Source organism: Mustela lutreola, chromosome 1 (genome assembly GCF_030435805.1).
Source record: "Mustela lutreola isolate mMusLut2 chromosome 1, mMusLut2.pri, whole genome shotgun sequence".
Taxonomy (NCBI): domain Eukaryota; kingdom Metazoa; phylum Chordata; class Mammalia; order Carnivora; family Mustelidae; genus Mustela; species Mustela lutreola.
Window position 1 is genome coordinate 270,281,233 of NC_081290.1, and position 141,550 is coordinate 270,422,782.

At 52.0% G+C, this 141,550-nt stretch overlaps 2 protein-coding genes across 4 annotated transcripts; both read left to right on the plus strand.

The window, feature by feature from the left end:
* Positions 1–45,739: 45,739 nt before the first annotated feature.
* On the plus strand, positions 45,740–95,204 carry CD82 (CD82 molecule). The gene is made up of 9 exons (XM_059140402.1): positions 45,740–45,895; positions 72,559–72,641; positions 76,935–77,007; positions 81,244–81,368; positions 81,507–81,581; positions 90,269–90,370; positions 93,452–93,658; positions 93,938–94,021; positions 94,277–95,204. Exons 2-9 carry the CDS (start codon positions 72,579–72,581, stop codon positions 94,352–94,354), a joined length of 807 nt encoding a protein of 268 aa, XP_058996385.1. The 5' UTR covers positions 45,740–45,895; positions 72,559–72,578; the 3' UTR covers positions 94,355–95,204.
* A 3,498-nt stretch (positions 95,205–98,702) lies between these two features.
* LOC131811687 (uncharacterized) lies at positions 98,703–102,354 on the plus strand. 3 transcript variants are annotated; one of them, XR_009346072.1, is made up of 3 exons: positions 98,703–100,252; positions 100,420–101,264; positions 101,664–102,354. XR_009346072.1 is itself a non-coding variant. In XM_059140419.1 (3 exons), exons 2-3 carry the CDS (start codon positions 99,835–99,837, stop codon positions 100,986–100,988), a joined length of 987 nt encoding a protein of 328 aa, XP_058996402.1. In that variant the 5' UTR covers positions 98,703–99,684; positions 99,788–99,834; the 3' UTR covers positions 100,989–102,354. The 3 variants fall into 3 exon arrangements, 1 of the variants encoding a protein (XP_058996402.1); XM_059140419.1 differs by having other exon boundaries at positions 98,703–99,684; positions 99,788–100,252; positions 100,420–102,354; XR_009346074.1 differs by having other exon boundaries at positions 100,868–102,354.
* Positions 102,355–141,550: the final 39,196 nt, after the last annotated feature.

Below are 141,550 nucleotides of genomic sequence, written 5' to 3' on the forward strand. Positions count from 1 at the left end.
CTGCTCTGGGGCTTAAATAGGAGAGAATCCCAAGGGAACAAGTCATACGCTGTGGGTTGCCTCCAAAGGGAGGGAGAAGCGGCCGGAGTAATCCTCTGAGATGTTCATTAAGAACTGAGGGATCCTTGCTGCCCGCTTCAGCCCAGTAAGGGCCCCAGAAGCTCATTGCTATCAAAGCATGGGGATGACAAAGTTTTAGTGCATCTGCAGAATGAAGGCTCCTGGTAAATGAAAGTTTGTCCCAGAAGAATAAATTTTCCTGTATTAGTATGTGAGGTTTATAGCCTGTAAAACTTAGACCTGCCGGGTTGATCCATCTCCTGCTTTGAGTTGGTTCCTGCTAGAATGTCCAGCTCTCTGCACACCCACCCAACACACACACACACACACACACACACACACACACACACACTCAGGAGGGTCTCTCCCTGACCCTGTGTGATGGGCAGAAAATGCCTCCCTCCCCACATAGGTCCACATCCTAATTCCCAGAACCCGTGCTGTGTTATGTTCCGTGATGGGGAGAGTAAGGGTTGTCCTAGTTCAGGTTCTCACAGAAATGCCCTGGGCCGGGGGGGCTTACACAACATGAACTTGTTTCTCATGGTTCTGGTGGCTGAGAAGTCCAAGTTCAAAGATCCTGCGGGTCCAGGATAGAAGCCTCAGGCCGTGGTGGCACTGTGAGTGTGAATATCTGAAAATAAAACTTGAACATAAAATGAAGACTCCCAAATCAAAATAGTGATGGAAAACAAAAACAAAGACAAAAACACAAACACAAACCCAGCATATACTAAGAACTGACCGCGGGGACCGGTGCTATGTTGAGAGCTTCCGGCTTCCCGACTTAGAGGCAGGCACCTTCTGCTGTATCTCGCCCAGGGGCGAGGGACAGGACTAGCTCTCTTTCCCTTTCACTTCTTCTAGGAACACGGATCCCGTTGGGGGCTCCATCCTCAGGACCTAGGTGCGTCCTAAAGACCCCACTCTGAATGCCATCATGTTCTGGGGTATAAGACATTCTGCCCATAACAGGGTTACAGAAGGAATTAAAAGAGTTATGAATCTGCTAAATTTAGAGGGGGAGATTAGGCCGAATTATCCACGTGGGCTCACAGGAATCTCAGGGGGCCTTGTAAGTGAAAGAGGGAGCTGGGAGAGTTAGCCTCAGACTCCCGGAGAGGTCGGCGAGCAGGCTTGGACGGCTGCCTTTGAAGAGGGAGGAGGGCCCTGGGCCAAGGACTGTGGGACCTCTAGGCACTAGAGAGGGCAAGGAAATCCAGCCCTGCCAACACTTGATTTTAGCCCAGTCAAACCCATTTTGGACTTCTGACTTCCAGAACCATAAAATAATAAATCTGTGTTGCTCTAGCAGCCAACTTTGTAACAGCAGAGATAGGCAACTCATAAACCCACTTCCTTGGGGCATCCCTTTCCCTCTGCTTCCTTCCTCCCTGCTGCTATTCCCCTCATGCCATCTGACCACCATTCTCTTATTTTCCTGGGCGCCAAGACAATTGCTCTCCGTTCCTGGACCTCTAACCCAGTCTAGAGTGGGGCCCGCTCCTGGCACTGGGCAGATCTCCAGTTCTAGTTCCCATGGGGCGAGGTGGGAGTGAGACATCTGGGGCAGAGGCCTGGACCTTCCTGGGCCTCTCTAGTCTTTTCTGAGTCAGGGCCAATGGCCCCCACCCCGGCCAAGGGTGAGAGAGCCGACCGGGACTCCTGCTGGAATGAATGGCTCAGTGTGGGCCGGGAGCAGGAAAGGGGGTTAGAGGGGCCACTGGAGGTGAGTGGAGGGGGTGGGCGGGACGGGGGAGGGAGGCCTTTCGAAGGTACCAGAGTGTATCACACCTCATAAAACAGTGCAAACCAGAGCGTGGAGAGGGACTGGCCTCGGGACTTTCATCTCCTGTCAGTAAAGCCTGATCAGCACTGAGCCGGGTTTTCGGCTCTTAATTCCAGATGTGGCCCAAGGCCCATCCGCAGCAAGGGTCCTTTTCCACAGCCCTCTTCCTACCGAGGCCGAACAGGGCAATACTGGGCTGGCTGGAGAGGGACGAAGGCCTTTCGGGACTGTGCTCTGGGCTTCCAGGAGCCAGGCCAGCCTGGCCAGGCTGATGGAACATCATGGATGTGGAGGCAGCATGAGGCCATGAGCAGGCTGGTGGTGCCTCCCCCAAGAGTGTGTCTGTCTTGGCTGAGATGTGGGGCGAGGGCACACTCTCGACTGGGTGCTTGGAGGCCCGGACTTTGGAGGTTCAGGTCCTTCTCCTGAATGGCGACCTTGGGCAAGTCAATTTCCTTTTCTGGCCTCAACAGTCCTGGTAAAATGAGGAACTCGCTCTAGCTCCTTGCATTAGTCAATGATTATACACGAAGCGTGTAGTGCAGGTTGCTTTCTGTTTAGTCTCGGGAGATGCAGGAGGACAAAGGGTAGGTCTCTCTGCTCGTACGCATTACCTGTTCTAGTGGGAAGAAGCAGGGATCCCAAATAAACACACAAAGAAGCAAAATACTCAGACCATGAGAAATGTAGTGAAGAAAGGAAATGGAATGGTGTGACAGAAAACTTTAGGGGAAGGACCTTCATGAGGAAGGTGATCAGGGCCACTCTCTCTGAAGAGGGGATGTTTGAGTGGAGCCAATTGGACAACGCAGAGGAACAGCATTCCAGGCTCAAGGAACAGCAGGTGCAAAGTCTCCAACTGGGGGACAAGTTCGAAGCATCAGAGGAGCTGGAAAGCCACTAAAGCTGGCATGGCATGAGGGAGAGGGAGAGGGATAGGAGGTGAGGACAAATGGATAGTCAGAGGTCAGATTCTCTAGTCTTAATAAAGATGAAGTTGAGTGCATGGCAAAGTCAGGAGGTACATAGTTTGGAGCTGGTGTGACACTACAGGGTCTGTCCCCAGTTCCTTCCACACTCTCAGCACATGACTCACTTCTCATGATCCAAAATGGCTGCTGGAGCTCCAGACATCAAGGACACTTCCCAGTTATCCAGAAGGAGGAATTAAAAACAAAAAGAAGGCAGCCTTTCTTCTTTTTAGTGCACTGTACAGTAGTTAACATGACCTTTCTGCTTACAACTTATTAGCAGGAATGCTGGGAAATATACTCTTTATTCTAGGTGGTTACACTCTTTACTAGAGTAAAGAGTTAAACTCTTTACTCTAGGTGTCAACTAGGAATCAATGGAGGAAAGAGGGGACTAGGTATTGGCTTAGACAACAAACCACTCAACCACCTGCCTACAAGATAGAAAATTCTCACCCAGAACCCCCAACCCCTGCTGCTTCTACCTCTCCAGCCCACATCCAATAAACTTACCCCATCAACCTAGTCTTCCCCATCTTAGAAATTGGTACCATCCATCCGTTGCCCAAGACAGAAATTTGACAACTGTCCCCCACCCTTCACAGAGACCCACATCCAATGTGTCACCAAGTTCTGCCTATTCAAACCTCGGAATAGATCCTGAATCCACCCTCTTCTTTCCAGCCCCCTTTGACCATCTTAATCAAAGTCTCAGCTCTTCCCTTGCCCACTGTAGTGGCCTCCAAATAGTCTTCCTGCTTTGCCACTATCATTTATCCACAGAGCAGACATAGATATCAATCTAGAAAGTCACTGGCTCTGTCCCAAGTCCTTCAGTGGCTTTCAGGATTAAAAATAATGAAGTCCCAAATCCATGACATGACCCTGTGATGACAAGGCTCCTATCTTGTCTCATCTCTCTCTCCCCCACACTTTTCCTCTCCCCTCCTGCACAGTGGCCTTCTTTCAGTTCATCAAAGACCCCAAGCTCCTTTCTGTCACAGGGCCTTTGCACATACAGTTGCCTCTGCTAAGAGTACCTCTCCTGCCTCCATTTTCATCTGATTAAATCCTATGTAAGAGGGCCTTCTTACCACCACCCTACCCTAGAAGAGGTCATTTTCTCCCACACTGCCCTGTGTATCTCACAAATAACATTCATCCCAATTGCAGAGGACCCGTTGTTTCAAGGTGTCTCTCTGGCCAGAACATCCACTCCCAGGGGCAGGAGATGTGTCATGTTCACTAAGAGGGTGCACAGTAAACATTGGTTTAACGAATACACTGAAACTCTCCATCAAACTCTGCACTCAGTCTTGGGCCAGCTGAGTCCTCTCAGTTAAAGAGGGATCTCCAACATCCCAGGGTGGAGGAATGGTATGTAAGAGTAATGAGCATGTCACTTCTACTCTAGGCCTGCCTCAGTTTCTCCAACCATGAAAAGGGGATGGCTGAATTATCCAGAAGGTCCTGAGAGTCCTTGCTATTACTTCTCATGTTAATAAAAAGAGGAGCCCTTGAGTAGCTCTGAAAAATCTAGGAGACTTATTGAAATGTGAATCTATGAAGAGAGGCTCAGCTAAGCTAGGCACTGATAAAGCCTGACATCTTGGTGGTGTAGCACATTAACAGTGTATTTCTCGCTCGCATAGTGCCTGCTGTGTGTTAGCTGTGTCATCTGGAACATGTGGCTGCTGAGGTCCGGAGCAGGGAAGAGAAAGATGAGGGAAGGCATGAGGGCTCAAACTGCCTTTGCCTGGAAGGGACAGCACTGTTTCCATTCAGATTCCACAGGCCCAAAGAGTCCTGTGGCCCCATCCCAGCTGCAAGGGAGTCTGGGAGATGGGAGGAGCCCTTGAACTATTTGGTGGGTTCCAACTGTCTCTGACACACTCCATGATGTGATGGTGTGTGTGGAGGGGTACTTTGTGTCACCCTCCCAGCACAGGCCCCCAAGAAGGCCCCCAAGCCTCCTCTCTTTGGCTCACATCCGCATTTCAGCTGACATTCAGAGACCCCGCCTCTGCTCTATACCCCTCGCCCCTCCGCCGAACATCCAGCTCCTCTTCCAGAAACATCTGGAATTCCTCTTTCCCAGTGGGAGACCTGGAGCTGACCACAGATGGTGTCTCGCCAATTCTGGGGGGCATCCTTGGTATGACTAAGGGGACATCTGTTCTCCCTTTGTCTCCCTTTGTATGGTCAACGTAAGTGAAAATGGAGGTGGTCATTGCACCAATGAGAACACACTTGACATAGCTAACTTGCTCTGTCTCCCATTCATTCTCCTACCACAGAGCCCATGCCCCCATCGATTCAGTTGTTCAGGACTCATGCGTACCAGATCCTGGATGACACTTTTGGAGTGCAGAGCCCCTAACAGGCGCAGAGGAGGGCTGAGGACCCACGAGAGCACAGTATCAGGAACCCGCCCTCAGGAGCAAGTCTAACAGGCTTGGCGAGATGAAGAGTCGGGAAGTAACCATGACAATGACAAGAGTGCTGAAGACCACGGTGACAGCTGCCATTTCCTAAGCGGTTGTGTGCCAGGCACTGGGTCACTGTGCTGAGTGCCTGACTGATAGGATTGCCTTTGGGCCTCAAAACGATCCCAGGGGAACAAGAACTATTACCCCCACACACACACTTTTCTCAAAGGCGATTGGTCCAAAGGCAGTTGTGCAGGGAATGTGGTGGTGTCTCCGCGGACCCGTAATACAGCGTGGTTGAGAGTGGGTCCTCGTAGCACAGGCTCTGAGCCTGGCTCTCCGGCCCTTGTCTGTTTCAAGTAGCTCCGTTTGGTTTTTGTTGCTTGCCACCAGGAGCTCTGTGTAGTTGGCATCAGCCTGTGGGTAAATGGGCCAGCGAATATAGGGGGAAACCCACCAGTCCTCCCACAGTGCCAACTCTTCCTTCCCCTCTGCCTCTACCTGGATCCAAAGCCACATCAACTCCCCCTGTCTTATTGAGATGGTCCCCTAAATGGTCTTCTGGGAGGCTCCTCTAGCCATCATTCGCATGGCCAGCAGAGGGCGCTTTCCTACGTTGATGACCCTCCCACCCAAGCTGCTTTGTGTGGTAACCTGTAGGACCAAGGCTCCCTCCACCACCAGCCTTCTTTTAGATCCGCCACAGCCTGCCTGGTGCCCCCGCTCCAGCCCTGCCTTCTCCTGACACCTCCGGACTGTTTTCCAAATGTGCCGCTGACCCTCAGAACCCTGAGACCTTCTTCACCCTGCCCTACCCAGGAGATCGTTGAATATGGAGCCCATGGAGGTCTTGTCTGCATCTCCAGGGTCTACCCAGTACCCGGCAGGCGCTGAGTCCCCGGGAAATGGTCATTGAACTAACTGAATTAAAATGGGATGGGACCCTGAATGATCCTTTCATTGAGAGGTTCCAAGCGGGTGGTCCACAGGCTGGGTTCAGCCAGCATCATTTAAAATTCAATTTGAAGCAGCTGTCTGCATTTTTAAAGCAGGAGATCGCTCTCAGGAGTGAACCCCAGCTTCTGACTTCTCTTCAATAAGCAGACGAGCTGCCCCCCACCCCCTTCCCAGGACCCACTCTGACAATGACCAGTGGTTGAGCTGGGTGGCGGCTGCTTCTTCCACACGAGGCGAATGCTCTTATTCTTCTGCAGCTCCTACCTAGCTTACTTCTGTCATTTAGGCAAAATGTGTGCTGGGCTTCTGTGGGCCCTGATATCTTTAGCCCCTGTCCCATTTTGCAATCAGACACAGGTGCCTGCCAGGGGTGATGCCCGGTGGCATTTAGTGGCAGAGGGGGGCTAGGTCGCAACCCCTTACCTCACCTTCTCTGGGCACCGCTCCCGGCGCAGCGCAACTGGCCCAGCACGCACCCCCCACGTGCTTGGAATCTCCGTTTTGGATTTTCCTTAAGCTCCTTTTGCTACAAGGTTGGGATGTTTCAGAGCCCTCCTAAGTCTACCTCGGCCCCTCCCATTACCACCCCCCATGAGATGCTCTGTGCCCCTGAGCTGGGCGTCCAGAGCCGCATCCATCACAGACACTGGGCTGTCAGCACGGACACGTGCCCCACTCAAAGGCCTGAATCTAGAATGGATTTATCCCGGGGGGAGCCCCGGATGCTTTTATGTCTTCAATCCATTAGATTTTCTGTCAGCAGCATAAATCAGGGCTGGACCCTCTTCTCACACACTCGGGACTGGGGAAGACACGCAGGGAACAGATACGAAACGCCCAGAGGGCCGGACGTGGCAGATGGTGATTTTACAACTTTTCTATTGATCCCTTCGTTTTTTTTCTTTTTTCTTTTTCTTTTTTTTTTTTAAACCACAAAGAGATCTTCAAGAGATCCTTTGGGGGGACAAAGACGGGTGAGGAGACTAAGATTGGAATTGTTCCTTTTTCATAATTCCACGAAATTGCCCCTAATTTCTTCCAATTCCGTAGTCCAAAAAAAAATCTCCCTTTTTATTCTGTTCAAGTGCTCCTAAGGGAAGTGGTCGTCAAATAAACAGAAGCCAAAATCATAGTCAAGTCTTGAGTGTTCCTCACTGCAATTAGTACAAAATCCAAACTCTGTACCCAAGTCAGGCAGGACCTCAGGAGTCTGAGCCTCTCCCTCTCTCCATGTCATCATGTACACACCTGCCGCCTTTGCTTCATAAGCTGCAAAAACACTTTCATTCAATGAATGTTTAATGTGTATTAGCTAGGTGTCAGATACTTTTAATATGTCAGATACTTTTTTTTTAAAGATTTTATTTATTAATTTGACAGAGAGAAATCACAAGTAGACGGAGAGGCAGCCAGAGAGAGAGAGAGATAGGGAAGCAGGCTCCCTGCTGAGCAGAGAGCCTGATGCGGGACTCGATTCCAGGACCCTGAGATCATGACCTGAGCCGAAGGCAGTGGCTTAACCCACTGAGCCACCCAAGCGCCCCCCCCCTTTTTTTCTTTTTAGATTTTATTATTTATTTGGGATAAAGAGTGAGAGCATGAGCCGGGAGACAGAGGGAGAGGGAGAAGCAGGTTCCCCCACTGACTAGGGAACCCCACCCGGGGCTCAATCCCAGGACCCTGGGATCGTGACTTGAGCTGAAGGCAGCCACTCAAGCAACTGAACCACTCAGGTCCCCCAGGTGTCAGACACTTTTATAAACTCTTGGATTAAAGGAGGGAACAAACAGACAAAAACTCCTCCTCTTACAAGAGCTTACATTTTTAGTGGGAAAGAGGTGATACTACAAATAAACAATCACATATAATATGTCAGTCTGTGGTAAGTGTTATAAAAAAGAAAATGAAATAAGGGATAGAGCATGAAAGGGGAGACTATTTCAGGTGGGATGACCCCAGGAGACCCAAGAAGGCAGTGCCATTTGGGTAGATAGTGGAGTAAAAATGAGGACACGAGCCAGCAAGACAGAAGGAGGGAGAGCTCTCCAGGAAGCCATACAGCAAGTGCAAAGGCCCTGTGGTAGGACCATGCAAGTTGTTCAAATAAGTACAAGAAGGCTCGTGGGGCAAGAGTGAAGTTGGAAGAGATGGCTAGAAGCTCATGCTGGGGCTATTGGCCATGGTAGGGACTCTGGGCATATTCTGAGTGTGATGGGAGCTCTGGGGGGTTTTGGCTGGGGAGTGAGACTCTCATCTTTACATTTTAAGAGGATTACTCCATGTGCTAGCTTCTGAAGGGACAAACCATGGGAGGCCTGAGGGAGTAATCTGGACAGGACCTGTGCTGGGGAAGGGAGACTGGGGAGGGAGGAATGGGTGGGGGATTCTTGGCATCAGAAGAATGGAGAAGGTGGGTCCCCTCACCTCCAGCACCTTCACCATCCCATCCTTCCCAGATTCATATGTTGAAGCTCTAACCCCCAGTGTGGCTGTATTCAGAGTCAGGGCTTTTAGGAGGTAATTAAGGTTAAATGAGGTCAGGAGGATGAGGTCCTAATTCAAGAAGGTGTGTGGCCTTATAAGAGGGGAAGAGACTGAGCTAGCTCTCTCCCCCCTACCCCACCCCCACCAGAGGCACACAAGGCCATGTGAAGACTCAAGGAGAAGGCAGGTGTCTGCAAGCCAGGAAGAGAGCTCTCACCAGGAACTATATTGCCAGCCTCTTGACCTTGGACCCCTCAGCCTCCAGAACCATGAGAAATAGACGTCCGTTGTTTAAGCCCCCATCTATGGGGTTTTGTTAGGGTGGCTTGAGCAGGTTGGAACAAGGGGTCTCTTAACTCTTGATCACGTACCTCTCCCCAGCAGTAAAAATGCTGGGCATTACCCGTGACGTATAGGTACTTAGAAATGTCATACATACGCCCCATACTCTACCATCAGTCTGTATATTAAATATACAGAAAATGTCAGTTTCTCATTTTTAAGATGGAGAACCAAAAATAAATCGAAGTTTAGCTCATCTCCTCACGGACCCCATTGGATTCTCGTGTCCTCACTTTACGTTGGAGAGATTATTTTAGAACTCAACCCCTGTTCCTCAGAAAAGCCTTTTCTGACCTACAACTCATCCACCCATCCATCCATTCACTCACTGAACAAATACTCATCCAGGACCTACTAGGAACAGAGTCAACACACGGGCACATCAAACAGGGTTCCACTCCCGGTAAGCCTCCCGGTAAGGCAGTCTCTTCTGTGATGGGCTGTAATTGTTCAATTACCTGTTTACAAGACAAGACATCCACCTCCCCTAGCAGAGGACAGAGACAGTGACTGTCCTCACTCACTGTGGCCTCTCTTCGGGGCTTGACATAGAGTGAGCCTTCGGTAACCAACGGAGGGATGAACCATGAATGAACCACCCGAGGAAAAGTGAATGACGGACTTCACTCTCCCTCTCCTTCACTGGCTCCCTTTCCTCCAGTCGGTCCTGCCCTGAAAACACGGTGGAGTAGCTCTGGGGCAGGGGGCCAGCCATCGGAGTGGGAGCAGGGGAGGGGAGAGAGGTCTGCGAGCGGGAGGCCAGGTTAGCAATGGTTCTATTACATCCCATTAAGCATATGGTCATGATTATAATAAGCACATGAGTTATGGCGAGTGACATATGTTTCTTAAAAAGGGGGAAAAAAAAAAAAAAAAGGAGCGAGGAGGAAGAGAGAAAGAAACACGGGAAGCCCCAGAAGCTGCCTGGCCGGCTGGGCAGGGGAATGGCCGGGAGGGGGCCTGCTCCGCCCTGGGTTTTAACCCCTTCACATCCTGGGCGTGGTGTGCAGGGTAAGAGGGACTCCTGGGGGCCAGGGAGGGTTGAGGGCCTCCAAAGGGGATCTTGCCCGCTTGACTGAGAGCCCCCAGAGGACGGGGATGTGGTCAGCTCAGCGGGGTGGCCCCAGGATCTGGAGCCCCGCTCGGACATTTGGTGTGGGTGTGTGTGGCTGGAGAGAGGGAGGACGGACAAAGGGAAGGAAGAAGGAGGAAAGGAAGGAAGGGAAGAGGGAGCGGAGGGAGGAGAACGGAGTTTCTCAGCTTCTGAATGTTCCTTCAGCCACAAAGCTCCGCGCTATACATGGCATGGGGGGAGCTGGGGAGCCCGGGGCCAGGGTCCTCCCCGGGGTTCACCAGACACATCCTGTGTGGCCATGGGAACGTCCGTTTCCTTCTCTTCATCTCACTGGTCTAAGGAGGTGGTCAGTCAAGTCTCTCCTGGCTCTGACCTTGTGAGGGCTGTAGACCCCTGGGTGGATGGAGGAAAGTCACCCTCCTCCTGTCCCCCCCCCCCCAAGTCTCCTGCCTCTTGTCTCAGCTTTCAGCAGCGGCACACCCAGCCCTTAACTGGGCAGGTCCTAAAAGTCACCCACTCGCTTTCTTTCTCACCCATTTTTCAGGAACAATGGCCTGGGTGTCTGTGCTGCTTGACAATGAACGCATGAGCTTTCTTCCACCTCTCTTTCCTACCTTCCCCTTGCCCCAAGGTCAAAGGGGATTATAACCAGAGAATCACGGACCCAAGCATCTTTAAGCCCATCTTCTGAGACAGAGGAGAATTCCACATCTGGGCAGCACAGAGGACAAAGGCTCCTGGTCCAGAAAGCTCTACCTCAGACACGGGTGGCTGCTGATGGAGGGAATGGGACTGGGGACCTTGATCACCCCAAACCTGGGCCGTCAAGAAGTACCAAGCCCCATCTCTGAAAATGTGCCCACGAGCCAGCTCTCCCCTCCAGAACTGCTCCTACACTCACTCAAATGGTTTCCTATCCTCTTGCCAGACGGGGAGGGGGGCTGTCACAGCAGCAGGAGGCAAAACCAGGCTGGGACCCAGGCCCATCTGACTCCAAAGCCTGTACAAGCGACCTCCTCCCCAAGGCCTCTACCTCTTTGGAGGAGAGACTGGCTTCTCCTCGGCCAGTGGGACCGTGGGCAACGCAGGCTACCTCCATAACACTCGATGTCCTCACCTGCAGAAGGGGACCACCCTCAGAGGATGGCTGGAGGGGTAATCCCAGAGACACCAGGCACAGAGCTGGGGCAGCAGCGTGGGCCTTAGGGCTGGACCAAATTAGAGTTTCCCGGCCTTTTCCCCAAGGAAGGCTGCTTTTACTATCCTGTGTTTTGAAAGATCTTATCTCTTGAACAAACTTTGTTTTAAAGCAATAATTAATTTATTTCCCTCTACTTATCCCTCCAACATGCCTGTGGTCATCCTCTGAGTTGACCGCCAAGTCCATACTGGGCTGTCAGAATTCCAGGCACCTCCAAGACAGGACGCTCTCTGTTCAGCCAGGAATCCCCGAGATGGGGGGCTGTAAGGGCCTCAGATCTGTGGGGCCCCATTGTTAGCACCCCTCTGAGGACCCCTGGCTGAAAGCCCCTGAGAAGTGATGATGATGACCAACACAGTCACAGGACACTGTGGAGCTCACTTTCTGTGCGACACGTCGTTCCAGGAATTCACCCTATGGATTCCATTACATGTCCTCCTTCTACGCGGGAGGAACCCAAACTCAGAGACGTTAGTAGCTCCTAAGGTCAGGAGCGGCGATGGGGAGACACGGCTCAAGCCCTATCTGATTCCAGAACGAGCCCTCTGACCCCCTTCCCATGCCTGAGTCTAGGATCCTGTGATTGGGGTGGGGGTGGGGAGGCACCCTGAGTCTTGCCTGGAGGGCCTCTCAGCCCAGGAAAGGTCACCAGAAATGAATTAATTTGCCCCAGCCTGCAAGGCAGCAAAGCACAGGCCCTGCCTCATTTGGCCAGACGCTGGCTGTTGGTACCTGCGGCAAAGCCAGGCAGCCAGGAGAGCACTGAACGGAATAGCTTCCTTCTCTGTGCCTGTTTCCCCTGGTATACAGCACAGATGCTAATGCTTCAAAAGGCTCTTGCAAAGCTGCCAAGAGCTAGAGGCCAGAATGCCCAGCCATCAGGGCCTGTGGCTAACAAGAAGGGCCCTGGGCTACAGGCCTTCTCTGAGCCTTGCCACGCGGGGGTGGGAAAGGAAGCCGGGGGAGGAGCGCATTCTGGGGGCCTGTCCTGAGAACCGGGCCGTCCTGCAGAGTGATGGCCACAAGGGGACAGACCTGAAGATAAATAAGAACAGTCCGCATGAGCCGGGGCTCATCTTAACACTAAGCAGAGGGCCCGAGGCTGGACTTGAAAGCCTCCGAGGGAGATGGATGGGCTGCTGCCGAGGCGGGGGCGGCCGGGCGTGGGGGATGAGTGATGGGGTGTCGGGGCGCTCAGTCCCCGCCAGCCCGAGATGCCGGCCTCTGTCCGGCCGCTGGGACATGTGCGGGGGCCCCGCTCCTCCCACCGCTGGTGGGGATTTATGGCTTCGTTAGGGCCCGGAGAGGGGCTGCGGCCAGGCCTGCGGTGGGAGGGTTTGATGTCAGCCCGGCTGCCCCTGCTGGATTTCCGCCCAGCGCGGTGGAGGGGAAACCAGGCCAGCCCCTGCGGGGCTGCAGTGACTCGGGTCACGGAGGGAGAGGGCGAGGCCTGGCCGCCTTCCTTATGTCAGCTGCCCCAGAGGGCGTCAGGGTGGAGAGGCATGGGGGCCTCCAGGTGAGGCCCCTGGGCTCCTTGCCTCGACCGGCGCAGGCGCCTCTGCCCGGAGTGCGAGCACGGGCTGCTAGGTTGGGAGTCCCATCCGGCCTCGCGGCCTTGGCCTCTGTGCCACCTGCTCTTGGAAGGCTCCCTTGGACACCCCGGTTCCAGCCAGGAAGGCTTAGGGGTTTTCCTTCTCAGGGCTCTGCCCCCTCCCAGTCCCCACCGACCCCTTCCACAATCACTGGGTCTTTGTCCTAAATGACCATGAGGCTGAGGGCTGAGAGCCCTTGTTCCTTCCCCTTGACACCTCCAGAACCTGCTCAGTGACATTAACCAAACTACCATTTCTTTCTTTTTTTTTTTTTTTTTTTAAGATTTTATTTATCCATTTGACAGAGAGAAATCACAAGTAGATAGAGAGGCAAGCAGAGAGAGAGAGAGGGAAGCAGGCTCCCTCTGAGCAGAAAGCCCGATGCGGGACTCGATTCCAGGATCCTGAGATCATGACCTGAGCCGAAGGCAGCGGCCCAACCCACTGAGCCACCCAAGCGCCCCCAAACTACCATTTCTTGAGCTCTTCCTGGGCGCCCTCGGCTGTGCCCAGTGTTGGACAGGCACGGAGACTGAGGCTCAGAGCGTCGTTAGCCATGATTCAAACGGAGTCGGCCCAGTGCTAAACGCGGCGCTGACCACTCAGCTAAGCACCCGCGGTTTCTCTTTGCCTCTGAGGGCGCCACCCAATGGCCGCTGTTGCATCTGCATGACAGTCCGACTGGGCACACCCTCTCCCCCTGACCCGTGCCGCAGTCCGCTGAGGTCAGCCTATGATGCTCACCCATCTTACAGACTGAAAAAACTGAGATGCAGAGAAGGGACGCATCCTGCCAGGGTCATGGCCCGGCCAGCGGCTGGCTGAGCCAGGGCTCCTGGACGTTTCTCTCCCGCCCCACATGCAGGAGGGCCAACCACCCCGGGGGGGGGGGGGGGTAATGCAGGGACTCCGCAGGTGGACTCTCAGCCTTTCCATCAGGGGAACAGAAGAACCTTCCAAAGTGCAGGCCTTCACTAACGCCTCCCCTGTCTGGGAGGGATGATTCCCTTCGGTGGAATAAAATGTCTGGCCAGCAGCCAGCCTGTTCTCTCCTGAGTCTGGGACACTCCCCCAAGCGGCCCTGACTTCCTGCTGACCTTCAGCCCTCTGGGCTGGGCAGTGGGGGCTGTGGAGGGTGGCACTGCCAATATTCCCCTTCCTGTCCAGGCCTGCCGCTCCAGAGTGAGCACAGCTGGTAGGAAACAGCTTCTCCCACCACCTCGGCCTCCCCGGTGGGGGTTCTGCTTCAAGCAGGGGTTTGGGTGATGGTCCATCCAGGCTGTTGGGGACGAGTGAAGCCAGGCAGGCTGGTTCTGTCTCTAGTCTCCCCCCTTTGCCCTCCACGCCCTCATGGCCTCGACGCTCACTGGCTCTCATGTTTAACAAGTTGGGACTCTCAGCGCCTGTCCCAAAGGATTAGTCAAGATCCCGTCCGCTCAGCGACTTAGGAGGGAAGGGAGGCTAGGAGGAGGGAATTGACAAGCAGCAACCTCTTCGGGATGGGAGCGGGGCCAGAAGTTGGGTCTGCCTCCATCATCCGTTTAACCACCTGCCTGTCCACCCACTGTGTGCAAGGTACTGTTGGCGGGGGGACTTAACTGTGTGAGGCCCTGTTCTGAGCGTCGAGATGCCATCATGCACAAGACAGCGCTCATAGAGCAACAGTCTGGCAGGACATGAGAGAATAATCAACTCCAGCTGTGATAAATCACTTCCCCTCACAGCTCTGCTCAAATGTCACCTCCTCAGAGAGACTTTCCCTGACCCGCATGTCTAAAATCCCACCCTGTCAATCACCATCCCATTTCTTGATTACTCAATAGCGGCATGTGTTTTTGGTGCTCTGTACTCCTCCATATGCTATCTTTCCCATGCTCTGTCTTCACCACCTGGCAGATAGTAAATGCTCAATAAATACCCTTCGAATGAGTGATGAGTGGATGAATGAGTGGAGGCAGAGGAACGTCAGCTCGTGCAGCTCATGCAGAGCCCAGGATGCCCAGGGGCACTGATAAGATCCCTTTTGGTGTTCTCACAGTCCCTGGAGGCTGTCCGAAGGGTCCTTGGGCAGACGGAGGGGGTGGGGTGGTGTTTTCCGGAAAGGCCTAATGCCACAAGGGGCTTTAGATCTTAGGATTAAATCCTAGATCTGCCACCTGCTCTGTGAGCCATCTTGGGGAAGTATTTAACCTCTCTGAATCTTGGTTTCTTCATCTGCAAAATGGGGATGAATAGAGCAGTTACCTTGTGGGGCAATGGTGAGGTCGCAGGGAACAGCATCTGCGGGTTTTTGCAGACTAGAGCTGCCCCGTGATGTAAGGGCTTTAAATCCCGGCTGTTGTCACCCAAGTGCTGCCTCTCTGGTCCCATGTAAAACTGGGCCATGGCATTGAGGATTTTAAAGAAGTGGGTTCTGGTTAGCTTCGGTTTAGGAATGATGGGAGGGAAAGTCAAAAGCACTGAGTGTTAGTCCCTTGCCAGTCTCTCCCTGGAACACATCAGCTGCCCCTCAGCCTCAGTGTCCCCATCTGCTTGAGGAGGCGTCAGCCAGCTTCTCTCCAAGGCTGAGGCTCCTCCCCCAGCCCATTTCCAGCCAAACTCCCTGTTCCCCAAGGCTTTAACTTCCCGTCAGAGACCTCAAGGACATGCACAGCCAGGCCTTCACCTCCTGCGCGAATATTTTGCACCTTCCCCCAGCCCAGATGTCCTGGAGTCTTGCCTCTTTGGCTCTCTCTGGGCCTGTTCTGGGCCTGCTCTCTGTCCCTGCTGGCTCTTACCCAGAAAGCCACTGGCTGCTCCCCATGCCCTTAATGCCTGCCGGGGGGCTGCTCTGATGTGAAAGCCCCCCAGGGCCCCCTGGACCCCACATTCCCTAATTCCCATCCACCTTCTACGGAGGAGGTCATGCCCGTCCTTGCGGTAATTAATTTTAGAGGGTTTACTCACAGTGTGGGTTGGGGGTTCCTTAGTCTAAAGGACTAAGGTACCCTGTACCTTCTATCTTGGGGAGACATGCCCCAGGAAAGTACACACACACACACACACACACACACACACAGCCTCAAAAGGGCTGCAAAAGCTTTCCCCTGAGACAGAGGGCTTGTTCCAGAAACTCAGGACAGTGGGAAGGGGTGGCCAAGGGGCAGGCTCTGGCTGCAGGCCCAGAACTCTGGTTTCTGATGCTGTGGCTGCCTGGGGGTCGGAGGGGAGCTGGGGAAGGGGGAGGAGGGACGGAGAGAAAGCGCTGAGTGTGCATCTGAGCCGTGATGTGGAACATCTCACAGGGCAGACACTGGGGCCAGATGACCCCGCTTCGCCTAGTTTGGCGACCCCAGGGAAGTCATTGTCCTTCTCTAGGCCTCTTCTCACCTCTGCAAAATGTCAGTTGCAGAACTTAGGCAACATGTGGCCATGCAAAGAACAAGCAGACTCAGGTCACTGTCCCAGCCCAGGCCCCTGAGGACCATGTGGCTCCAGGAGAAAGCTGTACCTTACCTTAGAACTGCCATGAGGACAAGAACTATTATGGGGCCTTTGCTCACACACTCTGCCCTCAGCAGCAGTGACTGCTGTCTGTAATTCTGTATGGACCTATGGGATGTTTGGAAGAATGCCCTTCTCCGCTGGATTACAAGCTTCTTGAAGGCAGGAACCTGAGTGTGGCCCACTGTAGGAGGTCAGGAAGCCAGAACAGGTATTTCAACGGAAGGAATTTAACACAAGGCACTCGTTCTGAAGATGCTGGAACAGCTGTAAGGCCTGAGCAGGATGGTGAGCATCCAGAGACAAGCAGCAGCAGCAGGAGACTGCCATGTCCTGCGACCCAGGGGACCAGGGAAGAAGTGATGACAGCAGAGCCTGGAGGAGGTGGGGTGGACACTGGAAACAGCTGTGCAGGGATTGCCCACAAGAGCTGGGACTTGGAGAGAGGGCCTGTCCCGGGGATCTGGAACCACGGAAATGAGTTCTTAAAGCTACTACCCAAGATGCTAAGAAAGCAGGCATTGGGGGTAGAAGTACCTTGGCTCCTGCCCTCTGGTTCCCTACCTGTTCTTCCCATTGTACCTGGCTAACAGGAAGCCAATGGCAAGGGAGCCTGGGAGATGTAGTTTGGCAGCTCAGTCCTGAGATACAGTGTAGGACGGAGAGCAGGGGTCAGATCTGAGAATGAACAGACAAAAGGCAGGCCCGTGCCCCAACTCCTTTATCCGCTCACAAATGCTTATACAGTATTTACGAGGCACTGGGCCCTTGCTTTCTGCAGAGATGAGCTCATTTCACGAGCCTTTGTGTAAAGAAGGAATGGGAGACACACAATAAGTGTGGATGGTCCTTGTTGGCAGTGCTGCTGTTGTCCATTGGGCCCTGAAGGGCTCAGTCCTGCTGTGATTCTAGGATTTTCCTGACTCCAAGACTGCCACCCCTGCCCTGGCCTTCTTGGGCCCAGCGAGCCAGCACCCAGGCCCCAGCCTCCTCCCACTGAGAGCAGAGGAGGAAGGGCATGGAGCCCCTCCATCTCCGCCCTGGGCTCCACGGGGAGTCAGCGCTCCCTTTCTGCGCCTGTCAGTCAAACTCAGCCTCTTGGAAGTTCAAGCGTGGCCAAAAGGAAGCAGATTTCAAAACACACCTCTGCTTGCCCCCCTCTCCTTCCCCCACCCCTCATGGCTGCTGATCTGGGCTCCCTGGGGGGCTCCCTTGCCCCCGGCCTGTCCCAGGCAGAGCCCAAACCATACGGATCTGGGGCAGAGGCCCAGGGCAGGCTAGGGGCAAGGAGTGAGGGGGACAGGCTTGGGCCCCATCCCTGGCTGTGGGCTGTTTCCAGGGGTCGGTCAGAAAACAGAGGCAGATCTCCTGCCCCTTCTTTAGTGAGGAGGGACCATGGGGATGGCAGAGGAGAGGGGCCTAAACCCTGAACATCAAGGAGGCCAAGGGCCTTATTGTTTTATTGCTCTATCCCTGTACCAGGGCAAGCTTTGGCTTCTAGAAGATTCTGCATACTTTTCTGTTGAATAAATGAATGAATGAGTATATGCCCTAAGGAGTTTATTTCTTCCAACTAAGAAGTTGGCCCCACATTGACACTGAAGGTAAAAGGGGGGTGTCGGGCTAGAGGGGCCTCTAGCTGTCTGCCAAGAACCAGAAGCTTTGTCTCAGCAGGGACTGTTGGGTCAGAGCATTTGGGATGCCATCTTGACTCTGTGGCCTTCTTGCCATGTGACGTTGGACATGCCTCAGCTTTCCTAACCTATAAAATGGGGAGAGACCTCCCTCCTCCAGAGCACGCTGGGAGGCCCCAACTGAATGGAGTCCTGCAAATAAATTCTAACACAGCCCCCGAGGTGCAGTTAAAGGCTTCACGGATATCAATGACCTTTGGACGTCACAGAATGAGCCAGAATGTCCTCCTGTGGGGTTGTAAATAGAGTTAAAAGCATGGCCAAGGGCTCTAGCAAATAGCCATTGCTTCTTGTAATTTCTTGGCAAAAGCTGATGAAAATGAACCAGTGCCCAGTCACGGAGGCCTGCTCTAGAATGATCGCCCTGACCGTGGGGGTCTGCCCTGCCCAGCTGGTGGGTCAGGCTCTCACTGGTCTTTTCGTCCCTGGCCCGCCCTCCCTGCTCAAAGCCCAGCCAGGAAAGCAGGGACAGCTTTTCTTTACTGCCCTGTTGTTTTCCATTTGCAAAGTCTCTCTCCAGAACGGGCTTGGAAATTTTAAAGAAGTGAGTTAATATATTGATGATGTCTTTATTGTCAGGACACTTCCTGAATTAGACATAAAAGACTCTGCTGAATTCAGTAAAATGACACGGAGGGAAATGGTGCCCCCCCCTCCTCAGAATCAAAGCCCTCTTTTTGTGGCTAGCTTGAGGGGCCGGAGGTGGGGGTTGAGGAGGGGGGGGGCCTTCTGAAGTTCAGGGCTTTGCCTGGAGATCCCTCTGATAACTCAGAAGCAGGCTGGGCATCAGCTGCTCAGCTTCCTCCAAAGGCAAGGGAGAAATCCCTGCTCTCCCCCGAGCAAAGAGCGGGGCCCGTGGGTGCCCAAGAGGTGGGCTCCCTTCTGGCCCTTTCCTGGCCTTGGCGGCACCCCCCTCCCTGAGACACCCCCAGCCTAGGACCCACCCGGGAGCATGGTGCAGACCCTTCCGTCTGCAAAACTGGGAGGTGACAAAGCCTGAAGAGAACCCCTTCCCTTCCTCAGGCCCCACCAGACTGAGCTCTCATCTCTGTAGCCCCAAGGCCCACCCTATCCCCTCCTGATTGATCTTTTGAGTCTAAAGTCTGTCTAGGATTCCCTAGAAGAGGTAGACGGCAACGTGATCTGGAAAGATAAGGCTTTGGGGGCTCACACAGATCTGGACTTGAGCAAGTATCTTCACCTCTCTGTTTCTGTTTTTGCAAGTGATGTGAACAGCCAGCACAGGGCCTGTGGGGACTGCTGCTACTTAGGCATTCCCGAAGGTCTCGTTATCACTAGGAAAGAAGCGAGGTGGAGGAGAACGAGTCTACCAGATATTGGCAACGCCAAGAGTCGGCTAGCATAGGTTTCCTCCAAGGGGATACAAAGGAGGGGAGGGCCATTTTAATGAACACCTGCTATGTGTCAGGCATACAGCAACCTTACCACACAGAATCAGAGAGGTTAAGTTACTTGCCCAAGGCCACACAGCTAACAAGACGCTGAGATTCAGAGCCGGTCTGCCAGGATCCCAGGTCATGGTTAGCGTATTCCACTCTTAACAATGTCTCCCCAGGAGCCCTGCATGGGAAGGAGTCTTGAAAGGCAGATTGTGGCTATCCATGGCTCTAGGAGTGGGCAGCACAGGAAGTCTCTCAGGACAGAATACTGCTGTAAGGGAGGGTGCGGAGGGAGAGCAGGGTCAGGGCAGAGGCCCCAGCAGTCACCCCTCCTCTGGCAGCCCTCGCTGCCTGGGATGAGGGATTCTGCTCCCATACTGTACCAGGCAGGTCTGAGTGGTGCCATTTTTCCCTGAGGGAAACCCCCCCGTGTCCTGGGAACAGCTTGTTCACCCAGACACCCGAGTGGGGTCTGTTGCCCAGTGTAACAGTGTCTCCAATTTCAATTCTCATGTCTTGGTGATGGATTTGCCTGTTCAACCTGACCCCAGTCAATCTGAGTCTCTACAGTCTGCCTTCCCAGCCGCCATCTTGGTCCCGGTTAGGGCAAGCTCACGGGGGTCCAGGACCCAGAAACAGGGAGCTGGGGAGAACCACATTCATTGGCCAATCTTCTCTGCACGGGGTGAGGGCTCCCATGGTTTGGAACTCCCAGCAGGAAGGAAGCATGTTAGCTGGGTGGGGAGACAGTCCCCGTCACCCCTGGTCTGCACAATCCTCAGGGAGTCACAGGGTTGGGCCAGGGAGGGCACACCTTGACCATAGCTGCACCTTAGCCAAGGACAAGAGGGATTTTCGATCCTAGCAGTCTACCCCACTCTCATTCCCTCCAGCCACCCTGGGAAAGAACAAAGATACCAGTCCCTTTGCTAGAAGTCTCTCCAGCTGCTGTATTCCTTGAGTGAGTGAGAGCTTCACTCTGTACCTTGTTTCCCCTGAGAGAAAAAAACAGAAGGGATGACACCCTTCCTTAGACAGTCCCCACTTTGGGATGGTAAGACCTTCTCTACCTTCAGTGTTCTCATCTTCCCCTAAAATAAGATGACATCCTGCTCCCTCTTCCCTCTGGCAAGCCAGCTCTGTGTTCCATGAATCTCCAGCTAATCTAAGAAGGCATCCTGTGTTCCTGTGCTCACCCGTCCTCCCTGAGGCCTCCTTCCCCAGTTCTGCCGAGAAGGTCACACCAGTCTTGCGGCGAGGCCAGCGCCGCGGTCGCACCCCGACGCTACGGCCCCCAAGCCTGCACCCTCAGGTGTCTCGTGCTACCTGTGTGTGTGTGTGACAGTGATGACCGCCACCGGCTCACTGGGCTGTCTGGTATATGACCTGAGCTACCATGGTCTGTGTCACCCTCTTGACCCACCTGGCCAAGAGTCAAGCGACCAGCCTTTAGGTTTCACACTGGTCCCTGGGGTAGGCAACTCCACGTCTTTGTGCTTTGATTTCCCCATCTGAGCAGTGAACGCATTCCTCCTCCCCCTCCGCCCAGCTCTCCTGCTGTCCCAGACACCCTGAGATGCCAGCGTGGAGGGTTTCGGGGGCCACCGCCTGGGGAGGAGCTCTGTGGCCCAGCCTAGGGGCCCAGAGGAGGCTGCAGAGGTGGGAAGGGGGTGCCCCTCCCAAGCGCTGGCCTCCGGCACATCTGCAGTCCCATCTGGAGCAGCTGGGCCCCACCCGCACACACCGTCCAGTGGCCAGACCTCCAGCACGTCCCCCCCACCCCGCCGCCTGGCTGCCTTTCCCACCACCCCCGGATTTGTACCCATAATCTGCATTTTTAGCAGTTCACCACATTGGAGGCCAAACCATAAATCCTTCTCAGGCGGGGCCCTGGGAAAGAGCGCCCGGAGCTTCCGCAGAGCCCTAAGGCTCTGCTTCTGAGACCCTGCTCCCTGGGTCTCCAGGAGGGCGGGGTTGGGGGGGTCAGCTGAGTCCTCAGGTGTCCCATTGTCTCCAGAGGCTGAGCCAGGCGGCTGAGGAACTAGGAAAATCCCAACAGTGGGAGGAGGGAAACATTCCACTCTCAGGCACTGAGTGAGACAGACTGGGCCGTACCTTTCCGTCCCGTGGCAGAGAGGTAAACTGAGGCCCGGGTTCAGTCTTGAGTCATTCAGGGCCAACTCAGCAATGACGTCAGGATGACCTGGCATGTCTCGATGACCTTGCATGCCAATGCAAGTGTGTTTCTAATTCTTGAGTCCGGAAGCAGCTAGGAGCTATGGGCAGAACACAGAGCAGGAGCCCCCTCCCCCAACACTTGGTCTTTATTTCCAGCTCTGCCCCCAACCAGTCATGTGGTCACAGTAGTGGGTTTGACCCCTCTGAGACTGTTTCTGTCCCTCTTTTCCTTCTGGACTCTCTCTAGCCTCCTAAGTGAGCCTCTCAGCCTCCCACCTCCCCAGCCCCAAACCCAAAGAGATGGGACTTTCAGTGCCACTGATTCTCCTCAAAAAAAAAAAAAAAAAAAAAAAAGGAAACAACAGTCTCAGAAACTTGTTACCAAGAAATGTTCGTAGCAGACATCTCGGTGTCCCTGACCCATCCTTGAACCTGAGCCCTACCCTAACATGGTAGCTATGAGCACTTTCTGAGCTCTGTCTCTGGTCCCAATGGTACAGTATGCACTCTCTGGGGACTTTCTCACTTAGTCCTGACATCAGCCCCTTGGACAGGCAGGAAGATGATGAAGAAGATGGTGTTGCAGAGACGGGACTCCAAGCAGAGCTGTCCGTTAAAGAGTCCAAACCTCCACTCCCTCCCTGCGGATCCTGTCGAGCTCCTGCCTCATGCCCAAAACCATTCTGCTGATGGAAATAAAACCTTTGAAAAAAAATGTCCTCTGTCTTATCACTTTTGTCACAGGCTGCTCCTGGACCTCCCTTAAGTGTCCACTGAGGGACAGAACCGAGAATTTATAAGAGAATTTACAAGAGAAATTTATAAGAGAAAAGCCATGCCTGGCATTAGAAGACCAGGGTGAAAGCGTTCACTTTGCCCTTAACTTGCTGGGTGACCTTGAACAAATCTCTTGGCCTCTGGGCCTCAGCTTCCCCATCTGTCAAGTGGGAGACGGGGACTCCAGCAGCCCCTTGATTGAGTTGTTCCGGGTTCCACCGTCTCAACTTTTGCCGTGCCCACCTACCACTTATAACTCTATTAACTGAATATTATGCTTTAAATAAAGGTACTTTTTCCAATTAGATGAATTTATTTTAAAAGGAAATTTTAAATCAGCTCCACACATGAAAAAGCTCAGTAACGTTTGCCATGAGAAATAAAAGGTACCCAGAAAAATACATACAATGAAGACAAAATAATGTTATTAGCGTCATTGGAAATTATTCCCTGTCAAAAGCTGCAGTCCTAGTGCTCCGTTCTCTGCTTTATTCATTCACTCGACAAATGTTCCTTGAGCCTCTTCCCTGTGCCTGGCACTGTTCTGATGCCAGAGATAACACACTTAAAAGAAATAGACCAAGTCCCTGCTTGCCTGGAGCCTAGGGGCTGGGCGATGGTGGAACACATGCTGTGGAAGAAAGCAAACAGAGGAGGGGTGGCTCCTTACCCAGGACGGGCAGAGAAGGTCTTCGTGTGAATTCAAGTAATGCTCAGAAGGAAGCAAGGGCTCGAGCCATGAGGGTATCTAAGAAAAGACCATTTCGGTGAGAGAAAATAACAAGTGCCAAGGTCCTGAGGCAGGAAGGTGCTGGTGTGTCTGGGGACTCACAAGGACCCCAGTGTGGAGTGAGTTGGAGGGGAACAGTCAGAGCTGAGCTCAGAGAGGTGACATGGAGACTGCTGGGAGCCAGGAAAGGTAAGAGGATCCAAGAAGGGCTAAGAGAGGGGGACGCAACACACAGAGACGGTCTCCCTGGCTTGATGAGAAGGAGAGAAAGGAGAAAAGGAACAACTCTCTGGGCCCGTGACTCATTGCTGGGAACTGCTGGGTCTTTGTAACCATCTCAAGTCACGCCACGGAACTGCTGGGACAGCCCCATCCATCGCACGCGTCCCCACTTCCCAGTGAGCTCACTTTGGGGCAACTGGAGTTCTTTCCTCCTCTGGAGGTTCATGATTCCTCATGCTTCTAGGCTGGGCACAAAGCTGCTCAGAGAGTGAGTTGAGGTCTATGGACCCCCAGGAGCCTTACTTCCACCTGTCTGCCCTTCGTATCTCCAACCTTCCTGGACAGCCAGCTTCCAGACTGCCTAATTCCAAGTAAAGTACCTGGAAACCCTCTGTGTCAGAGACCCCATGAGCACAGGAAAAGGGGGTGGCCTCCGATCAGGGAGGCCCATCCATGTTCTTCTTCAGTTAACCCTTATAGCAACCCCAGTCGGGCCGACTGTTACTCCCCCATTTTACGGAGGAGGAAACTGAGGCATAAGGAGTCAAGACAAGACCTCCTCCTAGGAAGTCATGAGACATTTGGCCACCCAGGCTGGACCGGTGGGACCCCCAAAGCTTGTCCTTTTCCTGCGTGTCTCGCCCTGACAACAACACTGGTAGCGAACCACAGAGGCTCCTGGTTGAGAAGAGAAGCTCAAGGCTGTGGGGTAAGGGGTTTCTGAGGCCAGATGGAGCCAGACGCGTGCTCAGCTGGAGAAGTCAGAGAAATCAAAGTCCGGAGCTCCCCGCTCGGGCAGCCATCAGCATAGGGAGACAGTGCCCAAAGCCCTCTTTCCAGAAGGATCCACACTGGGGGAGGGGAGGTGGGGGGGGTCAAGGGCTGGAAGGGTATGAAGAAAGTCAGCACTCAGGGCACAGAGTGGAAGGAGCACTCCCTGGAGAGTGGGTACCCCCACACACGGAGCCAGGTGTCTCCCTACACTTCGCTCCCTGGTGTCTGTCTTGCTTCACCCCAGTCCTGCCCTTGAACTGGTGCCCTGTCCCCCAGCTTCACCCAGGGCAGAAGAAACTGCTCCCGCCCCCCACCCTTTCCAACAGTCCACTGCTTAAGAGTTGCAGGCTTAGGGAGTTGACCCTGCTCATGAATCAGGTTCTGCCTCCTACTCTGTAGGATTTGAGGCCAGCCCCTGAGCCTCAGTTTCCCCACCAGGAAAAGTGGAAAGTTGAACAAGATAATACCATCAGAGCATCAAGACTACTTGCAACGCATGCAGAGATGGGGTTGGGGGAGCCCACCAAAGATTTCAGGGCCCCACTTGTAACGAACTAAACCAGATTCTTGGGGTGGAGGGGCCCAGAAATTCCTATTTTAAGTCTGATGAAGCACCTGGTCTCTGAACTACTCAGACCTTTCCAGCTCTAGAGAAAAATGGCAGCCGTGCATGCAGGCAGGCGCTCATCCAATAAAGCAGCATGGATTTCCTGAGTGGCTAGAGCTGTCCTAGGTTCACAGCAAGCAGGAGGTAGTGGCCGCAGTGCTCCCCTCATGGGACACACATCAGATGATGAGGTGAGAGACAAGAAACAGGGTGAGATGGTTTTAGAGGATAAGATCCCGAGGAAGAGACACTGTGGTGGGAGGGGGGAGGGGCAGGGCCCCGTTAGCATCTTTCGAGATGCCTCTTTGAGAAGAGATAATTGAGCTGACACCTGGACGCTTTGACACTCTGGAGAAGGGGTGCTCCAGGCCAGGAGAACAATCGGTGCAAGGGTCCTGGGGCAGGTCCACTCTGGTGCGTGGGAGACAGAGGGTGGCCAGTACAGATGGACGGTGGTGAGGGGAGGCAGGGAGTAGGTGACAAAGGGGTGAGGAGAGCAGGGCCCCAGGGTGAGGAGGGGAGGGTGAGCCTGGGTGAGGCATTTGGCCAGTTATATTAGGGTGGGATCTTCTTCAACAGATGGCCCCGGGTCCTGGCCAAGAATGGACTGGAAGGGATGCCAGAAGAAGCAGCGAGGCAACCTTGGTTGTCCAGATAAGAAGGTCGGGTGGCTGGGGTGGAGGTGGGATGCACGGGAGGGAGGTCTGATCAGGCACCCTTTTGGAAGGAGGAGTGGTAGAAGTTCTGGATGGAACTACCTGTGCTCCTGTGGTTGGATGTCCTGGGGGGGATCTGAGCGACTCAAGGGCAGGGTGGGTCTTCCTGGCTAGCCCCTCCAGAGGCCAGGCCTGTTGGGTGTGTAAGAAAATAACAAAATAGATACAAGCCCAGCCAAGCCCAGGTAATTCCCAATGTGCCCGCAAGATGGCAGAATTCCAGCAAATTCAGGAGAAGCTGACAGCCGCCTCTTCAGGGCAGTGGGGACTCAGAGCCTGGACCAATGGGTGGTCCAACGCCAGGGGACACCCCTCACACTGCATTCCATGTGAATGGTGCCACCTGGGGTGGCACAGTGGGCAGCCTGTCCTGGAGTCCAAGTTCTGGTTACCCCTAACCCTAACCAGTGAATGGGGACCAAGCAGGACCTCACCTGGCTCCCCGCCCAGAGCGACCAGCACCTCCTCAAAGCCCAGACTTGAGCTGTCCTGGCTGGGGCTTGGGCCTGGCTCTGCTGGGTACCAGACGGGACCCCGGAGGAGCTGCTTCCTCTACCTGTGCCTCAGTTTCTTCATCTGCACAATGGGGAAGGTAACAACCCCCACCTCCCTAGGGTTGCTGGGCAGATTAAATGAACTGATTCATAAAAAGAACTTGGGAGAGGGCCCAGCTCCTGTGGGTCCTCAAGACACAGGAGCATCTGTGATAAATGCCATGGCCATTACTATTCCTTTGTTTGGAAATTGATCAGGGAGGGAGTTTGGCTCAGGCAGGACAAGGAGTGAGGAGGGAGGGTGTGAAGGCCCTTGGGGAAGGCAGGTGGGAGACGGACACCACCTGCTGGCTGGGCCCTGGCTGAGCTGGACACGGAGGGTGCAGACAAGACCTGCTTGAAAAGCTTCGGGGGCAGAGAGAATGTTCTAGCCCAGCAGGTATTTGTAGTGGGTATTTGCTGAAAGAGCAAAGGGGCCAGTATCTGAGGAGGGGTGGTTGGGAAGGTTGGGGAGGAAGGGGAGAAGTTCAGACAGAGGGCCTGGGGACAGAGTGAAGAGCTTGGAATGCTGCGGAGTGAAATTTCAGTTTTTCTCACTGGGCGTCCCTGGAAAAAAGATAATAAAATGATCTGCTGATGACATATACTGTGTCCGGTGTTTACACACCCCCTATGTCATATTCTGAATGATCCTCTTGTTATCAACAGCTAGTATTATCTGTTAGGAATGAAGACCCTGAGGGCCAAAGACGGGTAGTGATTTACTCAAGGTCACACAGCTGGGAAGTGGTCGAGGCAGGAGCAGAGCCTTGGCTCCCCCTCTGGGGTACCCTTCCAAAGGTGAGAAAGGTGGTGTGCTGGGCTGAGAACTGGGGGCAGGTCTACTGTGGCCTTGGCCTTGCTATGTGACCTTGAATCAGAGGATCCTGCTCCTTCTATGGGAAACGAAGGGGAGCTGAAGGAGAGGCAGCTGGGAGAATTGAGAGATGGGTCTGGAGGAGAAGCAGGAGCTGGTGGAGCCCGGCCGTGACCTAGGCAGGAGCCAGAGGCTAGGTTCACCCTTGCTCTGGAGAGCGATGGTCTGGTCTGGTTGGGGCGAGGTCCCAGCTCAGTAGCGTCCTGGGAGCTGTGGCGGGCCTGGCCTGGAGTTAATTAGCCCCTGGAAGGGGAGTGTGCAGGCGGTGACTTTCAGAGGCGCTGGCCTCCTGCTGCCGCGACACCAGGCCAGCACCCACGCTATCCGGCCCACTCTTAAGCAGGCCCGAGAGAGGCTCCACGTGAGGGACAGAGGTTGGGTCCGGACTGGTAGAAAGGGCCTAGCTCGAGCTTGGGAGTCAGGGAACCTGGCTTCCGGCCCTGGCTCTGCCCCAGGCGCTGGGGACCTTGGACTACTCCCAGGTCACCTCTTGGCCAGTTTGCCACCCACCTATGAAAGACGACGGATGCAGCCGTGGACTCCCTTCTGGGGGCCTCCTCCACAGCCTGTGAGTGTGCGGAGAGGCCAGGGAGATGGGAAGTCCCTTGAGGGTGGGGCTGTCTGGGCTGTGGGAGGACCTGCAGAGTCATCAGACTCGCAGTGGGAGGGGACTTTGAGGAAATGGCCTGTGCTTAGAGCCCTTTGAGATGCTCAGGGCCAGTGGTCGAGGGCAGAGCTCCTGGCCCTGCCCTTTCAGACCCCTGATGGCCTTGCTTTATCTGTTTCCATGCCTGACTCCCACAGGAGATGTGGCGAGAAGCAGGCTTCTCCAGCTAAAGTCAGCCTGAGAATTCCGGACCCAGCCCCATCTCACAGAGAGAACAGCACAGAGAGGGGAAGAGACTTGCTGGAGTCACACAGCCGAGGAGGGGACAGAGGCGAGAAAGGAGTGCCAATCCCACCTCCCTTGTCCCGTTTAATTCTAGCATGGCTGCCCCTCTAGAAAGTCCCTTAGTCTATCCGGGTGGGCTCATGCAAGCATAGAAGTCACCCAGAGGTAGGGCCCACCTGGGCCACTGGCTCTCCTGACACCTTTGAGCAACCCAGACCATCTCATTTATTCCTCATTCTTTGTCTTTTCTTACTCAGAAATCCGGGCTGGTGAATTTTTCGTTTCGTTTCCATTCAGACAGCCAGAATTGGTAAAGTAGGGAGGTCTGCACGTGGCCACAAACTTCGCCAGCAAATGCAGGGGAAAGGTCAGCCTAAAAACAAGCGACAAGAAGGGAGACCAAACCCTCACCGACTATCAGGGGTGGCCAGGTAACCTACCTGTGGCCGGTCATGGTATTATGGCTCCCATCTGGTGGATGAGGAAACTGGGCTCAGAGAGATAGAAACCTGGTGTTCCCCCGCCAGGACCAGAACCCGGGGCCTTGAGACTGTACAGCGCATGCCTTCCAGGCTTCAGAACGACTTTTCCCCGGTGTCCCATCTGCTGGGCCAGCGGCATCCTCAGGTGTCACCCTCCCCTAGGTGAGCCTGGACCTCAGTGCTCAGGGCCCAGAGCTGCCCCATTTCAGAGACACGGGCGACACCTGGTGGGCAAATGTGATCATGACATGCTGCTGCAAGTTACCCCCTAAGGTGCCTGCGCAAGCTCACTCCCACATTTCCGCCCCAAGTGCCTATTTGTTGAAGCCCTACTCTGCGCCAGGCAGTGTACGGTATCGGGAGCGTAGAACTAAATGTTTAAGTGGGGTCTTTAATCTCAAAAAAAACTCCAACATAGGAGAAAATTCCTTCGAGAAACTTCCAGCATGTAATATTGTTGTATACCGATAATCGCAAAGTATGAAAACCAAGCTTCACATTTTTCTTTCCTTTTAATAAGAGCAAATGAAATCCTATATGGGAGTGTAATTTACTAGCCAACACTTTAATAGCTAGCACTTAGTGAGCATTTACTATGTGCAGGACACTGTCCTCAGTGCTTTGTGTGAACAAACTCATTTAATTTTCCTGATGACCCTTAGCAGGCAGGCACGATTATTATCTCCATTTTTACCAGCTACACTCCACATCATGCACATGTTAATAATATCATTAGCTCCATTTGCAAACTGGTAATCAGAGGTGAGTAACCTGCCCAGGGTCACACAGCTCAAGAGATGCAGAGTCAGGATTTGAACTCGGGCTCTAGAAGCCTCAACCTTCACTTCAGTGTTATAATGCCTCTGGGTAGAGTTGATAGAAATGAGCCTTCTCTGGATGAAAGAGAGGGGGATGATTTAGGAGTCATGCTTGTTCATCCCGTCCTCTACCTCCTGTGGATGCCCAAGGAGCCATTAACAGCTGTTGACCTCGGTGTGGAAATCGGTGCATACTTGATGTGGAGACATGGACAGGTTTTAAATGAAGATGAGGAACAATTAGATTTTTGTATTGTAATGTGGGTGTTCCTTCAGAGTGGAGCAAGGGGCTCAGGACTGAAAGTTGTGATCACAGTTACTAGGCTGAATTGGGGCAGTAGCCACAGGCAGAGGGGGCAGGAGGACAGAGGTGGAAAGGTGATCTGTCTTCATCATGGAATCATGTGGACACAAGTTTAGCTCTCCCTTTACTTAGAAGGAGGGAGATATGTTTCTAGTTTGCTTCATGAACCAATCGATTCCTTCACTACTATGTGTAGAACACCTGCTATGTGTAAGTCAGTGTTCTAGATGCGTTGGATAGAGTGGGAAACAGGGATGTTAGGTCTTGTTCTCCCAGAGCTGAGGCTATAGTTGGGGAAGTCCAACAATAATCTAAAAAGTAAATAAGATAAATGCAGATGAGTCAGATAAAGCAGGACAGTGTGTCCAGAAAGGCAATATTTGTAGCAATTCAAAGTAAAGACTTCGGAGCCAGACCTGCTGAATTCCCACATTGTCACTTGACTCCGCAGATCTGGAGACACAGTGTTTCCAGCAGAGGGAGCAGCAAATGCAAAGGCCCTGAGGTGAGAAAGTGCTTAGGATTTTAGAGAAACAAAAGTGTGACTGAAGCATGGGAGGGGAGGAGGTCAGAGAGGTAGGCAAGGGTCAGACCCCACACATGGCAGTAAGCTTGGAGCTTGTCCAAGGTGACGGAATATGATAGGAAAGTTTGGGGCAGGAACAGGACAGGCTCCGATTTGTGTTTTTAAAGAACCACTCTGACTGCTGAGCAGAAAAAGATTACAGGATAGTAGGAGTGGAAACAGGGAGTCCAGTTAAGAGGCAACTATTTTCATACAGGAGGGAGATGGATGGTGACTTAGAGTAGAGTGGACATGGCAGATACCAAGAGAAATGAAGGGATTCAGATGTTTTTGGAGATAGATTTGGCTGAGCTTACTGATTGGTTATAAATGAGGTGTGCACAGGGAAGGGAGGAATCAAAGTTGTGTTCAGAGGTTGGACTACGGATGACTGGTGCCATGATTTGGTGAGACATGGAAGCAGAAGGAACAGGTGTGCTGCAAGAGACTGAGGGAAACATGCATATGTGTGGTCCCGTAAGAAGAGATGAGGCATAAACATACAGATGCAGTAATCTGGAAACAATTGAACAGATCAGATCTAGAATTATAAATTTGGGTGTCATTAAGAAAAGGAATCCATGGGCAGGGAGAAGATCCTCACAATTCTGTCTGGGCACATAATACATTTATCAATGTCACTGTTAACACCACCAATGTCAATACTAGACCATGATCAATGGAAATGTCAGTACATTACAGTTATCAGTGTCATCAATAATTACAATAACCATCACCACCATCAGCAGCATCATAACCATCAATGTCACCACCATCACCACCACCACTTCAATTTCACTGTTAACACCACCAGCAACACCAACAGCCATCCTAACCACGCCATCAGCATTGCTATAACTATGACTATAATCAGCTCTGTCTCCAGCGTGCCCATCTGTACCACTACTGCTGTCACCATTGCTCAATCACATGACCCTCACTGGCAGTAGCAGCAGCGTATCACCATACCGCCCTTGCCATCAACACCAGCATCACTGTCATGATCCCCGCTACCTCACAACATACCACCACCATCCTCCTCCTCATCACGATAGCCAGTGCCATTACTGTCAGTGTCATTACACCGTCATTACTGCCATCCCCACCATCACCCCCTCCATTGCCACCAGTGTCACCATGAACACAACCAATACCATCCTTACTATAACCCTACCGCTGTCACCCACCATCCCCAGCATCCGAACCATCCCTGCCATCCTCTCCATCACCTCCACCCTCTCTATCCCCTCCAACCCCACCATCAGCAATACCCCCCATCACCCCCTTCACCAACACCATTACCCCTCCATGACTATCACCGTCATCCTTATCATTATTAGCTCTTGAATTTCACTCTTCCATTTAAGCCAAAAGCCCTTCATGTGTGATCTCACTCCTCTGCCCTATCCTCAGTGATGTTGCGCTCACACTTCCTACTTTGCAGATGGGGGTGAGGGGAGATTCAAGCAGGGAAAGGACCTTGTTGAGGACCAGCTGTGAAATAAGAGACAGGTTTTGCTTCTGGCAATGTGGATTTGAGCCATGGGTCCTAGAATTTGAAGATGAGTTTGGGGAAAAGGTTATCCTTTTCAGTATCCACAGACACTGAAAAATTCTTTCTAAGACAAACTTCAGGGATACAGATAATCTGCTGCTGGATGGACTCCAAAATCCAGTGGCATCAGCAAGATGGAAATTTATCTCTGTTTTGGGCCAGGCTGGCATGTTGCTCCAGGTTGAGGGGGACCCAAACTTCCCATCACATTTCTCCAACATCCTCAACCTGCAGCTTCCATTTACAGCCCAAGAAAGCTTGCCCAGTTCTCACTGCTATGTCCACATCCCAGGCAGTGGAGGGGGGACGAGAAGGGCATTCCCATCTCTTGTGGAGACACAATGCAGAAATCACACACATCACTTCTCTGCACACCCACTGGCCAGAGAGAGGGGTGTCCGTCCACCCAGAACATAATTTGGATTCTACTAATACTCTAATACTAGCTATCATATTAATAAAATCTGTTGCTTATCTGGTAACTACTAAATGTTAAAGTTAATGCCAAGAATGTCATACACACCCTTTATAATCTTATACAATAGATATTACTGTTTTTATGTGTGAGAAATATGTTGTTCAGAAAGCTTAGGCCGTTGATCTCTGACATACCTTTCAGGCTCTTCTCTGGATCAGGGAGCAGGCTGACAGTAAGACATCAACAACCTTGTCTATTCACTCATCCATCAATCCAAGGTCAGAAAGCCTGGATTCAAATGCTAATTTGATGACAGTAATAATGATGATAAAGGTGATGGGAGGGTAGTGGTGGTTGGGAAGGTGTGGTAGTAGATTGTCATGGTGTGGGTGAGAGGTGATGGTGTTGGTAATAACATTGATGACATCAGTGGTGATGCTGTGGGTGGTGATAGTGGTGGTGGTGGTCCTAGTGATGCTGCTGCTAAAACAAATTTTTCTTTTATGTGAATGTTCAGGTAGGTGGGCCCAGCTTAGTACAGAGTTGAAACACTAGTTCTTTCTGTCTTATTATTCAGCCCCCTCAACATTCAACTGTTATTTTGAGGTCTAAGATTGCTGCTGCCTCTCTAGCCATCACATCTGTATTCTAGCCAATGGAGCAGAGGAGCAGAGATGGGGGAGGAGGAAAAGTTGGTCTTCTGGCCTTTTAAGGGCACAACTTGGAAATTTTTGAAATAGAACTCAGAAAACGTTCTTTCAAATATAGCAATTATGGATAAAGTTTATAAATGGCTATCTCCCTGTGCATAAAGACCTGCAAACGAATTCCTCTCAGATTCAGAAAAAAAGTATTTAAAGCTTGTTTTGTTTTGCTTTGTTTGTTTATAGATTTCAACATATAAGAGAGATCCCACAATATATGTCTTTCTCTATCTGACTTATTTTATTTAGCATAATGCCCTCAAGGTCCATCTATGCTGTCACTACTGAAATGGCAAATTTTAATTCATTTTTATGGCTGAATACTATACTATTGTGTAATTATACCACATCTTCTTTATCCATCCATCCTTCAATGGACACTTAGGTTGTTTCCATATCATGGCTATTGTAAATAATGCCATGATAAACATAGGGATGCATATATCTTTTGGAGTCAGTGTTGTCATTTTCTTCTGATAAATGTCCAGAAGTGGAATTTCTAGATCATATGGTAGTTCTGTTTTTAATTTTTGAATTACCTCCACAGTTTTCCACAGTGGCTGCACCATTTTGCATTCCCCCCAACAATGCAAGAGGGTTCCCTTTTCTCCACATCTTTGCCAGCACCCTATTACCTCTTGCCTTTTTAATGACAGCCATTCTGACAGGTGTGAAGTGCTATTTCATTGTGGTTTGTTTTGCATTTCTCTGGTGATGAGTGATGTTGAGCATCTTTTCATGTACCTGTTGGCCATATGTATGTTTTCTTCAGAAAAATGTCTATTCAGATCTGCTCATTTTAAAATCAGATTGTTAAATTATAATAACATATTATGAGCAACTATCTGCCAATGAATTGGGCAAAGTGGAAGAAATGGATGCATTCCTAGAAAGAATAAACTACAAAAACTGAAACGGGAAGAAATAGAAAACCTGAACAGACCCATAACCAGCAAGGAAATGGAAGCAGTAATAAAAAAAAAAAAAATCTCCCAACAAACTAGAGGCCAGGGCCAGATGACTTCCCAGGGAAATTCTATCAAACACTAAAAGAAGAATTAATACCTATTCTTCTGAAGGTGTTTCAAAGAATAGAAACAGAAGGAAAACTTCCAAACTCTTTCCTTAATGAGGCCAGCTTTACCTTGATCCCCAAACCAGACAAAGACACCACCAAAAAGGAGAATTACAGATCAATATCCCTGATGAACATGTATGCAAAAATTCTCACCAAGACACTAGCCAATAGGATCCAAGAGTACGTTAAAAGGATTATTCACCATGACAAAATGGGAAAATGGGATTTATTCCTGGGATGCAAGAGTGGCTCAACATCCACAAATTAAGGAATGTGATACACTATATTAATAAAAGAAAGGACAAGAACCATGTGATCCTCTCAATAGATGTAGAAAAAGCATTTAACAAATACAGCATCCTTTCTTGATTAAAACTCTTCACAGTGTAGGGATAGAAGGTACATACCTCAATATCATAAAACCAACATACAAAAAGCCCACAGTGAATATCATCCTCAATGAGGGAAAACTGAGAGCTTTTCCCCTAAGGTCAGGAACATGGCAGGGCTGTCCACTCTCATCACTGTTGTTCAACATAGTACTAGAAGTCCTAGCTTCAGCAATCAGACAATAAGAAGAAATAAAAGGCATCTGAATCAGGATGTCAAACTCACTCTTCACAGATGACATGATACCCTATATGGAAAAGCCAAAAGACTTCACCCCAAAACTGCTGGAACTCATACAGGACTTCATCAAAGTGGCAGGATATAAAATCAATGCACATAAATCAGTTGCATTTCTATACATTAAAACTGAGACAAAACAAAGAGAAATTAAGGAGTTGGTTCCATTTACAACTGCACCAAAAACCATAAGATATCTAGGAATAAACCTAACCAAAGAGGCAAAGGATCTGTATGGTGAAAACTATAGAACATTCCTGAAAGAAATGCAGGAAGACACAAAGAGATGGCAAAACATTCCACACTCATGGATCAGAAGAACAAATAATGTTAAAAATGCCTATGCTACCCAGAACAATCTACACACTCAATGCAATCCCTATCAAAATACCATTAACTTTTTTTTCACTTTTTTCACGGAGGTGGAACAAATAACCCTAAAATTTCTATGGAACCAGAAAAGACCCTGAATAGCTAAAGGAATATTGAAAAAGAATACCAAAGTTAGTGACATCACGATTCCAGACTTCAAGCTCTATTACAAAGCTATTATCATCAAGACAGTATGATACTGGCCCAAAAACAGACACATAGATCAATGGAACAGAATAGAGAATTCAGAAAAGGACCCTCAACTCTATGGTCAACTAATCTTTGACAAAGCAGGAAAGAATGTCCAATGTGGGGGGGGGGGACAACAACAGTCTCTTCAACAAATGGCATTGGGAAAATTGGACAGCCACATGCAGAAGAATGAAACTGGACCATTTCTTACACCACACACAAAAATAGACTCAGGAGGAAATCAGAGAGGGAGACAAACCATAAGAGCAAAGTAAGGGTTGCTGGAGGGAACGGGGGTGGGGGTGAGGTAATTGGGTGATAGACATAAAGAAAGGCACATGATATAATGAGCACTGGGTGTTATATAAGACCGATGAATCACTGAACTCTACCTCTGAAATTGATAATCAATTATATGTTAATTAATTTGATTTAAATTAAAAAACAGCAATAAATAAATAAATAGACTGGATTGCATCCAATCTATATATATTGCAATCATATATATATATATATATATATATATATATATATATTTGCTATTGAGTTGTCTGAATTCTTTATTTATTTTGGGTATTAGTCCCTTATCAGATACATGATTTGCAATTACTTTCTCTCATTCATCTCATTTCTCTCATTCATCGTCTCCTTTTGTTGCCTGGTTTCCTTTGCTGTGCAGAAGTTTTTATTAGTTTGATGTGGTCTCATTTATTTTTGCTTTTGTTGCTTTTGCTTTTGGTGTCAGATTTAAAAAATCATTGCTAAGGCCAATGTCAAGGAGTGTACCACCTACGCTTTCATATAAGAAGTTTTATGATTTCAGGTCTTATATGCAAGTCTTTCATCTATTTTGAGTTAATTTTTATGTATGGCATAAGACCGATCCTTTCTTTTGCCTGTGGCTGTCCAATTTTCCAGGCACCACTGACTGAAGAGACCGTCCCGCCCCCACCGCATATTCTTGATCTTCTGTTACAAATTAATTGGCCATACACACTTGGGTTTAATCCTGGACACTCTGTTCTCTTCCATCGATCTATGTAATCTGCAGCTTTCCTTTCCTGTAATGTCTTTGTCTGGTTTTGGTATTAGGTTTATGCTGGCCTCATAGCATGAGGTAGGATGTGTTCCCTCTGTTTCTACCTTCTTTGATTTTTTTATTCACGGCTAAATTTAGAGCACACACCAATGAATATAAAACTGTATATGTTCATTATAAGGACAATGTTAAAAACAAGTGTCTGTCTACCCAAGCCAGGACTTGCGACCTTGGGATAATGACTCGACCTCTCCCTTCACTTTCCTCTTGTGTCACCTACCATCAATCAGGATAAAGAAAAAAACCTCACCTACATGCCTGTTTCAAACATGAAATAAATTACACGATAAAAGCTTGGCACAGTGCCCTGGACAAGGGAAGTACTCATAATACTCATTATCACTATGACCAGGTCTATAGCTTTGTACCGAGAGGTATGCCTCAGTGTAAAAATCTGATCCATCCCTGAAGTGTTAGATAGTAAATTTTGCAGAGTGAGGCACTACACTCTTTTTAAGTGGGAAAAAGAATGCATTCCTTACCCATTCAAAATTCCTAACAAGTTCACCAAAAGTGATGTGACGATACATAATAATCTGTATAACATAAAGCATCTAAAACAGCTATTGCCTAATTGTTCAACCACCAGTGGGTCCATTAGTTGGTCTGTTTGTCCACACGGCAAGCCCGCCTGGTGCCCAGGGGCTCCTCGCTGGGTGGAAGTTGTGGGTCTATCACTCAAGGTTTTTCAGAAACACCATGTCATACTCAGGAAATGTGGTAATGCATTTCAGAACCAACTACACTTTTATAATTGTCTTTTGCTTTCTTAAAAAGGAAAAAAAGTAGAATCAGTAGATGGAGGCAGATGTGTGGCCAAAGGAATGGTTTCAGCCTCTTGTTTCCTTCACTACCAGACTTTTCTATTAGTAGATTAGATTTTCTAGGTCCCTTGGCTCACCTCCTCTCTTCACAGGCTTTTCCTCACTCAGGGAAGACATTTACATTTAATAACGCAGGGTCGAGGATCTTGGTGGCTCAACCCCTTGGACAGTGTAGACACTGGCTATGGATCTCTGGGAAGAACTGCAGAGGTGCTGTGGGGACTCACGTGAGTCTTCTCACTGATCCACACAGCATACGCATCCCAATGCCACCATCCTGCAGACTCATTAGAGCAGGCTGTTTGCTCATTAGGCAGAGAATAAATTTGGGGTAAACATTTTTTCAAGTCTGTGTGTGCGCATGCGTGCACATGTGCACGTGCACCGCCCTCTCTTCAGAAGAAATCTTATTCTGATATCTCCAAGAGTGGAGAGCAGGGCCAGAGGGAGAGGGCAGTGGGCCCAAAGCCCCTCCCCACTGAACCACCATAGTGGACTCCAGGTACATTGTCAAAGGCATAAAGCTGATCATCACCATAAAGCTCACTCTGGAAAGCACTGACCCCAGTTCTTTCTCTATTTCCAGCATTGCAGGGGCTAAAGTGTGGTCAGTTTGGGGCTCCCCTGCAGAAGCTGATGAAGAGTTCTGCTGTGTGACTTGCTTTAACCAGTGGAATTTGGGCAGAAGGGACACACGCGACATCTGAGCACAAGTTATGGGACCCATCCTGGGACTTGACCATGAAAAGAGCCTGTCCCAAATAAGGGCCGATTTTCATCTTGAACCTAGGAATGACAAAGACAACAGGCAGCAGGAGCCACCTGACCCACAGAAACCTTCAGCAGTCATTCACATACAAGAGAAACAGATTTTTGCTGTTGTAAGTCAATGAGATGTTCCGGGTTCTTTGTTCCTATAGCATAACCTCAGAAAAGCTGACTAATACAGGGGTGGGGGCAGTTAGAGAAATATTTAGGTTGAAGACCCTTCTAGGCCCTCATTCTAGACTCCCTGGTTCATTCTCAGTAAATGGACATGGGTCCCGAAAAAGAAGGCACTGAAAGGGGGCTATATAGCATATTTTTAAAGTTTTGGAATCAGGCAGTCCCTGGCTTGCCACCAGCTTTGCCGCTTACCAGCTGGGGGTCTTATTTGAATGAATTTAAATTCACTGAGCCTTAGCTTTCTTCTCCACGAAAGGGATGTGATAATGTTCCCACCTCAGGGGGACGAAGTATGGATGAGAAGAGGCTAGCCCAGGGCCAGGACCATGCCCAGACCTTCCGGTGGGCAGAGCGTTGGGCAGAGCGGTCTATTACTCTCACAGCTGCCCTGCCCTGTGTCTTTTGAGTAGTCTTTCTATATTTAAGGAAATTCCCATTGGACAAGTTCTACTCCCCAAAGTGAGCATCAGAACTCTGGGCTCTGCCAGGGGCTCACGTGCTTTACTGGACTGATTGGGGTAAACTCCTGCAGGGGGGTTGGTGGCCCAAGGGCCGTGAAGTTGACTTCCTAGAGCCTGGGGGGCATTGGATAGAGCATAGTGACAGTGACAGTTGTCCTATTAGGCCAGTTCTGCAGTGGGGCTTGAGTCTGACTCTCCAGCCAACCCCACCCCTCCCTACAACAATTAGGGGGCTTGGTGAGTGCCTTTGAGTGAAGTTTTCTACATCAACAACTAGATCCCACTTCTTGTGCTTGCAGTGCCTACTGTGGTTAATATTATTTTGTCACCATTGTTAAACCGGAGTCTCCAGGTCCTCGAGGCCTCCAGACACCAGGGGGACTGTAAGCCCCCAAGAACCCCCTCTTGAATCCCACACCCCATTTCCTTTGGTGGGATGAGTGGGGAGTCTAGCTGAGGTCGGCTGAGACCTAATTTCATGTCTACCCTAGCCTGGCCCTCATGCCAGGGCCCCACTTTGCTCCTGGGGGCCTGACTGAACGGAAGCCAGGACCAGGTGGGGAGCAGGTTGGGACCTATCCCCCACTCCCCCACCCCCTCCCTCTCTAGGTCTCTCTCCTGCCTCTCTGGATTGGCTGCACTGAGCAGTGTGGACACCAGGGGGCAATGCAAGCTCATTTTGGAGGGAAAGGTGTGGTGACGTTTTGTTTTTCTCTCCACCTCTGTGGGGGACAGCAATGACTTGAAGATAACCAGCAAGTCCGTGTTACAGCGCTAAGGTAGCTAAATGCTATGTGTGCACCTTACAGGCGGGGAAACAGACCAGGAGAGGTGGAGGGGGGGAGTGTGCCTCGGGTCTCAGGGCTAGGAAGTTAGCAGAGAGGGGCACTGGAGCCTGTGCCATCTCTCCCAGGGGGGCTTGTGCGAATCCTGTAGCTGTCCTTGGGAGGATGGTGGAGAGGAGGGGAAAACAGAACAGGGTGTCCTGGTCTTCCTCAAAAGTCTCTGTGCTGCTCCTACTCAGGAAGCTTTCAGTGTGAACACCAGTTCAACCAGCATCTGTCCCACCAGGGATTGCAAACCCAGCTGCCCGCAGAGCTCACAGAAACAGGAGAAGCAGGTTGGGTGGGCAACAGGGAGTGGTGGGGACTGTAGTCAGCTCTAGAGTATAGATTATGCGTGAAGGGGATGGCCACACTCAGGCCCAGCCAGTTGTCCCTTGTCAGAAGATTTATCAGGGTGTTTGGATTTCTTATTTTTCAACAGAAGCTGCCAATCTACATGTTATGTGAAATTTCCCAATTTTGAAATGCTGGTGACAAATTCAAAGCTTTTTCAATTCACCACTCTGAGCTTTGGTATTCTCAACCCTACCAGCGAGAGTGTGTCTACCCTACTGGCTTCGTGGGCCCAGGACTGTTCTCTTTGAGGATCTCACACGGGTTTGGTGCAGCTCTACCCAGTGGTAGGTGTAAAATGGCAGTTCCCCTTCCTAAAGCATCTCCCCGTCCACCTGAGGGACTCGTAAGTATCTGGAGATACCGAAGTTAAGGGTCGCCCTGAGCAACATTCTCTGTTTTCTGCTCCAGCAACTCTTACCAGGGCATGAGTGGGCAAGGAGGCCGTGACAGCTGGACTCCGATGTGAGCCACTGGCTTGCAAGGGAAATATAATTGAGAGAGGCTTATCATTCTTTATTTTTATTTTTGTACGTATTTAATATTTTAAATATTTTTTGTCTCATATGTTTAAGTTTTGTTTCTGTGTATGGTTCAAAATATCCAAAATGGCTAGTGAAATTGTAATATATCTCAATAATAAATCCATAAACTAACATATGTTGGGGCGTGGGCTCAGGACTGTTTGGGGTGCCCTACCCCCTGCCACAGGGTTGAGCTGAAGCCTGAAAGGGAGGAAAAACAGGTATCCAGGGAATTGTGGATGGGGAGACATCACTGAATCATTTCCAACAGTTAAAGAAAAAAAAAAAAGCTTTATAATATGCGAAGTGCTTCGCAAATGCTAGCCATCAAATTAGTTAAATATATTCGAAGTCATTTTTTAAATGTCCTGTGCAATGTGACAGCTTACCTGGAAAATGAAGGTTGTTTTTTTTTTTTAAGATTTTATTTATTTATTTGACAGAGAGAGAGACCACAAGTAGACAGAGAGGCAGGCAGAGAGAGGGAGGGAGGCAGGCTCCTCACTGAGCAGAGAGCCCGACACAGGACTCGATCCCAGGACCCCGAGATCATGACCCAAGCCAAAGGCAGAGGCTCAACCCACTGAACCACCCAGGCACGCATGAAAGTTGTTCTTACTGATTTCCCTTTGCAGTTCACATTGTAAGCCTACCGTGCACCCCTGTTTATGCCTCAGCTTCTCCACTGTGCCAAAAGGCCCTGAGATCAGGGCTGGGTGGCATTAACCTGCACACCCCGAGTTGTAGCAGGGGGTCAGAGGTGGGGATCAGAGCAGGGGTCTAAATGCTTTTTGTGAAATGGCTGAGCTGGGAAGGAATCCGTGGTTAGTGTCTCTGGTGGGAAGACGGGCCCTCCCCAGCTACAAACAGCTATCAGGGCCTTGGAGTTCAGATCCTCGTGGAATCCTTTGGAGAAGCTAGTAAAAGTTGGTGGCCCTGCGGAATGCATTTAAATGAGCTCAGGTTTCAGAAACTGCTGTTGACTACTTGTGAGCACGGATATTGGAGCAAGACTTGTGTCAAGTGAGGGCTACAGCCCAGTGTTCCAGGGAGCGGGGACTTGCATCCTTTCTGCTTCTTAGGCAGGAAGCGGGGTCCCTTCAAGGCCCTAGAGGGAGTTGTCGTTGTTGTTTAACTCACTGTGAGCCTTTAGGGATGGCCTGCGTGGCTCAGGGTTGGGTGCTCAGAATCTGGGTATTTGGGTTCTGCCCAACTTGGGCCTCTCCCCAGGGCTCACAGTCTGCAACAGCAAACTGGGTTGGTGACAAACTGTCATTTCTCTCTCCTCCATCACTGACTAACTGTATGACCTTGGGCAAGTTACTTACCTTCTGAGGGTCTCTATTTCCACATCTTAGAAATGGGCATCCGATCTCTGAAAAGATTATGGAAGCCACTGTTAAGAGGATCAGATGAATGGTGTTTACATGTACGGATTTAAGGAGACAGTGTAGACAGCGAGGAGTCTTAACTCTCTTCTGAGGACTCTCGGAAGAAGGAAGATCTTAAGTAACCCAAGTGCACCAGACTCATCGCCCACCAGCCTTCTCATCCATCTGTGCACAAACATATACCTTTCTCTTTAAATCGGCTTAATTTAGACACTCAGTTCCCACTAGAGGAACTTCTCCACTTATTCGAGGACCCACTTGGTGCAGACTGTGTTTTCCAAAGATGTCTGTGACAGTCTCTTCTCTTCTGCAATCTCTTCTAGAACTTTGCCACCCTGTCCTCAAGAAAGGGAGACTATATCTCCTCCCTTTGAACCCCAGGGGCCTCTGCGGTTGCCTGCACGAATAGAATACAAAGGAAGTGATGCCACATGGCTTCGGGCTGAGGTCCCAAGATACCATGTGCTTCTACCTTGTTCTCTGGTTGCTCTTAAAACCCAGCTGTCTGGCACTGAGGAAGCCCCAGCAGCCTTGCAGAGAGGCCTCATGGAGAGGAAGTGAGGTCTTGGTCCGCAGCTCTCTCTGAGTTCCCAGCTAGCATCTAGCACCTCCCAGCAAGCATCTAGCACCACCTGGCTAGCCATGTGAGTGCACCATCTTGTGAAGGATCTTGGACATCCAAATGAACCAGCAGATGTTGCATAGAACAGAGATAAGTCTTCCCCGATGAATCTACCCCAAACTGCAGATTTATGAGCTACATAAATGATTGGGTGGTTTGCTACACAGCAACAGGAAACAGATACACCACTCTCCCTCCCTCCCCCCTCCCAGAGTTGTGTCAAAGTCTTAGGGTCTTACCTAGGCCTAGGTACTTAAGTACCAACAAGACTCTGACAACTATGTTTTTGACCATAAGGACCTTCAGGTCTCCTGCTCTGCAGCTCCGGTGCCCCTTTGAAGTGGGGGATTCATCTGAGAGACAGGGAACCCCATAGCCATACCATACCCCTCCCTTTTTTTAAAGAGAGAGAGCACAAGACGGGGAGAGATGGAGGGCAGGGGGAGAGGGAGAGAGAGAATCTCAAACAGGTTCCATGCTCGGCATGGAGGCTGATGTGGGGCTCGATGTCATGATCGCAGAGATCATGACCTTGGCTAAAATTAAAAGTTGGACACTTGACGGACTGAGCCATGCAGGCGCCCTTAACCTTTTAAAGTCTTGACCACACCACCATCTCCCCTACTTCCAAGCTTTCCATCTGGTATCTTCTCTCAAGTCTTTCTAGAGTAGTTCTTCCTGTTCCTTTTCCCAGCTCCTAAAATCCAGGCTTCACTTCTGGAATGGCCTGAGGAGTTTCCCAAAAGAAGGAAGTCATCTCTCTCACTAGAGGCTGCCCGGCAAAATGCCCAGGGTAAATCATGACAAAACCTGACTCTGGCTGGAAGAGGAAACACCGGGGGGAGCCAAGCCAATCTGATATTTTAGTAATACTTCAGACGCACATCTCCTCAATGACTTCAGCTTCCAATACGTAGAAGGCAGTGTGCTAGGTGCTGGGGAGATAGGGACAAATATCGGGGCCACTCACAGACCCAGGCAAGAGGGCCACCTGTGTCCACTCAGAACCTACACCTCACTGCCTTGCACAGTCATGCTTCAGATAGCCAAAGCCCTAAAAACCTCTGCCTAAATGGTCCACATAAGCAAATTCCCCAGGTCCATCCTTCCGAGGGTACAGGGGCACTCCTAGAGGGGTGAGTGAGGGACAGCTGTAGATAAGAAGTATGGACAGAGTTTGGGCACATGGGCTAGGGTGTGTTTGTGCCCAAGCCCTAGGCCACTTGTGTGCACAGGACAGCAGGGCGCTGGGAAGAGAATCTGAGCAGATGGGCTGAGGTTTGAGAGTCAGGGCTAACCCACTCCACACTGCGATGTTCCTGCAGAGAATTCTAAAGAGTCCAAGAGTTCTAAATTCGAACATGACCCTCTTGGTCATGATAAAGAATATTTCTTAAACATTTTATTTGTGTGGGCCTCAATTTTCTTATCAACATGTTATGGGAGTTCTGTGCCATAGGACTGATAGACTCTGAGCTCCTCTAGAAGGACCCTTTTCTAGGGGGCTCTAGCAGGTGGTAGGGGAGTACGACAGAGATTCTAGAATCTGCCTGCGACTGGCCCCTCCGTGTTGCCACAGCTGCCACTATCTCTAATCTGGAGTGACAGACCAGAAGGGGTAGCAGATGGGACTCATGGAACTGAAAGTCTGCCTGGTGGGGAAGGAGGTACTGATGGGATCCAGCTGTTTTGCTAACTGCCAATCGCCATCACACACCCCTGGCCTGAAGGGAGGGGCATGGAACAGGGTAGAAGAGGAGGGTATTTTTATGCCCATTTTGCATGGATTCGCTAGGAAGTCGGTCCAAGATGGAATAGCACAGTGGTTCTGAAAGTGGCCGTGGGACCACCGGCGTCAACATCATCTGAGAGATTACTCTGCTGGCTGCTTGCAGCAAAGATGGCATCCCTCTGTGGGAAGGACAACAGAGTGGACCCTGCTGGGCTTAAAGACCCCCCAGCCTCACTCCCCCGACCCCAGCCCCACTCTCCCGACTTGGTGTGGAGATTCTATAAAGGGGACTTTTTACTAGAAAGAGAACATTTACTGAGTGTGCACAGTGTGCAAGAGCGGGAGAACATTTCATGACCATTATCGCACTTAATTCTCAACAGCCACCCTCGAGATTGGTGGTATAACTATTCCCCTTGTATGGGTATCTCCCAGAGAAGTTCAGTACCTTGCCTTGCCTTGGGTCACAAGGCTCCCGGGATGCTCCCTGTCTTCCTGATTCTCAGACCACCCCACCTTCTTCGCCATTATGCCTGACCATGGTTCTCAGACTTGCTTGTGATTCAGAATCACCTAGAGACCTTGTTAAAACAGATCGCTAGGCTTTTACCCCAGAGTTTCTCATTCAGTTGGTTGGGGATGGGGCTCCGAAACACACTTTCCTAACATGTTCCCAGATGCTGCTGAGGCTGCTGCTGAGGCCGCTGCTGTTCCAAGGCACCACGCTTTGGGAACCACCGTGCTGGGCTGGGCTCCAAGCTCCCCGCCCTACTCCACCCAGGCACAACGGGCATAATCATACCCTCCCCACAATGGCGTCCTTGTGAGATGCCAATGAGATAATGGGAGTTAGAGAGCTTTGTCAGCTGCAAGGTGAATGGTCCTGGTCATAGCGAGGAAACCTGCCTGGGGCTGATCCCTGGGCCTGGGAGTGCGTAGGGCTGGGACACAGGTTCAGGCACCACGGCTGTCTGGAGATCTTTGCAGTCCATCTTAATTCTGAGTCACTTCTTAAGGGAGAAAACCAGCTTCTGGGGCTCAGGCCAGCAGCCCCTCCTGCTACCTGCCTCCTCAGCCCACGCCTCCTCCCTCACCCCTGGCAGCCTGCTGAGCACAGCCCCAACAATTAGCTGGCCTGGGTCACTTTTCAGGAGCCAGTCCAGGCAAGCCCGGGTAGCATTGAGCTTGTGATTCAGGGCTTGGGACCGGATCCGGCTCCTCTCCAGCGTGAGACGCAGAGGCCACGACTACCCTTCTCCCAGCCTCAGGCCGTTCACCCGTGAAATGGGCGCAACAAGAGTACCATCGCATAGAGTTGTGTGAATTTAAGGGCCAGTCCTTTTAACAGGGCTTGGCGTTGAGCTCGGTTGCTGGCAAGGGTCCAATCAGTGCTTGTTAGTATTTTCAAAAAGCGCCTGGGCCCAGGGCGCCTGCTGATAAGGGCTCCGACTTGGAACGCAAACCGCTCCCACGCCGTCCCCGGCCGCACCCGGATACACCCGCCCTGGAATGCCAGCTTGGGGGCCGAGGCCGGCCCGCCCCGGGTTGGGGCTGGCAGGGCAGAACAGGATTAGTGAGGCACTGAGGCAGGGAAGGGCGAGCCTGGGGCGGGGGTTCGCCCGAGGCTGCTGGTCCCGGGGGAGAGGAGAACGGGACCCGGGCGCGGTGGCGGGAGGGTCTGGGGGGAGTCTGGGACAGACAAAGAGGGCCCAGAAGGGGCGGGGCCGCTAGGCAGAGCAGTGAGTAGGGCTTCCCCCCCACCAGCAGGGCTCGAGCGCGACCCGGGTAGGGGTAGGAGCCGGGATCCGGCCTTGAGGGGCCAGGTGGCAGCAGCGGCGCAGAGTACCTATCTGAGGAGGCGTGGCGAGGAGGCGGGCACAGGGGCAGGCCTGGCGGGTGAATTAGGGAGGCCACAACGAGCGGGGCGGGGCAAGAGGAGCCCCTCCCACCCCCAGGCCGGGGGCGGGGCTTACGGGTATCTCCTAGGGAGGCCTGGTGGGCGGAGCCGGGTACGGCTTGGAGGCAGCAACATTCCCGCAGGGCAGGGGGGCGTGCCCAGGGCGTGTCATCCGGGGGCGGGGCCTGCTCCAGTCCCTGCGTTCCCCGACGGTCGCCAGGAGAACTGCAGAGTGACTGAGCTCAGAGCTGCGCAGTCGGACGCGGGTGGGCGCGAGCGGGCGACGCCGGGCTTGCAGCGCCGAGCAGAAAGCAAAGCCAGAAGGTGAGAGGGGCAGGGGGGAGGCCGGCCGGACCAACAGCAGCAAAGTTAGTTTTCGTCTCCACTTCCAGAGCCCGCCTGGGCGGCTTTCTCGGAGCAAGTGACAGCAGCAGCTGGTGGGTGAAAAGGAGCCTAAGTCCCCGAGTCCTGACCCCCAGTTTTCCGGCTGTGTCGTCTACCAGCTGTGTGGCCCCGGCCCCGACTCCCCCACCCTGCTCTGGGCTTCTTGGGTTCCGTAAACGGAGTAGGTTGAACCAGGTGAACTCCATGCTCCGGTTGCCCTTTCTCACGAAAGCCCTGGAAAGCGAGGGCTGGCAGGTGAGAGCGGACTGCAGTTCAGTCGCCGGTGTTCACAGCGTGCTGGCTGGTTCTCCCTGCCCGGTGGCGCTGGGCCAAGGGAACGTTCCCCTAGAGTTAAGCGAACTACTTTAAAGTTCACACTAGTTTCTCCGATGGGGCTTGAACCCACAAGCCCCGGGGAAGCAGGGTAAAGCAAGGAAATGTCAGTCTCGCCTTCCCCCTAACACTGAGATCCCAGTAACACTTCAGACCACATCCTCAGCAGGGGCTTTTGTCCCCTTCCTGGGGCATTTCCAGGTGACCTGGCCTGGGAGGCCGTGGTTGGAAACCAGGGGACAAGTTCTTGGTGGGGTGGGGAGAGAAGGGGAAAACCCCGACAAACTTTGGGTCCAGAGTCAACCCTGGGGCCCGGGGCTCTTGCTGCATGCTCAGGGTTAGTTCACTGGCCTGGAGGTTTCTGTTCCTGGTGCCAGTGTGTGCTCTGTGCCAGGGCCATTGTAGCTAGGCGGCCTCATTCAGTGGGCACGATCTGAAGCTCTGGGACCAAACTGATTAGGATTGCACTTCCCTCCAAGCTTCAGTTTCTGCGTCTGTAAAATGGGAGTCCTGGCAGAATCCAAGGGCAGTGGCGAGGACTAAACAGAGTAATTCATATACAGTGTTTAGCAAGGCGTCAGGCACCCAGTCAGCCCTCGCTATATGACAGCTGCTCTGAGGCAGGCAGGCAGGTGATGGACTGGCTTCCTGCCTGGGAATGAGCCTGTTTTTGGAGAGCAGGCTGCAGCCATTCTTGACCCTGTGAGTGCCAGAAATTGCCACCTGCCACCTGCATCACTTTGTCCATTTCACATTTGGGGAGTGTGTCATCTGGACCAAAAAGTGGCTGAGTTTTCTGTCATAGCGCTTGGGGCTGGTGGTTGTCCAGTTACAATGTTTACTGAGCACCTACTATATATGAAATGGAGCTAGGGGATACAGAGAAGACCTAGACAGACCTGGGCTCTGCCCTCATTTGGGGCTCCTGACAGTCAGGCTCCACCATGCCCCTGCTGGGGAAGATAACACACACCCAGAGCCTGGAGCCAGATGAGATTTCATGGGTTTGCGCTGCTCTGGTGTCTGGAGCCCAGCTATTCCACTGAACACTTGTCTTGGGTTGAAGGTGAGGGTCAATGTGGGCACTTGTTAACCTGTTCAGTCAAGGCTGGGCACCGAAGGAGACCGGGGGTGCTGCATGTCGGTTCCCGGAATGTCCTGGGGAGATGAACCCTGGAACACTCTGGAACCAGCTAGAAAGTAGTATGGGACAGAGTGTGACTGAAGCCTGCTCTATAGGGAGGAGACAGTGTGTGTGCCTTTCAGAGGGGAAGGTGCTTAGAAGCAGTGAGATCCTAGAGAAACCAGGGCAGAGGGTGAGGAGCTCCTGGGCTCCCAGGAGCCAGTCCTGATTGGGCTTGGATCAGCTTGGGGCCTCAGTCTCCCCTGTCCAAGCATGTGAACAGCTCAAGATTAGAGTGTGGTATTGTGGGGGAGGAAGAGGGTCACTAAGTGGGATCCATGGTGGGGGATAGGGGGGTAGGGGGTTGGGGAACGAGAAGATGTTCATTTCAAAGAGTACTTAGGAAGCAAATACTAGAAGTGCCCCCCCCTCCCGTCCACCCCACATGACGCATGACAAAGGATGACACACTGCCTCTATCCTCAGTTGCTTACTGCCTGGGAAGGGATACCAGTGACCCTGACAGGAGATCAATGAAAAAAGTATTACAGGGAACTTTCATGGAAGAGGTGGATTTGGAGTGGGTCTTAAGAATTGGGAAGGTTTCCCCTGCTGCAGTGACAGTTTTGGGCATTGGGCAGAGGAAAACACCTAGGCAAAAGCGGGAGGTCACCGTGTTCAGGGACTTTTTAAGAAACTGCTAGTTTGATCAGTCTGGCCAAAGAATTGGGACTCAGCAGGGCTGTGAAGGGGGGAATGGTAAGTTGGATTAACTCATGGAGGGCCTTCAATGCCAAGGTGAGATGTTTGGATCTGATTTGCAGAAAGTGAGAGCCACTGAAGGTTGTTGAACCGGGGAGTGACGTATTCAGAGGGGCGCTTTAGGAAACCAGTTTGCCAGATGTGCTGGGGTGAGGGACTCAGTGGTCAAGGGAGAAGGATCGCAGGCCTGTGGTGATGGGGAAGGAGGGAGGGACTTGCGGGCTTTTGGGGTGTCTGCTGCTAGGAGTGAAGGAAGAGGTGACATCAGAGGGGTGGGTGGAGAGCCAGGGTGACTAGGGGATGTGTGCCCTGTTTTTTTTCGTATTCCTCCACCCAGCCTTGACCCTAGTGTCTAGCAGGGGCTCAGAGGTGCTGGGGAGGGTGAGGCATGCTTTGGAGTTATAGGGAGGGAAGCTGCCCAGTAGGCCCAGTATTTGCCTGTGAGGAGGCCAACCACAGGCTCAGGGCCTCTGTCCCAGGCCCTACGGGGAGAGAGGTTGTGGGGGGGACATCTGGGCAAGTGGTGGGAGCTTGCACCAGCCAGAAGTGGGTTTGAGAGCAGCGTAGATGGGGAGAAGTGCCTGGGGCTCTCCCCTTCCTGGCTACAGTCCAGGGAGGGCTGGGGTGAATGGTTAGGCGGTGGGGACACCAATTTCCCACGTGTGGGGGTGTGGGTTTTGGTTGGCTCTTCTCAAGTTTCTGCCAAGTGGGGCAGTCCCGTCTCTCTCTCTTCCCTTCTCTCCTCTCTCTCTCTCTCTCTTTCTCTCAGCCTCAGACTTTTGAGCCACTGCCTAGCTCTCCCTCCCCCCAATACCTCCCCAGCCTGAGGACCCAACCCTGTTCCACCTGAACACCAGACAGCCCCCTCCTGGCCTGAGGCTGAGCAGACCCAAGCCTCGAACATTCCCGTGGATTTGGAGAATCTGGGGCCAGCTGGCACCCCCTGGTTTGGGCGTGGCCCTGACCCTTTACTCCAGACCGTTATAACCACTTCTTCCACCCCAGGGGAAGCTGAGAGGAGGCGGTTAGGGTTTAATCAAGAGCATCAAACAGTCAGGAGTTGGCTCAGCAAGAGCCTAGGCCCCTCTGTGGGACAGGATGGGGCCAGGGCTGGGGGGCCTGTTTCATCTCAGCAGGAGCTGCTCTGCCCACCGGCTTCCCCTCCTCTAAGCCTGGATCCGAGGAGCCAGGAGGGAAGCCTAGAGGTAAACACAGTGAGCCCTGTGGTATGTGTTGCTTCCCCCCTCCCCACACCCCATCCCGATGTGGCCTGTGAGGAGGCCAACCACAGGCTCAGGGCCTCTGTCACAGGCCCACTTGGTGTCTGGGGGCTGGCTGGTTCCTGACTCACCCCTGGGGTTCCCCCTACACGTTGGTTTTCCTATCAGCAGCTGATTCACTCTGTGCTGACACAGAGAAGCAGCTGAGCGGGAGAGAAGAGGCCTTGGGTTCTGGTTCTTGGAATTAGTTCCGGCTCCTTTGTTTATAGGTTGTGTGACCTCGGGTAAGTTCCTTCTCCTCTCTGGGCTTCCCTTCTCTGTGGTGCTTCGTTCCTTCCCTTGGCCTTTTAGGAAGTTCTGGGGCCTGGAATCTGTTGTTTGTAAAGTGGAGCCCATGTGAACACATGCACGCGCGCACGCGCACACACACACACACACACACCCCGGGGTGAACTGCGTGATTCCTCTCACACAGGCAAGAATTGAGACCACCTCCTTCCCTTACCCTTGCTTACTGCACCTGAAGCCGCCTTACCTACCTTCTGCCTGTCTGCCGGATCAGGGAGATGGTAGAGCATGGCGAGAACGGGACTCTGGAGCTAGAATCTTGGTTCTGTCCTTCCCAGCTTTGTGACCCTCTCTGAGCCTCAGTTTCTGAATCTGTGAATTGGGTAACAGGAGCAGCCTCATAGGATGACATGAGCATAGAACAAAAAGTGCATTCCCCGGGGCATGTGCCTCCCCAGTGCAACCCCAGGCTTTCTGAGGGCAAGGAGGTCTGAACGTGGATGGCAGCTTTTCTCTAAACCCTTCCTTTCTCTCCCCCTTCCTCTGTGCTTGTCTGCACTGAGTACTTTACTCTCCCGCTGCTCTTTGGTGGCATATGGAGTGACTCCATGAACCCTCTCAGGCAGGGATTGCCCTGTCCATCTCTGTATCCTTGATTGCTGGCACAAGACCTGGCCCACAGCAGGCTCTCAGGAAATGATGGTTGAATGCATAAGTAAGTGATTTTCCTCGGGGTGGCCCAGCAGGACCCAGCTCGGTGCCAGATCCTTGGCGACTCCTTGGCAAAGGTGGAGCTGGGAAGCCGGGTCTGGATGCCCATGCTTTGCCCTTTGGGCCTGCCCATTCTGCTCCTGGAACCTGGGACCAGGGAGGCGAGAATGGTTTGGCTGGCCTGGGACTGCTTCGGTCAGGGCTTCAGCTTCCCTTGTGAGGCCTGGCCTTTCCCCTCCTGAGAGGGGAACAGCTCGACTTCCTCTGGCTCCAGCCTGGTGAAGGGTCTCTGGCTTAGTTCGTGTTATTTGTGGAAGGTGCTACTGTCCTGTGAGGGCACAGGCTCCAGGCTGGGGGAATGGGAAATTGCCCTGTGGGAGGCCCCTCCCTGACAGTCTCTTTGCAGGCCACTAGGTGTGTCACTCTGGGATGCCCCTCACTGTCCCTTCTGCCTTCATTCCCCACAGTGGGGGTTTCTGACTCTACTTTGGGCCCTGTGCCTGACTTTTTTTGTTGTGCTGAGGGGGGGTATCCTGGAAAGAAGTGGTTGTTTCTGAACCTAGGCTTCTAGAACCAATGTAGGAAAGTGGAAGAAGCACTGGAAGTCTGGGTTCACATCCTGGATCTGATGGGAAGTTGCAGGGTGACTTTGTCTAGGGAGGTGAGCCTCTAGGTTGGTTTTCTTTCTTTCTTTTTTAAGATTTTATTTATTTATTTGACAGATTGCAAGTAGGCAGAGAGGCAGGCAGAGAGAGGAGGAAGCAGGCTCTCCACAGAGCAGAGATCCCAATGCGGGGCTCCATCCCAGGACCCTGGGATCATGACCTGAGCCGAAGGCAGAGGCTTAACCCACTGAGCCACCCAGGCGCCCCTAGGTTGGTTTTCTTCTTCAGGCGGTCAGTGCTCCAGAAGCTGGCCTGGGGACCAGCTGGGGTTGGCCTAAGTTGGGAAGGAACCACAAGTGATGTCCCAAACCTAACTGCCTAAAGGTGATTCTTGCCTCTGCTACTTGCCTGCTGGGTGAGACCTTGGGCAAGTGTCTTAGCCCGTCTGTGCATCCATTTTGGCATCTACAATAGGGATCATAATAGTGTTTACCTCATAGGTCTATTGAGAATGATGTGATTTTTTTTTAAGATTTTATTTATTTATTTGACAGAGAGAGACACAGTGAGCGAGGGAACATAAGCAGGGGGAGTGGAAAAGGGACAGGGAGCCCGATGCGGGGCTCAATTCCAGGACCCTGGGATCATGATCAGAGCTGACGCCAGACACTTAACAACTGAGTCACTCAGGCACCCCAAGAATGATGTGAATTAATATACATGAAGCACTTATGACATGTGCTTGGCACATGGTGAGTGCTACATACATACGTATTTCAGCTGGTTTTGGTAGTGCTGCTATTATTAAGAGGAAGCAGAATTTCAGTCCTTGGGGGGTGAGTCTTTGGGGAAAAGCTTGGTGAATAGCCTGAGAGTGGGGATCAGGAGACCCTAGCCTGTCCTTTACTTGCCTTGTGACCTTGAAAAAGTCACAGCCTTTCTTGGGCTGCAGAACTAGAAACTGTTATCCTGTATTTGCTGCAATTGACTTTTGTAAATGAGGCACACGTGACGTCACAGCTGGCAGTCTCAGGGATTTATTCCGAAAGAGGACTCTGGGTGCCCAGTCCATTCTCCTGCACACCAAGACAGACAGCCAATGTAGGTGGGCAGGTCCTAGTTCCCCCATGGGGGCTCTGTAGACACAGAATAGCAGAGCTTCCCCCACCCCACAACTGTACTCCAGGCTGAAAAGTAGATGAATAAGTACGTTTAAATACACAATAATGGGATTATACAGATCAGATTGCAGACCTTTATTTTTTCCTCCTTCCTCAATTTTCTGAATCTCCTGCAATGATTCCATAGTCTGATGCTCACGAAAGAAGGAATGGACTTATACAGTAAAGTTATGGAGAAACTTATGATACATATTTAAACAGAAAGATATTATTTGAATTTGGGATCACAGTCTGGTTTTTGTTGTTGATCAATCATATTTGTTCCCAAAGGGATTGGGTGTTGGTTTGATGTATCAATTGCCATGCCTTTTATCAAAAGACGGAGGGAGTGTCTGTGGAAGCAGTGGCTACGTCCACTGGCCTCAGAGCCTGGGAGACGAGTTGGATATATTTGGGAATGTCATCCTAACTTCCATCCCCGGGGAATACACCCTGAACGCTGCCTGCCTAGAAAGCTTTCTACAGTCCTTGACACCAGAGGGCTTAATTTCCTCTTGTAGAGAATAGAGATGATAATAATCTCTCATTCGGGGCCGCGCTACAAGGATTGAAGGATCTTAACATATGTTGAGGTTTTAGAGAGACCCCCTTCTTCTGAATTTGGAACCAAATGGAAACAGATGACAGAGATGGGGCTCCGACAGGAAGCATCAACACTGAGAAGGCTGGCCGGAGAACACAGCTTTAGATCCGGGGCCCAGAGGGCTTTCCAACCGTCTGCCGTCGAACTGGCAGAGTTACCTGTCCGGTCACAAGCAGCGCTGGACAGGGGCCAGCCTCCCTGCAGGAACAGGTGGTAGGAGCGGAGGGCAGCCAGGATGGAAGGCTGCATGCCCCGCCGAGCATGCCCAGTGTGTTTTTGAGACGAGCCAATCACAGAAGCCTCTGTTGGGGTCCAGGAAGTAAGGGAGGAGGCGGAGCGAGACTAGAGGTGTTCTCCTGGTAGAGGTCCCTCCTTAGGGAAACAAGTGGAGAGGACAATATGCGTTCCACTGATAAGTAGAAGGCACTTGGAATGATGTCAGGTAAGCAGTAAGCACTCAATACATGTTGATTTGTCATTGCTAATAATAATGGTAACAATGAATAATTCTACTGTGGTCGGAAAATCACTTTCACAGTCACTGGTTTAGGAGATGGTTTATTGGAATGTTGTTGCCGTGGGACCCGGTGAGATGCTATGGTGTGTAGAGGAAATAAGTCAGTGGGGCTGCGGGAGGATTGGTTTGTCTGAGGTCCTGCGTGAGTGAGTGGGCGGCTCGTCCTTGGGTCCCTGTGGGTCACGTCGACAGCTCACCTCCCCGACCTTTCCTGACCACACAGCGGGGGAGTAATGGAGGCAGGCAGGATGTGTGGGTCTACTTGCGCTGAACATTTAGAGGCTGGGCAAGGCCCCCTGATCCCCTTCCTCTCTGCCCACGCCTTCTCCTGCCCTCTTTTGCCGCGACACTGTGACACTGTGGAGCGTGCTTTTCAAACCCTGCGTGTCAGAAGTCCCCTGGGGGCATGTAGGGGACCTAGATGTGGGCCAGCTCGTCCTCCCAGCATCTGCTCACCTTTGGGCAAGTTTCTCAACCGCCCAGAACCTTGGTTTCCTTATCCGTGAACTGGGGAATGATAGTGGGACCTCTCCCGTGGCTTGCCCGCGGCGGGGGTGTGGGGGGGCGGGTTACATGAGGTAATGGGTATGGGTGAAACACTTAGCAGCGGGCCCAACACAGGAAGCCCCCTCAGTAAAAGCCAGAGAATGGCACATGAAGGCTGCGCCTGCCACTGCTATGGAGAAATAAAGAGTCCTTCTCCCCTGCACAGATCTGACTTTTTTTTTTTTTTTTTTTTTAAGATTTTACCTATTTATTTGAGAGAGAGAGAGAAAGCATGAGAAGGGGGAGAGTCAGAGGGAGAAGCAGACTCCCTGCCGAACAGGGAGCCTGATGCGGGACTCTATCCCAGGACTCCAGGATCATGACCTGGGCCAAAGGTAGTCGCTCAACCAACTGAGCCACCCTTTGGGTACAAGGGACTCCAGGTGCCCCAGATCTGACTCTTAAAAAAATATATATGCTACAGAATTTAAGCAAACCTATTCTCCCTTAGCTTCCACTTACAGTCCTAATCTTGTGCACTGGGATGACGTCCACATGGAATGTGGACATTCCCTGGGAGAGGCCATGTCCCCCTTGTAGCAGAGGCCACCCAGACCGGTGGTTCTGAGGTAGGAAGGCTAGCTCTCTCAACTGTTTAGAAACGTCTTCTCCATCCGAACCAAATGGGCAGACACACACACACGCACAAACTTTATAATTACTGACAAAATTTTTTTGTGTGGAAAACCTTAGAGGTTAAGGGATAGATGTAAAGGAGGCAAGAACCATTCAGAAATAAGTACTGGGAACAGTTTGATGTACACACAGACACACACTCACAGACACACACACACACACACACACAGTTGGGATTATACCATACGAACCACTTCCTCTGCCGCCACGGTGGGTTAACATAGTAAAGGGAGGATTGTTCCATGTTATTCAATATTCTTCCTCAGCACGTTTCCCAGCCCCATAGTATCACACTGTGTGGATCCACCATGACCCAGTTTCGCATTCTCCTACTGTTACACGTTTCGGCCATTTTGAGTTTTTCATTAGCTCCCAGGTCGCTAGAGTGACTGCCTTGTCCATACATATATCTTGTGCTCACATCTAATACTCTCCACGGAGTAGACTCCTAGAAGTGGCTTTCTAGCCAGCTGGTTTTTAAACTTGGAGTCTGAGGGACCAGTTCTCAGGGAAAAATCCTTTCCTCCATACCCACCAGAATGTATCCCCAAACTTAGCTCTAGCCCCACTAGGGAGAGAGGGTGTTGTGTCCCTAGGAGCTAGGTAGCAAGCACATAGAAGGAAAGGGGCCAGTGCTTGGGATCTGTGTTGTGGGGAGGTGGGTAAGAGACAGAAGGAAAAAGACAGATATGGGGAGCTGTTCCTCTTCAACTAGAGTCTGAATCTGACTTTTGACCCTCCTCCTGTCTCCTTTCCAGGAGCCTGTGGTGTCATTAACTAATTATGAGATCTCTTTAGTATTTAATGACCTTTCTCCATGGTGACTCCTTCCTTCTCAGCAGTCTTCTGGGAGCCAGGGAATGAGAAGATGAGTCTGTGGGAGGAAGTTTGTCTGGAGTAGGAGGTGGGTCATTGGGGGGGGGGCAGTGGTTCCCAAACTCTGACATATGGCAGAATCTCCTGGAGGGTTTGTTAACGCATGGTTCATGCCCCTAAGTCTTCTGATTCCATTGGTCAGAAGGACCAATGGAGTTGTAGGGGGCAGCCCAGGAAAGCAGATGGCTAATAGGTTTCTAGGAGATGCTGTTGCTGCTGGTCTGGGAACTACAATTGGAGAACCAATGGAGTCGTAGAATGGGCCACTGGAGGCTCTGTGGAGAATCTTAGCTCCCAGTAGGAACCGTTTGGTCCCACCTGGTAAAGGCTTGCATGAGGCCGAAACTCACCTTCCCCCTGCCTCCACCTCGTCAGCTTTTCCAGGATGTGCAATTATATATTTATGTGCAAGAGGATAAGATGCTTATCACCATCCCCATTTTGTAGGAAGGAGAACTAAGGCTCTGACAGGGAACCTAATATGTCCAAGTTAGCCCTGAAAGCCATCGGAAGCACTACAGAAACCCCAGCCTTGTCACCTCTCCGTGCTCCCCCTCAACAACACTCCCCACCCCAAACTGTATCATATACTCTGGGCTTCCATCATGTGGGTCCGGTGCGGGGGCAGAGGTGCATTCCGTGAACACTGAGGGGGACCCAGAGGGCCCCAGGTGAGGGGGCTGGGGGAGGGAGGGTCCCCCACACTGTCTCTGAACCAGGGTCTTGCTCTGCTTTTTATTCCCCACCACCACCTACTAGCCATTCAGTAACGTGCCCTTCTAAGATCTAATGTTTTCAGCCCATTTATATTCCCAGTTATTGTTCGGGGTATTTTTCTGGGAGGCCAGGGAAACGTGTGCCTAAGCCTGGCTGTGGTCAGGCAGGCACAGCAGAGGAAGAGGAGAGAGCCCTCCTCTGTTGGGAAGCTAAGATGTGCCAGGCCCTACCCTGGGCACTTTGCAGCCGTGGTGTCAGTGACCGAGTGGCCCCTATTTTACAGATGAGGACGTGGAGGGTCCCAGGGCTGTAGCAACGTGCCCAAAGCCACAGCTGCAGGGCTCAGAGCTGGGCTTCCGTTCCCAGATTCCCTGGTCTAGAGTGGCAGCAGGTCCTGGACCGAAGGAGCTAAGGGTTGGTGGGGGTGGGCTGCACCCATCAAAGAGGGTCCGTCGGAGGGGTATGGCTACTCTGGGACTCGTAGTCTGGCTGGGGGAGGGCCCTGGTCTACCCATCTGGAGACCCAGGTCACACAGTGCTGTGCTGCCACCTGGCTGTGTGACCTTGGGGAAGTCACTCCCCTCCTCGGGGTGTCAGAGTTCTTATTTCTGCTAATGATACCTTACGCTTTATAGCTTTTAGCCATGGACATTTTCTCACGTACTTCTTCCCCACAGGCCTCCCCACACCTTGTGAAGTAGGCAGCAAGGGTGTTATTTCTGAGCCCATTTTACAGATAATGACAGGCTATGGGTGACATGCCTGGGATCTGACAGCTAAAGAGGTGCTGGAGCCAGGACTGGAATCCCTCTTACCTTTTCTCCCTGTCCTGAGCCTGGCCCATCGCCCCCAAGCTGCCTCCTTACAGAGGAAGGGGACCTCTAGCCTCCTCTCTATTCTCAGCCTCTGCTTTGGAGGTCCCAGGGCCTGGTAGATTTGGGGTGCAAGGGTCTCCAGAAAGGGACTGCACCGGGATCCTTGCTTTGGCCCAGGAACCTGTGGAGGGAAGATAGGGTGGTTCCGGCCATCCCTGTTATAGGCTCCTGCCTGGGCATTTGGGGCCCCTGGTGGTGATGGGCCCCAAATGCCCAGGGAGTGGGGTTCAGGCCCGGCTATGCCTCCTACCTAACCCCCGTCTTCCCCTCTGGATTGTGTCTGCCCTCCTGTACTCCTGAACAGTACAGAATTTTCCAGACTCCCAGACCGAGGTGCCTGGGCCCCATAGCTCCATCTGAATGCCTTCACCTCCTCCCCTGTCCCCTGACCTGAGTCTTCCTCATTCTCTGAGGCCCGGCTCTGGCCACCATCTTCCCTGGGGCCAGCCGTGGCACCTGGCCAAGCCAACTCAGCTTTCTCAGGGTCTGTCCATTGGGTGAGCTAGTTAACAAGCCCCCAGAGTAGAGGCTGTGGCTGCTGTGGGTCTGAGCCCCCCAAAGGTCTGCCTGGCTGGTAGGGCTCAGGGTGCTGGGTCTGTGTGTACTGGGGGCGCCTGACCCCTTCAGGGTCAGCCTCAGACCTGTGGCTTTCACACTTCGTGATCTCGAGCAAGTCCCCTGTCTTCTCGGTCCTCTGGCTTCCATCTCCTAAAAATAAGAACACAACTTTCCTCACTGACCACTTGCAAGCCTTGCATGAGATAAGCGTGCAAAACATCAACCTCTGACGTCTGGTGGGTTCCAGGCACTCAGGAAATGCCTGTCCCTCCCTCCCCTGCAATCAGCTCAGGCTTCATTCTGCCTCCACCCACCTGACACCCTAGAGCAGGTGTCTGGCTGGGCTTTGGTCTAAGGCTTGCAGTTATATCTGCTCTAGCCTGGGTGGTGGTCTAGACTGATAAAAGGGGACAGATTGGGCAGAAGGACAGAATCAGCTGCAAACCAATGTGTTTAAACAGGCTCTGCTGGTTCTAAGTTGTGACCCCAGGCACAGTACCTCCCTGAGCCTCAGTTTCCCAATCTGTAGAAGGGGGATACTCCTACCTTCTCTGTTCTTAGGATCCCAGTAGAGGTGGGGTAGGGGTAGGAATCCCAGTGGCCTCAAGCCCAAAGCTGCCTCCCAGGAGCCTTGAGTCCAGCCTGCCGTGGCTGATTTATTTGTTTGCTTTCCTACTGCATCACAAACAGTCCCTTCTCTCTCTGGCCACCTGGAGGCTCACCAGGCCATTAAGCCCTTGGCTCTGGTGCTGGTATGCTGGGTCGCCTGGGGGAAACAGCATGCCTGGGGTGGGGGGCCAGGCCTGAGGCCCTGCCTAACTGCCTGAGACCAAGGTAGTGTCACTGCAGGTCTTTATGCTGAGAACTCTTGGAATGCCAGGGGCCCCTAGGGACAGAGACCCTTTCCTGTAGTGCCAAGCACCTTTCCTTTCCATTTCTGTCCATCTGTCTATATACCCCTCCTCCTAGTTCCCTGTGGCCTGGAACCTTCTCCCGGTGATAATAATCACATGCTTCCCTTCCTTGTGCTAGAGCATTTTGATTTCTCAAATCTCCTACCTCCCTGTAAGGTAGGAACGAACTGTTGTTAGCCCAGAGAGAGAAGGGGGCTTGCCAAGGCCCATGGCGGGGACTCGTGACCTTTCCACCCACACCTATTCCCCACCTCTTGGCCGTGCTCACATTCTTGGCTAAATTTTGCCTTGCAGTGGCATGCCCCAGCATGGGAGTGGGAAGCAGGTTGAGAGGAGGTGGAAATGGCAGAGCCCTAGGTCTCCAGGGTGAACGGTCCTAGATTCTGGCCCCAGGAGCTCTGGAAGCTGGCATAGGGCCTGCCCCGTTGCACAGAGAGGGAAACTAAGGTTTAGGAAAGGGCAGTGATTATGGGGTAGAGCAAGCTGGGCTCGGTTACTCTCTTCTTCTGCCTCCTAAGGACCCTGGGGACTCAAGTTAGGGGACCCCACGGGGCTGTTTGGGACCTGGGTGCTCATTTGGGCTGAGCTGCTGCTGGCTGAGATCGAGTCCTCTGCCTCCATCGGCAATCTGAGGGGTCCATGAGTGGCTCCAGTGCTCCTTTGGGTGATTCAGACCCAGCCTGCTTAGAAGGGGTTATCAGAGGGGGCAGTTTCCACCCAGGGCTCTGCCTGGTGCTCCCAGAATCTGGGGGAGGCCAAGGCTGTGGAGAATGTGCTGGGGAGGGGATGGGCCATTGTTGATGACTGGTTGTGGGGAGGACAGTGTGGGTAAGAATGGGAGGGTGCAGTCTCTCAGGGGGGCCACAGGGAAGGCAGGCTCTCCTGGCTATGGAAGAAGGCGAGGGGTGAGCAAGGGGGAGGCGGAGCTGGGCTGGCTCCCAGGGCCAGATCCTGTCTAGGTGAGCAGGGCCTGCATTCCTGGGTGGCTTTTGCCTTAGGCTCCTCTGGAGGCTTCCTGTGCAGACCTGAAAGGGCCGGAGGCCTGTGGGTTGGAGTTGGGGATGCCCAGGAGGCTCCCTTCACCTGGGATCTCTCTCTGTGTTGCCCACCCCTGTCATTCTGTCTCTCTTTCCTTATGTCTGCGTCACTGCTCTTTCCTGCCACTCTTTTTACTCCCCGCCCAACAGCAGCCTCCCACCAGTCAACCTTTGCCTGCCCTCCAAGTACCTCTGAAGCCAGAATGTCTCCCAGAAGTGCCGAGACTCAAGGGCACCCTGGCTGAGGCTGCCCAGGCCTTGCTCCTGGGCAATCCCAGAGGACCCGACAGGCCTGGAGCCCTTTCTCCCTGGGGATGGAAACCTGTCAGGCTGTGCCTCAGCTGTCAGGTATCTGTGCTGCTTCAGTGTCCCCTACTTTGCCTGGGAATCCAGGCCTTGGATGCCCACAGCCAGCTGTGGAAATGGATTTCTCCAGGCCATTCCTCCCTGGAGCTTGGTGCTGGCCCTGGGGAAGGCTGGCTAGGCTGGAGCCGGGAGCCTGTGTGCTGGCCAGTTGCTATGGGACATCCTGGATGTCAGAAGCTCTCAGGATGCAAGAGGAGGAGACTTGAGAGCTGGTCTTGGACACAGGGATGAAGCCACTGGCAGAGACAGGGACGTACACAAAAGGGAAGACGCAGGTGGGGGGGAAGGACTGAAGGAGAGAGTATGAGACCCTAGAGAGCCCTGACTCAGAAAAGTCAAGTAACAGGGGCAGATAGAGCCAGGGTTTGACACCACGTGTCTGATGCCCACCCTGTCTGATGCCAACCCTAACTACCCATGCTGAGAGAGTTAGGGCCACCAGACAGTGCTCTGAGAGATCCTGTGCAGAAGAGTCTTCTGGGAAGGCTGCTTGGAGGAGGTGACCTCTCAGCTGCTCGTTCTCTTTCTTCTTGAACCCAGTGCCTCCGAAGAGGATGCCGTGACTGAAGGGCCTGCCTGATGCCATGTGGGGTCCCTGATTAGAGCTCCCTTCTTCATCTGCAGTTGCCTCCCCAGGGCCCACAGTTAGCACCCACCCTCAGTCTTGGGTGTGCAGGCTGGCTCCTGGTGCCCCGTGTGGCTCCAGAGGTCTTCAGTGGGCTGGGCTTAGAGACTGGGCTGTAGAACCCAATAAACTCAGGCTGGGCCTTGGTGAAGCTATTTTAGTACCTGACCATTTGTAAACTGGTTTCTGCGGGCCATGTCGCCTGACAGCAGAGGGTCGGACTGTGGGGTTCAACTCCTAGCTTTACGATCTGTGTGACCTTGGGCAAGTCCCTTTCCCACGCTGAGCCTCACTTTCTTCACCCATTCACCCATAAACTGGAGATCAAAGCAGTCGTCCCCTCATCGGCTCATTGCAAGGATGAACCAAGCCACGTGAAGCACAGACACGATCTGACCAGTAGTCATGGCCAAAGCGCTGGCTATTGTTACTGTCCAGTACTGGACACTGTGTTCTCAAGGGACTGTCTCATTCCAGAAGGAGAGCGGGAGGCTGGGTGCTACTTGAACATGATGTTGGTGTGTAATTGCTCCCTTGCAGGGCTCTGTCCCTCCAGACAGGGCACTCCCTGAGGGCAGGGATGGGGTGCGTTCATCTGTTCCCATGTCCAGCTCAGGGCCCGCCTGGAGTGGGGATTCCATGCACTGCAGTGGGCTTGGCTTGGGGTGGAATCTCTGAATAGAAGTGACCACTTGGGAGTCCCGGGCCTCGGGCTGTCTGAGGTCGCCTGTGCTGATCAGGCCCGAGTCCATGTCCTGGTGTTTCAGCCCGGCCCTGCAGGCTAGTGTGGGGTCTGTGTTCTGAAACACTTGTGTGTGAATCCTGTAGGTGCCTGGCCCCACCCTGGTGGCTCTGATTCCATGAGTTCAGGAGCCAGGAACTGCTGCCCTCATGCCAGGCTTCTGTGACCCCATGTGAGGAGGCTTGGCAATGGGGAACAGGGTCACAAAGTAGGCGGGACACTGGGCTCCAGAGTCAGAGGGTCTTGGGGGACACAAGTTGGGCCCCCATCTGCCACGCAACAAGGGCAAGTGCTGCCCCATTCCTGAGCCTCGGAGATCCTGCTTATAAAACAGGGACGTTGAAGCCCCACTCTCTACCTCACAGAATGGTGTGGGGTTCAATGAGGCCAGATTCGTGAAGCCGTGCTAGTATGGGGATGCTTCCTAAATTTACATAAAATTCCATGAATGCTCCCATTCATCAGTCCTCCCTCTGCCCAATGTTGGTTTCAAGTTCTTGGGGACAGCAACCTTCCAGGGACAGTTTGTAGGAACCTGTGTGTCCTGCATCTTAAGGGACCTCCTGTCCTGTGAGTGGGGTCATCGTTTTGCCCGACTCCTCCCCCCACAGTCTCGTGTCTCTGTATGCCTGCCCCCAAGGGCATGGCAAGCTGATTCCACCTTCTTCCTGGCCAAGCCTCCATATCCCCATTTGATGCTGAGGCTCGGAGTGGGTAGGCAACTTGACAAAGTCACACAGCTCTGTGAAATGGGATTGGCATTTAGGTCTCTCTCAATCCAAAGGCTGCACAATCACCCAGTTCATCATTGTTTCCCCTGCTGTGGGGCTGGGGAGGGGTCTGGAGAAGGAGACTAAATTCTGAGGGCCCACCTGGGAATCAGGGTCTTCCTGCTGAAGCCCCTGGAATCTGGGGCTCCTGGACAGCCTCTTAGCCAGTTCTAAATATTCCTCTAACTTAGGGCTTCCCAACTGAGATGCTGAATGTGCCCAACACTTTAGGATGGTTGGTTATCTTCTCAGCCCCTGGGGACAGAGAGAGCTCTGGGCTGGTCACTGTAGACCAGGCGGGATTCTGTCTGTCCACCTCTGTACCAAACAAACAGATATGCTTCTCTACATGAATCTTGAGGTGAAACACAGATGGCTTTAACAAGTCCCCTCCCTGCCCCCACTATACATACTTAGCACATACCTTCCCCAAAAGGGTGGGGCCTCAGTCTCTTCAAAGGATAAATGGGGATGAAGTCAGTGATGTCAAAAGCATCCTTTTGGTGCTATGGAGTTTGTAAGCCCTATAACTGGCATTGGGAGGGAGTAGGGTCTGCAAGGGGTCATGGAGAGGGAGATGTCTGAGGCTATGGCTCAGCCTCAGTTTGAGTCTTTGGCTGCATGGTTGCCAGGCAGAGAGGCTGGAAAGCTCCAGGTACCGGCTCTTCCCAACACCGCACCCTCTGTAGGAGTGGCCCCTTCTTGGTGCCGATGGCCTCCCAGACTCGTTGCTTGGTTTTGGAGCAGAGCCTCCTAGGAAGGGCCCCATGGAAGAACATATTGGCCTGGATTGGTGGGGTTCATCTTTTCTTTCCTGACAGGAAGCCAAGAGTCAGCCGCAGAGCTAGGGCAGGATGAGGAGCAGGCAGGCAGGCAAAAGTGTGGAAGGGTGGGCTGAGCTGTCTCTGCCATCTCCCTCCTTCGCTTAGACGGTAGGGGAGGTGGGGGGAGCTCTAGTCTCAGGTCCCAGCTGAATTTTAATCAGGGCTTAGCCACTTACCTGTGTGACCTTAAGCAAGTCACTAAACCTCTGAATCTCGGTTTTTTTAATCTGTTAAATAGGGATAACGGTATCTTGGGGGGTTGTTAGAGAGATTAGATAAGAGACAGTGGAAATGGTGTGCTCCAAACTATAAAGTCCTGTTATTCCTCTGCCACAGTCGGGCCAGGAAGGGGTCGGCTGCTGCCTATGTTCCTGGGTACCCTTGGCCATCTTCCCTCAAATGCCAGATGTCAGTCCCAACTTCAGGTAGTAAGTAAGGTCTGCAGGAGAACCAGAGCCTCTCACCCTGGCTTGTGGGATCGTGTGGCAGGAGTGTTTCTTATTGGGCCTCGGGTTCTGCATTTGTAAGACAAACAGCAGGACTCGGGGCTTCAAAATCCTATGATCCCTCAGAGAGTCTGATCTGGGCGAATATTTACTGACCCAGGCTGGCAGAGGTGGTGCCGCCGTGTAAGAGATGAGATTTGGGGGCTCAGAGAGATTCAGTAACTCCTTTGTTCCAGGTCACACAGCTAGTAGGAAGTGGAGCCGGGATTCAAACCTAGGTCTTGAAGGAAACTTGAGCCTAATCCTGTTCTATGGCCTCGTGATCTTTTTTTTTTTTTTTTATGTGTTAGTTGTTTATTTATCAAGACAATTCCATAACCCAATATTCATGCTTCATAGTTCAGGAACACAGGTCAGTGACAAACTTCAATTGAACTCAACCCAAAGAAATTCTTTACATTCCAAAATCACTTTGCACTCTGAAAGATACCAGCCCTCCTCATCGCCTCAAAATCTTTCATGGAATCGTAGTTTCTGTAGAAATCTGCATATGCATTCTATGGCCTCGTGATCTTCCCGTCGCCCAGAGAAACTGCCTTTTACTTTTTCTTTTCTTTTTTAAACAACAGCAGCAAAAGGTAAGAGACGAGAATGGGAAATAAGATCATGATGAGGTCAAAAAGCCAGCCCCCAGAGCTAGCTGAGGGTTCAGGAAACATATCACCTGTCACACGTGAAAACAAACACAGCCACCTGTGACTGGCCTCTTTTTATGGATGACCAGGACAAAGTCCGGAGAACTGGAGAGCTGAGTGGCTAAGAACCAGCTTGCCCATGCAGAGCCCCCAGATAGGCAGGCTTCCAGAGCAGAACATTTGGGCCAGACTTTCTCATTCTACTTTCTGCCTGAGCAGGCTGACTGAGCCCACGTGGTGAGATCAGTTGTCAACTCACCAAACCGGCTCGATCTCCAGGCCTCAGGCAGGCCCCTGGGGCACAGCCAGAGGCCCAGAGACAGAGGCTGTGCCCATGTGCAGGGCAGAGGCCCTGTTCCTTAGGCCGCCCAGGCCTCGCCCTGCTTAATCCCTACTCTCTGGCCCATCCCTGCCCTGCTTAACCCTCACCCTCTTGCCAGGGAGTGGTAGTCATCACGGTCTGACATGGAGGCCTCCAGGCCTGGCATTCGTTAGGAGGCTAAATTAACACCCCCTGTCCCCGAGGGTTTTAGACTGTTGGTCAGGCGGTCAGCAACTTCTGGATAGTAATTGTTGTTCTTATGATCGGTAGCATATATTGGACACTTCTGGGTGCCAGGCACTTTGCAGAGACAAGCTCGTGTGCATCTTGCCATACATAATCCATTAGTAAGTCCATTTTACAGGTGGGGAAGCTGAGGTACGGTGAGGAAGTGATTGCTCAAGGCCACACAGCTGGTAAAGATGGGGCGGATTTGGCATCTTCGGGCAGGGAGAGTGGGAGGAGTGACCAAGGAGCCCAGTATGGATTGAGCCCTACTCCGCACTAGCCTGATCGTGGTTCTTCTTCATACCTGTGCGGGCTGGTTGGGGGTGGTGGGTGCTTAGTGCCCTCATCTGCTGAGAAAGGCAGCTCCACAGTGTCTCCCCAGGTTATGGGGCCGCTCTGGGGGTGGGAAGGAAAGGTACTGTGTGATTCTTCTGTACGTCTCTGTGCAGAAGAAAGGCCCGGGGAGCCAGGGCAGGGCGGCAGGTGCACCGGGGATGGCCAAGTCTTCTGCTGTGTGTTCGGCCCTGATGGTGCTGTGTGACTTGCAGACTCTTGCTCTCGCCACCCCCTCTGAGAAATGCAGTGATCTCGAAGGTCTTCAGAGTAGATATTGCTCCTGGAGTAAAGAACCCTGGAGGGTGTTAGCCTCCGGGAAGCTGAGGTTGGAGCAGAGGTGCTGGGAGCTGCATGTGAGATTCTCTCCAGCTGGGCCCTGATGCCCAGACCCGCCTGCCTCCCCCTCGGAACAGAGGGGCCAGGCCGTGCTGAAGACCAGGCCTAAGGCAGTGGGTCTCAACACCTTAGAATCCTCTGGGAAGCTTAAAAAAAGATCCCAATGCCTAGACTGTGCCCCAGACCAACTTACTCAGGATCTCTGGGAGGGGGACCTGGGCATGAGCAGTTGTATAACTCCCAGGGTAAGTCTGACATCGCTGAGATTGGGGACCACTACTTGAAGGCAGCTGGGATGGGAGAAGTAGGCACGTCTTGGCATTCTAGGGTTAGTGATTCCCCCGAAACCCAACGGAGGCATGTGCCTGCCCATCTGCATCTAGGGAGAGGGCCCACAGCTCCCACCAGCTTTTCTGACACAGAGGAGATCAAAATCGATTCTTGGGAGTAAGCGGCCACCCCTTCCTGTAAACCAGCAATGTCATTTTAAGGACCAGAAACCCCCAGTTGCAGGATCTAAGTTGGTTTGTTCCATCTCCTTTAAGAATTCCTTCCTGATCTCCCCAGACACCTCCTTCCCAGTTCTTCTTTCTGCAAATACACACCAGGTGCTGAGCATGTGCTCGACACTGCTCTAGGCTCTGGGATCTAGGGTGAATGAGACACAGACAGCCCTCACCCGAAGGAGTCAAGTTCAGACCGGGCTCTAGAGGCACTCATGAACCAGTGCGCTAACTGCAGTGAGTGGACCATGTGGCAGGTACACCCCCCTGACCCCCACCGCCCCCCATCAAGGGTGCTATTCTGACAGTCAACAGGGGAACCTCCCCACTACCCCCAAGATTCTGATGGTTGACTTGGTCGGGGCAGGGTCAGGAGCTGGGTGTTGGCAGGCTTTGATTCTACTGTGTGGCTAGAAGCTGGGCCTGCTGTGTAGATCAAGTATTCGGGGAAGTTCCCTGGGAGGAGAGAACTTGGCCCATGGGAAGGGAACGAGCCAGTGGATGGGTCTGAGGGGACCGCCAGGGCAGAGGCACTGAGCCGGTCAAGGGCCTGGGGTACTGGCATGACACAGAAGCGTGGCCTTGGAAATGAGTGTGCGTACGGGAAGCAGGGGGTGTGCCAGGGACAGAGGAGGGGCAGGGCAATGCGGGCAGGGCTGCACGGCTCCAGAAGAGCCTGGATTTTGTAGGAACTTGTGTGGCTGTATCATGGTTAGAGGATTGTATGTAGAGGAGTGACGAGGTCTGGCTTACAGCTTTCAAACCTCTTCCTGCGGTGTGGATAAGGCCTTGGGGAGGACGGAAGGGGAACCCGTGACCAGCAGGGAGCTATACTGGGCCAGGCGGGAGGTGAGATTTGGGCCGGGTGAGGTGCCGGACGGGAGGAGGTGCTTTTGGGCTGCGGGGTAAGAGGGAGGAGGAAGGAGAGGGGGTGTGGATGAACAGGACTCCTACATGTCTGGTCTGGGCCAGCCCAGGGGACAGGAGAGGGAGAGGAAGGGCCATCCCCAAGGGACATCCCCTGTCCCCCGCCGGAAACCCTGCGGCACTGAGACTCCTTAGTACTGGCCCCCAGGTACCCTCGAGAGCCTCTGGTTGGGCTTTTCCTAAGAGGCGCTCCGTGCAGTGTTGAGGGCTGCTAAGGGAACAATGGCTTCAGCTTGGCCATGCTTGCTGCTGGGTGAGTGGAGAGGTGAATGGCCTGATGTGCAGGTGGCTCCTGGGGAGAAGTGACCCTCCACAGGGCAGGTGACCGCAAACCCTCCTGTCCTCAACAGCGCGTCTTCTAGGACTCCGATTCTGAGGAGCCACTCCTGAAAACACTGCTCTGGCCCCAGCCGGTCCTTGGCCCGGGGAGGGCTGTCACTGGGCTGGGTCTCATCCCTTGTGTTCTGCTGGAGCAGGGGTCTGAGCCTGCATCTCCCTAATCTGGGCCCGCATGTGCCAGGCCTTCATGTAGCTCCCTTACCCCAGGCTCAGGGTTAACCCATGCTCGGGTTCTAGGATCAGGCCGGAGGGCTCCTACCCCATTCTCAGGGGAGGGACAGACCCACCCTCCTACCCTGCAGGTGCGATTTCGCAGGCACCCGCTGCAGACGAGGGGTTTTCTTGAAGGTCCCAGCTCTTCCCCAGACCCACGTCCTGTACTCAGGCTTCGGGGAAGGTGAAGGAGCCTTGGCAGCGGGTTCTGGCACTCAGAGCTGGCTCGGGTGCTCACCCCCCAGAACGCCCCTTGCCCCCACCCCTTGGATGAGGACAGGAGAGGCCTGAAAGGGCTCAGCTGTGAGTGTCAGACCCGTTTCAGGTGGCTCGAGCATATGGCAGTCCTGGTATTTTATGTGGAAGTCTCTCCTCCCTTCATGCCTCCATCTCTCCGTTCTCCTGTCCATCCGTCCCTCCTTCCAGCCTCCCTCCACCCCGCCATTCCTCTGTCTCTTCAGTCCTCTGCTCATGCCTCCATTCTTCCATCTGTCGGTCCATCATCCCTCCATCCCCCTCCCCCCACCCATTGCTGCATCCAGCCACCCATCCCATCTTTCACTAGGCAACCGTGGCTGGGAGCCTCCTTTGCTCTCATAAATAATACATAGTCTTTCCTCTCGAAGTATCACAGGTTCACAGGGAAGATGGGACAATTTACGCAGAGAATTACTGTATAGCATCAGACACGAGGACAGTAACCTCCGTTTATGGAAAGCCTACCCCATGCCAGGCATTTCATCCACATTATCTAATGTAATCTCCGGACAGAGCTTCCAAATAGGTTTTCTTTTCCTCCTTTCACAGCTGAGTAAGGTGAAGCTCAGAGAGGGTAAGTCGTTTGTCCGAGATCACACAGCTAGGAGGTGAGAGAATGACATTCATACCCAGGCAGCCCAACGCCCTAGCCTGATCTGAGAACTGATCCAGTATCCAAAGCTACTGTAAGGAAGCGGAGAGGGAGTGTGGCTAACCAGCATGCCTGTGGGCAGGGCCAGGGTGATGGGGATGAGGCTGGCTGGAAAAGGAGGCTTCCTGGAGGTGATCTCTGAAGTCAGTCCCGAGGGATGAGTAGGAGTTAGTAAAATACCAGCGCAGTCATTTCATTGTACGAATTGATTTGGCGTTAAATTATATATTTGGTCAATTTAAATTGTAGCTGCTTAGAAACGATCAATTTCCCTACTGTAAAGCATAACATAAAATCAGGACCTCCTTCCTACTGCTCAGACGGCTGCCAGCGGCTGCTCTGGAATTTTCCACTCAGATATGCATGCGTGTCATTCCCTTGTGTTGTTGGCGGTCCATATAGCTCGCAGGAAAGTACAGGCTGACCCTCCGGTGTTTACAGAAAGTGTATACCCGGAAGCGTAACGTGGGGAGACATTTCTTTTGTTTAATTTCGTCTGCGGATGAAACCCTCCGCCCTGACTGGCTCTACAAGTACTGAGAAGGGTCTGCCCGACCCCCTGCCCACTGCACCCTGTCCGTACCAGCTACCGACCTTCCTCTGTTCATAGTGGCGGGTTCCGTTAGGTGAGGGGACAGGTGAGGTTTCGACAGGTGAGGGGATCAAAGACCTTCCCTCTCATGTGCTGGCGAGCCAGCGTTTGAATCCTTATCCGGGGGTCTTCTGTCTTCTCTCTCCCAACTGCAATTCTTTACATTCAATTCTTGCCACCAGATTGCTCACCCCCCAAGATCTCAAGCTAACAGCGGTCCTGACCCTTCTGCCTCTTACAGACGTGTGGGTGTACGTCATCGGATCCCCTGCACTGTGGGCTGGCAGACTTGTTCCAGAACAGGCCAGGGAGTAAATGTTCCAGGCTTTGTGGGTCCAGTGGCCTCTATCGTGATGTCCACTCTGCCACCTCAATGCCAGAGCAGCCAGGGACAAGACCTAAGCTGGGGAGAGCATGGCTAACTTCAGATAGGGCCATTAAAATGTGACTTTCTTGGGCTAAAAAATAGATTTTTTTCAACTGTTTAAAAATGTAAAATCTGTTCTTAGCTCACAAGATGTACAAAAAGTAGGTGGCAGGTTGGATTTGATTTAAAGACCCCGTTGGCCAGCCCCTGCCCTACACCAGCCCTTAGAGCCACCGCATGGATGAGAAGACTGAGGCTCAGATCCCCCAGGTCATCTGAATCCAACTTTGGGCGGGGGTGGGGTCCCTGAATTTGACACCACCCCACATCGCGATGCCACCTGGGCATGTTCTCAGCCTGAGCTGACCCCCCAGCCTTCTTGGAACTGCCCATCGTCTTCTCTGTTTTGCTTTGAGGGGGAAACATCTGTACTTGGAGGGAACAAAGACCATAAATCCTTGGATGTTGGCCAACATGCCCAGGAGCTGCCACCCCAGGCTCTGGTTCTCAGCACCTTCTCCCCCTCCAGGTGGTTCCCAGGTGGTCTCTGGGCCTGCCCAGATTGGCTGGACTGTCTGCCAGGCATGGGGCAGCCTCGACTCCCGTTCTGGCATTGGAGCTCACCCAGATACCTCCTGGAGAGGATCAGGGAGCCCGAGGGGCTAGGCAGCCTGGGTTCTGTCCTCGATGGTCCATGTACTGGTGATCTGGGGCGAGCTCCTTCAGCCCTCGGTGCCTCAGTTTGCGCGTAGGACACTGAAGGGCTTTGCCCGAAGCCTAGGACAATTTGTATGAGTCCCTGAGACCAGAGAGCTTGCTCAGAGTCTTGGAGCATCAAGGAATAACCGCTCGGCAGCCTCTGCCTCCTTCTTTCCCACTAGGGAATCCCAGCCATCCCCGAAGATCCCTTTATATGGTCCAGATCACTCTCTGGAAGGAGGCACTTCCCAGTGGACAGACCTTGGGCTCTGGAGCCCAGCCCTGCTTGCGAGCTGTGTGTCTTGGATGAGTTATTTCACCTCCTGGGCCTGGGGGGATTGAAGGGGATGACACACAGATTTTGGTGGCTGCCTGGAGTCCCTCCCGTTCACCGGCAGCTACCCCTCCCTCAGGGGCCCCAACCGAATCTACTTTCATCCACAAATTGCTCGTTTCTGAGCATCCCCAACCCTGCGAGGCTGCCCTGGCTGGCCAGCCTGAGCAGAGGATGTGGGAGCGGAACCTGTAGAAACCCCCTTCCCGTACTTTCTAGAAGCAGGCAACGGTTGCCAAAGACCGCTTGCGTACTTTTCCAGTTGCACAAGAACCCAGCGCACGCCGTCAGGGCCTCGGTTGCCCCTAGAGTATAGTCACTGAGGTTCTTCCCAGTAAAGGCGTGACCTTTCTGTAGATTGGGGTGCAGCCTGGGTCACCCCCCCTTGGGGCCTCCTGAGTCACTTACTGGGAGGAAACCCAGCGAGGAAAGCCGGTCCAGGTAGGAATGAGAAACGTGACCCTGGGTGAGAGGATCTCTCCTCTGCTGCTGTTCTGCTCTGTGCAAGTGTATGCAGAGCCTGTGGTCGGTCCAGAGCTGTGTTGGGGGAGACCAGAAATGCTCCTTTTTATGCGGACCATTCGCTGCAGGGCTCCCTTCGGCCAGCCTGGGTTCGGGATCTCCTGACACAGCGTCGTCCTTGTTCGCCCCACACTGGGTCTGGGGTCAGCCCCAGGTGGAGTTACCGAGGGCAGACTTCCCTGGCTCCTAGAGTCCCTGGTGTCCCTGCGTTTCTTGGGCCCAAGCCTTGGACCCTGGTAGACCGGAAGAGCCATTCAGTCTAACGTCCCCAGGTAGCACTTGAATCCCCAAAGTAGTAACTCACACTTTGCTTCCATGCCGCTTGTGACAGGGTGCTCACTACCATCCCAGACAGCCTTTTCCTTCTTTGGGCAGTGTTGCTTCATGGTGTGCCCCAGTCCGACCCCCAGCAAGGCAGCTAGAGAACATTCTCCCGAACTGAGATGTCAGAACCCCGAAATGGACCCCCTGGGAGGTAGTGAGCCCTCCCCGCTTCAACCCTCTCTCCTCTCCCTGAAGGTATAGGGAGTCAAAGCTGAGCTCCGCCTGGCAAGGATGATAGAAGGTGGTTACTTCCAGAAAAAGGCAGAGGGGACTTCCTTATGGAGTGGGGAGATGCACAAGGCTTAGGACTGCCTTCTACCCTTGCAGGAGGAAGAAGGGGTGAAGCCAACCCATTAGTTCTCCTTCCCTCTGCTTTGTGCCCTGCTCTCCCCCTCCCCCGACATAGGGCCTGTGGGAACAGGACTGGGCCCAATGCCTACTTCCCTGCCCCCAAGCCCCACTCTGCCTGAGCAGCTGTCCCATGCAGCTGTCCCGTCCCCAGCTGCCCCGCACTGGCTCCTGTCACCCCACAGGGCCCGAGAGCTGGCCGCTGTCATTCCAGGATTGTGTGGCTTCGGGGAAGGGATGAGGGCAGCCAGCTTCCCTCTCTGAGTCCTGCCCTGGCCTGGGGTCCATCAGTGTGGAGAGACACACCAGCGCGCTCCAGCATGGTGTGTGCTGTTTCAAAAGCACGTGTGTGTGTCACCCAGGATGACAGTGAAAAATGGGCAACAGCCGTGTGTCTAATGTCGAGTACTGACTACATGCTTTGGGACAAATCTGTATCTGGGACTTTAACCCTGGGATCCTTGGGGGCTCCTGAATGGGCTTAATGGGGCTTCTGAACCCCCAGACATTATATGTAAAATGCTGCCCATACCTGAATTTTCTGGAGGAAGCTGACCCTCCAAAATGTGAAACGATCAACAGGATGGAATCCTACGCAGCAGGTGAAGTTACATTGTGGGGCATTTTACCAGCACACACAGAGTGTATTGTCGAATGAAAAAAGCAGGTTACGGATCCCTCTATACGCTAAGAGCCCAGTTTTGTTTAAAACCATCTGTGAAACACACATGCTGCAAGTTGAGCTATTAAAATGAGGACAGTTTTTATTTCTGGGGTGAGAGAAAATTTTTTTTTTAATTTGTGTTAACTCTGTTGAATGTTCTGTTCATTGGATGTTCGACAATGCACACTTGTGCCCTTTGTGAAGAGATGGTGGAGGGAGCTCTCGGTCCCTTTTCTGAAAGGCTGGACCTCCCTCCTGACCCAGCAGGCCCCTGGCCCCAGAGAGGGCTACGGATCTGTGCCACAAGCCACTGTCTCCCCTCTGGGTCTCCAGCAGTCACCCGCTAACTTCCTGGCCTCCTGGCTTTGACCAGCATCCATCTGGGTATTTCCAAAGTCCGAGAAGGTCTTAAATCATTTCCCTCCAGGCCCTGCCCAGTCGAGGGGCCTGTCCAGACTCCCAGCTGTCAAACATCAAGCAACCGAGATGGCCTGTAGGCCTACACTGCCTAGCTGTGTGGCTTTGGGCCAGTCATTTAACCTCTCTGGGACTCAGGGTGCCGTAAAATGGGACCTCATGTTAGTCCCTCCCTCTGGGAAGATCTGCGGTCGGCGGGTCCGGGATGCCTGTCAGCTTTGTTCCCTTTCCCTCCTGGCCTTGACCCACCTGCCTTCTCTTCTTCCTGCCAGGGAGCTCCAGGACCATCAGGATGGGGTCAGCCTGTATCAAAGTCACCAAATACTTTCTCTTCCTCTTCAACTTGCTCTTCTTCGTAAGTATGACCTGCACCAGCCCACTGCCTCCCACAGAGACTCTCCCCTGGGGCTACCCAGGCTCAGACCCCCCAGAGACTCCAGGCTGCAGGGTGGTGGTCAGGGGTGGTGGGTGGGGGCTGAGGACAGACCATGGTGAATAGAACTGGGAGGGGCCAGCCAGGAGATGGCCTGCATTCCAGCTGGTTCTGTGGCAGAACACTGGATGCCCATCCCCGCTGTCCCCTCTCCTGGGGCACTGAGGGCTGGGCTGGTCCGGGTTGGAGGTGGGCATGGATGGGAAAGAGCCCCCCGGGTGTCCCCTAACTCATCAGCAGAGACGTCTCTGTGCCGGCCCCTGACCCTCCTGCACCCCCTCTGAAGATCTTGCTGTTACAGCTGCCACCCCTCCCCCGCCCTCATGCCCACTGTGGGGGATGTACCCACACCCCCAGAGGGTGTGCAGGAGACCTGCAGGCTTGGGGCCAGTGTGGGGACACACACCCCCGACCCCAGACCCACCCTGGCATAGGGCTGCCCAGATGTGTAAGGCCGGTGCACATCTGAACTGGTTTTCCTGGGACCTCAATTTTCCTCTCAGGCCTGACACTGACTCCTCTTGCTTGGAGTGTGTGTGTGTGTGTGTGTGTGTGTGTGAGTGTGTATGAGTGTGTGCATCATGGGGCAGGGGGAGGGTGTAATGTGTGTGTCAGTGCACATGTGTGAATGTATGTGTGTGCATAAGCGTGTGTATGTGTTGGGGAAGAGGGAGAGTGTGATGTGTGTGCAAGTGTGCATGTGTGTAAATGTGTGAGTGTATGTGATGGGGCAAGGGGAGAGTGGGGCATGTGTGAGTGTGCACATGTGTCAATTGTCTGTGGGTGCTTTAGTGTGATGGGGCAGCAGGAGAGTGTGATGCATGTGTGAAGTGTGTGAGTGCATGTGTGTGTGCGATGGGGCAGGGGGAGCGTGTGATGCATGTGTGAGTGCACGTGTGTGCATGTGAGTGTGCATGAGTCCATATGTGATGGGGCAAGGTGTGTATGCATGTGTGAGTATGTCCGTGTGTGAATGTATATGTGAATGTGTGATGGGGCGGGGGAGCGTGTGATGCATGTGTGAGTGCACATGTGTCCATGTGAGTGTGCATTAGATGTGCGATGGCAGGGGGAGTGTGTGATGCATGTGTGAGTGTGCATGTGCGTGAATGTATGTGTGTGCAAGTGTGTGATGGGGCAGGGTGTGTGTGCACATGTGTGAATGTGTACGTGCATGAATGTGTGTATGATGGGGCTGGAGAGCGTGTGATCCATGTGTGAGTCTGCACGTGTGTGTGTGTGTGTGTGTGCATGAGTGTGTGTGTGTGTATGTGTGAGAGAGACGGGGCGCGGGGAGTCCTGAGAGGCTTTCCTGGGTGCAGGGTGCTGCTGGGGGCTGTCTCCTCTGGGTGGCCGGTTTATCCCCTACTGTTAGAAAATCAGGCTGAAAAATAGGATGTTTATTATTATATTTATTATGATTCAGATTTACTCTTAAAAAGTGCACACGTCCAGGGATATTTTTGAGAGAAGAAAGTGCCTCTGAATGTTCATTTTGGGATTCCTGAGAATTTGGATTTTATTCTTTATGCTTTCCTGCCCCTTTTCCAAGTTTTCTACAGCGGACACGGATTCCTGGGGGAAAAGTTGTTCTACATTGCAAGTTACATAGGGTCGTAGACAGTTTGGGAAATAATCATTCTCAATTCCCCCTCCTAACTGTGCCCCAACACACAGAAATGAGCGTGTTCCCGGCACTCCTACGGACCGCTGAGGTTCCCCTGCCCTGCCGGCTCTCATCCTCTGTGGACCGCAGCCTGGTGTGGAAGCTCTGCTGAGGGCAGGGCACCTGGGCTTCCCCAGCCAGATAGTCATGTCCCTCCTGGCTGGACCGGGGCTCTAGAAAACAGTGGCCATACAGCCAGAGCCAAGCCTTTCTTGGCAAGTGCTTGACCCCTGGGCCTCCACCCGGCTTCCAGGGCCAGCTGGCCAGGACTGGGGAACAGGAGGGTCGCAGTGCCGTGCTTCTGTTCCCAGGGACCCTAGGATTGGAGAGAGGCGGCTTTGCAGTCCAGGGGCCCAGACAGCCAGCTCACTGCATGCAGCGGGAGGGAGGGGTGGAGACTTCATGGAGAAAGGAAACAGGGTTGATGGTTTTGGCCAAGGGGTTCCCTTCTCCGTGGAGCCAGAGACTGGAAAAGCTGGTCCCTGGCCAGAGCTTTGGGGGTTGGCTCTAGTCTGGTGTTAACTCCCTGTGTGCTGGGGCCGGAGATGGCCCACCAGAATATGGGGAGGGGTGGGCAGGGTGAGAGGGAGCTCTTATCACAGGAGGGTGCAGGGAGAGGGGAGCAGGGACAGTATACCTTGGTTGGTTCGTCTCCTTGTTCACTCACCACACATTCACCAAGTGGGTATTTGACCCTCTGTGCGTGCAGACCCGGTTGTAGGTGCCAGGCAGATACTCACCAACAGGGGAGTCATGCTTTCTGCTCTGGGGGTTCTGTTCGGGGCAGGGGATGGGTTCCGGCAGCTGTGCAGGGTGCTGGGCATGAAGGTTACGGCCCCCAGGAGAGCAGGTTATAAGGCCGCCGACCTTGTCGGGACGGTCCACAGAAGCTCCCTGTCAGAGGCAGTGGCGGTGGGAGGAGTTCCAGCAGAAGCATCGAAGTCCAGTGTGGGGGAGTGGGGCGGAGTGTGGGGCTCCAGGGTGCCTGCCGCGTCGGCCTTCCAGGAATCCTGCTCTCTGTTCTACGCATATCGGGAAGCGGTTCCGTGATCAGACTTGTGGTTTGGAAAGTTTGCTCTGGCGGCTGTGTGTGTTCGCGTATGCTCACATGTACATGTGTACCTCCTTGCCTGCGAACTCCTGGCCCCAGACGCCCCAGAAAATTACCTCGTCAGCTTTTCTGAGCTTCACAGAAATCCAGGAGCCGCTGACGCTCTGCTGTTCCGGGGGAAGGACGCTGGTCTGAGGGTCCCGGCTCCTGGCAGAGCCCTGTCCGGAGATTCTGGCAGAGCTCGGGGGCAGTTTGTGGGCAGTGTGGGGGGCAGGGTGGTACCCCATAGTTCCAGTCTGGGTTCACAGAGAAAGAGGGGGTCATGTGCTTCCCCAGTTCTGGCTGGCCGCCTGACTGGGCCTCTTCCTGGCTGGCCCATCGCCTCAGGGCTGGTCCAGCCACTCCAGATGACAGTCTCTGGTTGGGAAAACTGCAGAGGCCCCCCTGGGTTCTTGCTGGGGATTTCCTTCGTGGGTGCTTGGAGATGAGCTGAGGAGGTTAGCTGGGCAGTCCTGGATTTCGATCTCCTGGGGGTTGTGCTTGCCCAGAGGGAATTTTCTGTCCCGCCCTCACAGGAGGTGAGCAAGTCAGGCACTCTGCTGCAGGGCTCTGGGGGCACAGAGCAGACTGTGGACCCAACGCATGGCCACTGGCCAGCTGTGCCATGAGGTGCAGGCTCGGGGTGGACAGGGCCTCAGGAATCTGGGAGCCAAACTCCCCTGTTCTATGAAGTCCCCCTTCATCCCGGCAAGCTGCGTCATCTGAAACACACCCACCCAAGGGCAGACCCTTCCCCTCAGTGGCTCCTCGGTAGCTCCCTGTCCCCAGAGACTGGCTTTCCAGGTGATGTCCCAGGACGGGTCCAAGTATCCTGCAGCTAGTGTGAGCCACAGTCTGGCCCGGGGTAGTAGTCAGACCTGGCTGTGAGCCCCAGAAGGATGGAATGGGTGACCCTTGGCAAGGTCGGGGCTTCTGTGTCCCCATCTGTAACGTGAGGACGATGACAGGGTCCACCTGGCAAGGAGGGAGGAGGGGACAGGTGGCCTGCTGGGAGACACTGGGGAAGAATGTAGGGTCATCAGCAGCTGCTGTTGTCTTTAAGGCGGCCCGACTAGGGTAGGGTAGGGTGAGTGAGGTCCTCGCTTGGGGATGACGAACAGCATTGCAATGTTCCTATCAGGGCTTAGCTCCTGGAGTGGAGGGGGTGAGCACAGGACAGGGCCAGGAGGTAAAGTCGTGGGGTACCCCTGGGAGGAGGCTGTACCCCTCAAAGCTAATAAGTTTGGTCTGACCATGTATGGGGGTGGGGTAGGGGAGATGGGAGGCACGAGGGACTCCCCCACACACGGCTTTGTTGTCTGGATGGCTGGGACTTGGGGTGTGGGGCCTGAGGATGGAGGTGGTGCACCCCCCCAACCCCAGGTCCTCCTGGCCTGGTGCAGGGGCAGCTGGGCAGGGGTCCCCACAGGCTCCAACTGACTGCACCTTTTCTTTCCAGATCCTGGGTGCGGTGATCCTGGGTTTCGGGGTATGGATCCTGGCCGACAAGAGCAGTTTCATCTCTGTGCTACGTAAGGGTCCTTCCCCGTGATCCCCCTGCCAAGCTGGCCCCGGAGCAGTGAGCCAGGGTGGCCCTCAGGGCTGCCCGCAAGATCTTGAACCTGAAAGGTCGCTTTTCTAGCCGTCCTTGGGGCCTCGCCCAGGTCCTGTGCTGACCACTCTACCCCGGGGCCCCCCTCTGCAGGGGTTTTTGGGAGGAATTTTCTCTCCCTCCCCACACAAAGCTGCTGTTGTCCGGAGAACACTGGGGGTTGAGGGAGGCTTGCTGTCCCAGCCCGGACCCCTGCCCTCAGGCCTGACCGTGAGAAGGCCTCTTAGAGTCTCTCCCTCCATTTGCCAGCTCAGTGAGATGTGGGCCACACTCCATCCCCGGTCAGTTTAGAGAAATGTAGGAAAGGCTGGGAAACACAAATTGTCAGGAGTCCAAGCTGTGTCTGCTCCGTGCCTGGCACCAGCTAGGTTCTTTGGGCTTCTGGACTGAGGAAGAAGACGCCAGACATAGCACCCACGGTCTGGGCTCATTATGGGGCCGGCAAGGGGCCAAGCATTTTGCCCATAAAAATTGCCTTGATCCCTCGACCTTCCTGTGAGGTAGGAACTGTTCCTGTCCTGCCTGACAAATGAAGAGATGGGGCTCAGAGAAGTGATGTCCCTGGCTCATGTTCCCAGAGCTTCCAGTGATAGGTATAGACTTAAACCCCCAGACCTTTGGTCCTCAATGCTGCCTGTGGTAAGGGGAACCGCAGCGTGGAAGCCCCTTCTATCACTCTTGAAGAAGGAGGAGAGCAGCCCAGGGCACTCCTGCACAGATGGTAAGAGCCCTGCCCGATCTACCCCCAGCCTCCTCCAGGAAGCCGGCCAGGCTTGCTGCACTGACCTCATGGATGCCCTGAGGTGGACGGGAGGCACAGCTGAGGGCCCCAAGGAGCACAGTGATGCCACTGCCCTCAGTGAGTGCGTCCTTGGCTCAGTTCCCTCCCAGCTGCCGCTGAGGCAGCAGGTTTGGACTCAGGCCCCTGACAGCTGCTTGATTTGAATAAAGCGGAACCAGGCTGGGATGGGTGATGGAGAGGCCACACCTGTCACTGTGGCCCCAAGGGGCTAGGCCTCCCCTCGGACCTGAAAGGAAGCAAGGATGAGCCACCCTCCAGCCACATCCGATGCAGCCTGGGGCTCTTGGCCCTGCCTCCTGCTGGGGGTTGGGGGGCTGCAGACTGTTCCCCTGTTCTGGGGTGAGGCTCTGCATTTCCAACCCTAGTGGGATGCCCGTGCTCCCCACACCTTCCCAGCCTGGGATGCACTCTCCTCTGCCCTGATTAGGCCCGGGCTCCCCACTTCCTGTCCTGGGCCACACCCAGCAGGCACAGTGCCAGGGGGCAAAGTCTCGATTCCCAGCTCAGCCTTTGCTTATCTGTCCCCTGCACCTTGCCCCAGGCTCCAGGAAAACCTCTTAACTGCTCCTCCGGCCTCCTCCCTATTCAGTTGGAAGACTCTCCAGCTGCCAGAAGGCAGAGGTCCCCTAGATACACTGGTAGATGCACCCAGAATGTTTTCACAAATACAAGAGTCCCGGGCCCACCCCAAGGGATCAGACTCCATTGGTGTGCGGGTGGGGACCTGGAGCACTGTGGTTTTTACAAAGCTCCCCGGGTGATTTCCCCAAGCAGCCAGGGTTCTGAAACACTGATCCAGCAGAGAGAGAAGACTTGCTAAGAATCACACAGGGCTGGGACCCAGGGCTCTGACTTACTACAGACGTTCCAGGCCCACATGACACAGCTCTCCCCTCAACCTAACTGGTGAGGACTCCCTAACTGGGAGTCCATGGGGTGAAGTGTGTCTGTCTCCATTTCACAGTGGAGGAAATGGAAGCACAGGAAGGGAAGTTAACTTGTCCCAGGAGACTCAGCCAGGAGTGGGAGCTGGGATATGAACAGGGCCATGGCTCCTGAGCCCCACATACCCCAATATACTGCAGGGTTTTCACACTCGCTACACAGTCCTGCCTTAATCAGACCTTGCTCTGTGGTCAGGAGCACAGACTCTGGAGCCAGGCTGCTGCGGTTCAAATCTTGGCTCTGCTACCTCCTAGCTGAGTGATCGTGGGCAAGTTACTTCACCTCTCTGGGCCTCTTCGTCTGGAAAATGGGGATAATCATCAAATCTATGTTATAAGGTGGTTGTGAGAAATGAAAAGTGTTTAGAACAGCTCCTAGTAACCAGTCAACCCTATGGAAGTGATGGAGTTGGTAAGAACATCTTGAAGAAGTAGGATTTAGTTCCATTTCACAGAGAAAGAAACAGAAGCCAAAGGATGGCCTGCCCAGGCTCAGACCCTGTTCACAGGAGAGCTGGAATGGGAACCCCTTTCTTGTTGCTTCCGGTCCCTTTCATGTGGAGCCACTTCTGCTACTCTGGCACCTGCCAGGCCCGGCAAGACCCAGACGTTTCTGCCGTGCACAGTGGAGGGCCTCCCCAGAATGTCCACTTGGCCCCTTCCTAAGTCAGGGTGCTCAGATCGGGGCCAGCCTGAGATCCTGGGTGCGGTCAGGGACTGCTGTCCGCTGGATGTTCTGAGAAGCTGAGACACTGCAGCTGGGCTGGCCTCCTGGGGAAGAAGCTGAGTTGGGGAGGTCTCAGCCCTGGGTCTTGCCTGCTGGGCATCTGGGTGGCCTCTTAGCCTGCCTGGGCATCAGGGCCCTTAGGGACAAATCAGGATATAAATCTACCCTCATGGGTCTAGCGTGGACATGAAGCGATGTGGAAATGAAGGGATGATCCGGATAAAGAGCCGTGTTCTGGCAGGCACACAGTGGATTCCAGACTCTGCCAAATTTCTTTTCTCTGGGAGTCATCCCTGGGAGGAACCCAAACCAAGGAAGCTTAGAAAAAGTGGATTGGATGGCCTCCTCCTGACTATGCCAATTGCTGAGAGCAGGGCGCCGAGGACCTAGAATGAAAATGGGAGCTCAGTGCCAGGAGCCCCCCACGCTCACCCCAGCAGGGGCACTGCTTCCCCACTCCCCTCCCTACCCCACCTGCCTGGGGGATCCTGTGTGGAGCTGGGGGGTAGGCAGCCCTACCCTGCACCCTGAGAACAGGGTGGGCTAGCCAGCTCCTCCCGAGCTCCAGAACATTTCTGTCTGTGACCAGGAAGTGGGGCTGAATCCGGCCCTCCTGTCCATCCACACTTGAGCTTTGTAATGATTGCTTAAGGGTGCTCAGGGGTCCTCGGTGGCTGGGGTGGGGATCTCAGCTTCTCTCAGGCCCCCCCACGGAGCTGGCCCATGTCCTCCCTGCTGACAGCCACTTGTGCCAGCTCTGGCCATGCCTTGCCTGGCACATTAAAATTGCAGGTTCCGGGTGGCCTCCCAAGAAAGTCTGTCCAGTTGTACGGACCCAGGAATCTACTTCCCTAATGGGTTCCCCCTGATCCAGTAATGCATTCCAGGCTGTTCGCCAGCCTTCTGGAAACATCCTGCCCTCCGCCTCCCGGAGAGTGCAGGGGCTTTTGTCGGGGGAGTCTGCCACTCCCTGCCAGGGGGAGGCCCATCTGCCCTAGCTCTTCTGCATCTGACAGCCTCTGGGTACAGGGCATCTGGAGGTGGGCGTGAGTTGCACCCTGTTCTGGCGGGCGATGCGCTGGGCTTCTTGGGAACTGCTGGTCAAGTACTCTGACGGAACCCAGACCTTTGCCCACAGGGGCGCCCCCAGAGAGGGTATCTTGTCATCAGGCACCTCTCTATGTCTCAGGCATATCACAGGTCAGACTTCCACGGGCCCACTCTGTCTTGCCTTCTTTAAGTATATCCTAGCTCCTTCCTCCTTGCTGTTCCCACCCCCCACCCCTCCTTCCCCTCCCCCACCCACCTGCAATGCCTTCCCCTCTCAGAGCTTCACTAGGCTGCTTCTAGGCTCTCCTCTGCTCAGACCAGCCTTTCCCAGCCACCCAGCCCACTCCCCGCCCCATGGTTGTCTACTGGAGCTAGCCTCCGTGTCCCTGTGGCTCTCCCCACAACTGGGGGATCTGTGCTGTGTATTGTCCCTACATCCCGCCCCACTGGGTGGCAGCTCCTGGCCATGGGGACCTCAGTATTCTGACTCCTGTCTACCCAGCAGCTAGCACAGCGCCTGGTGGGGGCCGAGCCCAAGGGAAGCAGTGCTCGACCTTCGGCCTTCCCCTGATGGCGTGCTTAATGAGGGTGAGACAGCTGGGCCCGACTTAATGTCCTTCTCTCCATCCCCAGAGACCTCCTCCAGCTCGCTCAAGGTAGGGGCCTGCGTCTTCATCGGTGTGGGGGCCATCACCATGTTCATGGGCTTCCTGGGTTGCATTGGTGCCATCAAGGAGGTCCGCTGCCTGCTGGGGCTGGTGAGTACTGCCGGCCAGCTGAGGGGCACCTGCGTGTACCCTGGTTCCAACTGCGGGAGCGCCTGCAGGGGTGAGCAGGGCGGGTGCACCCCAGGGGACTGGGCATGCAGCTGACTCCTTGCTCCTCTGTGTCCCCAGTACTTTGCCTTCCTCCTCCTGATCCTTATCATCCAGGTGGCTGCAGGAGCCCTCTTCTATTTCAACATGGGCAAGGTAAGCACTCTCCTGGCCCCTGGCTGGGCTGGGCCTGGAGGGGGATTGGTCCCAGGGGGTAGGGGAGAGACCAGGGGCCCCTCAGCTGTCTCAGACAAACCCAGAAGGTCTGGTCCCTGTGATCTCCTAGTGAGATGGGAGGGGTACAGCATTCTGGGCAGGGTCGCCGTGGGCCTGAATGCAGCTCTACCCCAGCACCTTGTAGCTGGGGGACGGTAGGCAAGCTGCTTGCCTCTTGGGGCCTGTCTCCCCTTCTGCAAATGGAGGGCAATAATAATTTAGCTTCTGGTTCTGATGAGGATTCAGGGGGATTATCATAGTAAAAACATAGCACAGTGCTCGGCATGGTCAACGCCCAAAAGATGTTGTTCATCTTGTTTTTATTCAAGCACCTCAGCAAGTACTAAATCCATGCCACTCATCCATAGATGGGGCACAGGGAGGACACTGTCAATAAAGAAAATCAGTTTTGCGTCACAGGGAAGGCACTCAGCATAAAGGAATAGAAAGGCTATCAGGCTGACATTCACTATTGACTTAATCAGAAGTCAGGCTAGATCAGAGACAATGCTTCTGGCTGTCTGCTCAGCATCCTCACCATGCCACTCACTAGATCACTCCACTCACCTCATGGTCACAAGATGGCTGCCAGAGCACCATCTGTGCTGCTGTAGCCGGAACAGAGGGAAACGGGCAGTGCCAGACTTGGGCCATCCCTTTGATCAGAAAAGCAAGTCCTCCAACAGTCTTCTCCAGATTGGGTCACAAAGGTACCCTGCCTTTAAGGGGACTCTAGAGACACAGGCACAAGGGAGAAGGGAAGCCAGGAATAACTGTTGGGTGAGCCAGTTGATTGTGACTATCAAAGTTAGCACTTAAGGAGCACCTACTGTGTGCACACAGTATCTTCTGGAAGTTTTACACACATTGTCTTATCCTTCTGGCAGCTGGGCGCTGTGTTTCATTGACAGACAGGGGAGACAGGTGTTCAGAGAGATATCAAACAATACTGTCAGTAATACAGGGACTAGAACCCCCGCACCCCTGCGGTTGGTTCAGTGCACACCATGTATTACTGTACGATGCTGGCCACTTTGCTTTCATTCTTTCACATACTACCCCGTGATTCCCCATCCGACAGGTGAGGGGCTAGGGTACCCAGTCAGCCAGTGGCTGGGCCACGGGAGGGCCCAGAGCTCACCCCAGATCCACTGCACATGGCCTATGCCCTGGATGCCCCTGGGGGCCACCGCTTTCCTCCAGCGATACAGTTCTTACCTAGCGATCAGGGAGGCGGAGCTGGTGGCTCATGGGCTCCTAATTTTACCACTCGAAGGTCCGGTTGCTTCAGATCACTTCTTAGAAGGGAGGCAAGAAAACATTACACCAACATCAACAACTAACACTTCGTGAAGCCTAGAACAAGGCTGCCACCCCCTGTGGCGGGCCGACTGTGCTCACTGAGCTTTTCCTCCCTGGGGTCCTGTGTGGTCATGGGCATGTCACCCTCATTTTCAGATGTGGAAGCAGAACGCAGAAATGAGCCCCCTTGATCAAAGGTCACACGGCGAGTAAGCAGCAGGGCCAGGCTTTGAACCCAGGCGGCTCCTGGTTCATACTGGTGTGATTTTCATAGCAGTGGCTCCTACCTGAGTCTGTTTTCCTTCTTTATAATCCACTCCTAGCCTCCCAGAAGTAGAGTTGAGTTCCAACACAGGCACCGGGTAACTAAAGTCAAAACGAGAGGGACTGGAATGCACAGTGGGAGAGGAGAAGCAGTGGCCCTTTCCCAGAAGTAGAGTTGAGTTCCAACACAGGCACTGGGTAACTAAAGTCAAAATGAGAGGGACTGAATGCACAGTGGGAGAGGAGAAGCAGTGGCCCTGACACCAGGACACTAGACACAGTAGCTGAGGGCTAACTTGAATACTGAGCTTCCTGGAAGCCAAGGCAAAAGGGGAAATAGTGGTTTCAGCAGATGAAAGGGAGCTCGCTTGGCTACCAGACAGGGAGGCAGCATTTAAAGGAGGGCAACTCTTTTCTCAGTGAAAGGATTGTAAGATCTGGTCTTTATTTCTGCCCTGTGCCACCTGGGGATTCTCTGGGACCCAGTTGGTGGTAGGTCATAATCAGGGTGGATAAGAACTGGGCCCTGGTAAGCTGGGTTCCATGACTCAGAAGGCGGTCGGCTCTGTAAGGGTCTCGGGCAGTCTGCCTTCTCACTGTCTGATTTCCCCATCTCATAGTAATAACGACGACCCCCATCTCGGGCCCCTGTTGAATGCCAACCACATGCCAGGAGCGGAGCAAGTAACCTGATACACACTTCGGTTTTACAAACATTTTCCAGTTTTAAGAAACTGAGGCAGAGAGCAGCAAAATGACTTGGCCACAGCCACACACAGCTCAGATGCTTCAGAATGGAGAATTCCATCCCCATCCCTCTGACCCAACCAAGGCCCATGCCTGCCTTTCCAGCACCCTGCCTCCCTGTGGGCTGGTATGATCTCCGCTTGGCTGACAGCCAGCAGCTCCGCCTCAGTGGCGTCCCACGGCCCCAGAGCAAGGCTTGTTTGGAGAATCAGGACTCCTGACTCCAGTCCAAACTGTCCGCCCTACCCCGTGATTCCCTCCCCTGCCTCCCGCTCCTCCTCCCCACCAGGCTCCATACCCCATGCCCCCAGGTCCCAGCCCTCCTCACCTTGGCCCACCTCTCCTGAAAGGCAGAGGGACATTTCCTGGATCTGCTGGGGATGTTCTGGCAGTGCTCGCTCACTCAAGTTAGAATGAATGATTTATTTTTTCTTTCCCAGCACATTGTAAATCCCGGTGGAAGACTAAACATGTCCTTGATGATGTTTATTCCTGCCGATGAGGTCCAGCTGGGGAAGTGGGTCTTGTTGAGCCTAGAGGAAGAGAACTTCTAGAGGCAGCGGGCTGTCCTTTCTCTCACTCTGCAGGCCTCCTGGGCAGGTGGAAGGAGTCGAGCCACTGGGGTCCCCTCTGCCCCTGCCCGAAGTGGTCTCTGGGGATGCCATTTGTCCCTCCTGCCCTGAGTTCCCAGCAGCCACGGTTCCCCGGGCAGCAACAGGGTAGGCTGGGGGCCTAGGGCAAGGCACATGGCCTCTCGAGCCCGGGCTTCTGCATCTCTGAATTGAAGGGAAAAGCGGCTGGGCCCCCACTCCCACCCAGAGTTGAAGGGAGCACAGACTGCAACACTTGTATAAGATAGGGAGGGGGCCAAGGCCTCAACTCTAGGACTCAACTGCCCGTGTTCGAATCGCTGCTCTGAGGCCCTCAGCAAGTTACTCAACCTCTCTGTGCTCCACGCATGTCACTGGTCAGACAGCGGTAACAATACAGGTTCGTTCCCCTTAGCCGCAGTTCTGAAATCCGAGAACCACTCTGAAAAGCAAAAATGCCCTTTGCAGCTCGTTCAGTGGCAGAATCAAACCCGAAGAGAAGCCAGGCTATTCGTGGCCTCTGTGTACCCCATTCAGGGGGCCCTTGGGAATTATGAATGGGAAAGAATGCGGGGTGTGACCCAGACCCCAATCCCTTTCTAAAATTGGAACACTGCTCAGTGCCAGAGCACCCGGGGCCCCAAGGCCCATCTCCCCAAGGCCATCTCCTAGCTCTTTGCTGCGGATTTGAGAGCCCCGCCAATGGGAAGGGCCTGAGTAGCGCCTGGCCCAGAGCAGACACCTCCTGGACTCCTTGGGAGGGCTCACTGGTTCCCATCATTAACTTCATTAATGCTTAGTAAGGGCTCAGGAAACGGCAGCTGTTCCTCTTGTCTTTGGTGTTAGTCTTAGCGAGAGCCGTGGGCCAGGGTTTGAGAGTGGGGATTCCTTTAGCTCTTTGCTCATCTGATCACGTATATCCAGCCCCAGTTTGGTGGGCCTGCCCCAAGTCTGGGCTTCTAGGGCCCTGTGTTCTCGGCTGGGATCTGCCTCTGGCTGCCCCAGGGGCTTGGACAACTTGCCCAGCCTCTTGGAGTGCCAGCTGACATCTCGGGGGCCTTTCCCAGCTTTGACGCTCTGGGATTCTGGCTTGTCCTCTCCAGGAAGAGGAGAGTGGGAGAGGGTCTCGAGGAAGAAAGGGAGTACTCTCTGCTGGGACATGCCGGGCACTGGCCTTGGCACACTCAGGCAGGCCCTGCTGCTCCCCTGCCCAATGGCCCACAAGGGTGAGGCCGCTGAGGCTTCAGTGGATAATGTCAGGGGGCTGCGCAGAAGAGCAGGGCGCTGAGGGCTTGAAGGGGAAGGAGCTCGAGTTGGGCTGGGTGGGTGCTGGGGATTGGGGTTGGGGGCAGTGGCCCAGCCACACTGCTGTGCCCTTCCTCACCCTGGGGGAGGCTGGTCAGGAACACGGTGATGCCCTCCCCGCTCTTACCCTTTCCTACCGGAGAAGTTCAGAGGAGCCAGTGTGCGTGTGTCGCAGCGCCCTGACCTATAGGTGGTAAGGGGTTCCCCAAGGACAGTGCTGTTCTGTGAGATGCCTGCTCCCTATGACGGAAACTTCCTGATGCTCTGGCCCAGGTTGCTACCAGCCTTGGGGGTGGACAGCTGGAGCTAGGACAGAGACATGTGACCTTTGTCTTCCCTTTGGGAAGGGGAGGAAGGCCTGCAGGCATTCCTTCTGGAAGGGGATCATGGAGAGCAGTGGGATGGAGAGTCTTTTTTTTTTTTTTTTTTTTTTTTAGTATTTTATTTATTTGACAAGAGTGAGAGAGGATAAGCAGGGGGAGTGGCAGAGGGTGAGGAAGAAGCAGGCTTCTGGCTGAGCAGGGAGCCCGATGTGGGTCTCTATCCCAGGACCTCCGGATCATGACCTGATTCGAAGGCAGATGCTTAACCGACTGAACCACCCAGGTGCCTTGGGTTGAAAATTCTTAAGGCGCTGGGTGCTGGGTGCCCGTGTGGCTCCTTGGCTCCGTGGCAGTGGAAGGTGGAGCCTGACTCAGACCCCGCCCTCAAGGAGTTAACTGGAGCCTGGGGAGTTCTGGGTTGCTGGTTATGTACTTTGCTGCCTGCTTTCAGGAAAGACTCGGGTGCGGTGACTAGGAGTAAACACACCACCCCCTCTGCATCCACCACTACCAACAAGGGCCCTCATTTCTTATTGGGATCCCAGGCTGAAGCCTCAGACCCACTGTGTCTGCATTCTGGCAAAGCACCTGGCAACATGTCCTATGGGATCCCCAGGAGAAGACAGGAAGATGTGGGTCCATTTCATTGCTTGGGGCGGTGGGGGGGCACCTCGTTCTCGAGGGCAATTTGATGCCTAGAATAAAGAGCATGGAGAGAGGTCAGCACACCATCCCAAGGAGTGGGTGGAGGAGCCGGAGAGGAGAGGGGGTGGAGGGAGACCCAGTCTGGTCTTGAATATCCAAATGGTTTCTCCTGGGAGAGAGTGATCTGATTTGTTTCAGCTGGTCCCCTCTGGAACTTAAAATGAATTGCTTACATCAAGAGCCTCCCCACCCCCGCAATGTGCCATTCTGTGGGGTCCTGAGTTCTCCATACGGGGAGAATTTAAGCAGAGCCCAAGAAGGTATGGGAAGGGCTCTTACTGAGGTCTCTTCTAATCCTGCCTCTGTGTGAAACAGCAGGCTGCAACAAGGTGGAGTGCAAGCACAGCCGGTGGTAGTGGGGAGCTGCCCCAGAGGGGACGGTGGGGTGGGGGTGGGGAGGGTGGGGGTGTGTGGGGGGTGTGGAAACAGTGGGGGTCGGCTGCAGTTCAGATCGCAGGCTTCTGGAGCCTCCCCATTAGGGTTAAGTCCCGTCTCTGCTGCTCGCTAGCTGTGTGATCTTGCCAAGTCGTGCCTCTGTGCTCTGTGCTGGGAAATGGGGAGGAGGGACCGGGCAGCTTTCCAGGACTGGCCTCGGAGGCGTGTGACCTGAGTGGTTACACAGGGCCCTCCGCTTCAAAGGGTCCATGCTTGGTTTATACTCTGCTGCTGCTGCGTTGAAATTTATAATCCTTTTTAAGCAAGGGACCCTGCATTTTCATTTTGCTCTGAGCTGTAATGAATGCTGCTGGTCCTTGGGAAGGACTGTTTTTTGTTTGTTTGTTTGTTTTTTAATCCTGGGCACAACTCTTCATTGCATAGATAGTAACGAGATAGGCCAGAGCTGGCTGGAGGCTCTGTGGGATCCAGATTTCTGAAGGCTGCCCCTGGGACTCTGTCCTTCTCAGTCCCTTGATCTGGCTCTGGCTCTTCTCTGTCAGCTGCCTTCTTGGGCAGGCAGTCCCCGTAGGCCCTCGTGTTGCCCGATGAGCAGAAAGAGAAGGTCACATTGGGTGACAAATCCCATCCTTGAAGCACTCCCTGTGCCCAGGGTGGGGGAGGTCGCCGATGGCAGCCTGGGACTTGCCCATGGCAATGAGAGGGGCAGGGCTTCCGGGCTCATGAAGGGATTGGGGGGGTTACCCCTAAGGAAAGGAAGTGCTGTTTCTAGAAGGGAGAATTGGGTGCAGCGCAGGGAGAAACCCCAGAAGCGTCCCCTACAGGGACGAAGGAAGAGAGTGGGCATCTTCCCCTTTCCCCTTCCCGCTTGCTCTTGTCTCAGGCATGACCTGGTTGCCAGGGTGACTGCCCCTGAGCTCCCGACTCGGCCTCCTGGGCATGGGGATCCCAAGGCATCTGCTGAGAGCTGAACCAGCCCCTGCGGCGGCCCGTTGTCCCTGTGGCCTCGCTGGGTCTCTCAGCTCCCTTCTGGGCTGCAGGATGAGGTGGTGTTTCCATGGAAACCCCCCAGCCTCAGTGGAAACCACTGGGCTTCCATCACTTTTCTCATGTCAGGGGACCTGAAATAGGGAAGTATGGGCTGGGGTATAAATAAAGACAAGGTGGGGGGCGGGGAGGGCAGGTAAGACCGCTGTGGGAGAAGCAGCTGTCCATGCAAATGCCCCCTTCTTTCCGGATCATTCTCTCCCCCCCCCCCCCCGGAAAAGAGGCGGAGCAGAGAGGGTCAGGGCAGAAAGACCCAAGCCTGCAGGAGCCCCAGCTGTAGGACGGGGAGCTAGCTAGCTGCTTAGCTTCTCCAGGCCGTTCCTTCACACGCTCTGACCTCCTTCAAGCTGTGCCCAAGTGGTTTCAGTGCTGATAGAGCTTCACAGATCAAAACTTGGGTTCCAGGGCCAAATCCCAGCTCTTCACATGTTGGCCGTGTGACCCATGTTGCTGTGTAATCACGCTCTCTGAGCCTCATTTCCTGCATCTCTATTAATGCACAAAAAAGTACTTAGTATGGCTGGTTTCTGAGAGGTATTTGATAAAACTTAGCCGCTGTGATTCGTTGCTGGTAGGAAGGCTTTGTACCTTGTAAAGCTCAGTGTGAGTGAAGGGAAGAGAACCACGCTGGGGATTCTGTCAAGAGGGAGGGGGCAGAGAGCAGGCCTGGGGAGCGGGGCTGGTTTCCCAGGGCCGTGAAGGGAGGGGGCAAGGAGCCAGGGCTGCTGGTCTCTCCAGAGGGTTGTGGGTTTTCTGAGCTGCCCGCGGAGAGCTGAGGCAGCCCACTCACCGCGTTGTGAGCTGGGCTCTGAAAACCCCTGCCAGGAAGTGTCTGTCCTATATCCTGATTCCCCTTTCTCCGGAACCCAGGGACAGGTTTGTGGCGGTCCCCTCGGTACCCTGGCCTCTCACCCTGGGCTTCTGTGGTGACAGCAGGTGGCTGTGACTCGCTTATTTGTGCTGGTGTGCCAGGGAGGCCCCTGGACAAGGTCCATGGGAGAGGCCAGGCGGGGCCAGGCTTGGTCTGGCTCTCAGGGTGGAGGGCAGCGGAGGGGGGCGGCGGGGCCTTGTTCCTACCTGGGGCTCGGGGCCCTGTTCTCAGTTCTCAAGGTTGGTTTCGGGTTTGCCTCCCTTTGCACGGCTGACTTGTTCCTGAAAAGCTGCCTGGGTGCGATCCTCTGTTGAGAGCCGCCCCTGGGCGGCCTTTGGGGCTGAGTCCTTTTATTCCTTGTGCCCCTCATCTGCCTTTGTAAATCGTTGTTTCCTTGGTGGCGTTGAGAAAAGCAGATGCTTCTCTCCCTCACCAACGGACCCTGAATTCCCCGACACAGTCAGGATCTGGAGTTCGCAGGGTTGCAGGGCAGGCATGAGGACTAATGGGGAGAGTATGTGAGTACTGCCCTGGGGCGCAGCATTAGGCGGTGAACGTACAGCCATCCGTTATTCAAGTACAGCTCACGTCTGACCTGGCCAGGCTTCACCAGGTATGGTCCTTGCTCCCATGACTCTGACATTTTAGTGGAGGGGAGACACAGTACATCCTGAAAAGGAATGAGCTCGTAATGACAATGCTATGAAACAGCAGGCCCACCCTTGCAGGCTGAGGAGAGCCTGGGAGGGGGTGTTGGAGGGGACAGAGAAGAGATATATTCTGTAGGATGGTCCAGGAGGGCCTTTCGGAGGAGGTGACCTTTAAACAAAGCCCTGGAGGAAGTGGACCAGTGAGCCATGTTAATATGTGGGGGAAGAGGATGACAGGTGGAAGAGGAAGTGCAAAGGTCCTGAGGCACGAGCATGCCTAGCAGAAAGACAGCAAAGCAGATCTGGGTAATTGAAGTAGAAGGTGAAAAACAGAAAATGGTTTGGGAAGAGGGGGGGCGAAACAAGGCTGGGCCTTGTGGGTTTCAGGAAATCCGACCTTGACCCTTACTCTCCCCTCCGTCTGCAGCTAAAGCAGGAAATGGGCAACATCGTGACCAACCTCATTCAGAACTACAAGGACAGTCATGAGGACAGACTGCAGGAGGCCTGGGACTACGTGCAGGCCCAGGTTAGGCGACGGTGGCAGGGGTGGGGGTGGCGTGAGCGTCCTGGCCCAGTGTGTCTGAGTCTGGGTGTCGTCTGCCTGACTGAATATTCCAGAGAGTTTGTATATGAGTGTGTATCTGTTGGGGGCAAGGGGCCTATGAGTTGTACCCCTGCCTAGCACCCCAGCTCCCACCCCAGTCTCTCAGGGGGCCCAGGGTCTTGGAGGCTGCCCAGGGCTCCTGATGCCCCCAGTCTATGGCCAGAGCAGGAGGGCCCTCCTCGCAAGCCAGGCTGGGGAGTGTCAGGAGTCCTTCCGGGGGGGTTAAGGAACTGGGTGCCAAGGCTGATGTGCAGACACGAGTCTGAGTGGAGGCTACCTCTGGGAGGGTATTGGCATGGGATATACCCATGGGAACCTTCTGGAGTGAAAGGAATGTTCTATCTAAATCCTGATCCAACTGGCAGTCATGTCAGTCTATGTTTAAAATTTTGTCAAGCTGTGTGTGTGTGTGTGTGTGTGTGTGTGTGTGTGTGTGTTCCACCTCAGGTAAGTGAGAGAGACAGACTGACTGAATGAAAGAATGAGAGAATGACTGACTGACAGATTCCATGACTGACAGACTGAATGAATGAATGATGGACTGGCGACAAAACGACTGACTGACTGACTGAACGAATGATGGACTGACTGAATGAATGAATGACAGAATGAATGAATGCATGCATGAATGATGGACTGACTGGCAAACAGAATGACTGACTATATGAATGAATGAATGAATGAATGAATGAATGGTGGGCTGGCTGACTGACTGAGAGACAGAATAACTGACTGGCCCACTGGGTTCCCAGCATGCCCTGATGGCGAGCCAGTCACCACACACACAAACGGACCTCGGGGATCAGGTCCCAGAGGCTGTATGCCCTTGGTGGGGACCCAGCGTCTCTGGGCTGCCGCAGCGGCCTCCTATCTCCCGAGGGGGCACCGGCCACAGCGGTCACTCAGGGCCTGCCTGCAGCTCTGACTGACTGCCGCCTGGCAGGGGACTGGGGTATGAGGGGCAGGGGTGAGGGCAGCGGGAGTAGGTCCGACTCCACGGCACCAGGAGAGCAGGGATCTGGAGACGGGACTCTGTCCAAACCACATGGGTGCATCCCCTTTTCTGGGCCGTGAAGAGGGGAGGGTAGTGTTTCCTGCCTCACAGTGTTTGGTGAGGAGGACCAGATGGAGCCGGGTTGGGGGGGGCCTGTGTCCGCTGTGGCGCTCAGTGCCTGTGGGAAGATGTTTTCCTCACACGTTCAGTTTGACCCACAGTTGCTGAGGTTGGGGGTTCCCTCATGTCCCAGGATGAACACGTCCCTCCTTCAAGGAGCCTGGGGGAGAGGCGGGTCCCTTGAGAGATGGTGCGCACCCTGCCGTGGGAAGCACTTGACTGGTTGGGGGATTTCTGCAGCTGGTGAGGCCTCTAGATCATTCTGATGTCTGTCAGATGCCTCCTTGGCACGGTGGTTAAGAAAGCTGACTGAGTCAGGCCCCTGAGGCTGGGACTACCAGCTCTGCTGCTTGCGGAGCCTGGGTCCCTGTCTGGCAAACAGGGCCTTGGACCCGTGCTTGTGTGAGAGGAGTGTGTGAAGCCGGTGGCGCTTACACAGCGCTTTGGTGGCATGTTGGTGATGAAGGCTTCTTGGTCTCAGCAAGAGGCGGGGTCGGGGACTCTGCCTGGTGTGGTGGTCAAGGAGCGCTGTTGCCTTCTGATGAGGGTATGAGGGCCTGGGTGCGCCCCTCAGCGGTGCTGGCCTCTGGCCCAGGCTGGAAGCTGCTAAGCATCCAGACAGAGGGAAGGAGGACAGAAGGAAGGAACCTGTCCCAGCCACTGCCTGAGCTTGGCTCGCCCCCTGCTGGTCACCAGGCTGCTGGCCAGGGACCCGCCACGTTGAGCTGGGAGGGAAGCAGGGGGGACCATCCATGCACCCAGCGAGGGGGACGTGAAGCTTACCCTGCAAGTCCACTTAATCCTCCCAGGGACCCTGGCAGAGTGGCTCTCGCTAACCCTTTTCTACGAGGAAGCCGGGGCTGGTGGCTGGCACAGGCCCTCCCCAACTCGGTTCTTCCTTCCCAGGGGCCTTTTCAGCACAGGCCTAGCTCCTCACATCCCAGCCCTGTCAGGAATTCAAGCCCAGATGTGACCCACAGCCCCTCAGGGTCCCTTCACGAGCCCCACGGAGGCCCTTCTGGCCCAGGGAGTCTCAAAAGGCCTTCTTCCCCTCTGGAGCTAGAACATTTTCTCTTCCAAAACGCAGAATTGGCCATATCTCCTTTTTCACCTTGACAACCAGGAAGCTCACAGCCAGATCTCAATTCTAACATGTACACAGCAGCTAAAAGTGGAGCTGGCCTTTCCCGAGCCATCCAGATCAGAGCTGGACACTTGGCCTGCCTCGTCCCGGGGAGTCCTCCCAGCAGCCCCTTGACTTAGGAACCTTTGTTACCCCATTTCGCAGATGAGGAGACTGAGGAAAGCACTTTAACCGAAGTTAAGCTGCTGGTACATGGCAAAGCTGGGATTTGAACCCAGTCGCTGAACCCAAAGCTGGGATTTGAACCCAGTCGCTCTTTTTAAAAAATTACTTATTTCAAGTAGGCTTCATACACAATGTGGGGCTTGAACTCACGACCCAGAGATCAAGAGTTGCCTGCTCTACGGACTGAGGCTGCCAAGCTCCCCGAGACCCCCACTCTTAACTGTGTGTTGTTTGCCCTGCTCTGTCCCACTTATCTGTGTCCTGTCTTTCAACTTGAACGTCCCTCCTGTGCTGCTTTGTATTTCTACTGCCCCTGACTTTTTGTCTCTTGCTGTTTTAATGTTTATGATGTCTGTTTCCTGAAAGCCCCTTTAAATTCCCTGTGGCTCCCAGAAGCCAGAGTGAAACCTAAACTCTGATCCTGGTGGTTTGCTGGGCCTGGGCGGGGGGGGGGGGGGGGGGGGCGGGGGTGGTGGTGGCTGAAAGTGGTCGATCTGAGCCTCTGTCCTGGAGATGCCGCCTCCCCCTGGAGGGCCGCCTGCCTGAGAGCTGTGGGCGTGAGCAGCTGGTCTCCCCGCAGGTGAAGTGCTGCGGCTGGGTCAGCTTCTACAACTGGACGGAAAACACGGAGCTCATGAACCGCACCAACATCACCTACCCCTGCTCCTGCGAGGCCAGGAGGGAGGAACAGGACAGCTTCGTGGTGAGGAAGGGCTTCTGTGAGGCTTTGGACAGCAACAGGACCGAGAGCGGGAACAGCCCCGAGTACTGGCCCGTGTACCATGAGGTGTGTGGACAGCTGTGGGGCCCGCGCTGGACTTGGGGCACCCTGGGGTCTGGGTACTCGGGCCACCCTTCCTTCACTTAGCTGTTTCTGCCTTTGATTCACCTGTTTGCTTGTCATTTGTACCTGCAGCAACATATTCGTTGATTTACGCAGTCAGGGAACACACAGACCCCGCTCTGCCGGCCCTCTGGGCCAGGTCAGGGCGGGGCGTCCCGGCCATTGTGCATGGTGGGGTGAGGCTGCGTGGTGGGGTGACGCGGTCGTGTTTTCCCCTTGTAGGGCTGCATGAAGAAGGTGCAGGCCTGGCTGCAGGAGAACGTGGGCATCATCCTAGGCATCTGTGTGGGCGTCGCTGTCATCGAGGTCTGAATCCCTTCCCCCTCCAGCACCCCGGCTCAGCTCCCAGCCCTACCATCCCCGCTGATGGCCTCAGGGAGGCCAGGCCGGCCTGATCACTGTCCCCTCCCTGGGCGCCTCTGCCGCAGGAGCCACAGGCTGGTCCTGAGGCTTTCGTTGTGGGTCCACTCCATCCCGCTCAAGCCCCGGGACCCTCGCCGACCTGCACAGTGAGATCCTGCCCTGGGTCCTCCCTCTGACTCCTGCCCTCTGCCCCGACAGCTCCTGGGGATGCTCCTGTCCATCTGCTTGTGCCGGCACGTCCACTCTGAAGACTACAGCAAGGTCCCCAAGTACTGAGGCGGCTGCTGTCCCCCATCTCCCTGCCAGTCCCCCAGCCTCCAGGCTCCTCAGGGTCTCCAGGTTCTGCTCTAGGCTCACCACCCACCTCACTCCCCGTGCCCGTCCTGTGCTGGCCGGAGAGGGGAGGCTTTCTGGGGCCTGGACCTGTCTCCCTACCTTTCTGCCTCCAGACTTGAGCCCCAGCGGCTCCGTGGCTGCTTTGCTTCTTGCCTGCCGGGATCCGCGTAGGCTCCCAGAGAGAACGCTCCCACGGCGTCCCTGCACAGGGGCACGGGGTCTCTGCCCACCTTGGGAGCTTTGTACATGGGGTGGGGAAAGGTGTATTCAACATTGGGGATGGGGGTGGGATTTGGAGAAGGCATGGGGCTGCCCACTGCGTGGGTAAACTTTTTTTTTTCCACTATAATTCTTCTATCTTTGGTTTTCACATTTTCATCGAAGGTGGTGGGAGAGGGTGGGCTTTACCTCACATTCGTAGGAGCAGCAGCCCGTCACCAGGCCAGCTCAGATCAACCGAGGATGAGGCTCTGAGCTGGGCCGAAGAAGGGGTCCCCTGGGCCGGGGAATCTGGACTGGCTCTGGGCTGCTTAGGGAATCCGGGGGATGAACCCCGGGGGTATGACACAGCTGGTCCTGCGTTTGCCAGGATCCCGAGTTGTCCAGGGAAAGGGGGGTGGGGGGAGGATGCTTTCCCCGGAGAAACTAGGTGGGCCTGTGCTTTGCCCCCGAGGGAATGGGTGGGTGAAACTGTGCCTTGTAAGGCAGTGGGAAGGGGCCCTGTGCACAGTTCTATAAAACACGTCCAAGATTTGACAAGTAACATTAAAGAGGATTTGTAACGATCCAGCTTGCCGCCTGGAGATGCTGCTTTTGGAGTCCTGAAAACAAACTGGTAAGAGGCGGTCTACCCTCAAGTAGGGCTGGAAGGGGCATTGGTTGGGAGGTGTTTCCGCAGGGCCCACCAGGTGGCGCTGCTGCCTAGCCTTGGAGCCTGGCAGAGCCCAAAGTCCCTGGCTTCTCCAGGCTCCTCACCAGCCCCAGCCCTGTGGGTCTCTAACTCCAATGGGAGCGCTGGTGAAATGGTTCTGGGCCCAGGGGATTCTGATACAGCAGATCTGGGCTGGGGACAAAGAATCTGCATTTTCAGCAGCTCCCCCAAGTGACTCCTGAATCGTGTTGCTTTTAGATTCTCTGGTCCCAATAAGTTGTAGCTACAGAAGCCCCCAGGAGAGATGGGCAGAGCAGAGGAGGGGCACGCAAACCAGACAGCCTTGTCTTCGCTGAGGAGGTGAGGGGGGGGGGGCGTGCATCTTAGGGACAGTGCAGCTGTTGATCTGAACCTAATTAATTTCTTGCAAGAGACGTTCTGTGGCTGACACTCTGGCCTGTGGAGGACATGGGGTCAGCCCCAGGGGGCTGAAGAACCCTTAAGCTCCACAGAGCCTGTTCTCTGCTGCAATCAGAGGCTCTCCCCGGGGCGCTCAGCCTGCACAGAGGCCTGAGGGCTCGGAGGGAAGCCATCCCAGCTTATTTCCTTTATAACCTGCCTCATTCTGTAGGCAAGTACATGTAATAAAACATGAACCATAACAGGGAAAATAAGAGCTTATGAGGAAGTGCAGACGTGGGTGAAATGAGACCAGCCGACTTGGCCAACCTGGTGATGGCGAATCCATGCTGTGCACATCCTGTGTTCTTCACTGCTGTACTCGCAGCAGACATCACTAGTTGATCACCGTTCTCATTTCCTTAGCCCAGAGGCACCCTGGCCATGCTCCAAGCAACCCGGGGATCGTTACCAGTTCAGTACTGTCCATCAATCCAGTTGGCCTGGGACATGAAAGCAATTGCCATCTTTGAGCTCTAGTTGTTCAGTTGAATCGAACTAATTTTCTCTCTGAGCTTCCTGGAGGCCAAAGCAAAAAGGGAAACTTTATCAGTTCTATAGCTCTCATTTCCCAGTGCTTCCATAGCTTAGCTACTAGGAAGACTGTGGCTGGCTGGAATCTAGAATTCAAGCCCACCCTCAAACACACAAACTTTGATATCCCTTCATGACTGGAGCAGAAAGCATAAACAAGCCCCCTATCCCTGACCTTGTGCTGGTTAAGGGCAGCGAGGACAGAAGCTGTGCATCTGCCAATGAGGAACCAGGAAGACCCAGCGAATGCCTGAAAAGTGATTGGATGACAATTGTACATAGTAATTGGGGCCTGAATAGCATCTGCTCAGTTCCAGTGCCTTTGACTGTCAACTGACTGACTCCCTATAATCCTGGGAGGCCCATGTTCATTATCCCCAACTTACAGATGAGGACAATGAAGAACACATGGTTAAGTAATTTCCTCCACATTCTCCTGCTTCCTGGGGAGTTGGGAGCCGTCCCACATTTACTGTCTGCCTCCTCTTGCCCAGGGAAGGGACCCACACGCCACCCTTGCACCAGTGATGGCCTTCCAGAGGGAGAAAGGCTGGGTTAAGAGACAAGCCTTGGTCCCTGGCTGTAGGCCAGGCTCCCCAGTCAGATAAGGAGACTCTGGGGCTTCAGCTAGATGAGAAGCTGTGTGGGGTGGGGACACAGTCCAGTTCAGCTCAGAGGTCCCTTGGTGACCACGTGACCATTCCCCATTAGCAGGTCTCAGGGAGGGCTTCCCTGAGAAGGGCTTGGGCCGTGTTGGGGCAGGAGAGTATAGGTTACCAGATGGTGGGGTTTTCCTGTCGCTCTGTGATGCCTGCTGTGGGGAGCTCCAGGCATGAGACCTGGGGAGAAGCAGATACCAGGGGGCTTGCGTGTTCCAAACTGTGGTCTCCAGCAGGCCCCTGGTGTTGGGGACAGTACCCAGGGTGGGGCTAGCAACCATGAACACAGAGAAACTGGGGGCCCCTTTCTCCATGTGGGTCTCCCCTCCTTACTCTCTCTAGGCCGGGGTGGGGGGAAGAAGGGGATGCTGGGATGGCCCAGAAAGCTGAGAGCTCCACCCAAAGAGCAGGAATCGGCTGGCCAAGATGCCCAGGGGTTTGAGGCTGAGGCTGAGGCTGGGAGTCTGAAGGATGGGAGTGGGGGTGGGGCAGGAGGCAAGGGGGACCATTGTCCCAGGCCACCTGCTGGCCCCCAAATTAAATGGGACCAGCTGTGGGTGTCAGCGGTAGATCCCCCTCTGTGGTTCTACCCAGCCCTTGGTTGAGGGTCCTGCCATCTTAGTGGTGGCCCCGCACCTCGTACCTGGCATAAACGAGGACCCCTGGGGAGGGTCCATGTTGCTTCTCAGGTTGGCTCTTCAGAAGAGGAGGGAGTCCAGGGACGTGGGTTGGATCTAGCTGTTCCTCAGTCTTCCCGTGTGACCCTGGGCCACAGAGAGCAGGGGTGAGCTCAAATCTGTGTTTGCAAACTACATTAAAGAAGGCTGAGAAAATGTCAGAAGTTATTAAGAAGATGGGCTAAACCCCCAGCCAGCTTCCTCCTGAGGCTTCTCCCCTGTGCCTTGCAGCTGGAAAGTACCAGAGCCGGCCCTGGGACTCCATGGATCTGACTCTAGACTTCCTCCTGCCTCCGCCGCCTCCCAGGCTTCCTGGGACCACCCCCAGGCTGGGCTGTGTTGTCAGACCCAGACCACGGTCATCATGAGCACTGAGTCATCATGAGCACTGAGTCTGCTGGGACCCTCACTCCTACCTCCCGGGGTGGGGATGGGGGGCAATTTCCACCGTCTTCCTTTCCCCCATCCCCTACTCCCCCACCGCCATTGCCTCCAGGCCTGTGAGATTCCGTAGGGAGGGAGCAGAGTCCAGCTTCTCCAGTTCCCAAGTTGGCTTCTCCATCCCGACCCCACCTGGGGCTTCCATCCTTCTTGCCTCCCTCCATGGGCTGCCGGACCAGCTGGGGGGCTGTGAGACCTTCTGTGGGGGTGGGGGGGAACCCCCAGGCTGTCATCTTTGCCATGAATGTCCTAGCCAAGGGACGTGTGGCTCAGATGATGGACACCGCGGCCCCATGATGACCTGGTTGCTGGGACATAGGGTAGGAAGGTGCGAGGGTTCCCCTGGGTAGAGCCAACCCATTGCTCCCTGGGACCAGGCAGGAAGCATGGGGACAGGGTACTGCTTGCTCTCTGGGTCCTTTGGGGAGTCAATGGCAGCGTCCAGGAAGGGGCTTGGTCTGGCACGGACACTGACTATGGGCATGGGAGCCAGACTGGAACCGGAATAAGTTCCTTCTTTGTGGATAGGCAGGAGGTGTGGGGGAGACTAGAGGGTGGGCTAGGGTAGACAGAAATATTCCAGTATTTTTGTAACTGTTATGGCTATATAGGCAAGTACTGCCGGATATCAGCCCAGTGTGCACGCACACACACACAGGCCCTGCCACCCCCTGAGGGCTCAGTCCATTCCTAGCTGTGAGGGAACCCAGACATCTCCTCCGACTAAGCTGTGGCCAGCGTTGGGCAGGCAGGAAAGGTCAAATGTCTGCCAGCCTAGAATGTTCCAGACCTGCCCTGGCAGACCCCCACCATCCTGCCTGTTTCCTGGCAGAGTCTCCTCCAGCCCCGTCCCTGGGGTCTTCCACGTCAGCGGGTTTCCTGGGCCAAGGAGCCAGGTGCTGAGGGTGGCTAGTGTCCCTAGTGACAGTCCAGCCCCCAGGGCCTCTCCCAAGCCAGGACTGCCACCACTTCCTCCCCAACTTGCCACACTGCCTCTGGTCAGGTATCTGGCTGCTCTCTGGAGTTTCTGGAACCTGTGGGCTAAGCTTCATTTGCTCACTGATCGTTCATTCGTTCAGTTATTTGTTCGTTCATTCATTTGTTCATTCATTCATTCAATGAACACTTAAATGGGCACCTCGTCTGTGCCAGGTACCGTTCTAGTCTCCCAAGAACACAGCAGTGAAGAAAAACAGATCCTGGGCTGTATGGCACCTGTGTTCTGGTGAATATAAGGGATCTCGTACACCTACACTCCTAAGCGTGTGCACACAGGCCGCTCACACACGGAGCCACCATCGCTGCCCCCAGCTTGGTCAGTGCTGACTACTGCTGAGGGACCCCCTGGGGCCCATGCAGAGCCTCTGTCGTCCTGTGGAAGGAAGTAGCATAATGAACAGCGAGTGGACAAACAGGAAAGGGTGCGGAAGTTCTCACATTCAGCCCCCTTCCCCTCTGGCCACACTCCCGCAGGAATCACACCCTCGTCCCCCGCCACCCCCAGGCAGCCCGTTCCCCGTGGAAACAAATTGGGCATCTCCTGCTCCTGGGCAAGCAACCTCTCGGACTCATCCGTGACCTGGAGGCTGTCATGCCAAAGTCCCGGTGTTACTGTGGTTGTCACATGAGGTAACAGACACCATGATCTGCTTCCCCGGGGACGCCTCTTCCCGTGAGGGCTCTGAGCTTCAGCGGAACCCCGCATCCCTCGGCACTGGCCCTCCCTGGACAGGAACAGGCCAGTGAAGAACATCGGTGCCGCCAAGGCAGGAACTGCGGATGGGTCCAAGAGGCTGGGACTGGGGCAGGAAGCAATCTGCAGCCAGCCAGAGCGCCACGGCGGGGCAGGGAAGGCAGCGGGGGGAGGGGGGGGACCCTCCTTGTGTCTGGGGAAGGTGTGGGGCGTGGGAGGTGGGAGGGGCCGTTCGAGGCCATCTGAGCTGGAAGTACCCACCCCCACTCCCAGCTGCCCCCTCTGAAGTCATTTCCCACCTCCCCCCCCCCCACACCTGCCTTCAGGGCTGGAGCGATGTCAGTCCCAGAAGCAAATTCCTCCCTCCCCCTCCAATGTCACCTCAGATGCCTCAAGCAGGTCCTCTGGGAACGGGAGTGGGCTTCCTGCAGGATGCTGGGGGTGTGGAGCTCGGCAGAAACAGCAGAAAATGCAGAGAGGCTGCAGGGGAGAGAAGGATGGAAGGTGGGGTTGAGAGAGGCCCCAGCAGCCTCTTGGAGGAGGCTCAGGGCTGGAGGGTGCCGGTGGCAGCTGACCGAAATGAAGAGGTTTAGCCTCTGCCCTTGTGTCACATACCTGGGTGAGCCCAGCTTGGGCTTTCCAGGGGGACAACGACCCTCTATTCCCACTAGTCAATCCTCCACGTGCTGGTTTACAGAGGACTCTGGGCCTTGGGGCCGGGAAGCATCCTGCATTTGCTGGGATGGAGGAGAGAGCCCCTTCCCCAGAGGGGCCCAGCTCCAAGCCTGAGGGAGCCCACAAGGAGGAGGGAGGGGGTGCTGGGGTGAGATGGAAGCTGCGAACAAGACCCCAGCCAGAGGAGGAGCTGGGAGCAGGAGGCAGGTCAGCTCTGCAGGGTGAGGCGTGCCTTGGGGAGCAGACAGTGGCAGTGGGAGGGCAGAGGAGGAGAGGGGGTGGGAAACCAGCAGGCGCAGGCCGGTGCCTCTCTCTGGACCCTGTCCCCTTCCCAGTCAGCAACATCATCGTCCTCTCAGCAGCGATCATGTACATAGTGCTAACTTTTAACCTCCCCCCACCCAAGCAGAGAAGACACAATTGCTACCCTCTGGCCCCCATCAGGTGTGGATACCAAGGCTTGGAAAAGCTACATGGTGTGCTGCAGGCTGTCCCTCTGCCCCAGTCGAGGAGGAGGAGTGGTTCACGCTGTGGTCTGAAGCAGCTCCCCTGGAGTTGTCAGTGAACAACCAGAATGACTGTACTTGACGATCACCCAGGGGAGATCCTGGTATTGGAAGGATACCAAGTTGGAAGCCATGGCTCTGCGTCCTGTGCCTCCTCCACCCGGGAGGCCAATGGAAATAAAGACAGCTGGTTCAAAAGGGAGCCCTCGAGGCGGTGGCCCTTTTTGAAGAGGCTCGACTCAATGACATCTGACATTTCATCCATTGATCTGCACAGTAACTATTGGGCATCCACTGAATGCCAGGCTCTGTGGAGGGAATCCGGGCTCAGCCAGGTGAATGAAATCCCTGGGGTCCCCGAGCCAGCAAGCTAGAGGGGGAACATAGGCAAGACCCACAAACCCCAGCGGCAGTCAGCTCGCCCTCAGACACAGAGACACCCAGCTCACCCACGGCCAGCCGCAGATGCGAGAGGACCCAAGGACCACCCTGCTGAGCCCAACCCACATTTTTGACATGCAGAATCATGAGCTACATAGATGGCGGTTGGGGCCCCTACATCTGGGGCTAGTGTTACACAGCAGTAGCTAGCTGATACAGTGTCGGCCTGAGGGAATGATGGCGAAAATGACAGCCATCTCTTGCTAGGCCCAGTTCCAAGCTCTCGGCAGAGATCACCTCACTTAATCCTCCCAGTGGCTCTGAGAGTTGGTCCTTGGCTCCTCACTTTATAGGCGAGAAAACGGAGGGCCAGGAAGACCATCCTTATCTCTGGCCACCTGACCAGTTGGGGGGAAGAGACAAGATTGAAACCCAAGTCTGTCTTCAGGAGCTCAGCCCTGAGTCACCTTCGCAGACGAGCCTCAATGTCAGCGCGAGTCGGCAGCAAGGAGAGGGTGTAATGTATTCTGCACACAGGGGCTGACGTCACTGAGAATGTTCTCAGCCTTCCGTTCCCCAAGAGTTATGCCCCGCATCCCGCCCTGCTCTTGTGTCTCCCCCAGCCAGTGGCTCTAATTCCGGTGTGCTTTTAGGAAGACAGACAAAAGCACAGATGTGGGGATCATTTATCTCTTTTTTCATTCAACCTCCTATTTAATCAGCAAATATTTCTTGAGCACTTGTCATGGGCCCCTTTCCATAATGTTCTTTCTCCCATGACATTTCCTGGGCCCGTGTCACATGACAGCCCCTCACTCAGCACAGGTTCTCCTGCTGGCGACTCTGTGGTCGTTGGGATCACCATCCCCCCCGCCCCCCACTTCACAGATGGAAAAGCTGAGCTTCCCCACCCCGTGGTCAGCTGAGGCCACCTACCCGCTACATGGCCAGGGCAGGATCCCACTCGGGTTTGCCTGACTTCGGCAGGCCCTCTGCTTTCTCCGTCACCACAGTTGTGGCTTTTTATAAAGGGATTTTGAAATCTCCACTGGGATCTGTGTATGGAGGAGAAAGGGTAGTGGGGTGTTGGCAAGTGTTCCCTGACTCCGAGAGCTGGCCTGTGGACCGCCGCGGGCAGGCCTGGGAAGAGGGGGCGTGTGCTGGGGATGGAGGGAGAACCACAGGCTTCACCCTGCTTCCCCTGTGTCTAGCAGACAAGTCCCCGCCATCCTTGGTCCCCACCTGCCGGCCCACCCCTCCGCTTCGCTGCTGGACCGTGGCCATCTGTCTGCACCAGGCGCTGGGCTCGGTGCCCTGCCCCTCCTGGCTGACCTGTTTACAAATGGGGAGTTCAGGCACAGTCTGGGCTGGAAGGAGGGCAATCCCTGGGGTAGGGACTTAGCTGTAGGCCTCCCCAGTTTCTCAGAGCCCAGCCGCTGCGGAGGCTGCTTCCTCCAGGCTGGCAGCCAGCCCCACCCAGATGTCCTGGTTAATCGAGCCTTCTTGTGGTCTGGGAGCTGTAGCAGTTGTGTGGGGGGGAGCGGGAGGGCTTTAGAGGTGATAGGCTAGGAGGCTCGAGGGTCTTCTAGGAAATGGGGGGAGAATCTAATCCCCTGAGGAGGTTCTGCACCATTAAGGAGCTCCCCAGGGTCACGCAGCTGGTAAGTGTGTGGCCACAGGCTGTTTGAACCCAGCCCAGGGGCTCATATGCACAGCTGCTGGCCTCCCTGCTTGGGGACCTCACGGTGACAGGTGCCTGGACACCCTGCCCAGTACCCGAGCTGCTGGAGCATCCTGATGTCGTAGAGCAAGTTGCCAGCCTGTATGCCAGGCTCCCTTCATGCCCTGAACTCCTCTGCTGTGCTGTCCCGCTTAGAAATGAGTCTCCTTCTGTTCTCCTGGCTAGCCCCATCAGCCTTTAGGGAGCTTGCCTGTCACATCCCATAATGACAGGGTGGCCTCGCTGAGCCCTCCCGTGGACTTCTTCTGAAGCATCAAGAAAGTATGCCACCTTGCTGCCCACACGTGGGCCACGGGTTCGAATCCAGACTCTGCCTGCCCGAGCTGTGCAAGCCTCAGCAAGTGGGTTGTTTTTGGTTCCTCCTCTCAGAAACGGGCACAATCATAGTGTCACCCTCGAGGTTGCTGCAAAGGCCAACTAAGTTAGCACACGAGCAGGCTTAGCCAGCTGCCGGGTGCAGAACGAGCTCTCAGCGCCAGGCTCCCTGCTTCCTTTCCCTGTTGGGGTGACCTTCGGTGACCATGAATTGTGACTGTTAGTTAGGGTTTCTGTCTTCTCCCCAGACTCTGAGTTCCTTGGGGCAGACAGAACTTCTGGCTTGTTCCTCACCTTGACCCCAGATTGAGCACAATGTCTGGCCCAGAAAGGGCACTGAAGATGTATTTGTTGAATGAACGAATGAATGAATAAATGGTTAGGTGGATGGATGAATATAATGGACCCTGTTCTCAGTGCTAGAATGAAATCAGGCAATGGAAAAAGAACTCAGGCAATAGTATTAGAGTGCTGGGCCACAGTTGTCTGATTTAACCACCACTTGAACCCTAATTTAGAGATCTGGATTCGGGGTCCCATCCCTGGATTATGAGGGGCTCCGGGAGCCTGGACTTCCTGTACACAGGCAGTTTGAGAAATGTTGGCTTAGAACCATGCTCAGAGAGGAAATCCACAGAAGAGGGGGGCAGATACACCATTAACATGGCCCAGAAGCCCGGGGCCAGGGTTGTCCTGCTGTCTGAGAGGGTGGGTGAGGGAAAGGAGCATGGAGGGCTTCCTGAAGGAGGTGGCACTGGGGCCAAGGTTGAGGACTGGGAATGAAGATACAAGGGTCAGGGATGTCCAGCTCCCTCCCCACAATGACCCCATCTAGAAGATAGAAGAAGGTATCAGTAGCACCCACTGTGGGCCAAGTCTGGGGTTCTATAAATTGGGATGCCCCAGGGGAGCTTCCAAGTGTGATGTCCCGCCTGCCCTGTTTGAGAGGGAAGGGGGTCGGGGGCAGCACTTTCTTTCTTTCTTTCTTTCTTTCTTTCTTTCTTTCTTTCTTTCTTTCTTTCTTTTTTTAAAGATTTTATTTATTTCTTTACCAGACAGAGATCACAAGTAGGCAGAGAGATGGGCAGGGGTGGGTGGGGGCGGAGGGCGGGGAGGGAAGCAGGCTCCCTGAGCCATGCAGGGCTCAATCCCAGGATCCTGGGATCATGACCAGAGCTGAAGGCAGAGGCTTTAACCCACTGAGCCACCCAGGGCAGCACTTTCTAAAGGAAGCTCAATCAGGAAAAAGCCTCAGGCCGATGGGCCTTGCCCGGAGGAGGTTCTACGGGTTCTGTAAGGACTGGGGGGGGAGGGTGCAAGTGGGTCATGGTCGATAGTCCCCATTTTTATCATGACCCATCTAGAGCTACATAGCAGGCACTAACACCGGAAGTTGGTGAAGGGGCCGGGATCATGTCCTGGACACAGGCAGGGTGGAGAGAACACCTGTGTTGGGAAGGCAGTGGGAAGGGCATTAAAAAAAGATTTTATTTATTTATTTATTTATTTATTTATTTGACAGAGAGAGAGAGAGAGAGTACGCACAAGCAGGGTGGGTGGGGGAGAGGGAGGGACAGAGCTGGAGGGAGAAGCAGGCTCCCCACTGAGCAGGGAACCCAACATGGGGCTGGGCTCGATCCTGGGACCCTGGGATCACGACTTGAGCAGAAGCCAGACACTTAACGGGCTGAGCCACACATGTACCCCATGGGAGGGGCATTTTATTGTTGGATGTTGGCCACGAACTTGGGCCTCCTGAAATCGAACCCCTGGAAAGCCATCGTACACCGAGGTCTCTATCCAGGTCTGAGTCTGCACGCACGTGTGTGCGCATTTGCACTTGTGTGTATGTGTGTGTGTGTGTGTGTGTGTGTTTCTGCAGGTGCACTGCAGGGCTCCTGAACGTGTATAAGGCTCTCATAGATTCTTCACTGCTGTATCCCGAGTGCCAACCACAGTGGCTGCACGTGCTGGGTGAACGAGTGACCCATTGTCTCCGCAGACGTGTCATCTGCACAGTCCAGGCTCAGGCGGAAGTCCAGGCTGTAGGACTCACTGAAACCTGAGCGCTCCCGGCAGGACAAGACCTGCTCGGATCTTTAGAGTTTGGCTGTTTGGAGAGACAGGGAAGGACGCATGGGCAGGAGACAGGGACCCTCCTTGACGGCCCAGGGTTTCATGGGAATGAGCAGCAGCACAGGTGTGGAGACTTCTCTTTGAGAAGTCACACCGGTTGCTGTGAGGAGAAGAGGCTAGAGGGGCTTGAGTTGGGGCACAGAGACCGCTGTCGGAGCGAGGGGTGTCTCGAGCTGGACCAGTTGCTGTAGGGGAGATGAGGAGGGAGACCAGGCCGCTGCTCTGCTGGGGACTGAGGGATTCCCCGGGACACGGCGCTGTTGGCTCGGACACCTGGAAAGTCCCTGGCAAATCCGATGGGCTGGTTCCCCCGAAGGTGGGTGGATCCTCAGAGCAAGGGGCCGACTGGGATCAGCAGGGCTTAGAGAAAGCTCGCAGGTTCAGCATGGGCAGTTGAGGAAAGCCCCATTTCCTGGAGACGCAGGGCCCAGAGGCAGGGTGTGACCGGGGGCGGACAGCGGGTCATGACCGGAGGAGAGCCACTGTGAGCGGTTGGGCCAAGAATGGGTTCACAACACCCCTGTGCTGAGGGAATAAGAGAGTCGGGGGCTAGAGAGTTGGAAAGATCTTATCAAAAGGATTTCTTTGGAGGGAAATGTGAAGGCATTTGGATTTCTGTCCCTGTGAAGGGTGCCCCTCCCCTGGGCTTGGTCAGATGCCTCGGCTGGGTCACCTGTCTCCAGCGGGTGGGGCACAGGGTGGCCTGGACAGAGCTAGTTCCCACCAGGAAGATCTAAAAGGACTGGAAAGGGGCTGCTGTGTGCTAGGGATGAGTGGGAAGAGGCAAGTCTGAGATGGCGGCGGGGGTGGGGGCGCGGGATGCCCAGAGCTCGTCAGGGTGTAGGACCCATGTGTTTCCTGTGGACCAGACATGGGCCTGGTCTGCCAAAGCAGTCCACACAAGACACAGAACTCATCATCATCATCGTCATCGTCGTCATCATCATGAGAGTTCTGTGGTCTAGTAAATTTGGGGAACAATGTGCAGGGAGTCTGTGGACTTGGAAAGCCAGGGAAGACTTGGGGGCCAGCCTGTGCAGGAGGCCCATGGCCCATATGAGGGAGGCACAGGAGAATATTCTCCGGGGCACAGGGGGTTGGGGAGGGGCCTGAGGACCCTCGAGTCAGTCCTACCCTCTGCAGGGCCCTGTGAGCAGAACCAGCTCACAACAAGCCCAGGAAGTAAACCTTTCCTTCCCTGCGCCTCTCCCTCTCCCTCTCTAAGCGGCCTGACAACCTCTGAGATGGCCAAGAGCAGGCAGGACAAGAAAGGGGGCAGAGGAGCACGGATGTCTGCAGGGGGAAGGAGGGCCAGAGCCCTATCAGGGCTCGCTGCCTGCGGAGGACAGCAAGGCAGAATTACAAACTTCAAACTAAGTTCAAGGCCGGGTGACTATTACCATGGACCACATACTTTTCACTGTTCACCTGACTCTGGGGGTAGCTTCAAGGGACTGAAGAGTTTTTGTCACCTTACAGAGGTGTGACACTACCTGAGCCTTCCTCCAGGAACAGAGGAAGGACTTACTCCCAAGAACACATCCTAAAGAGCCATCAGGAGGCTACAACCCAGTTGCTATCTACTTCCAGCCCACAAGGTCAGATGAGGCAAGGAGCGGGTTTCAGTCATCCCGGGTATGACTCTGTCTCCCCTCCTAGAATGGGAGCTTTTGGAGGACAGGCCTTATCTGAGTCAGCTCCATCCCCCTCGTACCTGGCTACCTGGGGTGGCCTTCCTTTTGCCTGACCCTGTGTGTTCAGAAGGGGGATGTCAGGCACCTGTGGGAGAGTAGCCCAAGTTCTCATGGAAGTGGACAGAGATTTGGGCCATCCCTGCTGGCTTTTCCAGCTGTCAGTCTCATAAATCAGACAGCCGATCCACCAGTGAGAAGACAAACAGGCCATCAGACAGTCGAACACCCATCAGGGGACGGCTGGACACTAGTCTGGCCAGTCAGACACGTAGACCAACCATTGAGCACTCTGCATTTGATCTGATGTGGACACCGCTTTCCAGAATCCCCTCCCAGGACTCTGAGAATGGCTCTCCTCTCCCTGAGCCCCCCTGCTCAGGAGGCCTGGTCTCGGATGCTCCTGGCATGGTGCCCAGTCCTGATCAGCAACTTGGCAGCCTCTGAGCTGCTGGTTCCAGCTCTCCCCCTCCTTCCTCTCCTTCCCAAGGTGGGAGCTTCAGGCTCTGCCAAAGCATTACGAAGTATGGGGGTGACATCATCCTCCTGGTCCCACCCCATCTCTGGCCCTGCTTACCCTTCACCCTTGGCTGCCCCTGAGAATATGACACATCCTGGGTGGGGGAGGGGGATGTCCCCTGGGACAGACCCTTGAAGGTCCTCAGCCCCAGGCTCAATGCACTTTCTCCCTCCAGCTGGAGGCTGTTCTGTCTTGCTGGAGCAGACTTGGTCCCAGAGACCAAGCCAGACACATCCAAATGCATACTCAGAATCTTCCAGCTGGGTGGTCCTGGATGAGGGCCTTTATCTCTTTGGACTTCATCTCTAAAGCAAGGATGACAATTAGCCCTGCCCCAGAGCAGAGAGGCAAACGCCTGAGGCTTAAATGAGGTCCTGTCTATCAGGGTTCTGCCCCAGGGAAAGGAACTTCCGGTCTATCTTGATTGCCTGTGGGATAGTCATTCCCAAGAGGCACACCTGCACGCACCATTACCAAAAATAAAATAACAGTAGTAAGGGTATGTGTAGAGTAAATTTGGGAAACAATGTGAAAATCCTCCCCTCTTACCCCCCATGGGCCCAACCCTACCTCAGCTTTTCTCAATGAACACAAATTTTTATTGGCCTTCTTACTATAAAAATCTATGATGACTGTAAAAAGCCATAACAGAGGCAAAGGTAAAGCTAAAACATGAAGGTCTTCAGCATACTTCAACATACAGACGAGTAACAAGAACCCATACATACATACAGACATTCAGACATTAGTCAAACACAACTGCTAGAAATGAAAAATGTCATCCTTGAAATTGCAGAATTCAAGGTATGAGCCAAATGGATTAGGTATAGCTGAAGACAGAATTAGTAAAATGTAAGAGAGAGCTGTTGAAATTTATCCTGAGTGCAGCTCCAAAAGGAAAAGAGTTGAATATAAAAGAAAAGTGAAAAGACGTAGAGGATTGAGTACAAAAATCTAACGTGTAATTAGAAGACTAGACAGAAAGGAGAGAGAACAGGGAAGAAGCAATATCTGAAGACATCATAGCTGGAAACTTCCAAGAGCTGTTTAAAGACAGCAAACCTTACATCCAGAATATCCAGTAATTCCTAAGCACTAAAAGTTAAAAGAAATCCACAGCTATACACCTTAAAGTAAATAAACAAAGTTGCAGGAGAGAGAAAGAGGGAGGTATTAGGAAAGAGGCCAGAGAGACAAAAAATTGCCTCTGATAGAATGGCACTCAAGCAGATGGGACTGACTTCTCAACAGCAAAAATTTAACCCAGAAGATAGCAGAATGGTATTTCTAGCATATTCAAAATTTATGTTGCTGAAATAAAATAGAATTCTGCTGAAATAGAATTCTCCATCTAACAAATCTACTTTTCAAGAACAAAGGTGTAATAAAATTGAGAGAGTTCACCACCAACAGACTTCCAGAGACACTCCTGAAATCAAATTCAAGATCCTCCTAAAATCAAGGATATCTGCTCTCACTACTTCTATCTAATGTTGTTTTGGAGGCTCTCTCCAGAGCAATTAGGCAAGAAAAAGAAACTCATGACATCCATATTGGAAAGGAAGAAGTGAAACTATTTGTAGATTATGTATTCTTGTATATAAACAAATCCTTAAGAATCAACTCAAAAACTATTAGAACTAATAGACAAATTCAGCAAGGTTGCAGGATACAAGATCCATGTACAAAAATTCATTGTATTTCTGCATTTCAGCAATGAATAGCCCAAAAATGGATGTAGGAAAATAATTTCATTTGCAATAGCACAAAAAATGAAATAAAATATTTAGGAATACTTAATAAAAGATAGGCAAAAGTTGGACTCTGAAGAATACAAAAACCTGTTGAAATAAAGTAAGGAAGACTGAAATAAATGGGAAGATCTCTATTGTCCATGGATTGAAGCCCTAGTATTGCTAAGACAGCAATGTGATCCAAATTGATTTACAAATTCAATGCAACCTCTATCAAAAGCCCAGCTGGCTGTTCTATAAAAATTGACAAACTGATCCTAAAATTACATATGGAAATTTAAGGGACCTGAAGTCACTAAAATAAATTTGAAAAAGAACAAAGTTGGGGGCTCACACTTCCTGATTTTAAAACTTACTTCAGGGACATCTGGATGGCTCCATTAGTTAAGCAGCTGCCTGAAGGTCATGATCCTAGGGTCTTGGGATCAAGTCCCACACAGAGCCCCACACTGGGCTCCTTGCTCAGTGGGGAGTCTGCTTCTACCTCTCACTCTCCCTCTGTGAGCTCTCTCTAATAAATAAATTTTTAAAATCTTAAAAAAAAACTTACTTCAAAGGTATAACAATCAAGACAGTGTGGTATTTGTATAAGACCAAACATATAGACCAATGGAACAGAACTGAGAGTCCAGAAATAAACCAGTACATTTATGGAAAACAGTACCAAGACAACTCAATGGAGAACAAATAGTCTTTTCGAGAAATGGTGTTGAAAACCTGGATATCCACATGCAAAGAAATGAAGATGGATCATTTCCTTAATACTACATGTGAAAATTAACTTAAATAGATCATAAAACTACATATAAGAACTGAAACTGTAGGGGCGCCTGGGTGGCTCAGTGGGTTAAGCCTCTGCCTTCAGCTCAGGTCATGATCTCAGGGTCCTGGGATCAAGCCCCACATCGGGCTCTCAGCTCAGCGGGGAGCCTGCTTCCCCCTCTCTCTCTGCCTTCCTCTCTGCCTACTTGTGATCACTCTCTCTCTCTGTCAAATAAATAAATAAAATCTTAATAAATAAATAAATAAATAAATAAAATAATTTAGATAAATTTTATTTATTTAAATAAATAAAATCTTAGAAAGAAAAAGAACTGAAACTGTAAAACTCTTAGAAGAAAACATTGGTGTAAATCTTGGTGACTGTGGGCAAGGCAGAACCTCCTTTGATTTAACAGCAATAAGCACAAGCAGGAAAAAAAAAAGAAAAATAGATCAATTAGATTTCATCAAAATTTAAAACTTTTGTGCTTGAAAGGACACCATCAAGAAAGTGAAAGGGCAAATACAGAATGGGACAAAATATTTGCAAATCATGTACTGAATAAAGAACTAGTATCCAGAATATATAAAGATCTCCTACAACTCCACGTTAAAGAGACATGGAACCCAGTTGAAAAACAGGACTTAGTAGACATTTCTCCAGAAAATATATAAAAATGGCCAATGAGTACCTAAAAACATAGGTACATGCTCAACATAATTAACCATCAAGGAAATGCAAATCACAACTACACTGAAGACAATTTCACACACTCGCAGATGGCTATAATAAAATTTTTTAGAAAGAAGAAAGGAAATCTCAAATAGTGGTGAGGACTGTAGAAATTAGAACCGTCCTTCATGGCTGATGAGAATGTAAAATGGTGTGGCCATTTTGGAAATGAGTTTGGCAGTTTCTCAAAATACTATATGTGGAGTTATGAGGAGTTACCATAGGACCCAGCATTTCCATTTCTAGATATATACCCCAGAGAAATGAAAACATATATCCATACAAAAAATTATATATAAATGTTTATAGCAGCATTACTCATAATAGCTAAAACTGGAAAAGACCCAAACGTGCTTTGGCTAATAAATGGATAAATAAAATGTAGTATATTTATGCAACGAAACTTTATTTGGCAATAAAAAGCAATGAAGTACTAATATGTGTTACAACACAATGACCCTTGAAACCATTATGGTAAGTGGAAGAAGCCAGTACAAAAACCCCACATATAATATGATTCCATTTATGTGAAATGTTCAGAATGGGCAGATCTATAGAGACAGAGAACAGATTAGGAGTTGCCTATGGCTGGGGGATTTCAGGGGAAATGTGGATGGACTGCTAATGGTTACAAGGTTTCTTACTGAGGTGATAAAATGTTCAAATATTGATTGTGGTGATGGTTGCACAACTCTGTGAATATACTAAAAAACATTGAAATGTAAGCTTTAAATGGATGAATTATATGATACAAATTAGAGCTTAATAAAGCTTTTTTTAAAAAAGATAATCTAAACAGAAAGGAAAATATCTGAGTGGGAAGGCCTGTGATGCACAAAAGAATGGTGAGCAAAGATGGTAAATATATGGCTAAATTCAAAACACAATGACTCTATAACACAAAGCTAATAGTGTTTAATTTGGGGGAGTCTTATAACTAGGCAGAACTTACTTAGCTGTTTTATGCTGAGTTAGAATATGAAAATATGAAGTGTAACCACCCCAAAAATAAAGAAAACTGCTTAACTAGTAGAGAAAGAAATGGAACTCAATACACATGGAAATCTGAACCTCATCTTATCAGTGGCCATCTAAGCAGATCATGCAGCTGCTGTACCTATGGGCAGAGTTTCATGGAGAAAGCAAAGCTTGCCACAAACCAGACAGACTGTCAAATGCAAGATATAGGATCACTGGCAGGTAACCTTACTTTTTGTTCCTATTGTGTCTTTTTTCTCCTATTAATATGTGTTTTGGTGAGGATCAAATCCATTTAATCCATTTAAGGGAAGGAGGGAAGGAAAGAAGGAAGGAAGGAAGGAAGGAAGGAAGGAAGGAAGGAAGGAAGGAAGGAAGGAAGGGAAAGAAAGAGAAGAGAAGAGAAAGAAAGAAAAATAAGAAAAGAAACGAAATAAATAGAAAAGATGTACAAATCACACAATACAATGATGGGATAAACACAAATATATCAGTAATCACAATCAGTATAAATGGACTAAATGTTTTAGTTAAAAGACAATGTTTCAGACTAAATTCAAAATTAAATTACAGCTCTAAGCCAGGTGGTTTTTTTTTTTTTTTAAGGTTTTATTTTTTTTTGACAGAGAGACACAGCGAGAGGGGGAACACAAGCAGGGGGAGTGGGAGAGGGAGAACAGGCTTCCCAATGAGCAGGGGGACCAATGTGGGGTTCGATCCTGGAATCACGATCGGAGCTGAAGACAGACACTCAATGACAGCCCCACAGGCACCCCAAAGCCAGTTATTTTTAATCTTTGAGTCTACATTTGCTTGTATGTTTGTTTCTTTTTAAAAATAATAGCTCCAGGGCGCCTGGGTGGCTCAGTGAATTAAGCCTCTGCCTTCAGCTCAGGTCATGATCTCAGGGTCCTGGGATCGAGCCCCACATCGGGCTCTCTGCTCAGCAGGGAGCCTGCTTCCCCCCTCTCTGTCTGCCTCTCTGTCTACTTGTGATCTCTCTCCCTCTGTCAAATAAATAAATAAAATCTTAAAAAAAAAAAACAGCTCCATTCACATACCACACAATTCAATAATTTAAAGTGTACAGTTCAATGGTTTTTAGTATTTTCACAGAGTGTGCAACCATCAGTTTTAGAACACCTTCATCACTCCAAAAATATACCCCATGTGCACTAGTAATCACTCCTCATTTCCTTCAAAAATTTTCAGCCCTAGGCAATTATTTCTTTCTAATTTTTGTCTCTATGGGTTTTCCTATTCTGGACATTTCAGTTTAATGCAATCAAACACTATGTGGTGTTTTGTGACTGGCTTATCCCACTTAGCATAATCTCTCCTAGGTTTGCCCACGTTGTAGCATGGGTCAGTACTCTATTCCTTTTTATTACCAAAAAATATCTCACTGAATGATATACACTTTATCTATCCATTCATCAGCCAAAGAACGTTTAAGTTGTTTCTACTTTTGGGCTATCATCAATAATTCTGCTATAAACATTCATGTGCAAGTTTTTGTGTGAACATGTTTTATTTTTCATATGTTTTGTGTGAAAATACATTTTCTAGGACTAGAATTGTTGGGTCATATGAGGAGGAACTGACTGATTTTTCAGAGTGGCTGCAATATTTTCCATTTTCATTAATGACATGTGAGGGTTCCAATTTCTCCACATTCTCTCCAAGACTTGTTATCATCAGACTTTTTAATTTAACCATTAAATTGATAATGCATCATGGCCAAGTTGGGATTTATTACAGGAATGTAAGGTTGACTTAACATTAAAAAATCAATCAAAATAATTCTCCATATTCTCAAACTAAAAAAAGAAAAGCCATTTGATTACCTGAATGGAATCAATAAAAGCCTTTGTCAAATCCAACATCCATTCTTTATAAAAACTCTCAGGAATAGACTAGACTAGAATAGAATAGAAATTCCTTAACATAATAAACGTAACTATTAAAATAAAACCCTACAACTGACATCACACTTAATGATCATAAAACTGAATATTTTTTCTCTAAGATCAGGAACAAGTCAAAGATATTTGCTGTCACCATTTCAATTTAACGTTTTACTGGAGATTCTGGCTGGTGCATTCAGGCAAGAAAAAGAAATAGAAGACAACCTCATTTGAAAAAAAGAAGTAATGGGGCCCGTGGGTGGCTCAGTGGGTTAAGCCTCTGCCTTTGGCTCAGGTCATGATCCCAGGGTCCTGGGATCAAGTCCCACATTGGGCTCTCTCTCTACTCGATGGGGAGCCTGCATTCCCCCCCCCCCGCCTGCCTCTCTGCCTACTTGTAATCTCTCCCTCTGTCAAATAAATAAATAAAATCTTTAAAAAAAAAAAAAAGAAGAAGTAAAACTGTCTTTAGTTTGCAGATGACATTACGATCTATGCAACAAATCCTCAGGAATCTACAAAAACACTTTTGTAGCTAAATGAATTAAGAAAAGTGGCCAGATACAAGGTCAATATACAATAATCAACTGTATGTCTAGATTCCAGTCACGATAGGCAACTGAAACAAAAAAATACCATTTACAATCATATAAGAAATGAAATTCTTAGGGATAAATCTGAGAAAAACTGTGAAAAACCTGTACACTGAAAAATTTTGCTAAGAGACGTTAAAGAACATTTAAATAAATGGAGAGATATACCATGTCTATGGATTGGAAGGCTCAGTATTTTTGAGATGTTAATTTTCCCCACATTGATCTGTAGATTCAACTCAATTCCAGTCACACTCCTGGCAAGCTGTTTTTACAGAGATGGACAAACTGATTCTAACATTTGCTTGGACATAGAAACATACTAGAAGAGCCAAAACAATTTTGAAAAAGAACAAAGTTGGAGGACTCACAGTACTTCACTTTAAGGTTGAGAATACAGCTATGATGATCAAAACAGTGTGATATTAGCATCAGAATAAGCAAATAGATCAATGGAACAAGTGTCTACTTAGACCCACATATACATCCTTTGTTGCTTTTGAACAAAGGTACAAAGGCAATTCAGTGTAGAAGGGAGAGTTGCTGAGAGTTTAGCTGAGCTACTCCATGGTATTGCAGCCTCAGCAATGATTTTGTTTGAGCTGCAGGGACCTTAAACTGATACTATCCACCCCAGTGCAAGTGTGTGCAGTATATAACAGCCAACAGAGTCACATGTAAATCTTAGCTTGAGATATGACTTCTGGAACTGCCCTTGTGATCATCAGTCTCTCTTGCCTCCCAGGGCCTTTCCCTTATGTTCCCCTAGATGATGTAAGACCCCCATGGAGTTCACAAAGACCCCACTTTTTTGGTTTGAATTGACCATGCCATCTTAGCCCAAGGAGCTCCAAAGCACTTGCCCAGCTTTGCCTTTCTCTGTGTCTGCATTCTGCTTTGATCTCCCAATGTAGGCCCTTGGAGCATGCCCTGTACCTTCTCCAGGACTGTGAATAATAAATGGTCTCTGTTTCTGAGCCAAAGGTAGAGGCTTAACCCACTAAGCCACCCAGGCGCCCCTGAGAAAGGACTTCTATCCAGAATACAGGAAGAATTCTTAAAACTCAACAAAAATTAGAAATGGACCAACGACTTGAACAGATACTTCCCCAAGGGAAATACACAATACAGATGTTAAAGAGCACATGAAAATATGCCCAACATCAACAGAGAAATGTCTTAGTCAACCAAGATGATACCATTACACACCTGTTAGAATGTCTAAAATGGAAGACCGACTATACCAAGTGTTTGTAAGAATATTCTAGAACGCTCATACACTGCTGGTAGGAATGTAAAATGGTCCAACCACTCTGGAAAACAGTTTGACAGTTTCTTAAAAAGTTAAATAAACACCAGCTCTATGACCCAGCCATTCCACTTCTCTTTACCATGAGAAGTAAAAGTATGTTTCATTCAAAGATTTATAATAACATTCATGGCAGCTTTATGTTTATGGTAGCCCAAACTCAGAACAGCCTAAATGTCCAGTGAAAGTTGAAAGGACAAAAAATTCTGGTATATTTGTACACTGGAATATTACTCATAAGAGAAAGAAATAAATTATTGATATGCATTGCAAATTAGATGAATTTCAAAATAATCATGCTGAGTGAAAGAAGTCAGGTAGAATAGAGTATATATGGTATAATTACATTTTGTAAAATTCTAGAAAATACAGACAATATACAGGGACATAAAACAGATCATTAGTTACCTGGAGGGAAGGTGGGGGAGGGGCGGGGAGGAATTTTCAAATGGCATGAGGAAACTTTTGGGGAATGATAGAGATGCTCACTATCATGAAAGCAGTGATGGCTTCACAGATATATATATATTTCAAAACTTATCAAATTGTATGTGTTGTATATGTAAAGTTAATTTATATCAATTACATTTCAATTAAGTTGCTAAAAATACTCAGAAGATACTATCAACTTTCTCCAAATACATATTAAAATTATGTGGCATGAATACTTAGAAAAAAAAACTTAAAAATTGGCACCAGAAGAAAGATGATGCAAAGTGGTATCCTCTAAAAATCACATCAATAGCCCTTGAACCAACAAGAAACCAAATCCAAAGTTTCAAATTCTCCACTATTGAAAAAAACACTAGGCTCAGACATCTTTACAGGCAAGTTCTACCAAACAGACAGGTTTCAGGTGATTCCAGCCTCATGCGAAATAGTCCAGAGATTGGAAAAATAAAGATAACCCCAGCTCATTTTTATGAGACCAGTAAAACCTTAATACCCAAGCCAGGCACAGCACAATGAAAAAGAAAACTACCTCACTCATGTACATAAGATGAAACTCCAGATAACATGCTAGCAGTCAGAATCTTCCAAAGAACAAAAATGACAACACATCAGGTCATATTCAATGTATCCCAGGAATGCAAAGATGGTTTGACTTCGGAAGATGGATGAATAAATCATTTAGTGCAATCCACAAGTCAAACGAGAGACGCTACGTGACGGGCTCAACAGAGGCAGAAACAGAGTGCGGTAACTTTCAACGTCCATTTATGAACAAACTCTCAGGATACTAGGAAAAGAATGCATGTTTCTTTAGCCTAATAAGTAGTATCTACAAAAACCTTATCACAGACATAAAGCAGGAAGAATGATTGAGAAGGTTTGCTTTAAAATCGGCTGTAAGACAAGGACGTTTGCTATCACTTTCAGTTAATGTTACATTGGAGGTCCTGGCCAGCAGAGTGAGACAGAAAAGACGATGAAGTAAAAATGTTTAAAGACGAGGATATAAATATTGGAAGGAAAGAAAAAATAAGAGGTGATTGCAAATGCTGTCATCGTTTCATGGACGACCCAAAAGAATTCACAGACAGAGGACAGCTGACTGAGTGCGAGTCCCCCTTTGCAGTCAAAAATCTGTATAGAATCTTGACTTCCCCAAAAACTGAACTAATAATACCCTACTGTTGACCAGAAGCCTTACTGAGAGCATAAACAATCGATCAACACATATTTTATATGGGATATGCATTAAATACTGTATTTTTACAATAAAGGGAGCTAGAGAAAAGAAAATACTACTTTAAAAATGATAAGGAAGTTAAAACAAATTTGTAGTCCTGGACTGTATTTATTGGGACTAAAAAATCCACATATATGTGGACCCATGCCATTCAAACCTGTGTTGTGCAAGGGTCAGCTGATTCAGGATTAACAAGAGAATTTAGCAAGGTTGCTGGATACCAAAGCAACGTAGAAAAATCCATGATGTTCTTCTGTCCCAGGACTCTTAGAAAATGTAAATAAGGAGGACAGTGTGTGTGGCGATTGCTTCATCTATGAAAGGTGGATGGGGGTGCCCACCCTGCCGTGTTTGCACAGGGATTAGGGGGATAAGTCAAGTCCCAAGCAGTGCAAGCTTTACTCAATGAGTAAACGTCAGTTCTCCTTGCTCCTCCTCCAAGCCCCTGGGTCAAGGGTGCCCTCTGGGGACCACGTGGCAGGACACCCATCTTGGCCTCGAGAGCTATAGGAAGACAACATGACCCTCACCCTAGTATCTGTAAGGCAGGACATGACTGGAGCCACAGAAGACAAGGCACCCCGGGGCCAGTGGCTAGAGAGTGAGATGCTTTCCATCTGGAAGCACTTTATCAGGGAACCTGGAGTGGGCAGAACCGAGAGCCTCAGAGAAGAGATAGGAGGGGCCGGTGTGGACAATGCCTAGAGATGGGGGCGTGGGGAGAGAGCCAGGGGCTGATGTGGGCGGCAGCTGGCCTGGGAACCGTGGCCCCTCACCTCCTCCCACGATCTTTCCTGTGCTTTGCCTCTGAGCTCAGCAGGGTCAGCTACTCGGTTCCCTGTTCCACCTAACCCTTGAGGCTCCCATGGAGCTGGCGGCTTTCCAGCCTGTGAAGGTTAGCAAAAAGCCTCCTGTCTGCTAGAGGAAATCTCTGGGAGGTGTTTACTGCAGGGACCCAGTGCGGCTGCGATCCGGGGCTGAGTGCTGACCAGGGACTTTGGAAGGAAGAGGGAAGGGGCCTGGATGTTTGAACAGCTGGGGTGGATCAAGGGCTGCCATCCCCCCTGCTCCCCTCTCCCCTCCCCTCCTTCCGGGCTCAGATGCCCCTTCCTACCTGGGGTTTCGGGCTGTCAGCGGATGGAGCTTTATGGCTAGAGGGCCTTTTCTGCCCTCCGACAGACTGTGGGTGGAGGGGTAGGGGGCTCCCGAGCGTACAGGCAGAATGGGGCTCTGCGTCCCACGGAGAGCTGGGTTGGAGGTCCAGTCCAAACCAAACACACCTACCCCTAAAACTGTCAGAAGCCACAGCTAACTGACAAAGGATCAAGTACAAAGGACACGTCCTCAGCAAGGGATACGGGGATTTCAGGCCTCCCATCTCCCAGGTCTCCATGGAGACAGGCCTGGGAGAATGGCAACTGGGCCTGGGACTTGTGGGGAACCCCCAGGGAGGGCCTTCCAAGCCCCAAGCTCCAATGGCACCTCCCCCAAAAAACAGCCAGAATACCTCATATGGTTGCAAAAATGACCTTTCAGAAATGACGTTTCCTGAACGTAGCATCTCAGGAAACCTAGAGTAATTATTGGAACCACCAGCATTGACTTGCTTATCCCTCATGGGTGGATGAAGGCGACTGGGAGCCTCCATGGATGGTCACTCTGCCGCCCCCCTGCCAGGGACCATGGCCCTGAGTTCTCTCCTACGTGACAAGGCCTGGGAAGTGCTGAGCTCGTGAAGTTCCATGTGGCCCACCCAAAACTATGTTCTCGGAGAATCCCCTGCAGCAACCAGGGTCGCTTCTGGCCAGAGTCCTCAAATGACATGGGACTCTCCAGGAAATCTCTGAGTCCTCCAGACCTCCTGAGCAGACAGCTTTCACCAGAGGTGGCCTGGAACAACCAGGTCATGCAGAAAGACCAAGACAGATGAAGTAACTTGCCCCACCCGCTGGGTGGGGGAGGCTTTGGGGGAACACGCATTTAAGCTCGGGTCTCAAGCACAGAGCTCCCCAGCTATGTGGTCTTGCAGGGCCTCAGTTTTCCCATCACTAAGGGGGAAAGGGGTAGTGACTCTGACCCACAGAGTTGTGAAAGTTAGATGAGACATAAGAGCTCTCACACTGCCAGTTTGCTGACCGCCTCCTGCAGCCGTGGGGGGGAGCTGGAAACCCCCTGGCCAGCCTGGTCAGGCCAGAGAGCTGGGCTTTCCCGCCTCCCTGCCGATGGCATCCCGGCCACCATTTTTCTAGGGCTTTCCAGCCCAGTAACTGCAAGCAGCCCCTGGAGCGTGGGGAGCGAGTGGCTGTAGGGCTGGAAATAGGGACAGGGGTGGGGCAGGTGGATTTGCTGGCTCAAAAGGACGAGAAGCTGTTTGCGTGTCCTGCCAGCCTTGTTTCCTCTCTTTTGTGCCAGAGGCTGCAAGCCCAGAGGCCAGAGCAGCCCATGGGGCCTATGGAACAGGAGAAGCTGGGGGCATGAGGGTCATAACCCCTGTTCTGGTCGAGGTTCTGGGTCCCCCAGCACAAACTTAGAAGCTGGGGCGCCTGGGGGGCTCAGTCGGTTGAAACTCTGCCAGGGCTCCCTGCTCAGTGAGGAATCTGTTTCTCCCTCGCCCTCTGTCCCTCCCCCGCCCTCTGTCCCTCCCCCTGCTTGCTCTCTCAATCTCTCTATCTCAGATAAATTAGTTAATTAATTTTTTTAAAAAAGAAACAGAAAAGCTGGGCTCTTCATTCTGTTTCTCTCTGGCTGCCTCCCTCCCCCTCACTCTGTCTCTCCCGATACTCTTCCCTCCCCTCCCTGGGGCACAGTCATTCCTGGCAGAAAATGGAGGGAGCTGCTGGGGTTGCACCTTGGTTTGGCCACTGCCCAGCTGAGCAACTTGGGACAAGTCAACCTCTTTGAGCCTCAAGGGTTTCATCTGTCAAATGGCCACAATGATGTTTAGTCTGTGGCCTGAGAGCTAAGGAAGGTGGTGTGTCTGGTCCAGAACAGCACTGAGGAAGAGGGCCCTATGGTCACTGGCTCCACTTTCATCCTAGGTGTCCAGGTCCCCAGAGGGCTGCCTTTCTTCCATTCTGAAAGGGCCCCAGGTACCACCTCTGCCCTGTTTCTCCCTTGGCCTACTCCAGGGCCGGGGTAGAAGTGCGGGTTATCTAACAGCGCTGGGTTCCAGGAAACCCACTGTTTGGATTCCAACCCTGGCTGTACGCTTCAAGGCTGGCAGATCTTGGGAAGCTGTCTCACCTTCCCGAATCTCACTCTTCTAGCTGCAGAATGGCGCCCAGCCCAGAGAGCGGTTTGGATTGAATGACTTGGTGTGAGTCGAGTCCTGGACCCCTGAAGTACATGGACCACTTGTTTACATGTCAGCTTTTACATGATTCCCGGAGTCTCCTTCTCCCTTACCAGATGCCTCTGTGGCCTGGATGGGGCTGGTCTGGGCCAGTTAACACCTGGGAAGGAGGCATCAGGTGTGGTTTGATTAGACCTGGGCTCCCCAAGTTCATAGTCAATGCCCTCCCCTCTAACCTCCCTAGAGACTAGACACCTCTCAGACTCTTTCCCACACGGAGGCTGAGATCAGGCCAGGTGCTGGGTGGAAGGAAATCGCAGGCAGGGATGATCCTCTGTTGGTTCTTACCTCTCTGCCTGGCTGCTTTCCGGGCTCTGCTGGCTGATAAATGTATTAATATCACTTCTAGTTATAGATCTGGTTCACCTGTATTGCTTGCCCATGGTAGGTCCCCAACCCACTTATGGAGCTCAGAAGGAGAAAACAGACACAGCCCCCTCACTCAACAACCTTCAGAAAAGACAGACAAACAATGTGTGTGGGGGGGTGGGGAGTAAGCAAACCTTTGTGGGAAGAAAGGAAATGGTTAACTCTTGCTGAAGTTTGTAGAGGGAGGGGCAATCTTAGAAGACCTCCTGAGGGAAGCATCCCTGGGTATGAATATTAGAGAGTGGTGTGACTTCTTCTGGGAGAAGAGGACTAGAGTACTCTGGGGGAAGGGGCAGGTGAAACCCACCAGGCCTTGAGGTATGGGCTGTGTTTGGGGGAACACGGGATTTGCTGGAGGGAGGATTTACAGTGAAACCAGAAAAGGCACCATAATTTGATCCCCATAGTGGAATTGATGGTAAGACAGAGGTATTCTCAGATTTCCCTCCTGTGCCACGGTCTCCGGGCCCAGCTCCTCAGCTGATAAAATGGGGGTAAATCCTATCTTCCTTCCAGGATGGCTAAGAGGAAACAAAGAGAGTGTGTAAGGAAGGCTCGTGGGTCGCTATAAGGACTCCTGAAAGCGGGTCCGTCCAAAGTTTCTCTTCTGTCCACCTGCTTCCCAAGCACAGAGGATTCTCAACTGCTGACTCAGCAGAATCGGAGCTGGCTGTGGACTTCACTCTCACTGTCAGCGCAAGCTCCGGAAGGCAGGGGCGCCATTAGGTCCCCTAACGGGGACCCTAATGACCCTCAGTTCAACAAAAGCTTATTGAGCTGTCACAGTACGCGGCATGCTGGTCCCCTCATGGGGTATGGTGGCAGTGCCTGGTTCGTGGGGAGCTCTCAATAAGCAGAGAGAGGGATGGAGAGGTGGAGGGATGAGAGAAAGCGCAGAGGGGGATGGAGACGGCTGGAGGGGGGAGAGAGAGGGCTGGTTGGCTAGATGAAGGGTCACACGGGGTGGAGGGGTAAGTCGAAGGAGGGAGGCATAGAAGGAGGGAGAGACGAAAGGATGGATGGCGGAAGAGAGAGAAGGATGGACGGAGGGACCCAGGAAGGGATGGGGGGTGGAAAGCGGATGGCAGACTAAGGGATGCAGAGATTGAGAGAGGCACAGAAAGGGGGATGGGGAGATGGATGCATGGGTGGAGGGGTGGTTGATTTGGTGGGTGGAGGGGTGGGGGTATACATGGGGAGATGGATGATGGCTGTCTGGAGGGGTGCATGGGGGAATGGATGGACAGATGGACTGACGGTAGGATGGATGAGTGGAGGGAGAGAAGGGAAGTTGCTTGGTTGGCTGGAGGGAGGGATAAAGGGGTGGACGGATGAGTAGGACTGGGGAGAGAAGGAGGCAGGAAGGGAGAAATGGATGGACGGAGAGATGGATGTCTGGTCATCTGCTCAGGGGACACTGTCACCTGTCCCCACAGGTACTGGAAAAGGACACATGCCTGTTTGATTTCTGTTTGACTTTAGAGTATGTACGTTTGCTTCATTGAAACCAGTGCACGTGGACCTGCTTTGGAAAGTGTGGCGGACCCGCAAACGCTAAAACGTCCCCTTCTCCTTGCTTCCTGGTCAGGAGCGGGAGGTGCCCTGAGGAAGACAAAGAGGAGAGAGGCAGGGAAGGCTGCTGAGGGAAGAAGGGGAGGCCAGCTCAGCTGTTCAGTGGAAACGTCCCACCCCGGTGGCATATGGGGGACATGTGGCCCTGTCCCTCCTGGCACCAGACAAACGTCATGCTGGGAAAGCTGGCAGCCGAGGGCCCAGAGCATTCCAGAGGGAACAGTTGGGCAGGACGTGAGAGTTCGATGCTGCAGCCTGGAGCCTGGCTCTGGAGCAGGGCCCGGCAGGCGGCAGGAAGCCGAGAAGAAGTGGGCGCACAGGCTCCTCATCCTCCAGGGCTCTAGGCATCGTCCCTCCAGGCCTCCAGCAGGGACCAGGCCCCCACAGCCGCAGACCCCCGGAGCCCACCTCACTCTAAGGAGTCGGCGATGCAGAAAGAGCCCCAGACTTGGGCTTTCCTGGGCCACCCGAATCCCATAGGACCTTGAACTCATCACTCCTTTCTGGGCCTCAGTTTGCACACAGTTTCTACATCATTCCAAACACCATCTTGCCTCCTGGAACTAGTCAGCAGCAAGGTCTTTATCGCTAAGGAAGGAAAACAAGCATTGTACAGGGCGTTTTCTACGGGCTCCGTGGTTTCCATGTAAGAACTGCCCGCTGTCTTGTAATCATGCCCACCTTCCCCTCACATTATTGGCATTAAAGCCTGCCGTTTCTTTGATGAAATAAGGGCTAGTAATGGCAATCTTGTCAGACAGCCCCCCCTTTAGTGTAATATATTACTGGAGGTGCACGAAACCCCAAATTGTGAACCACTAATCCACATGATTCCTAGAGGGCCTTCCAGAGCTGGGTGGAGCTCCCTTTCCCCACCCGGGCTCTGATTTGGAACCTTGATGCCTACAACTACTGTCCTGAACTTTCCACCTGTGCCCCAGGAGGCAGCAGTGTCCTTGGGGTTCAGGTGCAAAGGGGCCCTCCAGGCCAGCACTGGGTCTTGCCTTCAATAAGCCATCCGAGCCCCATCATTTAATGCTCCGTCCACCCCATCCCCAATGCAGCTCAAGGGAGGGAGGACGCCGTTCCCTCCTCCAGTGATGCCGTGACCAGACTCCCAGGAGGTGCCCTTCATCACTCCAGACAGCGCGAGTGTGGTCTGAAGGCCGTTGCTGGTGAACTGGGATTGCTGCTTCTGGAGAGAGCCAAGTTCAAGTGGAGCCAGGGAGCAGCCCACTTGGCCTGGGTGAGCCAGACCGCAGAGGACAAGACTGCAGGCTTGTTTGTCTCAGGGCGTGTGGACTGGCTGGGGCGGACCCAGAGTGCTCACAGGCCCGTCAGAGCAGAGGTGCGGCCCCTTAGAGGGAGCGGGAGCACCCCCCACTCTGTGACAGCAGGCAGGTTGGGGGGCAGAAGAGGCTGCAGACAGGCGGGGCTCTGGCTTCCTGGATCTGGGAGTTTGCACTCATTTATTATTTAGTAAATGTGTCTTAATCACTGACTAAGGGTTGTGTAAAGCCCCCCAGAGGGCAGGGTGGGAGTGTGTGTCTGTGTGTCTACATGTGTGTATGTGTGTGTGTATATGCACATGCGTGTTGGCATGTCTGTGTGTCCCTGTGTGAGCTCATGAGTGTCTGTGGGTGGGGAGGGGATGCTCTGAAATGCATCAGTGGGCCTCTGTGCTCCAAGGGGCCTGACCCCAGTAGGTGCAGGGTGGGAGGCCGGCGAATCCACACTCACAGGAGCAAATGCAGAGTTTGTGGGTGCAAGTTTCTGCTGCGTGCCTCACCCAGCGCTAGCGGCAGCAGCAAGGCAGTTCCAAGGTAAGTCGTGAGCCTTTACTAACCTAAGCAAGCTCGCAGTCCCTGGAAGAGGGGGCGATGTGGAAAGGTTTAAGCTTAAATTTTCTTCAGTTTGGTTCTTTAATGGATAGTACACGCAGATACAGAAATGCGGATCATTTGGAAGGATGTCAGCGGAAAGTCAGCCTCCCACACCCCTCGCTGCCCAGTGTCTCCCTTCAACGTCACGGGCTCCCCCCAGATTTGCATTCACAGGAAAGGCCATCCTATCTGGTCCCAGGGGTGCAGTCCAGGTTGAAGTGTCTTGTCCAGATGGGGAAACTGAGTCATAGACCCCCATGGGGCTCAAGATTCTCTGGGTCTAACTCCTTCCTTCCACAGACTAGGAGAGAGAGCAAGAGAGGGGACGGGGCCTTGAAATGACAAAGTGGGTGAGACTGGGAGTCGGGGGTGAGGGCTGGAACCCTTGACGCCTGACTCCCACCCAGCATTCTTTCTCCTGAGAGCACTGCTCCCCTAGCTGCTGGGAAGAGGCAGGTGGGGCCCCTAAGGGGGCCTGAGACACAGTCAATGCTGGGGCCCTCCCCAGACCAGGACCACACGCTCAGCAGGACTTCGGATCAATGAAGTCTTCTTGGGTCAGAGCCAAAGCAGGAGTCTGGGTTGGGGCCCCCCAGGTTGGGCATCACCGGATGGCTGGGGGGAGGCCCACCTCCTCATCTGTCTCCCCCCTTGTGCCAGACTCCTTGAGGGTGGAGGGGGGACCAGAGGGAGGGAGGTCCCCTCCAACTGGCTTGTCATTGCTGGCAGGTGTGGTGCTCTCTGTAGGTGGCCTCTGTGTCGTCACACACAAAGTAGAGACTCCCAGGCCAGCAGTGAGGATGGAATGAGAAAAAGCTTAGTTCTGGGCCTGGGACACATACATGTCTCCATGTTGGAACAAAGAGGAATATTGGAGGCTATTAGAACATGCCATGATTACCCCCCACCTGTGCCCTGGCCTTGATTTCTCTCCATGGCACTTGTCCACATGTGACATTCTAGATATTTTACCCACTTCTTTATCATCTTTGTCTACGAGAGGATGGGGATTTCTAATTGTCTTCAGTACGAATCCTCAGCACCCTGAACAGGGCCCAACACAGAGGAGATGCCCTGTGAAAGGTCCTGGAATGAATGAATGAGTAAGTGAATGACTTTTATTTTTTTTTAAGATTTGATTTATTTATTATTTGACACAGAGAGAGAGAGATCACAAGTAGGCAGAGAGGCAGGCAGAGAGAGAGGGAGAAGCAGGCTCCTCGCTGAGCAGAGAACCTAGATGTGGAGCTCGATTCCAGGACCCTTAGATCACGACCCAAGCCAAAGGCAGAGGCTTAATACACTGAGCTACCCAGGTGACTTCAGTGTCTTGGTAAAGCATCATGGACCGTGGGAGGGAGTGAGTGGTAGGGCAGAAGTAAGCTTGCCCTGAAGAATGTTAGGATCTAACCAGTTGTCAGGGAGGTCCTCAGCTCCATCAAGGACAACAGGGACACACCTGGGCAGAGAAGCTGGGGGAAGGGCTTTCAGTGTCTAGCTAGGTTTCCAGATACTCAGAATGTGACCGCCCTCTAGACCTTTGCCTGGAGGTGAGGACAGGACCCAGGGCACCTTTTGTCCAAGACCTTGGGTTCCAAAGGTGGGACAGCCATGGGAAGGCTATCTACCCTGTGGCCCCGGGGTGCACACTTGTGGTCCCATGATCTCTATGATCCTGCTGGCCTAGCACTTGCCCCAGGCCCTTTATCACAGCCTGCCTAGCTGGGGGGAGGGGGAGGGAGGTGGGGTCCCCTCAATGCTTGAGGGCATGGGCAGGGGCCAAATGGTCATCCTTTGCCTGGCCCTAACCCTAGCAGAGAATGTCACAGGGACTCAACCTGCTGGAGGTGAGTGAAAGAACAAAGGTAGAAGTGCCTCCCTTCCCCAAAAGAGCAGCCCCTGCACCAGCCATCTCAGGACCCACTCAGGCCAGCCTCCTGCAGTGCATCTTGGCTACTTACTCACTCAAGGGCATCCTCAGAAAGGCCCCACTGTGGGAACAGACTCTGCATCTTCTTCCCTCTCTTGTCTCTCCCCACCCCCAGGATTGGTCTCAGCTCCTCTCCCTTCACCTCCCATTAAAATAAACATCCATTTAATGGGATCTCCTCAGGGTGCCTCCCCTTCCTGGGCAGCCCCAATCTGGGCTGGGAAAACTGCCTTCCTGCCCCTAGATTTTCTTTTTAATTGTCTTTTTCCTTTGACTTACTGGGGGGGGGGGGGGGAGGGGAATGCAGCTGGGTGGCCCAGCTGCTTCCCCAGCAGCCTGGAGCTGCTTCAGCAATGAGGTGACAGCCAACCCCCTACCCCGCACCCCCCCCCCCCCCCCCCCCCCCGCCAAGCTGGGCAAGGATGAAATTAACAGGCTGCAAATATATGCTCCAGGGTAGCCACACCCGGCCCCCTGAGGCAGGGGGAAATGGGCGAAGAGGGGAGTCTGCCCTGGTCCAGTGAGGGGCTGACCCAGCATGAAGCAGAGACTCTTGGGCTCCCTTCCAGCCGTCCTCAACCCACCCCCCAACCTTTGATCTTGCTTCTACTGCTTTGGTTACCAGGACTGCTCTGCTGCACGACACCTGCAGGCTTTCTAACCTCTCTGGCTCCTCATTTTACCTTCTGGAAAGTGGGATGGAAAGAACAAGGCAGAAATGGGTATTGGACTCCCGGCGCCCTGACAGTCCTTTTGGACTCTGGTCCCTCCATCGCTCCTTGTGTTCAAACATCAGTTCGTTCAGCAAAGGTTTCCTGGGCCTCAGGATGTGTCGGACTAGGTGCTGGGGATTCGGGGGTGGCAGAGCACACAGCCAGCCCTCAGGGAGTCATGTGTGGGACTGGAAGTGGAGGCTGAGGGAATCCAGTGTGAGCAGGGCTCTGGACAGAGGCGAGGAAGAGCCCTGAGGGGTACTGAGAGGTCAGGGAAGGCTCGAATTTGAAAGACCATCAGCAGTTGCCGGTAGGAGAGAGTCACATCGGAACCAAAACTGCTTTGCCCTGGGTGGCCACACTCCTTGATGCATCCTCTCTCTGGAGAGGCCAGCTTCCTGGTTTCCATCTTGCCGGAGGAACTCGTCCCATTACGACCATCTGTCAATGTCACTAGGTCTTGAATTAGTCAGGGTTCTCAGGAGAAACAAAACCAATAGGAGATTAGTTTCATACACATGCACACACATACCTATTTATGTACGGCATATGGCATAGAGAGAGAGAGATGACATATATATGTACAGAGAGAGAGCATATTTTATATATATATGGAGAGATTTATTATAAGCAATTGGCTCGTGCAATTATGGAGGCTGAAATCCCATAATCTGTCATGTGCAAGCTGGAGATGTAAGAAGGGCATTGGTAATTCAGTCTGAATTAGTTTCAGGTCTGATGGCCTGAGAACCAGGGGCCCTGAAGGTTGGAGACGATGTTCCAACTCAAGCAATCTGGCAGGAAGGCCCAACTTTGTTCTTCCTCCATTTTTTGGTTCTATTCGGGCCTTCCATAGATTGGGCGATGCCGGAGGTCACTGCTTTAAAGAGTCTACTGACTCAAATGTTAATTCTATCCAGAATTGCCCCCTATAGATACACCCAGAAATCATGTTTGCCAAAAATCTGGACGACCCATTACCAGTTCAACTGACGCATAAAATTAACCACCATACCCTTCTATGAGAGGTTACTTCCTTTCTGGTAACCACCTTCTATCTCCCTTTCCTTCTAGATCCAACTCAGAGACTACCATGACCCACCCTGTCAAAGACACTTGCCAAAATTCCAGGCTTAGAAGACTTAATTCTCAGCTGTCTCCTTACCTGCACCAGGACAGCGGGAGAGAATCTAGGGTGGGCCGATCGCACTGCAGATGCAGGAGCCTCGGGGGGCCCTCATGTTACTCACAATGCCTTCGTGTACCTCGGGAGCCCCCAAGCCCCACAATACCTCTTCCATTTCCCGCTGCTGTGTAACAAAATGCCCTAGATGCATTGGTGTTAAATAATGTTTAACTCGCAGATCTATAATTTGGGGCTAGGCTCACTTTTGTTCTATCCAGGTGCTTGAGCAGCTCAACTGAAGATTGAAAGATCCACTTACGAGGGTCTCACTCCCGTGACTGGTAAGCCAGTGTCGCTCTCTGCTGAGAACTTGGAAAACGTGTGTGTGCGCGCGTGCCGTGTTGGAAGAGTAGGGGGAGTGATAAAGCAAATGGGGGTGAAATATTTACAAGTGGATTTGGGTAAAGGACATATGAGTGTTCTTTGTTCTATTTTTACGTTGGCAACTTTTGGGGTAAGTTTGAAATTACTTCCAAATAGAAGTTAAGCAAAGGAAGTGTAATACGTAAATTCCAAACACTGGAAAATTGGGTGTGTCATACATTGTCATAATGTATGTCACAACGGTCCAAGACCAGACTGGATTCTGTGTTAGTTCAATCTGTGGAAATCTGTTGAAACTTATTTTGTAGCCCAGTGGAATCATTCTGGCAAATTCCATGCACCCTTGGAAATAATTCTGTCGTGATTTGATGGTATGTTTCTGTACGTCAGGCATTGCTTGCCGACCGTGTTGTTCCTCTCCGTGCTTACTGGATTGTGGGGGGTTTTGGCCACCATGTTGTGTAAGCTGCTGAGGGATGTGTATTAAAACCTCCCGCCACACTCATGGATCTATTTCTTTTTGTATTTCTCTAATATCTTTGTACTAGATGCAAATAAAAAACAGACATCAACGGCAAAATAAACCAAACAAAGCAAGTCGCCTCCACGGCTCCTGCCTCCCTCACAGCCAACCTGTTCTTCTCAAAAGACTTGGTTATAGCTGGGGCAGCTCCGTGTGGTCTGAGGACCAGTAGCACAAGCATTAGTTGGGAGTTTGGTTAGAAAAGCCAGTTCTTGGCTCTACCCCAGACCTGCTGAATTAAACCCCTGATGGGTGGGGCTCAGGCACGTGTTCAGACAAGACCGTTCATAGGCAGGCGCCATATTTGAGGTCGTTCACCTTCATTGCTTGCCTTGTCCGTGCCTTCGGTTTACTCCCCTACCCATCCAGTCTGGCTCCTGCCTCTCACTCTTTCCAAGTGATAGCTTTCATGATACTCAAAAATGATATTCTATTTTTTAAGATTTTATTTATTTATTTGACAGAGAGACGGGGAGCACAAGCAGGGGGAGCAGCAGAGGGAGAGGGAGAAGCAGACTCTCCACTGAGCAGGGAGCCCAATGCGGGGCTCGATCCCCGAACCCCAGGATCATGACCCCAGCTGAAGGCAGATGCCTAACTGTTGAGCCATCCAGGTGCCCCCCAAAATGATATTCTAGCTATTAAGTCCCGTAGGAATTCTACCCCTTAGCAGTGTTCTGCCTGCTGACAATTTTCTCTCTGATTTTAGAGAACACTTTTTCATTTTCTGTAAAAATAATATATATGTTTACACAAAAATTAATTACAGAATACGGAGCCAAATACTACACAAAAAAATCACCCCAAATCCCATCACCCAGCAACAACTGTTATTAACATTTGATTACTACGATTCCAAACATGCTTTTTTGTGTATGGAGGGATAGAAGGATGGATAATAGTAGAAAGACAGAGGGATCTACTGTAATAATATGGGATAACAAATTATTATTTTTAGGTTAAAAAAAAAAAAAACCTGAATTTAATTTTACTTGACCTTAGCAGTATAAAAATGAATCAGTAGGCTGGGGGGGGAGGGGGCGGAGAAGAGGTGACCTAGTTTTAAAAAACAATATTTTGGCAGCATACCATCAGGCTAAAGAGGAGACACTGTACACAGACACTCTGTTTTCATTCATTTGTTCTCCAGGCGGCCCAGGTGAACCGCTCTGAAATGGCTTTACATGCATACTAGGGCTGAACAAATAAACACATATATTCTAGATTATGAGAGTTAGGTTTTTCACTGCCAGAGAAAGAAATCACAAGGAAGCAAGGGAGGGAGGCTAGAACGAATGCTGTAATCTTGGATTATACTCAAGATGTCAGTATGAACATTTTTATGTGTTTTTTTTTAAGACACATGTAACTCATGTATACCAACATGTTCCAGTAGGTATGGGTAGGTGGGTGGATGAGGAAACTGGGGTATATCCAATAGTGGGATATTATTCAGTACTAAAGAGATAAGCTAGGTAGCTACAAGGAGACATACAGGAACCTTAAACACATATTGCTAAGAAAGAGAAGCCAGCCTGAAAACCCAGGCACTATATGATTCCTGCTATATGTCATTTTGGAAAAGGCAAAAGCATGGAGACTGTAAAAAATATCAGTGGTCTCCTGGGTCTGGGGGAAGGGAGGGATGACTAGGTGGAGGACCAGGGATTTTTAAGACAGTGGAACTATTCTGCACGGAGCTATAATCGTGGCTACTTGTCATTATACATTTGTCGAACCCCATAGAATGTGTAAGAAGGAAGGAACCTTAATGCAAACTATGGCCTTAGCTAATAATAATGTGTATTGACTCATTGGTTGTAACAAATACACCACACTAATGTGAGGTATTAATAATAGAAGAAATGGAGGTGGGCTGGGGAGGGGGAAATGGGAGTTATCTGTACCCGCCACTCAGTGTTTGTGTGACTGAAGCTCTCTAAAATATTAAGCCTCGTCAGTAAAAGAAAGAAAGAAAGAAAAAAAAAAAAAAAGACACTGGAGTCACCCTGATTAATCTACCAATGGCTAAGCCCAGAATAATTTGGACAACAAAATAGATAATGATAGTATTGGTGATAACCCAAAGAATAAAATAAATATTTATGAGTCCATGCTGACGTAAACAAATGATTGACTAGATAAATAAATGCAGGAGAAGGAACAAATCTTCCTCATACAAAGATGCCAAATAATAAATGTGGGATGAATGAGGGCAATTGGAAATTGTCATTTGAGCACAAGAGTAATAATTACTGCCGATGAATGTCTCCAAAGTATCTCTTTGAAAGTATTTATTAATTACTGTGGTGGTTTTTGTATGTTTCCACAAATTCTTTCATACACTTCCCTCTAGAAGGTGGGCATTAACTCCTCTTCCCTTGAATAAAGGCTGGACTTAGTGACCCACTTCTGTCAAAATAGAGCATGGAAGGGGAAAACTAGTTTCTTTTCACACAGAAACCTGGCAGACCTCACTTGAACCAAGTGATCAAGGTTAATGTCACCAGTAATGAGTCCTGTTGCTCTCATATACTTACTGATATGACATGAAAAGGGCACTTGAACTTTTTAGTATTCTTCCCCCAAATCTACAGTATCAGTCTGATTGTAAGGAAACATTAGACAAACTCACATTGAGGGACAGTTTAAAAACACCTGAGCATGGCTCTTCAAGTGTCAAGGTCATGAAAAATGAGAAAGGACTGAGAAACAGTCCCGTAGTGAAGGAATTTAAAGGATCCTGAGAGCTCAATGTACTGTGCTTTGCTGAGTTGGATCCTGGAGCAGAATACGATCAGTAGGAATTCAGTGAAGTCCAAATAAAGTCTGTACTTTAATAGTATTGTGTCAACATCAGTGTCTTAGCTTGGACAAATATGGCATGGTTATGTAAGATGTGAGCATTAAGGAAAGCTGGGGAAAGGTATATGGAAAACACGTTTGCAACTTTTCTCTACATCTGGAATTATTTCAAAATAAAAAGCTTAAAAGTCCATTATAAAATCGAAACAGAAGAAAGCGCTAAATTTCAGATAAATTTTTTTTCATTACTGGTGATACTAGTTTCTATCAGGCCATTTAAAGTTAAGAAACATGATTGTGTAAAATAATAATTATGAGATTAGGATAATTATGATATTTCTAAAATGCCATTTTCTCCTACTTTATTCCAAGTATCTCTTGATTCTTGCTGCGAAAATGGAGGAAGTCAAAATATTCACACTTTTTCCCACTTTCTGTCCTCCATATCCAAGTCTTTGTTAGTCACATGATACTATTTATTTTATTGTTGATGTTTACGGCATTTACACTGTGCTCAATACTCCAGATTCACAAAGATTGTTATTTCTATATTTAAACGGATTCCGTGCTTATTGTCAATATGTTTACCCTGCCTTCTCCATTCTGAGATATTTATTTTAAGAAATCCTTTGCTGGGGCATCCGGGCAGCTCAGTCGGTGGATTGTTTGACTTGATTTTGGCTCAAGTCATGATCTCAAGGTCTTGAGATTGAGCCTGGCATTGACCTCTGGGCTCAGCAGGGAGTCTGCTTGAGGATTCTTTCCCTCTTCCTCTGTCCCTCCCCACTCTCTAGAATAAATAAAGAAAGAATCTTTAAAAAAGAAAAAGAAAAGAAAACCTTTGCTGGCTAGATTTTATTGCTCAATTGTCTGCTTCAAGGAGTAAGAGGTGCTTATTTTCAAAGCTCTTGGCTGCTTGGTAATTTCTGTCTGTGGCCTTCCTATTGGAAGGAAACATATCTGGGTATAAGTTCCCAATTTCTGTCCTTCTGGACCTTGTAGACATTGCCCACTGACCCTGGCACAGTGTATGTCTGAGAGGTCCACAGCCAGCCTGATTTCTCCAGATGTGTGACTCAAGACTGAGTTTTACCTGGATACCTATATAATTCTCTCTGTGGCCTTGAAGTCTGGGAACTTCATTAGAATATCATGCCTTATCCTGATGGTCCTGAATCTATTTTGTGTCTCCACATTCAGATCTTTATTGCAGGGAAGTTTTTCCCCATTATGTCTGAATATTTTTCATCTTTCTTCCATTCCATTTTTCAGAAACACTGTGCAAATATTGTATCTCTCTGGTCTGTTCTCCATGTCTTTTAGTCTTTCCTATAACTACTTGTTATGGACTGAATTGGTCTCCCCAAAAAGATATGTTGACGTCCTCATGCCCAGTACCTCAGAATATGACCTTATTGGAAAATAGGGTCGTTGCAGGTGTGAATAGTAAAGATGAGACCATACTGAACCAGAGTGGGCCCTTCATCCAATATAGCATCCTTTTAAGAAGTGGGGACTCAGAGAGGAATACATGTGACAATAGTGGTAGGTTGGAGGGTTGCCAAGCCATCACCAGAAGCTAGGAGAGAGCCATGGAACAGATTCTCCCTCCAACTCCTCAGGAGAAGCCAATACTGCTAACACCTGGATTTCAGGCTCTGGTTTCCAGAACTTCAGGACAATACTTTTTTTTTTTTTCTTTTAAGATTTTTATTTATTTATTTGACAGACAGAGATCACAAGTAGTCAGAGAGGCAGGCAGAGAGAGAGAAGGCAGCAGGCTCCCCACTGAGCAGAGAGCCTGATGCAGGGCTGGATCCCAGGACCCTGGGGTCATGACCTGAGCCAAAGGCAGGGGCTTAACCCACTAAGCCACCCAGGTGCCCCAGGACAATACATTTCTGTTGCTTTAAGATATCTAGCATAAGGTACTTCATTACAGCAGCCCTAGGAAAATAGTATACTATTTTTATATGTTTATTTTTTCCTTCTCCATTTATTTTTGTGTGGTTTTCTGCAGGTGTTAGCTATGTGCCCCTCTCTATTCTTTGTTTATTCTGTTTTTCTTTTCCCTGGTAAGCTTTTTAATTTCTAAACAGCTTTATTTTTTGCTTCCAGGTCTTTCCTGATCCCCACCAATTCAGTGTATTTCTGTCTGTGGCCTCGCCATACCTCTTTAAGGATATCTCCAATGATGTCCTTAAAAGATGTCCTCTTGAAAGATGTCCACTTCCCTGGACATCTCTTAGCTCAGAGAGCTCAGAGTGCCTGCAATCTCTTGGACTGCATGGAGAGCTATGAGCTTGAACTCTCCCTCGGCTTTTGTTTTTTTTTTTTTTTATAGTAATTCCTCTTGTGATGTAAGCTCTTTTGCCTTTTGCTTATGTTCCTCACCTCCATTTCCTTTTTTTTTTTTTTTTTTTTTTTTTTTTTTTGAGTCCCATGATGATGGTTTCTTTGTGATCATCATTCACCTTGGAACAGGCCAGCTGTTTGTTGAAGGATGATGTTGAAAAGAGCAGGCTAGGTAATCTGGGGAGTGATTGGGTGTGTGCTTTCTAACATACTCTTAGTAAATCTTTCATTTCCTTTCTGAGCACATAGCCCCCCTCCAGTTTCCATGCTCAGTGTTCTAAGACTCTCAGCAAAGACCTCTAGGCTGTAGAGCTCCAGAGCTGTAATCTGTAACTTCTACCTGTCCCCTTCCTTCTCTGCCTCACTCACAGAGTCCCTGGGCTGGGCAGCCTTAGATGGTGGGTGGAGAGAGCGGTGTCAGCGAGCAAAGTCCCTCCCCGCCCCCACACTGCCCAGTGGCATTGAACTGGGTCTGGATGGGGAAGTGACTGACATGTCCATGGCCTGAACTCAGCCTAAGCCCCTGTCATCCACAGGCCTCTTCACTGTGCCATCCGGAGGGACACCCACTTCCTCCTGTGGGCTCTTTTCTCTCTTGTTTGAGATCATATTTGATAACATGTAGCAGGTATTCTTTATAGTTTAATAAAAGATGGAGCTCTTCATCTTTTGTTCCTTCTTCTTCTTCTTCTCCTTCTCCAAATTCGCTGTTGTTTCCAGTGAGCTTTGGGTTAAGGAGAATAAATAGGCTTTCAGTTCGCTATGTAAAATTACTGCATCTTGGAAGATTCTCTTCCTTGGCATCTAGGACCCCAAATACATGCCCAATTATCCTCTTTTCTGGCAGGCCACCCCTCCTTGGTGTCCCTTGCCCCATCATCCGTGTATTGAGACATCCAGTGTAGGCAGAAAGGCCACACTGCTAGTGAAAGGGGAGATGCCAGCCTTCCCTCCCCAGGCATACAGCTCCATTATGCATTGATGAGCCAGTTGGTGTGAATTAGTTACCACTAGGCAGAGCTGCACACGTGCAGGTCCATGGAATGCCCTGCCATCCTCTGACCCTCCTGAGGTCAGAGTCCCAGAGATAATAACCAGGGGCTCCTGCAATAAGGACATTTGTCCCACCTCCTTCCTACAGTTGCAGGGCTGCTGGGGAGGGTCTGCTGGCTTCCAGGAATCCTGTATATTGATCCACCTGTTACATTACAGGGATTGCAGTGGAAGGAACATCAGTTTCTAAATGTAAACAAGAGACTATGCCAGCTGTGGTCCCACTAAGAGGTCCTCGAGTTCCCAACTGATTCCATACACTCAACCAAGGACTGAATAAGATGGTCTAGTGGCACTGAGGATGGGGAGTGGAACCCAGTACCTGGGACTGCATTTAAGCCCAGCTGTGCTATTGATTGACCCATGGGACACACCCTGGGAACCACCACCCTCTCCTGCCTCTGTATCTCCATTTGTGCAAATGCTGGAGTGGCTGGAGGAATCCGTGAGTCTGATTCTGGGTTCCCTTCAAGCCTCTCCTGGGGGCTCACCCTGTTCTCCATTCCTTCTGTAAACCATCTTGGGCAGCTGGGTAGGGATTATTCTGGGACTTTGCTTGGGTGAGTATGAGAAGGCTCCTCAGAACCTGAGGCTAGGGTCAGTTGGGCAACTCTGGAGGCATTTGTTTCCAAGACCTTCAGGTTACCATGATCGTTTACTCTTCCTTGTCAGTGGAAGAGAGGGTCGGGGCTTCCTTCCCCAAGGAGGAAACTTATGGTCAGTGAACTGAGGAACTTCTGCGGCTCTGGGGTAGCCTTTCTGGCCAAGGGGAGTTTCCTGATGAGCCATTTGGTTCTTCAGATGCTCCAAAGGAAATCTTTACTTATTTCAGAGACATAACCCTAAGTTGGTCTAGAGGCAGCCTGTGGGAGGCTAAGTTACAGAACCCAGTTGGCATTTGGGCTGTACTCAAAGGCTTGGGGGACAGGTAGAATTTGAGTCTTATCTCCAGTCCCCAAGAACTTTGGATATTCCTGCCATTTTTCTTGCTTCCTTACTTCTATCCTTACTTATCCCCCTGTTCGTCCATCCATCCATCCTTCCATCCATCCAGCTATCCAACCATCCATCCATCATTCCAACCATCCATCCATCCATCCATCCATTCATCCATTCTAATACCATCCATCCGTCCATCCATCCACCTTTCCAATCTAAGACCATCCTTCCATCCTCTATACATCATCCATTATCCTCCATCTTTTCATCCTTTCACTCATTATACTTCCATCCATTATCTATTCATTCAGTCATCCCTCCCTCACTCTGTACATCCCTTATTCAAAAAAAACATAGGCTTAACAACAATGCCGCTATGAACAATAATGGCCACTATTTATTGAAAGCTGTATGACTACAAAAGGTGCTGTGCTAAGTGCTTTACTTGTATTATGTCATGTAATCTACCTCTATCCAGTGGGCTCCATGCTACAGCTGAGAAAACTGAGATAGATAATCACCTGTGTACTTTCCTGGGGACACAAATAGGAAGAAGATACTATTTCTCTAATGTCTGGTGCTCACCGTAAAGAAGACTGACCAGCGAAATCACACAGGGTGTCCATAAGGTCTAGAAGCATAGACAATATTTATTTATTTATTTATTTGTCAGACTAAAGATGTCCTTGACAACATTGTCTATATTCGCAGACACTCTGTACAGTAGAAAGACAAAATAGTAGATGCTCCAACAGCATTAAAAAGAAAATTCCTTGCAGAAGCAGAGCAAGAGGGGAAGGGGAAGGAGACCAGAGAAGGTCAGGGAAGGCTTCACCATAGGGGTAATATTTGGGTTGAATGTGATTTTGCTAGGCAGAGAAGGGCTTCCCAAGTCAAGGCATACCAAGTACAAGGGCATGGAGGCACCAAGACAATGTGATCAGAGAAAGGCAAATGGCTTTCAGTGTTTGGTGTGGAGGAGCCATGGAAAAACCTGGGCAAGATGAGGCTTTCAGGAAAGGCCACCCTGAACCTCTGGGGTCCTTCATAATGCAGTCTGAGAAGTAAGTGCCCCAGGGCTGCCTAGTGGACTTGATATATTTAGGCAGAGAAAGACACCAGATTACAAAATAATCTATTCATATTACCCCCATTTTATGCTATAAAGGGCATATATCTTCATAGAAAAAAGACTGGCAGGATACCTAGAATTTTAACAATGGAGATTTCTGGAATTGGGATTTTTTTTTTCTTTCTTCCTTTTTACTTTCCTCTGTATTTTCTCCACAATGAGCATGATGGAAGACACTAGGGCTAGGAATTAGGCCACCCCAGTTTCTGTCTCCTTTTGGGTCCTGACTTGCTGGAAGAGCTTGGGCGAGTCCCTTCCCCTCTCTGACTGTCTGTTTCCTCATCCAGAAGACAAGAATTGACCTAGTATGCTTCAGGGTACCGTCTAGACTGGCTGCTCCAGACCAGGGTTTCTCCAACGGGGGACGGACAATGTGTTCTTGGGAATCCTTGCATTGCATGATAAATGTCCAAAAAATGTCTGTATGCTTTCGTTTTGATGATAAAACCTAAGGAATGAGTTCATACACGTAAAATACTAAGGATTATGTCTGGTCCATAGTAAACCCCCCTTACCTGTGAGCTATTTTTAGTAAGAATTTTTAAAATGCCATTGCCATTTATCAAGACGGTCTCTCTTTTGCATGATAATTTACAATGGAAAGACCCTCTCCTAGAGTAATATTTAGATCTTGGGCCCAAATTTCTCAAATAGGGGCCTGAGAGCCTGTGGACCTCAGGGGTCCCCAAGACACGTTTTCTTCTCTAAAGGGGGCCTACACACTAGTCAAGTTCAAATAAGAAACACAGATCCAGAGCCCCCGAAGAGCAGGGAACGGGGGCCTTGGCTATCTCTTCTCTCTGTTTTCACAGCTTCCCTTCAGCCTCAGTGACTGGTTTTTTTCCCTGAGTTTGGCGGAGGCCTTGGAAACACACGTACCTTTCCCAGGAAAATGAGTCCCTGGGGAAGCCTCCCGGCCCGCAGGCTCACTCTAGCACCTGTGTTCTGTAACGGAGCCCTAATTGAAATCACATTAACATTATGATTCCATTACGGGGAACAAGAGGCTGGCTGCAGGAATGCGCCCCGTGGGGCCTAATCAGCTGGACTGGATCATTTATAAAGGATGGTGCATCTGCTTGGAGCTCAGTGTTAAGTAAGGCAGACAGGGCCCTATTCATTATTAACAAGGCTTTATGCATTTGGCCAGGCAAGAGTACAAAGCTGGCTGCAGGGGAAGTCTGATGGAGGAGAGGCATGGGCATCGATTGCAAATACCCCATCTACCTGGCCCCTTGGTGGAGCCCAAGAGACCTTCACCCAGGTGGCTGGGACTCCCATCCTTGAGTCTTGCTTGCCTGTGGCAACCCTTCTGCTCATGGGAGAGGCTCAGAACTTACATGAGTCCCGTAACTAGTACAGGAGAGTCAGAATGTGAACCAGTGCCAAGTGGGGTCCAGAGCCCAAATGCTCAGCCAACTGCCACACACAGTCCACCCCTTGGCAACTGACATGGATCTGGGACATACTGTGGTGCCACTCAGAGTTCCTGCAACTTCAGATCTTGGAGTTTGCTATGGGAAGGAAAGAGCACTAGAAATCAGCAAAGGAACTAAGAAAATGTGGCTGGACATTCAGCTCCTCCTCTCTTCATTGATTTTATTCATTGCTCTAAGTACCCACGCTGTGCCAGGCGCTGGGCTGGGTCCCACAGCTAAGAAGGCAGTTGAAACCCAGCCCTTGCTCAAAAGGAGCTCAGAGCTCCTTGGAGAGTCCCTGCTCCCTATAGAAACCCTGTAAACACAGGATCTTTTGAATCCTTAACTGCTGCAAACGAATCCTTAATATAATGTGTAAGAACCATAAATGAGAAATTAATGATGTATAAGTACTCCACTATGAAATATAAGTATGTAACATTAAATATGAAATTAACTAAATATGACTGAAGCCAATACTGGAGGACAGAAGCGCAGGCTCTGGAATATACCAGAACTCATTGTAATCCTAACTGTCGCGTAGACCCTGGTCATGTCATTTCACCTCTCAGCGACCCCTCTCCTGCCTTGCTTTGTCCTGGGTGTGGGCATGAGGCAAGAGGACAAGGGACATGGACGTCTTGGAGGAAGGGAAGTTGTGTCATCCCCAAATCCGCTCTGCGGTCGGGAGAGAAAATGGTGGTCAGAGTGTGGTGGGTGAGAAGGTGAGTTCTGAAGGCTCTGGAAGGCTCTCCAGAGTGGACCTGGTTCCAAGTCAGGGCTCTGCTCGGGTGCCTGTGTGGCCTGAGCAAGTAATTCTAGGTCAGGATTCTCAGCATCTCCATGCGTAAACTGAGGACAAACATAACACGTCCCTTGTAAGGCTATGACACAGGTTATATCAGACAGTAGATGTAACACACACCATGTGGTCAGAGACATTGTAAGTGGTAAAAAAACAAAAACAAAAACATAAACAAAAACAAAAAAACACCAACAAACAAAAAACCACAACAAACTACGAGCTCAGCTAGCATTCCAAAATCCTAGCCAAGATTTAATAAGAGCATCCTTAGAGCCCCACCAGCTGTGTGGCCTGAGACAAGTCTCCTGGGCTATTTGAGTTGGTAGACAGAAGATTGAGGTAGACAGAGGATTGAGGCTTTGGGTTGAGAGGCGGTAGCAGGAATAAATACGCTTTATAATCCGTAACACAATGCACACATGTGTGATTGTCCTTATTGCACACAATGCGACTGTGTACTGGTCCAGAACTCAGATATGGGGGAGATGGGGAGAAAGAGACATGGTCTTCTGCTCTCCGGGTACCCGGCTGGCTGGGGGAGGCACTGTGACAGCTCAGACTGCCCCACATGTGTGGTATCGACTGGGAAATGCAGGCCGTGGTGCGGGGGAAAGAGAGCTTCTTCTGCCTTCCTATCTATGGCATTGTGGGGCTGCTAGTTCACTGGGCATGAGAACACGTCATGTGTCTTTCCTTTGCCTCACATTTTTCTCTCCCCCACCCCGCCTTTTTTGGTGAGAACACTTGAGTTCTGCTGTCTTAGCAAGTTTCAATGATACAATACAGTGTTATCAACTGTAGTCACCGTGGTGAACATTAGATCCTCAGACCGTACTCATCAAAGGGTACAGCTGAAAACTGTACCCTTTCCCAACCTCTCCCCATCTCCCCATGACCCTAGCCCCTGGCTCCACTTTTCTACTCCCTATTTCTATGAATTCAACTTTTAAAAAGAAAAATAAAGATTCTACATATAAATGATAGCAGGTGTTTTTGTCTTTCTCCATCTGGCTTAGTTCAGCATCATGTCTCCCAGGTTCAACCACGTGGTAGTCAATGACAGGGTTTCTTCCATTTCAAAGGCTGAATAATATTCCATCGTATGTGCGCAGCAGTGTCCCAGACGCCACCCTCTAGTAGTGACTCTGGTTGTTTGTTCTTTGATCCCAGTATTCTTATGAAATAACGACATCAACCATGACAGCTGCCATCTGTTTAACGCTAGCTATCAGTCTGGAGCCACGTGGGCGTCATGTTCTCTAGCCCTCGAATCAACACCCAAGCTACCATCTTACAGGTGAGGACACAGAAACCTAGAGAGCTCCGTAGATCTAGGATGTGGCCCTGAAATCCCCCCACCCCTGAATTTCAGCTAAGCTTCCTCTTCCATTCATCTGACTCTTCTTCTGCAGGTACTGTGTGCTGAGTCCCACAGACATGGGTGCATTCAATCCTCAGAACATCTCTGGGAAGTTGGTACTACCATTATCCAGTTTTACAGATGAGGCAGTCGAGGTTCCACAAGGAACAGCTTGCCCCCAGATACATCATTTAAGTAGCAGAGTGTAAGCTCGAACACACTTCTTTCTGAGATCGAAACCCACGGTCTCCACCTCTCCTGTGTGCATGGGAGGGGGTCCTTGTGACCTTTCACATGCTGGGGCTAGAGAGGAAGGGCCCCGGGGGCACAGGGTAAAAGCAGCCTCCTAGGGAAAACAGAGGCAGCCTTCTTTCAAAGCAACCCAAAGG

Excerpts from the sequence above, each read along its gene's own strand:
- CD82 (XM_059140402.1), top strand. The coding sequence starts at position 72,579 with ATGGGGTCAGCCTGTATCAAAGTCACCAAATACTTTCTCTTCCTCTTC. Across the intron at positions 77,008-81,243 it reads CAGTTTCATCTCTGTGCTAC|AGACCTCCTCCAGCTCGCTC; the intron begins GTAAGGGTCCTT and ends CTCCATCCCCAG. Across the intron at positions 93,659-93,937 it reads ACTGGCCCGTGTACCATGAG|GGCTGCATGAAGAAGGTGCA; the intron begins GTGTGTGGACAG and ends TTCCCCTTGTAG.
- LOC131811687 (XM_059140419.1), top strand. The coding sequence starts at position 99,835 with ATGGGTCCAAGAGGCTGGGACTGGGGCAGGAAGCAATCTGCAGCCAGC. Across the intron at positions 100,253-100,419 it reads AGGGGAGAGAAGGATGGAAG|TCAATCCTCCACGTGCTGGT; the intron begins GTGGGGTTGAGA and ends TATTCCCACTAG.